The 125,098-nt window shown below is 35.8% G+C and overlaps 1 protein-coding gene across 1 annotated transcript; it reads left to right on the plus strand.

The window, feature by feature from the left end:
* The first annotated feature begins 16,823 nt into the window (after positions 1-16,823).
* Positions 16,824-111,517, plus strand: LOC145693278 (clavesin-2-like). Its single transcript, XM_081769123.1, has 8 exons — positions 16,824-16,956; positions 35,888-36,036; positions 52,609-52,700; positions 57,277-57,427; positions 98,506-98,702; positions 100,773-100,883; positions 105,684-105,831; positions 111,341-111,517. The coding sequence occupies exons 1-8, from the start codon at positions 16,898-16,900 to the stop codon at positions 111,379-111,381; spliced, it is 948 nt and encodes a 315-aa protein (XP_081625249.1). The 5' UTR covers positions 16,824-16,897; the 3' UTR covers positions 111,382-111,517.
* The last annotated feature ends 13,581 nt before the right edge of the window (positions 111,518-125,098 follow it).

Genomic DNA, 125,098 nt, shown 5'->3' on the forward strand with positions numbered 1-125,098 from the left:
ATATTTGTTAGTGTGTCAACACTTTCAATCAAGAGAGTTATTCCTGTGTGAGTAACCAGTGTATCGTGCAGAGATATTGTTTGTAACGTGCGACAAAGTTTGGTTCTGGAGGGCTTGTAAGAGCATACGTGTTGAATATTCTTTGTCAAACTACAAGGCTCTACAAAACTTCTTGTTAACATGTCGGACGAAGCATGTGGATCATTACATGCATTATATTCTTCTTCATCTTTTTTTAATTCGTTCTCAAACTGACACTTCCATATTCTTGTAAGAAATTCGATTCCTCTGTCTGTACAATTTGATTGAGAAATGTCCAAGATCTTCAATAGATGGCAATGGGTGCCGATAACATGCAGTAGATCATCAGTAGAGTGAGGACCTAGATCCAATTTTACTATCCAGTCCTTGTTCGTTTTAATTAAATTAGATATCTTGGCAGCAGTTCCTCTCTGAATAAAAGCATCTGATATTTTGGAATAGGGTAAGACCACATTTTCGTACTTCTCACACTTGAAAAGATATTGAAAGAATTTTGAAAAATAACTTTCAGGAACTTGAATTAGTAACTCAAATTCCATGTTCGGCGACAACAAAACGTTCATGAATTGAAGACAATTTCTACAATCATTTTCGCTTAGAGTAAAGGAAAGTCTGTTACGAAAAGAAAAATATATCAACGAACTCAAGAGATCAGAACGAACTGTATTCGGCAACTGTTGGAAGTATTTTTTAAGTTGTGACAACTTCTTACCATCGGTTACTTTATCACAATATTTCTTCAAGTCATTTTTCAACGTCCTTAATAAAACTGTCTGCAATTTAGGAAGTGGACGAAGTAGAACGTCTTCTGAAGCCATGTCTGAAAACTAATGCTGAAGTTAGCAGTTATTGTTTCTTTCTTTCTTCAAAGTCATATCTGAGAATAATATGAAAAGCTATTGCTATGGCGTTAATAGGAACAACAATTACACATCCATAACAATTGGGTTTGGTTTCACATCGAGGCGTCATGAGAATTCACTATTGAAACCGAAAGTGGTTCATCTATTACTCCCGGTTTTCTGTTCTTCGGAGACTGAATCCATATCATATAACAGTTTCTCTCTATATCTTAGTTTCAACTCCATGGTTTCTTAACAGTTTACTAGCTGAAATGATCGTTCTTCGCACGGGGAGGATAAGTTTATGGGAAATACTGGAATCCCCTTCCCTTTTATAATATTTATTTCAATGAAAGTGTAATGATACAAATACAGAAGATACCCTACTTTTGATATAAATGTTAAAGCATCCTAACCTCTCAAAATACATCTTTAATCAAATTAATATGATTTAAAAAAAAATCAGCTTGAACTGGATACTATCTATCTTCCAAAAGCCATTTCAAACGGGTCAGGTGTATTTCTGACCTCGAAAACTATGAATTCGACACAAATTTCAGTCATTTTTTTACATTTTATTTTTCACCTCCACCCATCTTGTGAATTTGGACTTAAACGGTGTTGGGAGTAGTATTCATTTCAGCGGCTCTGAAAACTATAGATTGCACACAAATATCAGTCGTTTTGCATTATTTTTCCATGTCATTCCTTCCAACTCTCACCCCTTCAGATGTTTTATTCAAACTTTTTTTTTCGATTGAAATTCTTCAAGGCTGGGTTAAAATTGCTCCAGATAGGTGTGCGAGAAACGCCTCCAACGTTGCCCTGTAAGTTCCCAATCTAGGAAAAAATTGTATGTGTGGTGTACGTAAAATCATATGTTACATTTGTAAATCCTGTAGTTTTTGGACTTAACGTACAGCAAACGTATAACTAAAAACGCATGTTTTATAATACTTTCTATATAAGTGTTCCATCTGTACGTACTTTCTGTATGGAACAATATAGGCACGTACTGCGACGGATCTTGGATTTAAAGAGCACCAAAATGGTCACCAATCAATTTAGGGACCCCGGACACTATGGACTAAACACTGGAATCGACCACTTTCAATTATTTTTGCTTCTCACCAACCCTCGCTCAGGAATACTAACGGGGGCTGAATTTTGATTTAAACGAAATCGGAAGTTCACTGCTCATGTAAGTGAATCTAAAAAGTACAAATTTGACACTAATATCGGCCGTTTTCGATAATTTTTATATGTCACCCTTTCTACTTCTCCAGGTGTACTAAGGAGTCAATGGAGAGCTGAATTTGAGCTTTATGGTCATTGGAACAGTCGTCAATCAGCTCATGTACCACGGAAACTATAAATTTGACACTAATATTGGTCATTTTTGATAATTTTTATATATGTCCCCATCCCGCTCCCCCCTTTAGATTTGCTGGAGATCTTACCTCGACAGACCCCTTTTCCAAACTGTACGTAAGATATGTACCAAGATATTTGATTAAAATTGCTCCATTCTCCATCCAGTTGATAAATAAAGTTTGCACTGTCATTTTCCATCTGTGGGATAAGTCATGTACTATGTATATATAGAAATATTTCTCTAGTCGCAATTTTTCGAGAAAGAAAGACGCACCGTACACTTTGGAAGATAAAATGGTGCAAAACACATTTGTTTTTGGTGAACCATGCACAATGATTTTATCAGGTATCTCAGTCTCTCAGACACGAACATTTTGTTTGTTCACTCCTATTGACACAGAAGAATGAGTCTCAGCATTGAAGTACAGTCTGTTCAAAAAACATAGTCACTGCACAACTCTTGAAATGAGTTACAAAATCTTTGCGGAAAGTATTAAATATTGTAATAACTCCAGTCCATAGGAATATATCTGTAAATGCTTATGCACGCGCCACACAGTTGTTCGAGACATTAAAAGTTCTCGACTAACTCTCGTTGTATACTTCTGAGGGCTAGCTAAGGGGTTAGCGTACGCACATTTAACTTTGGAGATCTGGGTTAAATTCCCAGTGCGAGCTCATTTGGTTCGTATTTCACGTTAAGCTGTAAATCCACATCTCATATAGCCTCCCTGTTGCGAGGGACACTAAACGCCAAATCAATTTAATCAAAAACAAACTCTCGGTCTAAACCTACCCCCTTTAGCATAATAATATCGAAATGAATTCTGCTTTCATGTAGGTACGTTCCATTTATGACTCTTTTATGTAAGCATGTTACCTCTTTTTTATATAGATAATTTGTTACGAGAAACAAGCTTTATACAAACGTGTTTAAAGAAAAATTTACTTCCCATAAGTTCTATAATTAATCCTACAAATTAGTTATATACTGGGGGTCCGCGGTGGCTCAGTGGTAGAGCGTTCACCGCTGGTGCATAGGGTCCCTGGTTCAAACCCTGTTCCCGCCAAGTGAACCTTGTGGTGGACAAACACCGTGTGCCTGGATTTTCTCGGGGTTCTCCCGTTTCCTCCCACTTTCTTCATTTCACCATTTAATTCATTTCTCATAATCACCGTCTCCTTTAGCGTAACCGGCATAACCGTGGGACGTAAAACTCAAAGATTTCATTTCATTTTTAGTTATATACTGTATTCTTAATCTTTTACAGCTCCTTTCGTTTACTATATTCAACAAAATTTACGATCTGCGGGTGCGAATAGAGAGCATTAAAAATGAAAATGGATGTTTAAATTTATTATTATTATTATTATTATTATTATTATTATTATTATTATTATTATTATTATTATTATTATTATTATTACATAGCTCCAGTTTCACTGTATTGTCAGCATGCCCGACCTCGGTATGAATGGTCCCTAGTTCTATTCTTGCTGGGTGCACTAACATTTTCTGGTATTGGTTCAGCATCATGAGGCAATTGGGGAGCTACCTGAATTAAGACGGAGCAAACTAGGAATTCAGAAAGCGAGAAATAATGGCTTCTGGAAACCGACACGCTTGCCAGTTATCTCCTAGTTGAACTTGAGTCATCTAGCTGGCCATAGTATTTCATGATTGTAGCGTCAGGAAGTTTAATTTAGCAGTTCTTAGCAATTTCCTCGGTATCTCAATTGTGTACTAAAGAAAACTGAAGAGAATGTAATATATTTCTTATCTATCTCATTCTCATAGTCAGTCTTAAACTTCGTGTCACAAGAGCCAATGAAGTACTCTGGCTGATTATATGTCCCACACTTCAGCCCATGGCGCAACATAATACTTAGTGTGTATGTATATGTATGTAAGCTCAATTCTTCGTTGGGGGCCGCGGTGGTTCAGTGGTAGAGCGTTCACCTCTGGTGCTTGAGGCCCCGGGTTCGATCCCAGCCCCCGCCAAGTGAACTTTGTGGTGGACAAACACCGTGTGCGTGGGTTTTCTCGGGGTTCTCCCGTTTCCTCCCACTTTCTTCATTTCATTCATTTCTCATTATCACCGTCTCCTTTAGCCTAACCGGCATAACCGTGGGACGTAAAACTCAAAGATTTCATTTTTTCAATTCTTCGTTACGGCAATTATGCTCTCTATGATATATTTCTGGCTATGCTACTGATCAGTATTGCACTAATTATTGCATTTAGGAAGTTTGTAATTATTACAATGTATTGACGTAGTTTAGACCTTTTTCTTTCAGATCTATACTATTATATTGTATAAAAGTGACCCATACATCAACATAAAGGCCATACTACTATAGCTTAAAAGATAAGGACAAGAAACTCTCTTTCCATGAAAACAAGTGATAAGAAAGGATATTTTAAGTACACATATTAAGAGAGGTTAAAGTTTTTTTTTTTTTTTTTTTTTTTTTTTTTTTTTTTAAGAATGAAGCATCTCGCATTAGGAACATATAACATGGCATATGAGCTTCCCTTTAAAAATAACAACATTCAGCGTTTTTCGAAAGTACAGGGGAAAAGGGGGTAGTTTCTATCTTACAAATTTCGACTCTTTATTGTGAAGCTGTCAAATGTACAAATTCACTCGAGTTAGAGGAGTGGAATACGGTGTTTAAACTCTTAATTAAAAATAAGAGAATAGATATTTCGAAACTTTCGCATCTAACGGAGCAAAAGGATAGTTTCTACAATATTCAAACAGCCGATTCTTTATATAGAAAACTTTATGTGAGTCTTCGTTAAGTTTTGAGTAAAAAGTGTGCCACATTTGACATAAATAAAATTGCAACAGTAAACGCCATACAACTAGGCCACCCAAATTACACCTTTGTATCCCATAATCATATCTGATAAAGAGTTGAATTGAGTTGATTTTGAGTTTAACGTCCCGTTCAGCAGTGAGGCTATATGAGACGTGGACCTACTAATTAACGTGGAATCCGAACCACATGAGCTCCCGCCGGGAATCGAACCTGGGTCTCCCACGCCAAAGGCGCGTACGCTAACCGCTTAGCCACGTAGGAACCCCCTTATCTGATAAAGAGAAACCTCACTCTCCACCCTTCGTCTCTCCCATAGTAAAATCAACACACAACATCAGTGCAATTCTAATTTTCAAAGAGATATATATTAGTATCGATGAAATAAAAGAATAAAGGTAAGACGAAACAAGATTCATAAGATGATAGAGAGAGGAACTTAAACACACACAGAATGAAAAACTGAAACCGATGGACGTCTGTTGGACAGATGTACAGAAGTGACACAGAGAGAGAAAAGGAGAGAGAAGAAGATGAAAACGAAGAAGAAGAAGAAGAAGAAGAAAAGGGAGCACATATTAAAATAAGAAATTTAAAAGTAGTAAAAAAAGAACCTAACATTATAAAATTCCGTTCCCAGAAATCCAACAGCAAAATACAATGTGTCTCATATAAAACCGGTATGACTCACTGTCTATCTGTCTTTTACGCTAGAGACATTTTACATTACTTCATATGTAAATAACACAAAGTTAAGCATGTGTCCCTAGGCCCTATATTACTACATCTTATACAAACTTCCTTTATAAAACTTTCCGGTTTATAACAAACACTGGAACTGCCATCTAACAACATCCATTTATCGCTGACAAGTGAGCTTATAATAGCATGTTCTCAGAAATATATATATATTTTTTTAGTTGGTCTATCGTCTGAGGATAATTAGCGTATAATTTGCATTTAAGAGCGTTCCATTTAAAAAAATCACAAGATGTTGAGTTTGCCAATTGCGAAAACCACACATTTTTTGCTCACAAGCCTGTTTTCGGGAAACATTTCACTGATACTGGTCATACACTGGTTGTACTTGTGGGCAATGGTACTATCTTGATGAAAGGCGCCATATTCTTTTTCGTTTTCTGTTAATTGTGCATAGAAAGACTCAAATGTCTGAAGAGATGTTATGTGCTGGTATGGAAGCGAAGAGTACCGGTTTTAAGTGGGACGCTCTGTAGAATAACGTTTGATTGATTGATTGATTGATTTTGAGTTTTACGTCCCGTTCAGCAGCGAGGCTATATGAGACGTGGACCTACTGATTAACGTGGAATCCGAACCACATGAGCTCCCGCCGGGAATCGAACCCGGGTCTTCCGCGCCAAAGGCGCGTATGCTAACCGCTTAGCCACGGAGGAGCTCAGAATAACGTTTGAATTTCAGGGCTACTCGAATATATAGAGTATGCTTGAACAATTCACTAAATCATGTTCAAAATAAAGATCAAACTTGGTGGTCAAATTAAATACTCAATTTTCAGTGAATTTGTGGAGTTCTGACAGGATAATGGATCATATCACTAAAAATGAGTAACTACTCCTGAGAAGTCCTGGTCAAGAATCGGATTAACTACACCTGGAGTATTATCCTTCCTCAATTTCGTATCAATAAAACAAACCACGACTCAGGGCGAAACTGCTTCAGATTTATGAACGTTTACTCGCGTTTCCTCTGCGCGTAGCAATGAAACATATCAATAAAAGGAGTAGTTACTCATTTATCTCATCCATCGGGTAGTCATATCGTTGTGATTAACCTATGGCACAATATCCTAAACGCCATGGAAGGGACAAGTAGCGACGAGGTGTTACAAGAATTGAGGTGTTGCTCTCAAGGGGCAGGGCTTCTCCCAGTTCAGCCGAAACGACTAGTGCTCAGTGGCGGATCTAGGCCAAGGCCGGGGGGCCTAAGCCCCCTATCATAGTCTGGGTACTGGTTGGTCCCCCCAGTTTTTACCTTCTAGATCCACCACTGGCTCAGTTCTTCTTTTATTGATACTAATGCGAGTAATTACTCCAAAATTGGGAGTAATGAGTAACTTCTTCGTTTTCTTGATATCACCCAATGTCAAAACTTTAACATACTGCTTTAATTGCGTGTGGTTTGGTTGCAAATTCGGTGCTGTTCGCTGAACGAACTGATCCGTAATATATTATAATAAACCCAGTAGGTAACGTAGGTCATATCAGACTACTAATCAAAACGGAATAAGACAAATGAACGAAAGCTATTTTCTTCTAAATGTATATTAGAAAGAGCCAATATTAGAAGTCCAAACTGTATCATAATGAAAAGTTACAAAAGTGTAAAAGTGAAAGTTCCATATAAACGTAGCAGATTTTGTGTGTTTCACATTACAAACATGGATAAAATATTGAAGTAGAGGATGTTGAGATAAAATATTGGATGGAAACGAATTTTGTGTCAAACGAATATACAAGAAATAAAATCTTCTCTTGAAATAACCAAAATGCAGACATTTGCTAATCATCTCTGAAGATCAATCTGTTCTGAATATTCACTCTCGATTTCACCTATTATTGCAAAACATCCTTGGTTGCACAGATCCAATGAGCATGCCAGACCTGAAACGGGTGGTGTGGATTAGGTTATATGGTCAAGGATTCAATCTGTACTGAACCTGTGATTCGTTTAGACTCGGTAACCCGGAGGACAAAGAAGATATTTTACTTATTTCCTTACGTTTAAATAGTATTTGCTTCAGAGATGACCAGGACTAGACATGTCCACAGAGACGAAAAACACGACGTCAAAAATCCCGGTTAATGAGATTTTCTAGACCGAGCCATTCGAGAACCGGGACGCTTCTGTTCGAGTTAGGGCTAGTCACCAAGTTATAAAAAGTGGCTCGATTTTAACTCTAGAGCACGCATAATACCATGTGTGTGCGTCAGTGTGTGTGTGAGAGAGAGCGAAAGAAAAGCAATAAGTAAGAGACGAAGGTAAAGATGACTAAATAGAGAGAAAAGAAGAGAAAGAGGCAAAGACATAAAGAACCATGAAGAAAGACAGAGAAAGAGAAAGACGAATATAAAGTTTAAAACTACTAATCATTATATTGTGTGATAAAGAACGCGTATACTGTTGACTCGGATTCTTGCCAGTGCTGCCTTATAAGTTCTCCAACAGTAGATGGCGTGGGAAGCCGGTTTTATTCTTAGCGGGAGCTAATCTAGTTCGGATTTCACGTTAATCAGTAGGTCAACGTCTCATATAGTCTCGCTGCTGAAAGGGACGCTAAACTTAAAATGAACTCCAATTGCAGATGAGTCGTACTACCTGGTGGAAGTCGAATATAAGGTCCTCTCCCTAAACTTGTTTAAGGAATGGTATAGTGTTTTAAAACAAGAACATGAAAAGTGTATACTTCAGATCAATGACATATTTCGAACTATCTTGCCAACCCCGATAGACTTTATTTGCTCTTCCCCACCAACATTGGTAAATCCTCTCTGTCGTGATACAGGTATTTTCACATTCTTAAAAATTGCCTTTCAGTATGAGAAGTCACTCTTTGATTCTTCGCGAACGCTTTGTATAAGAAACTTTGGCTTGAACAGGATTTGAACCTACGTTGACTACCTGTACCACTCATCACTTAAACACGTTACTCTTGCACCATCTTGCCATCTATAACCATAAGTCAAGCATAATAATGTTCAAGGCTGATCTTTGGAACGAACCCCCTTCTTCCTGTAAGTTATTTACACCAATGTGCACGCCGAAATTAATTTCTTCGATGAAGTGTAGACATATTAGTGCCTACTAATAAACAAAATAACATACATTCCAGGAATAAAAACAGAGGTTCTACTAACATATTATGCAGTAATTGCGCCGTGCAGGTGCAAAAGTATGCTTATAATAATAATAATAATAATAATAATAATAATAATAATAATAATAATAATAATAATAGTAATAATAATAATAATAATAATAAGAAGAAGAAGAAGAAGAAACTTTCACCTTCACAGTATAGTTTTCATTTCAACTAACAATGATATCAATATGTTCCTATAATTGCGAAGCCAGACACAATTCATTACCCCGCGTCAATCCAGTAAACGATTCTTTGGAGATTAGGTTCTTGTCCCGTTTAATTTTTCACGCATTTTGTGTTTATCTACCATCAAGACCATATGACGTACGCAAGGATCGGTCCTACTTAGACACAAAAAGCGAAAGCAGTACTACACAAGTTTTTGTTTAATAAGCTTGTGTGTTGCTTTACTCACAATATTTACTTACGCCTTGGTGCGCATGGATATAGGTTCTAACACATTTGGAACTATTAAACACAGTGGTTCTTAACATACTTTAGCCAAAATCGTAGAAGTTCAACTACGTTTCAGTTTTTCGTAGCAATTATCATGGATAACGTTTAGTACCACAAATATATAGATAACCAACAACATTTTGTCACTTTTTCACCCACAACCTTTGTTCAACGGTATGTCACCTAAGACGTACCTGGAAGATCAAAAGTAGTCCCCATCAGCATCAATCCTTCTGCAAACGTTCTGGAAGGCCATGGATTCCATCGCGGCAGAACTAGGTGGGCCGTAAAGCGAAAAAGGTATCACGTGCACTTTGCACTTCAACACGGGATTTGGACTGGAGTCCTCTAAGGTGCTTCTCCAAGGAATGGAACAGGTGATAATCGAAATGTGGAATGACCGGGGAGTATGGCGGATACCCAAGGCATAGAATGGTGTTCCGGGTCATCCTAGCCACGTGGGGAGTTATCCTGTAACAGAAGGAGCCCTTTGCGATTCAGAAGTGCTGACTCCAAAGTTTTGAATTTTTCTTGAACACGGCTCAACTGCTGACAATACACCGTTCCATTGATGCTCTGACCAGCTAATAATAGTTTCCGATGCACTATGTCGTGAGCAGTCCACTAAACACACAGGAGGACCTTATTCTGGTTTAGTGCTGGTGTCGGCTGTTTTGGAACCGGTTCATGGGATGCTAACCAATGATGACGACGACGTGGAGCTTCGTACAGGACCCACTTCTCATCACATGTCAACACCCTTTCAAGAAATGGCTCCTTCCTCAGACGAGACAGAAAAGAAACATAGGTATCTACTCGCACTGTCTTCTGGCCCGGAGTCAAATCATATGGGACCCATCGATCCAATATGTAGTGATTCCCAAGTTGATGGAGGTGCCGCCGAATTGTTTCTCCACTAACACTGAATTGTAGTCTCAATTCCTCACATGTCTGACCACTGTTCGACTCAATTGCTGCCTGAAGATCTTCATTGTGTACATGTGTTGCTCTTCCGGCACGTGGTGCGTCTTCGAATGTTTTGTCTTCGTCCTTGAACTTGTTAATCCATCGCTGCACTGCCCACGTAGTCACAACATCCTCACCAAAGGCCTGGCATATCTTCCGCTCCGCTGTAGCAGCGTTTGGCCTCAGTTTGAACTTGTACGGCATATACGCTCTTATGACGCTGTGTGGTGGTCCCATGTTCACTCTGTCCTTACTCAAGTTCACGGTGTATAACTGAACTGCCACAACGAGGTAGTATGTTGGCTATACCCACATCAACAACTGACTTCTGTCTTATCTCCGTTCGCATTCAACTGACTGTGTGAGTGCCAATTGAACACAGGCCTCCACAAAAAGCGACAGAAGTTTCTTGGCTACCTTTATAAGTTTTGATTTGCGTATTGCTTTTATTCTTTTCTCCAATTTGAACATATGTCCAAATAAATGGCCACCACAATTCTTCTTATTTTGAGTGTAACCATCATTTGTAATTGATAAAGAACAAAACGTAAATCTTTCGCTGTAGCTGCAAAAAGTAAAATCAAAATGAATAAGTTGAAGATATGGGGTTCCCACTTCGAAAGTACTATAATCACTTGTCTGAAACCCCTGGAGTATGATTATTAGGCGTAGTAGGACTCGATGTATTCAAGTTCTGTATCACTCCCATTATAGGAAGTTTATTTGGCTTGTTTTTCCTTATTCCAGAGAAGTTACAAGTGTGGAAATAATTTTGATGAAAACGAAGCATACGCATCGTGAGGATTCCTACTGCAAAAATACCTTAGAATTAGATTCGTCTTCATATGACTATTTTCTGCGCAGATGTAGCTTGAAGCATATTTTCTGAACGGGCATACTGACTGACGTTGTCTAGCATCAAATGTATCTCCACATTTACCTGCATTATCTCTACAATTATTATTATTATTATTATTATTATTATTATTATTATTGTTATTATTATTATTATTATTATTATTAAACTTATGAGCTTACTTTCGCACTTGCACGGCGCAGTTACTGATAATATGATAGTATCTCCGTAATTATTCCTGGATTGTATGTTATTTCGTTTATTAGTTAGTACTAATTTGTCTACAGGCAAATGAATTTCGTCATTCGAATTGAAACACGTCATTGAGCTGAAGTATCCACTTTTTATGTTCTACCATTTGTAAAACAAGTTTGAGATAGAGTAAACTATGCAGTATCGCTATCGTGATCGACTTCCACCTGGAGAATATCGGTTCGATTCCCCACCAGGTAGTATATTTTGTGCGTAAAATAATCACTGCAAATAGAGATTCATCTGCAGTTGAAGAACTTACAAGGCATTACTGGCAAGAATCCGAATAAAGAGTGTGTGCGTCTTTTATCATTCAGTATAATGATCAGTAGTTTTCATATCTATATTCGTCTTTCTTTCTCTCTCTGTCTCATGTCTATCTTAAAGTTACCTTATCATCTTTGCCTCTTTCTCCTCTCTTTCTGTATCTCTATCTCTATCTCTCTAGTCATCTTTACCTTCGTCCCTTATTCATTGCTTTTTCTTTCACTTTCTGTCTCTCTCTCTCTCACACACACATACACAGATACACACACATTCTAGTTTTATATGTGCTCCCTGAGTTAAAATCGAACTACTTTTTATGATTTGGTGACTAGCCTTAACTCAAAATGATACGACCCGGTTTAAACCTTGACTCGAATGGCTCGTTCCAACCGGTCTAGTAAATCTCATTAGGTACGGTTAGGTTGAGTGTAAATACGTAATAAAATTTCATATCTGTATATGGTGTATAGGAGTGGACCCTCGCTTTTAAATCTACAAGTGAGTTTCGTTTCAGAGCTGTGAAACTACAGTGGATTTCCTAACAATGCGAATTCAGTATTGAAACAACTGTAATATATGAGATGAATCTTGTTAAGTGGTAAATTTCTACCACTTCCGGTCTTAATAGAGAGAAAGATACAGAAGAAGATTGAATTTCTTTTTTTAAAAAAGGGCTGAATCCATTCCAAATGTCTGGTAGTCATCTATTACCGTTTTTATTCTATGGCAATCAACGTTGAAACCGGAAACGTTTGATTTCTAGCACTTCTGGTTTTGTTAGAGTTAACACAGCAGATGGAACCTATTCTTTGGATATTGAATCGATTGGGGAAAAAAGGGCTTCTCAATATCTGTAAGTGTTTTTGTTCTAAGTAAGTCAATATTAAAACCTGAAGTACTAGTAAATTTCAACAACTTCCGACTTTAATAGAGCGTTACACATAGTTTTCTTAAGATGTTGAATTTATTTCAAGAAACTGCTTATCGCTATCTATTACCGTTTTTGTCCTATGGTGATCAACGCTTAAACCGGAAACGTTTGATTTCTACCACTTCCAGCTTAAATACAGCATTAACGAAGAAGAGTACTCCTATTTTTGGAACACTGAATCGATTACAAACAACGCTTTTTCGCATCTACATTTACAAATCATTACTTCTCAAAGGGCAAACTCAAGTGTCTATGCAGCAGGCATTCCTCTGCCACTAATTAACAAGATAGCAGGTAACTGATATTTTAACTATGATCGGAATAAAGTTTATATAGTGCAGTAAATGAAGCTCAAATTTTATTAAGAAAGGAACAAATTAGTAACAAGCTGAAAATTGGCTCAGATGTTGGGAATTATGTTCTAAACAACATATTAAAAGTCTCCTGAAATCCCACGTGACCTTCGACGCCATATTGGAAAATGGCCGCTGGAAGTGTCAAAGAAACAATACCCAGATAAAAATAGCAATATCTTCCCTTCGGTTGAACATAAAGAGATAAACTTAGTGTCATTTTATAGAACATAGTTAACACAATATATTTTTTAGAGAAACAATTTTTCATAAAATACTTAGCTTAAAAATATTTAGCTCTAAATTCTAAATTTCCGAAAACTACCGTCAAAATGATTTAAAATTTTATTGAATTTAGGAAGTGATTATTAACAAGTTAAAATTTGGTATAGATATTGGTAAAGATTATTTAAATGACATACTAAAATCCTACAAATTCTTTGTTCGCCATATTGGAAAATGACCAAACGTCTGAAGTAATTGAAAAATAACATGTTTTAAAGTGAAATACAAAATCTGGTCCGGGTTAAATATTTGAGAAACTGTAAATGCAGTCGATCCGAAGTCAATTGGGATCAATGGTGGTGCGAAGGGGGAAACATTATGACGTGTTTAAGGTTGTCCTCCGACATCTTGGAATCAACTTGTTTATTTTAAATGACAACATGGTCTTGTGGCATATTAAACAGCATCCTCGTTTAAAGAGAAACCCAACAGTAAGGTTATTTTTCCAAACCCTGCAACGGTTTTGAAGTTGTGAATAGATTTAAGATATGTTATGTGTGAAATACTATGAAATGTGCTGTGCGAAGTTTCGAATTAAGGGTAAAGATAAAGCAAAAAACAAGCTTTGTAACATCTTACATTACTTATTATTTAATAACCAGGCAAAGAGAGAGCTAACACGCGTAAGACAAATACAATCACATGACATGTTCAACGTTCCCACCGTTCTGTTCTATGCATACCCTTAACCCTGCCACCCAGTGCTTATGCACTCTGCGAAGCATAGTTGGTGATATTTGTTCACAGGCCGTAATGATTCTCCTTTTCAGGTACCCAATGTCATTAATTTTACTCTGGTAGACAATAACTTTAAAGTGCTCCCAAAGATAGAAATCTAACGGTGTTAGGTCAGGGGACCTTGCTGGCTAGTCAACTAGTCCATGTCGACCTATCCAGCAACCAGGAAAATGTTCATTGAGCCATCGATTAAATTTGACTATAATGCGGTGGTGCCCCATCTTGTTGCCAATATTGATGAAATCACCCTTCCTCGTTCTTCAAAATGGCATAACAGTGTTTACAAGCATATCTCCATATTGTGCAGCATCCAAGATCCCATGAATGTAAACAGGTCCATTAAGTTTTTCGCTCCATATTCCACACCACTATTACCTTACCTGCGCCTTGCATCTTTGATGCATCTATCCAAAGAAGATTTATATTAGCCTAGTACCGGACATTTTGTTCACCTGTTACATAGAAATTTGCCTGATCACTAAAAACAATGTTATGAGGAATCACTGGGTCACGAGCTATCTGGGCCAACGCCTACTCAGAAAACTTCGTTGGTCTATCTAAATCATCCTCTGACAACTGTAATTTTGTTTCAACTGTAATTTTTAATGGTGCCCCTTTTCCTTTTTTAATATTTTTTGAACACTTTTGACACTAACATTATGTTCACTTGATAGATGTCGCACATTCTTCGTAGGACTTTTCACCAATACACCCAACACAGTTGCGGATGTGTCTGGATTAGTTGCATTTCGTGGTCGTCTTGAACGAGGTAAATCATCAAGATTTCCCGTTGCCCAGAATTTGCGGACTAGTTTTCGTACAGCACTGTCTGTCACCTTCTCGCGATTAGCATGTCTCTCTCTGAAGACGGCTGTTATTATTGTTGAACTATGTCCTCCAGCCAAAAGGATGATTTCGATTCTTTCCTACCTACAAGAAAAAAGAAAAGAGACAGTCGGTTCCCGTCCATACAATATTTCACACAACAAAATTTAAATCTAAATGATAACATAATCTATCCTAAATCCATTCACAACTTCAAAACCGTGGAAGATTAAAAAAAAATAATAAACTTCACCGTAGGATTTCTCGGTACTGGGCAAAATGTTCGGAACTGAGCTAATAAAAATCTTAATTAGATGGATGCATCAAAGATGCAAGGCACAGGTAAGGTAATGGTGTGGTGTGGAATGTGAGGAGGAAAACATATTTTACTTATTTTCCCTGATGGGACTTATTGGACTTGTTTTCATTGATGGGACCTATTGGACCTGTTTTCATTCATGGGACCTTGGATGCTACACAATATACACATATGCTTGAAAATACTGTTAAGCCACTTTTGTTGAACGAGGAAGGTTGATTTAATCAATATTCGCAACAAGACGGGGCACCACCGCATTATGGTCGTAATATGCAGATGGCTCAATGAACACTTTCCCGGTTGCTGGATAGGTCGGCATGGACCAGTTGAGTAAAATTAATGACATTGGTTACCTGAAAAAGGAGAATCATAACGGCCTGTAAACAAATATCACCAACTATGTTTCTCAGAGTGCATAAGCACTGGGTCACACGGTTAAGAATACGCATAGGACAGAACGGTGGGAATATTAAACATATCATGTGATTTTAATTTTTCTTATGTGTGTTAGTTGAGATATTACAAAGCTTGTCTTTTTTACTTTATCTTTATCCTTCAATTCGAATCCTCGCACAGCATATTTCACAGTATTTCACACATAACATATCCTAAATCTATTCACAACTTCAAAACCGTTGCAGGGTTTGGAAAAATAACCTTACTGTTGGGTTTCTCTTTGAACGAGGATGTTGTTTAATATGCCACACGACCATGTTGTCATTTAAAATAAACAAGTTGATTCCAAGATCGCGGAGGACAACCTTAAACACATAATGATGTTTCGACCCTCCCACCAACATTGATTGCAATTGACTTCGGATTAACTGCATTTACAGTTTCTCAAATATTTAGCCCGGTCTAGATTTTGTATTTCACTTTAAAACATGTTATCTTTCAATTACTTCAGACGTTTGGTCATTTCCCAATATGGCGAACGAAGAATTTGTGGGATTATAGTAAGTCATTTAAATAATCTTTACCAACATCTACGTCAAATTTTAACTTGTTAATAATCACTTCCTATTCAATAAAATTTTAAATCATTTTGACGGTAGTTTTCGGAAATTTAGAATTTAGAGCTAAATATTTTTAAGCTAAGTATTTTATGAAAAATTGTTTCTCTAAAAAATATATTGTGTTAACTATGTTCTATAAAATGACACTAAGTTTATCTCTTTATGTTCAACCGAAGGGAAGATATTGCTATTTTTATCTGGGTATTGTTTCTTTGACACTTCCAGCGGCCATTTTTCAATATGGCGCCGAAGGTCACGTGGGGTTTCAGGGGACTTTTAGTATGTTGTTTAGAACATCACTAACAAAATCTGTACCAATTTTCAGCTTGTTACTAATTTGTTCTTAACTTTTTGGTAATTTGACTGCACTATATATGGATCTTATTCACAATCAAGATAGAAGTCTTTTCTTGCTAGTTCGTGTGTATGTAAGTTCACTTCTAGCTACTGACATGTGCAATATTAAATAGTAGAGACTATGACCTTGCTTTGTTTATCTTGTAATCATACTTACGTAATAGTCATGTTACAAGCCAATATGTGTAAATATTTTGTAGTTCCTCTCCCTTCAAATTCTTCAAGGCCAAATGCTGAGTACAAAGCAAATCAACAGTTATAGTCAAAACAAAACTAATTCTAAACAACTGAATAATGATTTCTTTGTTACAACTTGTTGCTTATAGAGTGTACCTAGGTTGTGTTGTGTTTCTGTAAGTATGTATTTATTATAGCAAATAGCTTAACTTGAGATGTAGTTGAATCCATATTTTATTTTACCATTACCGTAGTTGTTAATTAGTTGTTAATTTTTACCGTAGAGCTCAATAAATCACTTCTACTAAGCAAAATAGAATGTTCAATAGAGGCATAATTTTCGGTAGTTCACAGTCGTTAGAAAATTCTAATTCTAGAATTCTTTCAGTACCGTAAGACGGAGTTACTTTGCACACGATTTAAGGAATTTTAAAGAAAATCACATGTAACTTACAAACGTAATGATTTAGAACACTGTATTTTAAACATATAATAGCTAGATATATGTAGAAAATATTCGTGCAAGTTCATTAGTAAACATTCAATATGACCATAGTTATTGAAATATAAACTTTGGTGCAAAGTAACCCCATAGTTGGGGTTACGTTGCACAACATACTAAAAAGTATGTTAACATACGAATATAACGTTTCTGTGCAATGCTTTCCATTTAGTATTTATACATTTTACTTTCTACACAAAACTGTATACAGTTTACAAATATAGATATTAGAATGAGAGTAGAAATACTGATATCGATACTTAGTATGAATTACCAATATTTGTGAAGAAAATTATGCATTTTCTGGTACCGGCACAGAAACCACATTCTAATAGTTTAGCATATGTTCCACACAAATGCCAACTCAGGAAAAAAAAAAATCCTCGTGAACTGATTTGCCCTGGTTATTAGTTATATCCAAGAATATCCCGACCGTAATTAGTGGAAGATTTACGAGGTTCGGGACTTTCAGGCTCAAGTCCACCCAAATTGCATGATTTCTTTTTTCAAAAAATCTAATGCTAGTCATTCCTATGCATATAAGCTGCAAGCCCTCCAAAAGTCTAGTTATTTCTTTAAAAAAAAAAAAAAAAAAAGCGAAGCCTTTGTGAGTGAAGCCCCTCTCAAACTACTATTCTGGATCCGCCACTGTTCATAATTTATTTTCCAACAAGAAATTCATTCCGGCATCTACTTAAATAGGAAATTTACCTAAATTTAGAATGCAGGAGGTTCCAGTAATAATAATTTTCTATCTAAGAGGTGTTTTGGACCGGTGCAAAGTAACCCCGATTAGGGGCTGAAACCGCCTCCTTCCAGTTTTACTTTTTTTTTTTTTTTTTTTTGTGACTTTACGTTTTACATTTCAATTTCAACTATTGCATCTAAGTTCCATTATACACAGTAGTATTCTACGAAACTGACTTAACTTCGATGGAAATTCTTGTAGGTAATACCTTTCAAATTTTGTCGGCCTTTACAGTGACTGCTTTCCATGCCTCTACAACAACGAACCCTCCCGGTAATTAGAACTGATGTTAACCGCCAATATTATAGCCAAAATACTGTTAGATGTTCTATCTTACGATGGCAGTTGAAACTTCCTCTTTACTGTTCATGGTTTTGCCGACAGAGGACAGTGAAACTCTTTTCATATTTTGTGCAAAGTAACCCCTGATGTGCAAAGTAATCCCGTCGTAACCAAGTCTCTTGCTATTCTAAATAAGCAAAACGATAAAATCAGTGAAAATAACCATATATGTACTTACACATAATAAAAGATACACATCCATAAAAAATGGCTCATTTAATTCGGATACATGTTTCTTCCAGACACGTTTTTAGGGGGGCACTGCCTCCCCCCCCCCGAAGCTCTGAGAGTGTCTCCCCGGACGAGACCAAAATAATACATCTATAATATAATAATAAGTAAAATAGTACCAGCAGTGCCCCCCGGAATACTACGTGTGCCCTCCCGGAACATGTTTTTTTCTAAAAGAACGACTGTTCGGATATGAAATCAATTCCCCTAGTAGCAGAGACATCTTACAAATCACTTGCTGTAAGTTTGAATTGCAAGTCGGCCAAGCATGCATCCAGCTTGATTGCCAAACGTGCAAGCATGCCGTAAGCTGGATTCCAGTAACGAAGTTACATGGGGGGCAACCTTGCATTATTTAGTGTTCCATTCAAGCTTGACGCAAGCATTCTACAAGTCAAGTCAATAGTCAATGAATGACCAGTGATGCAATGACGCTCTGCGAAGGGACTAAAGCATCACTTGCAAGTATAACAAAAGGTAGATTGTATGAAAACATGCATTTCAAGCGCAAGCGCAAAAGGCCAAAAGCCAAGCACGCGCCAACTGGCCGAAAGCTCTCTTGCTATTAGGGTCTGCTCTTCCTCGGGATAGCCATTTTTTCTGTTGCTACTATAGCTAATGCACTGATATGATTCTGAGTTATAGCATTTCTTTAAATGCTTTTTTATTCTTTAACATGATAAAACTACGATAAGATATGATAAGTTCCTGAAGTAAACATAACACTATGATGTTCACGAGTTTCTTTATGTGCTGTCTGATTTTATGTCTTTCTACGGATTCACTATCAATTTCTTGACGATACACTTTTGGCATCTACATTAGACTCGATACGTCTGCTGTCTCGTATATTTGAATTACCAGGTATGCTGTTTTTTAAAACTGTTAATAGTATACACAACATGGAATGCACCAAATTATTATGACAGTTGTAAAGGTGCCTTTAATTACGAACGCTTTGTTCATGTATATTTGCATTGTTGTCTCAAGACACTTCATGACTGTTTATTTTGTATTTACGTTCTCTGTCAGATGTTAGGCTATAGAAGATGAGATTAAAAATGAGGTTACTGTAATGTTTTTGGTGCTTTCCCACCGGGAATTGAACCCGGGACTTTTCGCACCCAGAAATTTTTGTTGGGAGGGGTCCAATGATGCGAGACACTATGTTTATGTAATATCGAACGGGTATTATTTCACAGCCGTAAAAACAAAAAGATAAGTAATTTTTAAGTACTGACACCTTAGTCCAGTCAATAAAAGAAAAATGGGCTTTCGTCGGGACTAATTAGTAAAAAGCTGAAAACTTGCCAGTTATTACATCATAAGGGGAGTTTTTCCTCAAAAGTCCCCAACACTTCAACTCTTGCTTCCCCCCCCCCCCCCCCCCGGCAATAAACATGCAAATTTACATACTTACGTTGAAATGTCAATAATTCGATTAAGCCAGCTCGTATCAATATGATTTTTAAAACTAGTTTCCTCACATTATGTTCTTTAAATTACGTCGTTATAAGATTTTAGCTAAAGTAAGTATATATGGCATTATTGAAATAAATTGCTGAAAAAGTAGATTTTTTCAAAATAATGTTCAACCTGAACCTTATTAAAAACCTTCATCAGGTTATGAATTATTAAAAACCTGATAATGCTGTAACAAAATGTTTCAAATAAAACCTTTAGCTCGTTTTATTAGCTTTAGAATGATATACGCATTGATAGATTTATACAGTAAGTACGCCAGAAATTTTTACTTGGGGGTGTTCAAAATAAAAGGTGGTGCTCTCAGAATAGTGATGTACATTTTTAAACAAACTCAAAGAAAACAGTATATTTTGTTACGCAACTATTGCAATACTACTATTCTACTACTACTACTACTACTACTACTACTACTACTACTACTACTACTACTACTACTACTAATAATAATAATAATAATAATAATAATAATAATAATAATAATAATAATAATATCAGCTCTTCGCAGTAGTAGGTGCAATAAAGGAAGTTCACACATTTGAGCATTTATTATTAAACTAAGTAATACAGTGAAACCTCTCAAAACAGACATCGGTGGAACACGATTATTTGTCCGTAAATGAAAGGTGTCCCTAAAAGTAAGGGTTCTCTCTCCTAACACCACACCACATATATTTATGGCATGGAAGAATAAGAACGTTTGTCCTCTTATGAAGATGTCCACTATTGAGAGATGCCCGTTAAGAGAGGTTTCACTGTATTAGGAATTAACCACCACTATTTTACCCAGTAATTACATATGAATTGATTACATACGAATTATTGTAATCATTTTGCAAGCTTCTGCCATTATGTCAATTTATTCACTCCCAGCAAGTTTTATTGGGTGATTTTTTTTTTATATTAATTGGGAAAAAATTCCCTCGTCCCATGCTGAAATCATTCGTTTAGCAATTAATATTGTACATAGTTGCAATTTTATTATGTTAATGTTCTAATCTCTTAATCTCCGCTCCTGCCCCTTCCTGGCTACGTTATTGGCTCTGAGTATTTTTCATAAGAAAATTATTCATTGATTTAATTGTTTTCCAGAAATCCAGTTTTTCAATTTACAAATATTTTGAATCTTTCTGTTTTGTCTTTTTCAATGTAGCGTAATTTTAATAATCTGCTCAATGAATTTACGTGAACAAAAATATAGGTACTTTACAAAAAATTAAGGTAGCGACAAATGCGTTCCTGCATAACACTAGAGTCAGTCTAAAATATATATATAATTCTTACTTCGATTGATCTCTTCATTTCTATAAACGTTTTGACTACACCCTTCCAACTTCCGTCTGTTGATACACCACTTGCAGAGTAACACTTACCAACTGAATCTGGTATAGGCTTATTATTACTGTATATTGTCACATTTTCCCTTGTTGAGGAGGAGGTAGGTGAAGGTGAATGACCGCTCAAGACGTTGACAATTTCAGTCATCTGCATCTGAAAGAAGACAAGGGCTTCGGCCCGTTACTTCCTACAAATAATCAACGGTCAAGAAACAACGACTGTCCATCAATCCCTTTTCTCGGAAACGACTGCGGAGCCCAGGAGGGTAGGTATGAACGGGTCTGTTTTGTCAATTGTTTTGATCGAAACACCACCGGAAACAATGAGGTCATGTGGTTCTCGAAGCCGTACATGAGAACGAGGTCGCTTCGTATTTTCAAGTGAAAGAAATAAATAAGAATATTGCTTTCTTTCCTAAACGCTTAACCTTTTTTAACTTGATGTAATAAATAACCTATATGATACCAATTGATACAATTGGATTTGGGGGAGTATTCCTTTTCCATCCAGGGTGTGTAAAGAAATTTGAGAGGGTGTTAGGGGGTGTTGGGGGGTGTAGATTACTTCCTGGATTTATAGGAATGGGAACGATGTCCAGAGTTCTTACCAAATGACTGCAGGTGTAGGAAATTTATCGTGCCGGAACAGCCAGGCACGCGCCATACCCTGGCTTTGACACTGTCTACCTAGGCCCGTATACCACGGGGGTCTAGAGGGGCCGAGCCCCCCTAAATTTTTGCTGCCCACCCTTAATTTTTACGGTAGGCTTGCAAATGAACTATAGTGTGGTGATGAACTATAATGTGTTGGATCGCCCTCCTAACTTCTTCCGGCTCCCACCTACATTTTTCGGCTGGCTAGCGACCTGTGTCTACCTTCACGCGTCAGTTTCAGTGGGAGATTCATAACCTTTGTATGTGTTAAGTAATTTTGTGCAGTGGAAGTAAGAAGTATTTAATGAGTATCTAGTAGGTTCCTTTCTCTGTAAGTTTCTTTGTGTGTGTGTGTGTGTGTGTGTGTGTGTGTGTGTGTTTATACTTTGAAAGGTAGGCATAGATTAGTAAACCTTCAATATTCTGATTTGTTATCTTTAACTAAAACGTAACATTTGATTTACATGCTCATAATGAATTTAGATTATCTTTTAAAGAAATCTACGGACAAATTTACATTGAAGGTTTAACTGCAAAAGAGCACTTTTCAAGTGCAAGGCAAATATTGAAAGGTTTAATCACTACATGATTATTCACAGTCAATTTAAAAATGTATAAAATATATTATGTAATATGCCCGGATAAAAACCCAAACGTGTTTCGTTTCAAACACAAACTCCAATTTGAAATACGTAATTCTTTATAACGCTTTGTGATTATACAATATTTAATCATTTTCGAGCTGGTAATATTACTATTTCTTTTCGTCGAAATCACCACAACTAATAACAGAAAGTAAAATTAATAATCACTGGCGTCTCTGGCATGTAAAATTTGGGAGGAGATATCAAAGAAAGTGATTTAAATGGTACTACCTAGCTCAACCTGTTTATTATTTTCGATTCGATTTGTTATTTTACCTTACCTTAACTTACGTTATGTTATCTTACCTTCACGTACCCACTGAGGAATATCAAGAACTGTTATAATCGTTTCACAGCCTGAATATTATATTCCAAATAAATATAAATATTATTATTTATATGTTATTCTATCGTTAGTAAATAAATTAACTTAGAATAAAATATTGAATATTTTCCACTTCAAAATATTGGGGGGATGCGTCCCCCTCGTCGTCCCCCTGCCAGAGACGCCCATGGTAATGATCCTAATTTTAAACTTGAATTTCCATATCATTTTGATTAATGAAACTTTACTCAGTATTAGTGTGTTACATTGACAAGAGTGTAGTAATTTCATATTTTTCCAGGCTACCTAAGCAACATTAACACAAAAAACAAAGAATAATTTAGATTTCATTTGTGTAATTTGTGGAAACGAACTTAACACAGACACTGTAGTTGTAATAAAGCTGTAATGTATTCACTGTAGCTGTAGTTGAATAGTTGGTGCACATTCTATTCGTGTAGCTAACATAAAAGGCGATATACATGAAAAGTTACGGAGAAAGAATATTAAAAACGTGCAACTTTTAAAAATACAATTAATTCAAAGAGTCAAAAATCTTATTCCAGTAAGTCTTGACATATTTACATCATCAGTCTCTTTCCGCATGATTTTTTTTCTTTCAGCGAAAAAATAAAAATAATCAGTATTGAAAATCCTCATATGGGAACTTGAAAAATGAATTAAAACTTGATTTTTCACGTAATTCCGACAAGAAATAAGCATGTGCCGTATATGGGCATGCAGTAAGGTAAACTTTCCTTAAAGTGTGAAGGGAATGGATCGTGCCATATATGTGTCACTTCATGCAATAATATACTTATATATACTATACTATAGGGCTAATACTATGCTCTCAGTTCTTTGGGATTCTAATACTATGCGTCACGTATCTTACATATACATTATATACTTCCTCGTTACAAATGTTTAGGAAATAAATTCTCATACTTGTTGTTTTCAGTTTTAAAAAAACTTTCTTTTTACTGCACTTTTTTACAATTTGATTACATTTTTTCACAGGAACGACAGCAGTTTTTCCTTTTTTCTGCTTCTTATTCAACTACTTTTCTACTTCATTGCTTGGTCTTCCACGTTTTCTTGAACCTATTTAACTTTTTGTAAACCATGTGCTACTAATAATGTGAAGTCCACCAAAGGTATTGTTTCTTTCGTATTTCCCCTCCAAAGAAGATAGGCGTTGACGCATACTAAATCAAATAAGTGGAACATTATTTTATGGTACCCCTTCTTTTGATCTAATATTGATCCTATAGTAAAATAGCATTGAATCTAAAATGTCATCACCACCCATATGACTAGTGTAAATGGAAATTGAATGTGGACATGGAATCATCTTATAGGTTTTCTCTTTTCTGAAATCTCTCTTTTTCTCACTTGCTGGCTTGCTTCCTGCATATATCGAAAACATGTTTACAGTTTTGTTATCGTATAACGTCACAAGTGGATTTTCTACATCTTCCGCTACAGCCACTTTTTCTTTCATTGAACTCCGTTTTTTTCTCGATTTCAAATTCAGCAAGAACATCGCAATTTGGGATACGATTCGTGCGCACTGTGCCTAGGGATAGAATGCCTTCCTTCTTGAGATACATTTCTAAGGGTACACTTGTAAACCGATTATCGAAGAATATTTTGTGGTTTATATTTCGAGGTACAGACTGAGTCAACAAAACACCAACGTTACTACTATCGCCTAAGTCTGGAGCCGCAATAGGAACAACATTACTTTGAGCCCCAGTAAATATTTCGAAACGATAACTGAAACATGAAATTCCACTCAGAACAAATGCTTTATAACCCCATTTGTGAGGTTTCTTTGTGTTATATTGTTTTATCGATGATCTACTCTTTATGCGAATGATTTGCTCATCCACTGCCAAGAATTCTTCTTTAGAGACATCTCTCAGACGTTCTCGTATGTATTCAAGAAAAGGCCTAATCTTATGAAGTATGCCATGGGCAAGTTCTCCTGCAGGAATAAAAATTGAATTGGCATTGAAGTGAATAAATCGTTTGATCTCTTCAAACCGATAATAACTCATCACCTCATTTACCGCATCATGACCAAGCCTTCCGTTCCAGTAATGCCTAGTAGCTGCGAGTTGAATAATTGGCATGTAGAAAACCATACAATCAGTTGTTCAAGTTTATTTGTGATCATACAAAATTATTTTGTTGGCCGAACTTGCGTTGAATATAGGTTTGACTGTTCAACTGCGTAGTTAGAAAGTACTTGAAATATTCAATAGGCGTTTATAGCAGTTTTATTTCTTCAGATAAGTCCTGAGGTCCTTGAAATTTTATATCTTCTTGGGACTTTCCCATATTTCTAGGTCTCCGCTTGATGTTTTTCAAATCGCTCGATGACGTAGACCTTCTATCCTGAGAATTATTTATGAGACAGAGAGGGACATCATCAGCATCTGAATTCATTGCATCATCAGAATTGGGTATGATGATCTTCTCAGGGGCAGGAGCAACAGAATCGTCATCCTAGTCCGATAACAAAATATTGGTATTTCTTGGATCTAGTGCTGATTCATCTTCTGATAAATCTGATAATTCACTGTCTTCATCATTTCGAAGTTGTCTAACAGCTACTGACGAACGTTCATCATAAAAGAAAGCCCTGGATCCATTGCTGTAACAGAATTGCAGAACTACTATAGTAATTGTCACTTTCGCACTTCAAGGACATAAAAGTACCCGTAAACGCATGGTGTGACATATATGGCGCATACATTGTTTTCCACATTTCTCCAATACGAACATACAAAATGAATATCATATTGTTGGAATACATCTCAAAGTACTTATCTTGAATGTAATATTTTTTGTTTGGGAAAATTGCGCACAATGTGTCGCCAAAAATATTATTTTCCCTGACAAAAATCCACTGCTTTACAAAGACCACATGTCAATACAACTCACAAAGAATATAGCAGATGACACCAAAATCTGTTATTCATACACGTAAATATCTCACAAGCAGACGAAACAGTCATTTGGCGCCTTTGATAAATCACACAAAAGCTAAAGTGAAAAAAGGGCATATACCATATATGGCACGGCATGCGGTAAGGGGTTAGTTACAAAAAACGAAACTTCAAATGAATCCCAGAAAGTTGAAAGTAAACGCATTGTTATAAAGCACGCTCTCCTATTTGTTCTAAGATTTAGATCATTTCTGTCACCCATATAGACAAACCTTGCTCTAAACCTACATGGATTATAGGGTTCAAATCACTTCATAAACATAGGCCAATTTCGTCAATGTGAGTGTCAGCATCTTACCATGAAGCCACATCGATCATTAACGCCGGCTCCCCAGCTCTTTATTCAAATGGATTTCTTCAATCTGTTTTTGATAATGTTGATGTAAATGTGTGAAGTTTTGATAGCAAAAAGCACTTATCGTACTATGGGAGGGATTCATTGTGTCACGCCAGGTACCTGTGTCGAACCTCTGACAATTGTTAAGAGAATTCCAATTGAATCTTTTATTAACACCACAACTATCCGAGAGAACTCATATTCAATGAAAAAAAGAAATACAGGTCTTTCTTCAATTGTCATTGAAAGCTTAAATGAACTTCAACAAGAAAGATCTCTTATGTCCCAATCTTCACAATATCTGTTTCGCCTCAACCTTTGGCTTGTTGGATTAAAGACGCAGCCAGAATGGAGTGGATTTGTAATTATCATAATGAGAAATTCGTAAAAGTGTCCAACCACATATATTACAGCTGTACTGCAGTTGATCAAAGCAGAAAATGAAACCAATTGTAGTAATTGATGGAGGATTTCTTATTTATTATGTTGCTTTTACTTACAGAAATGTTATTCAAAACTGTAGCATCTACACTGAGTATTCGCTGAATTGCGACCAACTACCTAACACTTTGTTGGTATACCTTTCGCTCAGAGGAGGCCTGAACACGGCGTGGGATGGGTTCTGGTAGTAGTTAGTATGTTTCTACGGAGATCTGACACCATAAATTTATGATGGCATCTCACAATAAGTTCAGAGATGTTGGTGCAGGAGTCATGGTGCGAAGAGATCGTTCCGCAACATCCCATAAATGTTCTATAGGATTAAGATCCGGTGACTTAGGGGGCCGGATACGCTGCAACTCCGTGGAATGTTCCTTAAGCCAAGCAAGCAGAGTCTTGACTTGGTGACACCGTGCATTGTCGTCCTGAAAAATGTTGTCTTCGTATGGGTAGAAGTGTTGAACTGTAGGATGTACGTGATTCTCTAACACCTGCAGGTACACAACGTATGTCTCTCTGTGTCCATACGCACCAGCAGTCAAGTCCATGCCAACAGAAGCATCCCCAAACCATACAGCCACCTACACTTGAGTGCACATACGCACGATGCACGAGGAATTCATAGCTTCGTGCTGTTGGCACCACACATGCATACGCCCGTCCGAGAGCAGTAGCACAAACAGTGATTTCCATTCCTTGTACACCTTCATTACATAGGAACGGGCGCATACAACAGGTATTGCTGTCTGGATTATTGTCTCACCTATTGCTCGGCTACTCACAATCATGCCTTATTAAAATGCGGATAAATCCTGTCCAAATTCCATTATAAAAGTGTGCTGTCTGCCAACATATAGCCTCGAGTGTGTTCTTTCTCTGCAATAGAACCAGTCAGGGTGGTCATGTAAATCAGCTCGGCTGCTGGTCGCAATTCAGTGAGCACTCAGTGTATATACATACGAAAGAAACGCCACTGTCATTTTTGACCATTATTGTGAAGACTCTACCGCTAAACAAGAAGAAAATAGATCAACAAAAAAAAGTCCTCGTGTTACTTTGATGAAAACATCAGATACATTGTTGCAAAAGAAGTCATTTTAGGGAACAAAAGGAACAAGAAGAATTTCATATGTTTAGTTTCTTCAGGACTCCAAAGAATTGGATTTGAAACCCTAATTTCTGAGATAGATGCTGCTGTTCTCATTGTTAAAATGGGTATTGAAAAACTGGAAAAAAAAAAACTAATGTAATAGATGTTGGAGCAAACACTGATTTGTTTGTGTTGTTAATAGTTCTTGCACTTGATAACTATTCTATTTATTTCTGCAAACAGAAAGCTGGAGAAATCTCAGCTGAACTTTATATGTCATTGCCAAATTAATTCATAAGTTAGATAATAAAGAATTATCTAGTTGTTTGCTTATGGCACTGCAAGTTGTGACTCAACGTGGTGTTTGGTCATGGAAAAAATCACGGGCCTGATACATTTTTCAAAAGAAGTTCAATCACAAGTTTTGGTGTTTACCCATGATGGTGTTTCCCAAGAAGAACTGCAAATGAATTAATTATACTTTATCCTAACTCTGTATGGAATGCAATGACACTCCAACTTTAACGAAGCTCGCTACTTTATGTTTGCTAGGCTGACCAAGAAAATCTAAATGAAGATTAAATTTTGACCTCTCAAAGCTTCCTCCGACATCTGAGGTTGCACATAAGCACTTGTGTCGAGTGTATTTACAAGTACAGACATGGCTTGGAAACAAATTGGATGCCACAGTGTGGGGCTGAAAGATGGAACATGTTAAAGTAAAGCTTTGATACCAGTACCAAGCTCTAAGCCTCTTGCACCTGGTAATCTTCGCCTCGTTTCTCACCAAGCTGTGAATAATCTTGCGCCAACTACAGTATATGTAGAAATGTAGGATTAGATTGTTCCATCATGTGTGAACTGCGTAATGGACTTTCTTGCGATAATTCTCCTGTCTACGACGATGTTATCGACTTTAATGATGACGAGTGCGAACAGTGTAGTATTTTGTTTTAACCAGATTGGATTCAGAGCTAAATTGACTTTTATCAGTCAATAAGTAAATATCGATTGTATAAAATATGTAGTAATATTGTAGAAAGTAGAATATTTGATTCTACTTTCCACGTTTCGTGTGTTTTTGGTGAGTGATCCGTGATGATGTTATTACAGTATAGAGTACATTATTTTGCACTGTTGCCAGTCCAGGACATGGCGGGTCCATAGGTATTGGATAATGAAACGGCCCTGATCTAAGTTAGGAATAATCCCCTGTACTAAAATTTTCCATATTAATTAGCAATAACACAAGTAATAAAGAACTTAATAAAATATAGTCACCAAAATTTGTAATAAAAATTATAAATAAAATATAACTTAGCCTACGTGCTTGTTAATAATGTATATATACTGTATGTATATATTTTGAAGCTAAGAGTTATATTTCGTTCTGTATTGCTTTAAATCAACTTTAAAATTTCGATACAGTTTAGTTTTTACCTTCTGATGATAGTTAACTTTGGCCATGTTCGAACTTCTTTCTAAACTTTCACAATCCGTCAGTGCACTAAAAGATATACAGTAGTTTCCAATCACTCAACAGAATCCTTTATAAAACAGGGTAATGATAATATTTTTGCTACAAAAATCTTCCGTGTCAAACAGGCCTTAGACTCACTAGTACTGAGTGAGTATTTTAGGAAAACCTATCACTATAAACCTATCAAAGATGCAATGGAGGATATACAGGAGTATAGATATTATACTCACCTTATATTTATATAGTTCAGTATTAACTTTTAAATCAGGATGTGATGGAAGTATAAGGGTGAGTATAAGCTATATTTTTAAGAACGATCGAGCGATATCTACCAAAATTTTAGCAACAAATAACTGTAACCTATGGAAAAGAAATAATAAATACTAGCAAACACATTTATAAATCAATCAGTATACGGAGACGTGTTCCATCTTTCATTTCCCAACAGCTTTCCAATGATATGTTACTTGACTCTCGTATCATTTGCCATTTTTAGTTGGACCCCGCCTAGGACCCTGCAGTGGCTCTGGCACAACATTTTTTGCTTTGATACGTTGTACTTCTAAAATGATCAAACACGTGTTTCCCTGTTTTGGCATCTGTCTCATCGTTTGCGATTTCTAGTGGTGGAAACGGATTTTCTGGACATCCTGTATACTCATATAACTCGCACAGTATATGCATTCGGAAATTGTTTATTACAGTTTCGTAATAGGCGTCATCAGTGTTTTCGATTGGTATATAAAGCATCTTCCATTTCGATATATAATCTCCCTCTCTTCCCTTGTCAATGCATTAAGCACAATCTCCAAACTGAAGTACGCTGAAAAAAAAAAAAAAAAAAAAAAGTTCAAAAATGCTATAGCTGAACGTACGTTACTGCAAATAACAAAACTCGTGTATTTCTATTTCACAAACGTTAAAGAAGAATTTTGAAATGGGAAAATCAGTTCCAAAATTTTCTTCAAGTTCTCATAATATAGCAGGTAAGATCTTACCATTGTACCAATGTTACAAAGTACAGTGTGATTTCATAAGCTATTCACTTTTCTTACAAATATTCACTTTTATTTAGGCAAGAAAACCGTATTCGAAAGAAAAATCGGAGCTTATACGTATTAAATAAAAAGAGTTCAAAATAAGTTGAAATATAATCTTATTATTCTACGTAAACTTAAGAATCTCTGAAGAACAGTTCTGAACCTCCCATCCCTTTCCGTACGATCTCGGATAACCGTAATTTTGTTTATTCCGTTAGTTTACTTTTATTATAAGAAACTGAGACAAAAGGAAATGCAGATAATTGATTGAGAGAATGAGTTATATACTACTAGTATGTTGGTCTTCTATTTTCAATTGCGAAACTTTATTCTTTGAGTTTGTTTAAAGCGTCACATTAATTTACGGAAATTATCAACAACAGCTAATACTTCACGTTTAAATCTTATTTTGAACGTCAGGAGACGTTTCTTTTGATTTTTTTTTCTAGAAAAATAACTTACAATGTATTATAGAGTTGTTAATGATATATTGATTTATGAAATATAAATAAAATCATTGGAGCCGTTATCGAGAAAAATCACAAATTTTGATTTTCACCCTTTAATAAACCACCCTTAGTTTTGAAGCAGGAAGAACATTTGAAAAATGCCTCCAGAGGATCTTACAGAAATATTGAGTTTAAAATTAAATCTGGATACGTTTAAGAGACCTCATCCCGGCGAAATTAAAATACCACTAATTTTTACAGTAATTATGTGATATCTTCAAATAGATAAAAGATAATCGAAATGTGGAACAAGAGCGCCCTAGACAATATCATTTTGCATGAGATACAGTTATCACGACTTACGTATCTACTTTCGATTTCAAGCCATTTTGAAAATCGGCATTTATTTTCGCGTTTCTAAACGGCTGAAAACGGAAAGCCACTAGGTGACTTCTGATAACGGTACCTTAAGCAAAATAATATTGCCTAAGGCGCTCTTGTTCCACATTTCAATTATCTTTTATCTATTTGAAGATATCACACAATTACTGTAAAAATTAGTGGTATTTTAATTTCGCCGGGATGAGGCCTCTTAAGAATATAGCCACTACACGATTCTGTATTAATCGGCACGAACGAACGAATGAACAGATAGACACATTCCAAATTCCCGTTTTCAGCTTGTAAAAGCCATGAAGTATGTAAATCTGTTGAGATCCTTAATTCGATTATTCCACGATCACCATAATTTCTTCTTTCCTATCGTGCTCGAAAATAAGAATATATAGAAATAAAATAACAGATAAAACAATATTGGAGGTAAAAGGGTAGATAGAAATTCTACTTCTATTTATTTTAAAAAAGTAAAGGGAAGACATATTGTATAACCTTCCCGAAATCATACATTCTTACTCATATCAACCTGCACAACTACAATGCAGTAGCACTATTTCTTGATACAGTAACAAATTTCTTCCAGAATTTAGGAAATTTGTGAGTTCGTGTCTTACAGTGAACCAGAAGCGGATCCAGGACGGACTTCTGGGGGGGGGGGGGGTTAATACTGCTACTTAGAGCTACTTTTAAAAGCTCCAAACTCTGGGATGGGTTTTATTTATATATAAAATAAGAAAGTTTCCTCTTCTGGGGAGAGGGGCAATTGCCCCGATCGCCCCTCTAGATCTGCCCCTGAGTAGCACCGATTAAAACTCAATAATACTCATTTTTCTATTCTCTAGAAGTTGATTTTGATTTTTATTTATAATTTTGATTTGTATGAATGTGGTATTTTCTATTAGTAACGTGTTGATAATATCATTGCCTCTTGCAATCATTATGCATCATGCAAATTGTTTAAAGTATACACTTAATGTTGCAATTACGTATGTTGAGAATATTCATTATTGTAACTCATCCTTAACCTTGGACCCAGTTTGAACCCATTTCTCTTGCGTTTAAGTCAAGGCGTGTTATCAACTAAGCTAGGGCAGCCCCATTATCCTTATAGTACCGGTATATTTTACTTTATCACAGCACAGTCTTTTATGACAGTGTTCATGAAGATTTTAACTAAAAGGAAATCAATCAAAAAATATCGAGACTCTCCTGAAAACATATAACACGTACCGCCATTGACATATACCCACATGAATTTTGGAAAGTCGGAGCCGTTGCCACCAGGACTCTTCACAGATACTTTTCTGTTCTATAATTTTCCTTTTCACTCTCTTCTTTCCCTCCTTACCAGATGAAATACTTAGCGAAAGAGTTTATAATGCACCTCTTAAAGTATGTGACATAATACCATTGGCTCAGAAATATTCGTTTTATTACACCGTCTCCTTTAGCCTAACCGGCATAACCGTTATACGTAAAACTAAAAGATTTCATTTCATTTCGTTTTATTACACTTTCCTGTTTTGGATTGAAATGACGAAGGACATTTTAAAAATTGACAAATTAACATATTACAAAGTGGATAGATTTGTATGAAATTAAAGTACGAACTCGCATTTTCATTTTGTTGTTAAACTGAAACTTTACTCCGTTGGATCCGTGTAATTCCAATCTCTGTTTGTTGTTGGAATAAGAAATTTAGCACTCAATGAAAACTCTACGCAGACATATTTAAAACAAACTACTAGGTTAGACAATATGAAGAATGACAAAGTTAATTTATTTTTAAAATATAACTCTCATTAATTTTCCTCTTCTTTGTTTTTCATTATTATACTTGTTTAAAATACACAAAGAATGTTTATTTTTATAATTTCATGAGCACATAAAAGAGTATAATATGCAATAATAGTAATAATAGTTTCCTTCATTACCACAAATGCGTAAAAACCTTATAAAGTGCTATGGAAATTAAAATTTATTTAACAGTTTGCTAAGCAGAAAACAAATTGTAGATGCGTTTGTATATGTGTATATGCAGATACTTTTCCATTTAATGGAAACATCTGAGAAAAATACAATTTATTATGGCGTTGCATTATCTTTTACCCTCAGAATAATTCTCATGAGACGTGGAATAAATCATATAGGTCGTGAATGGTAGCAAGTGGAATGAATCACTCAGTTCCGTAAGAGAGGATGCAGGCTTAAATTTGCGCCGGATTCTTGTCTTCAAAGCGAACCACATATGTTCAAGTATGTTCAGGTCTGGAGATTGGATGGGCCAAAGTGATGCTGAACTTCATTCTGAAGTTTCTCAAACCGTGCTCCAGTAACTCCAGTTACGTGAATGAGCATATTATCATCCTGGAATATTTGTCATTGATCTTAAACAACAATTGGACCATAAAATGCATAGTTTCCCTAAAATGGCAACATAATCACGGGCAGTAACCCGACCTTTACGCAAAAGTACAGGAATCATTTTAACCAAAGTATTACGACCCACAACGCAATGTCTTACGGTTGGATAAACACAATGCGAATCATACGCTTCTTTAGATATCTGCTATAAATGAACACGCCCCGTGGTTTGAAATAAAATAAACGATGACTCATCCGATGATATCACACGTTTCAGACATCGTTAATCCATGTCGCATGTTCGCGGCACCACACATCGTGCTAAATCATTAGGATCCATATTTCAGTTGTTTTGCCTGTGTAACCCCACCCCGTACGTCATATCATGTAACTCTCGGTGGATTGTGGTCGTCAACACAGGGTGTGGAAGTTGTTGCTCGAGTTCTTCCATCACTTGCACTCCAGTCACACGATAGTTCTGAGTGACAATGCATCTTAATGCTCAGCGGGACCTGTTACTTAAAGTTTTCTTCCGAACATTGTTCCTCTTCATAGATGTGATTTTGTCATTAGTTTTATAAATCCTCGTCGCCTTGGACACTGTTCCTCACGACACTTCCAATACACTTGTCATTTTCATCATGATCGTATTATATAACCACCTTTAACTATTTATTGTCTTTGGAAATCAGAGAAATCACCAATTTTACATCAGTACCTACTCAGTTCACTGCATACTGCAATTCTACTGTTGCTCAGGTACTACGGAGTTCGCTTGAACACTAACAGGCCTGCAGTGCTGTCGCCGTTTGAACCTTGCCAACTCAGACATATGTTGTATTTCTAACTCCAAGTATTTCCATTAAAATTAATAAGTATCTGTGTATATTAATGTCTAAAAAAAAATGGCGAACCTATTCAAATGAAAGTTTATTGAAATTTTTAAACCATTGTTGCCTACAAATCATTACAAGTTTTTACAAGGGAACTGAACAATATATAAAAGTTGAGCATAGGGTATGAAAGTAACTATTATTACTTAAACATTTTATTATTTTGCTTTCCTTTAAAACTGATTTTTAGAAGGAAAGCCACTACATTTGTTGTAGGCTTTTAACTTCAGAGAAGCACGAATAATTCATGTACACGAACTCAACTTTGCAGGCTCAGGAAAACGGCGATTATCTTGAACTACTGAAAGGAGATACATGCATAACATTAAGTACATAGCGGATTCTTCATACATTTTCCTTCACAAATTTCGAACAATCCACCCAGAAAGGGTAACTAAGTTTCACTGTTTGTACATGATGTTTCTGATTCGTTTCATTTCGAATTTCCCGGAATCAAATTTGGTTTTGTGAAGGCTTTCTCGTTTAAAAAGATCAGAATGTGTCTTCACTTACATGAATTCTAGAAATTTAACCTTAATGGTTGAGAAAAAAGGAGTGAATTATGTATTATTTCATGTTTTTTCTGCACTATTTAACATAAAATCACAATATGGGTAGTGGAAATAAACAGAAAGAGGTACTATTCACATAACAAATTTTGGAAATTCCAAAGCAAAGCAATTTGGGACAAAGTCAATTTATTATTAAACGTTCCTCCTGGATATGTGTGAATTAGGGTATTAAGGAAATTGTAGATGATGGTGCATCCAAATATTTCATTGTTCTTAATTAATATTTGGGAATAAATTATAACTGTAAGTGAGAATATCCTATTTTAACATTGTAAAAACAGATGTTTATAAGGTAGTATTCAAGTAAACCAGCGGCTTTTCTACCACGTATAAAATCACTTTCTATCATTATTTTGTAACTAAGTACCAATTTCTGTGTCAAATTTGCAATATGATTAATAACAAACGCGTTTGCATTTAAGGCAGGAGTTAATACAATTTCTTCCTTTTTCTTACCTTCTTCTTTCTTTAATTACAATGTGTTGCATGCAAAATTATGTAGTATAGCCGAAAGTAATTTTCTTTTATATTGTATTTGTATATACTTCTTTTTCTTTTTACATATAGGCAGGGATAAAAGTGGATCTGAAAAGGAAGGAGGACGCTTGACAGCGATCTCCCGCGTTCCCACTTATTTTACCCCTGCATATAGATAGAAGTTAATAAATAGTATATAACAGTATATCATACAATGATTCTTTTTATTTTTAAATTTTTAATTTTTTATTTATTTACTTTTGTAATGCTCTATTAAATATTTTAGAAAGGAAATGCAACCTGATAGAAAGAAGGCTAATTCTTCCGTTTCACTTCCTAATGAGCCTCAGCTTTCAGTACAGGAACTTTATGACAGTGTTCTGAAGGCAAAGGAAACCAGGCAAGCACTGGAAGAATTAAGACAATATATCAGAGGTAAGGGGGCTACAAACAAATTTATTAAATATATACTTATTTTTACAAAATATTTCTTATATAAGGGTAGTTTTCAGCTAGACATATTTCATGTAAGATCGAGGAAAGGAATTTCAAGTTACAGGTAAATGATTAGAGTTGTAATTAGGTAATGTGTTAAACTAGACAATTCCTTTTAAATAGAATGTCTTTACAAATTTGCTCAAATTTATTGCATTCATTTACAGGAAAGCTCTAACATTTAATGGGGGGGAAATTGTTAGCATTAACAAATTTACTATAAAGATCCTATTTGTAATCCTGTTACAAATAAATGGAATGAAAAGCAAAAAGAACATATTCGTACTATAATTTCGAGACTGAGTCTGCTTCTGATTTTCATATATTTCTACTCAATCTCATGCAAAAGATTGAGAGTCAAAGTAAGCAGTTTTAATTTTCATAAAAGCGAAGAAACTGATGTGCAAAATTTCCGAGAGAAATTGTTGAACTAAGTTCTAAATACTTAATATGTACAAATTATTACTAAAAGAGCAAAATGAAATATTTTAGTTTAAGGTCCCACAATTATACCCTTTAGACTAAAGAAGACGAATGATTAATGACAATAAATTATTGTGATCAAATTTCTGGTGCTCTGTCACCGAGAATCGAACTCAGAACCAGGTATACTATTGTTAGAAAATGTGTCTTGACATTGAAATTAATGCAATCGTCATATATACATCGTCTGAAAACTGATGGAGTGGACTATTTTTCATAAATTAAAGATAATCAACAATACATCTGACATTAGCTTTGTACATTCTCTACAAAAGAAGCGAATGAGTATTGTTTCATGTTGTTACTTGCAAGCGCAATTGAAAAAGTACATATAAAATTATTTCAACAAATACAAATTTTCTTTAATATCTATTTATAAAATAAACACATACACAAAAGGAAAACTAATGGAAGCATTCTTATAAGATATATATATATATATATATATATATATATATATCTTACTAATGGTTTTCAGCATATACAAGATTCAGAAGTATTACCTGACCAGGATAGCAGTGCGGTTTTGGGAGGATGGCGCTGCTGTTGTGTTTACATCAGTTCCTTGACAAGCGCGGTGGGACAGGGGAGCGGAGAGTTTCACCCTGCAGTGTATTCAACGGTTTTTAAAAGTTGTAGTTTAGATGTTATACATAGCCTGAACTGTTTACGCTTAATAAAGAAAGCCATAAGTTATGTAGTTGTAGTGAACCATTCCTGTAGTAATGCAGATGTATTGTGAATAGTGATATATGAATGGAAATTACCAATTTAAGAACAGCATAGCATAATTGACGAGTCAGTAGCTTCTACCGTGTATTAAGCAGATTGTGGAAAAGTTGATTCGATTTCATTATAAAACAGGAGCAGCCTGTAGAACGCAGGAATGACAATGTCACTGACTAAAAGATTAATTTAAGATTGATAGCTTGGAGATTTGCAAAATATCTTGTAACTGTAAGTTTAAATCAAATTAAGGTTAAGGCTCACGATACTTGTGTTTGTTTTAAGTGTGTCTTTATCGGTTGACAAAATTGTTTTTTCGAGTTTTAGCCAGGGAGAAATTCCGATACGTTTCCTCTCGAGAACTGTGAAAGTCCTCTCCGTTGGTCTATTGGCTAGTGCATGTGCTTGTACTGTACGTGGTTCTGGGTTTGATTCCGAGTGAGAGACCAAAATTTAATTTACAACCCTTCACTTTCAATAATCACCTGTGTCCTTTAGCATAAACAACATAATCATGGGACGTTAAAATAAAGATTCTTTATTTTTATTTATTTTTTTTATTTATTTTTTTTTATTTTAGAGAAATGTGAATCATTTGGGGGGAAAAAGAGGTGAAGAAATTTTTCCTTCATTTTTTAAAAATTTATGAGATTGGATAGCTTGCCTTTCGGGATTAATTTGTAAAATTTGATTCAGTGCATCCTTCTTTTAAGATCATTATAGAAATCCAGTCCTTTGGTAGAGTTCGAATAAAAGTATTCATAAAACATCAGTGTATGGGTAGTGTAAGCGTAAGTATCATTGCTTCAGTACATAATAAATTCACAACTTTTATTTATGAGGAAAGAAATTTCCCTTGGACTCCCTCTGAATTTCTCTCAGGTTCTAGCTATCATGTGACAAAGAATTAAATCTACTAACTGCTTTCACACGCAATATAATTTTGAAACTTGGGAGCCTAGTGTTATAACTTCAATAACTTTTGAAACTATTTGTCTTCACTTGAGCATATGTGTGAAGTGGTTTGTTACAAACAGGACAAAAAGAACTTGATGGATTAATTACAAGTAATCCAGTTAGGAACACTGCTGCTTGCATTTTAGTTCCAAAACCGGTCGCCCGCACTCGTTTGCTGGTCAGGTTATACTATATCCAGATGAAACAGTAAACAAAGGATATTCCATTAAACATTTTAAGATAGGTCACGGACGGTTGTCAGAGTAAGACAATATACAGTAGAGTAAGACCATACAGAACAGTAAGACCATACAGAACATTAAGACCGTAAGAGTCAGAGTCAGAGTGCAAAATTGGAGTAAGAAAATATACAGTGTTTCGAAAATTTGTTTCGGGTCGTTTAATTGGTTGGTTGGTTGGATTGGAGTGTATTTTCTTTTTGAATCCCGAGGCTATATGAGATGTAAATCTATAGCTTAATTGTGATCCGAGCCACCTGAGCTCTAACTACGAGGAATCAACCCGGGTCTCTTTTCCCAAGACATGTACGATAACCATGCTAATATCTACTCTGACAATAATTTAATTGGTAAACAATAAGGTTAAAGTAAACAATCAAAAACTCAAAAATCATGAGAATATCCCGTGCACACAAACTCTTACATGTCCGAGTAGAACAAAGAGAACTTGAAGAAGTGGATCATTTCAAGTATCTGGGAAGTGTTTTGACAAGAGATGCTTACTGCATCAAAAAGATCAGGTCAAGAATTGCCATAGCCAAAGAGGCATTCAAAGAGAAATGATGATTCTTAACTAGCAGGCTTAACATTGAACTAAGGAAGTTGGTGAAGTGCTATATATGGAGCATTGGACCGTATGGATTAGAGACTTGGACATTATGGAAGTTAGAGAAGAAATAAATATTTACAGAGCTTCCAAATATGATCTTAGAGGAAGACGCTTGTAGCCAGCATTCTTCGTAGGAAGGCCAATTGGATTGGACACATCTTGTGAAGAAATTGTCTTCTTCATACCGCCATAGAAGGGAAAATGGAAGGAAAGCAATGAGTAGAAAGAAGAAGAACACAACTGATAGATAATTTGAGAAACAGAAGAAAATATTGAGAGTTAAAAAAGGAAGCTGAAGATCGTAAAACGTAGAAGATACATTTCCAGGCCTAAATCTTTATTTAAAAAAAAAAAAAAATCTAGTCCTAGGACCTACCTAAAGGCAGAATACTTAATAATAATAATAATAATAATAATAATAATAATAATAATAATAATAATAATAATAATAATAATAATAATAATAATAATAATAATAATAATAATAACAATAATAATAATAATAATAAACAATCAGCAATAATAAAAAATGTTGTGGCCTTATACTGAATCCATCTGCCACCTTGATGTATTTCATTTAAATGTTGAATATTTGCCATTCTACTGTGTTTATTTCGAACAAGCATAAGTTAATTAATATTATACATATTTTAGCACTGTGTTTTATAGAGAAAGTCATTTGTTTAGTAAGTTATGCAAAATATTTTCTAGGTAACAACTTACTTTTCGAATTACATTACATATACTGTAGGTATGTATAATATTGACATCAGACAAATGAATATACAACAGAAGGTTTTCGCTAAGTGCTTCATCAGATAGGAATAGAGTGAAGTGTCACGTTATCGTGTAATCAAGTTGGAAGTGCCGACAATTTAATGCAAAAAAATAAAAACAAATGTGACTGATGAGTTGATAAGAATACAAGATGGAAAAGGATAATTAATTCTCATTCTACTATAATTCTAATTCAACTAACTCAGTTTGCCATAAACATAAACAATTACAAGCTCGAAAATATTTACTTGCTTAAAATCAATATCACTGTCATGCTCATTCACATAGCTCACTTATACGCCAACCTCCTCATGGAATACCTAAACTTCAGAACAGCTAATTTCCCGCCTATCACTATTCGAGCCTTTCTTTAGATTCAGATTCATACACATTTTCCTAATACAGATCCACGACCAACTAGCATTGAAACTGTTTCTATAATCTTTAAACAACAAGTGCCCAGTTAAATTAAACTTATACATTAGACTTGAGAAAAAACGTTTTGACTGGCGTGCACATGAGATCTACAAACAACATGCAATATTTCCACCTCAAGATCTTTCATCTACATTGCATCAAACGCTCTCAACTCTATGTTGGCCATTCGGATTACCCGTAGCTGCTTCAGCACACCTTCCTCAGCAACTACCACAAATCCTCTGATCGTCACTCACTCTACGCCATCCTTTCAGCTATTCAGCAAGTAATAATTCTATACTGGAAACATAAAACTCATTATTGTAGAATCTTCTCATTCGAATTTTCTCACTCATTACCATTCCGAGCTGATTCTGTACAGAACTCATTGATCCTACATACATCACCTCATCTGAATCCGAACAATCTTCCCAGAACTACCCCAAAATCATGTACTGAATCCCCTTCCAATTATTATACCCTCAAGCTTTCAACTTCATCGAAGAAATACTAGAAACTACGGGCGTTTCTGGCGGGGTTCAAGGGGGACACATTCCCCTAAAAATTTTGTGTAAAAGGGAAAGTGATTGAGGATTGAAAGTACTTATATTTGTTTATATGTAGTAGTTTTACATTGTGCATGTACTTATATGAAGCTTGTCTTGTGAGTACCATGGTATGATGGAAGTAAAACAAGAAAAGTAGAGGAGTAGAGATTAATCATAGTATTAAAGCATGTATTTGTTATGTGAAGACAACAATGTTGAACACCAATAGTAAAAAAAAAAAAAAAAAAAAAAAACGTAAAAGTTGTCAGATCACAATCTTGTACTGAACGAAGACGGAATTCTACTGAAAAACATCTAGGAAGAAAAGTAGGAGACAACAGGTTAAATACTCAAAAGTTTAAAGATGAGAAAGTAAAAATAGATTTGTTTAAAACTTCGAAGAAAAGTACATGAGTTGGGAGTACAGTTGTGAGAGCATTTTGAACTTTGCGAGTAAAGATACGGTAAGCGACCACACTTGTTCGAATGCGTAGCCTGTCAGATACTCTAGGCTGTCTACTTTGGAAAATTGTCATTTTCAGAACTGGCTGGTGGTTAGACACTGTACCATCATCACCACCACGTGCTCGATAGGGATAGGGACCTGATAGGTTAGAGTGGAAGGCGTATACCAGATAGGACACTCTAGGTTCACGTGGTGGTATGCAGACGAGGATATGCTGCAGGAAGATAGGGTCCCAGAAAATGTCCAGATAATGTCGAAGGATAGGATTGACGACATCATGAAGTACTAAAGTGGCGAAAACAAGAAATAATTGAGTGGTTAACAGCAAAGAAAGTGTCTTTCTCAGAGTCCGATATTAAAGTGGAACTACTGAATAAAGCGCAAAGCATTGCTCTCAACAACGAAAACCTATATGTAGTAGACAGCATCGCAAAACAGACTGGGAGAATGATTGAGAGACTGCCCCCCCACCACAGCAATTTGAACCCGATAGAAACTGTGTGGACGTTTGTTAAAGGTTTTGTAGCCAGAAACAATACCACGTTTAAGTTACGTGACGTTCGGCTGCCGCTTGAAACTGCCTTGACTTAAGTGACACCAGATATGTGGAAAAACAATATTCGTCATGTTCTGAATGAAGAAGAGAAAATGTGGAATCTGGACGGACTTTCTGACACCTGGGTGGATCGCCTTGTAATTAACATAAACAACGAATCTGATGAATCTTCTGACCGGCAAGTTACTGCGTTGAGTGATTCAGAAGAAACGTCAGATTAACGTGAGTAATTCATAATTATTTTATCGTTTATTTCTTTAAGTTGATAATAACATTTACTTCGCGCTATTACTTAATTCCATTCAGTAACGTAGCCAGGAGGTGGTTCCGCCCCCCCCCCCCCTCCTCCGAAATTTGGAAAACTTCTTAAAATTAAGCCTAAAATCGCGTTTTTCGCCCAAAAAAATTCCGGGGGAGGAACCTCGGACACCCCTTCCCCGAAATTACCTTCTAGCTATGCTTGCTTTTGAGATCGAGGAACGCACGGAAAAAGAACAGCTGACCGAAGCAGAAATCTCGCCGTGAAGCACGCGCTTGACGCGGAGTGATACAAACTGTTTTGTTTATCTCAGGTGTGGTTCTTACGTTGAATACACTTTAATCATATTTTTCTGAATAAAGATCAGAGACGAATATGCAGCCTATTTCTCCCTTTCTTATCAAATACCAAACAATGAAGTGTAGGTCCTTAACACATTGGAGTTTTTTCTTTCACCTTCAGATTTACATTCCCATACAGAAGCATCTCTTTGTGTAATACATACACTATTCTCATTGTTAAATATCGCCACCATCCATTCGTCTTGCCACTGTAGTCTATCCTGATTTCATGGAAAACGTTGTTGGCGATGATCAGGTGTCGGGAGTAATAATGTGAAAGTAACACTAGATAATAGATCAATCTTCAACAGTCCATTTATAGCGTTCGTGCTTTCACTGTGTTTAGCATTCAGGAAACTACAGTGGATCTGACTCCACTGTCGGTCACTTTCCTGTCGTTAGGGCAGCCCAAATGATTCCTCTTTCCTGGAGCATTTACTTATGTCAGGGAGATATTGAAGATGGAATGTCTGCCATAAAAATCCTTTGACTCCCATCGTGCACACCACTGATACACGACACACGAGGAGCAATTCAACGGAACTACCATCCAACCTCTCGCTACTTCAGTAGACTAATCTCGAAGACCTTAATTGTTATCGACTTGCTCTGAAATCGTCCTGTGAATGATCTACGCTCAACTATACTCATTTTGTTGCACGACAGTCCTTATACCACTCCCAGCATGCCCTCCATAGACACTACGATCAACTTGCCATTTATGATAATGAGTGTGCTGGGACTTTCAAACTAAGATCAACATGTCCTTTAGAGACACGCATCTTTAAAATGCTTTAACACCTGTGTCTTAATTTCATATCGCATGCAGCAAAAGTACAACTTCGAATATGAAGGAGATTACATGAAAGAAGAAGTAAGGGAGCTGAAAAATTATGATTTCGAAGGACAAACATATAATTAGTGTATTAAAATGTGTAAAATAACTGTCAAAATAAGACTAAATTTAAAGACAAATTGGAATTTTGGCGAGATGGAGTTCAGACCCCAGGACTCATTCTTTACGTACGTCCCTGATTAATAGTATAATCTGTACTTCAAGAAGAAGTTCTGTATGAATCATAGTGTATAGAAACTGCTAAGTACAATATTAAGTGACCTACCAGATGGAGAAATATTTATATGATTATTTGTACTAGGAGAGCCAGAAACCCGATCCCGCTAGCTCAAGTAGTTTCCCTCCTTTTTTTTATTATTATTATTATTATTATTATTATTTTAGTAAATGTAGGGATTTATAAAACCCTTTCTAGTTTTCCCCCCTCAAATTTTACTTGCAAGAGACGCCTATGCTAGAAACCAATGGAGAGGCATGGATTTTTTTATTGTTTTTTTTATATTTTTTTAAATTTTTTTTATTTATTTATTTATTTATTATTATTTTTTTTTTTATTTTACTCATGGCAAGATTTGCCAAATATCAGCGTTGATCGTTCAGTCGGAGAATAGGATGTCGTGATATTTCTCCACTAAATAGAAAGGTCGCTACCCTTTTAATTTTAAAAGCTAAATGCTGCAGTAATTACACTGCTACTAGTAATGATGTACATTGTATAAGCAAGACATTATTTTTAAATTAATATTTTCATTGCCTTATCATTTACCAATTTCACTATGTTTCATAGAAACCGAAGAATTGTTTCGATTTCTCATAACATCTTTTGTTAAAGAAGAAAGAGTAATTTACTCCTTTGTTATTGATTAAGTTTAACTTCAAGCAGGTATGATTGGAAAGTCTTAGAAAGATACATGCGATGTTCGACCAAAATAATTATTTAACGAATCTTATCATGGAAAGTATTTTTAAATGTAGGAGGGATAAATTCATTCGTTCACTTCTGAAAGACTTTACTCAAGCTGAAGAGACAATTGGATATCCATAAAAGAAAATAAAAAAAAAATAAAAATAAAAATAAAAATAAAAATAAAAATAAAAATAAAAATAAAAATAAAAATAAAAATAAAAATAAAAATAAAAAAACGTACGGCATATTGCATCAAGATTGAATGACCTTGGTGAAATTTAGACAAAAAAAATATTTTTATCACATTATTTAAAAATAAGGAAACTTTGAAGTTGAAAGGAACTTATTTCCTTTTAGTCGCTATGACTGATTTCAATACAACCAATAACAATGACTGTGATGCTTTATATAAAATACACTATATTTTATCGAAATAGAATAATTTTTACGTAGTTTATACAAACAATGTTTTGTATACATATATATATATATATATATATATATATATATATATATATATATATATATATATACAGTGGCGTATTTACGATTTTGTTTCGGGGAGGGCTTTGGTAACTTTCGGGGGGGGGACTTTGCATGAAAATGTGAAAATTCTGCAAGATATTTTATATACTTTACTATAGTAAGTAAGATTTCGGGGAGGGCTTAAGCCCGGAAGCCCCCCCCCCCCAAATACGCCACTGTATATATACAAACTTGCAACATTGGGAGGATTTTACTCCCTTATCCCTTAATTGTTGAAAGATTTTAACTTAAAATAATAGTCATGACAGAAGGATGAAAGAGGGCACATAGAAGTTTCATTAAAATCAGATACATTTTACGAGAATTGTGAAAAACAGATAGATACAGAAATGTCGGATAACAACTGAATTCCGATAAAATTTCTTCTCTGTCTTCTGATGTCATTTTGTGTGTTCCATCGCCATGCCTAAGATAGAGATTTCTCAGAGTGAAAAAAGAAATAATTTTCTGGAAGAATTTGGACTGGACATCTTCACAACGAAAAATCAGTGCTTTTTTGCCAAATTTGTTCGAAATCAGTTCGTGCTGAAAAGCTTTATTTTGTGACACAGCAATTAAACATAACGAAATACAAATAAGCAGCTAGCGTAAAGTACAGTGCCCGTAAGACAACAAACTTTTCTCAGTGTTTGTAGCATCAACTTCACTTCATACTACAGCCAATTTGCATGTGATTTGTGTAAAGCGTTTTCGTTGACTAACATTCCTTTTCCTAAAGTAAAAAATCAGTCTCTGAAGAGTATTTTGGAAACTTACAAAACACGAAAAATCACTCATGGATCTACTTTAAGGAAGACATATCTAGATACTACATACTTTGATGTAGTTGAGAATATCAGATATGAGGTTGGGGCCAGTGCTTAAAGTGAGCCGGTATGAGCCGGTTATGCATACGAAAGTTAGAAAATCGACAGGTATGGCATACCGGTAAAACCAACTATTTTAAATTGTAATTTGTGTGTAGAAAAAAGATTTTACACATAGAAATAAGTACATTAGCATTGAGTCAACAAATATGTTTGTACCATTAAAGATTTCGTTGCTACTGTCTCGAAAAAGTAAATAACAGTTCTCTGTCACCCTATTCAATGGTAGAATTTGTGCTCTTGATTTTTTCAACATTTGTGCGAAGAATTCCATCCCCTTAAAAAAAAAAAAAAAAAAAAAAAGTGCTGCTTTCCTAAAATTTAACTTGGATCCGCCCCTGACATTGACAGGACTCTTTTTTAAACTAAAAATCAATCTTTTCACATTGTCTGTACTTCCTATAAGAAAGTTAGTGTTGACCACAAGACGAAACGAAACTAGAAGTTTTTGAAAATGGAAATGAGATTAGAAAGAATCATTAAGTACTAGATACTAGAGACGAGACGAGATTAATTACAAAGCCTTGAAAACGAGACGAAAAAGCACGTGGGCATATATGTGTTTTCTTGTTTTAATCTACTTAAAGGCCGCGTTGGGTCACTATGTTATTGTAAATGAGATGTTTAAGTATACGTACCATCCATGTTCTTCCATATTTACATTGCCGATATGCTCAAGCAAAATCTCAAGAAAGTATACCGCCTCTGCACACAGGTTGTTTTCGACATCTGTCCGATGCGAACTTCTCATGTCTAATTCAGTTGGCTGTAGATGAGAAGCAAAATTCAAACCGTTACTAAGTGCGTTGCTTTGCTCCTTGAATGCTGTGATTCTCTGTGCTAATTAAGGAAAATGAAGCGTACACCCAGTGGTCAATAGGATCTTATTTCAGTGCTTTCAGTGGTAATGCGAAAAAATGTAACTCCGGTATAGGTCTTTCACAGGAAGACTACGGAAATCTATAGGAGGAATCTGCCACCGCAAGTTCAAGTGATACTAATGACCAATTGTTGAAATCCAATAATACACCTTTGTGTTGGAACCAAGACCAAGTTAACATGTTTAAAGAAAAGTACCCATGATTATTGGTCACGAATTCTCTTGGCTGTGTAAGTTGTCATGAAGTTCAAGACTTGAAATTGTAGTCAAGTGTTGGCGTATCGTTGTCACAACAGTGGATTGCGGGTAGTGTTAAACGTTTTGGGTCTACAATGAAAATGCAACAATATTCATTACGGAAGAAAATTTTCGAACATAGGAAACGTATTGTCCACTGCAGCGCAGAATAAAATACTCTTGGAGGTTAATGACCAGAGCTTAGAAATAGTTTTCGACGATGAAAGCAAATGTAACTTTGAAACAACGTGTCAAGTTTTTCGAACAGCATATTATGTTGCAAAACGAGACAGATCATTTCTGGATCATTCCTATTTAATATATTTTCAAGTTGCCGACGGCCTAAATATAGGGCGAATTTTACACACTAATGTTGTATGCGCGGACATGTAAGCCACATTATGCTGAAATGAAAAGTAGACTTATTTAGAAAATTAAATGTGCTAAGTCCATAATAGGCATTGTTGATGAATCAACCACATTAAGTAACAAAAGCGCGTTAAATATTTATATACGTGCGCATATTCCGGATAGTGAAGGAACTGACAGTAAAGACAAGAACTGTAGTGATGACATTTATACACACTTTTTAGAAACTTCCAGATTAAAAATCAGATACAATATACAACATTCTTATGGAATATCTCCGAAGCAACGGTTTTGATGATAATTATCTTGGGGACTACATGGTTGGTTTCACAAGTGATGGTGGTAGTGTTATGTACGAGAATAAATCTGGAGTTGGATGAAGGTTACAACAACAATTTCCCAAAATCATGTTATGGCATTGTCTGAGTCATAGATTGGAACTTGCTGCAAATGATCCACTGGAGATTATTGGTGGTGGTGGTGTGAATCACTTAGTATTTTGGTTAGCGCTCTGTACAAGTTGTAAGTCTCTCTCCAAAATAACTCGAACTCAAAAAGTGTGCACATGATGTTGCAAGTCAACTTAAAAAGATAGGTCGTATTATAGATGTAAGGTGGGTGGCGTCTTCTTTTCGTTGCGTAGAATCTGTATGGAGTTCATACACTGCAGTATATACACATTGCTCTACAGCACCTAAGAAAAGCTGCCGCAAGAGTAAAGAGCGAATTCAGTTCCAAGAACTAGCAGATTAACTAAGCTCCTACAAGTTTATTAAACTTTTAGGACCTCTCTTTGATATTCTGCATGAATTAAATAGGCTGTTAGAATTATTGCAAATGTATGAGTGCACCATAAAAAGGGCTTATGATATGATAAAGCTATATATAAATAGAATAGAGAGTTTAAAATGTAGGCCAGGTGACAGCTAAGCCAGGATTTTCAAAGGCATGGAACTTACCAAACATATTCATTTCCCATATGCCGACAGACGTCAGTTCATACAGCGCAAAATGCGAATCATTAATGAAAACAGTATGAATCACAAGCTAATAAGACAACCGATAAGCTGACAAGTCGAGCTGTTATCAGTTTCTCCGATGACTTTCGATAAGGCGAAAAAGAAATCAAGGGTTACATTTGTAAGTTTGGATTAAATTCACATCATGTTCTTTGCGACTTTGTGCAATATAAGGCAACAGGGAAGAGAATTGTTACTGAAACTGTAAAAAGATGTTTCACCGCTCTTAACACCAAAGCAATTAGTAATACAGATTGTGAACGTGGTTTCAGTAAAATGAACATAATAATGTCTGATCTTAGAAATTCACAAATTAATACAGTTTCGAGTATAATGTTTGTGTCATTAATCGGGTCTCCTGATCCGTTGTTAAGTCTTGTTTACAGAAAGGATGGTGCAGTGCAGACTACAGAAGATGCCAACAACGAGAAAAGAAGGAAGATAGGCCTTACTGTGGCGGATACTGTGACTTAAGGTTCAGGATACAAGACATGTATATAATAGAAGCCAGATTGGTAAAAACAGTTTAATATTCTAATCGTGTTCTAAAGGAGGCCTAGGTACAGTGTTTTGTGTAGTTTTAGAGGTCCACACTTATGTAGAAAGTATAAGAATTTTACACTTTGAGCTGACTGTTCACTGGATTCGTATTATGTGCTGGTAATTATTTACCGAATATTGTGATGATTAGCAATATTTAAAGTTTCCATATTATTGGATGGAATACAATACAATACAATGGAATACAACAGAAAACAATATTCATTGAATACTATATATATTTATTTCTTTTACTGGGAAATAAAACATTTACATATTACTTCTCATTCACTCATTCACTATCTCTCTTTCTATAGATTTTTCACATCAAAAATGGTGCAAAATTGTCAAGACTAGAGATGCTCTTTAGGGTTCTGTCAAAATTACTGCTCTAAGTAGTCTCATTTATTCCATACCATCACCTCATCTGATGTCACTTTAAGCACTGGTTGGGGCAGCAATATTTTCATTTCGATTGATGAAACAACGGTGCAGTGAAAAGATTCATATAAAACGTCGGAATTGCGAGCATGGAACATGGGAAACCATTGAAAAGTTTTCTCTTGGTAGTAGGCGTTGTGGAAGAAACCAATTGTTCCAGTGTATCTCAAGTTTTTATCAGAGCTCTGAATTTACTTCGGATTAATGGAATTAAACATGACAAAATTCATCTCTTTCTGACCGATGCAGCCACATGAAGAAACCAGGTGAGGTACTTAAAGTCATATTTCCTTAAATGCTAGAGCCTGTCTATCTCATCGATGCTCTCGGAAAGTATGCGAACTATACTTCGACGCCACCCCCGTCATCCTCTGACGGAGGAAATTCTCGCTTTGCTTACGAAAAAAAAATTAATGACCTCAGCTGTGTTGCCAATTTGTCATTCAATCGTTTGGTTTTGACGAGTGAAGATCGTAGGCTACTTAGAATGGCTAACAAGATAGAGGACAGCCAAGTCCGTGAAATAATTCATTTTGGCAATGCTTCCGCGTTTAACAATTGAAACATCTCAGCCGCAATAACTTCTCCCTCCTCTTTTGAGGGAGGTACTGGAAAGCACACATCGACTGAAACGCCAGAAGGGGCACAGATCAAATAGAAAGGCTCTACTTCTCACGTGCTTAGCACGCGCCTTACACAGAATTGCAGAGACACGTCATGTATTTTTCTCGGACATTGACAAGCTTGTTTCAAATGTAAAAAATATATTTCTTAAATCACCTGCTAGAGTGAGGGCTTTCAGAGAGATTGAACTGGATATATCACTGCCAACCAGTTCAGTTCTGACGGGGTGGAGTACGTGGTTGATGCCAAGCATTTTTTACAAAGTTAAGGTCGTCGATGCTTTCGATGAAGAAAATGCCTCTTCCATTCGAATTACTCAGGACCTGCAGGAACAGACATATGTAAAAAAAAAAAAAAATCTCGCATTTATAGTTTGTATTTCTTGTCAGATACCAACTTCAACAGCTTGTCTGAAACAATAGAATTTGAAGCAAATAGATTTTGTAAGTGTATTTGATGTGATAAAAAGAAATGTGTCCTTTATTCTTGATGAGAAAGATGCAGTGCTGAATAGAAAGTATGGACGTCTTGCTAGTAAAAATCATGACCTGCAGAAAATCACAAACATTTCTGTGTTTTACAGGGTAAAAGCACAGTTGATATTGTAATGGATCCCAAGGTTGTGACGTGCTTAAAATATGCTCCTGTCATATCTGTAGATATCGAACGATCTTTTTCACAGCTCAAACGCATCTTAATGCATACACTACATAACTTGTGTGTAAACAACCTAAGATGCTTGTGATTTCGTGCGAACAAAAGTGAACTGTATGTTGTATTTCGTGACTCCTTAATCAAATGCCAAAATAAAGCTTACTTAATATAAATTGAATTTTTCAACGTAATGTCTAGTAACTGTATTGATTAGTATATTTTCTCTGTAGTTTATGATACTAATATTTCAATGGTTTGTAATTTTCTTTCTATTTATTTTGATGTCTTCTGGTTATTCATACTTTCCAAGTTATACTTTTTATGTTAGTAATTAGTCCTATTTAAATCCTTACTGAAGATCAAAGTATTTAATGTAAGATTTTGGTAATTAACTACGTAAGTGCAGTGAATATATTCATTTTTGTAATTTAAATTACCATTTTCGGTGTTATTTCTTAAATTTATTTTGTCATTTTGTCTGCCATTTTTGGAGTTTTATTTTTCTTAACTTCCAATCTATTTATTACTTTTAAAAATTAGCAATAGTGTTATAGATTTGGATCAGTAGCAATTTAGTTGCTATTTTTTTCATTTCTTAGTAATAGCCTTTATTATTATTATTATTATTATTATTATTATTATTATTATTATTATTATTATTATTATTATTATTATTATTATTATTATTATTATTATTATTATTATTACCTTTAAACTCATGTTACCTAGATGCTATTCTAAAAAACATCTTAAGACTTTTACTAACTTTCTCCATTATACTATTATTATTATTGTTGGTTAAGGAATATAGTTCAGCAATTTACTGACAATCAGTGTCTGACTTCAAATGAAAATGATATGCATGTAGCACAAATATACTCAATATGCATTAATTGGAATAGAACAAATAGCCTTCTTCCATGATCATACAATACTCATTGTGACCAAATACAGTTTTATTCGGATATTCAAAACCTATTATAAACACCTTGTAACAGTGACAATTTGAATAAACGTTTTCAATTATACTAGCTGAAGCTGCGCTCTCTACACAGCTAATCATTCACATATGAGCATGAATCTGCTTGTCATTCCTCATATCTGTACATGTCCCTTTACAGACACAAGTGAAGGACGTTGATAAAAATCGGCATGGGGTATCATAAGGGAGAGATTTTTTCAATTATTTTTTTCAATACCTCGCACCGTTTGCGAGATTTGGGCCTACTTCCGGTTGGAGTTTCTAATTCATGTATGATCAGTGTTTTCTTTCTTTTTGCATGCAGTATGTAATAAGCAAGTACCTTACACACACAATTAATTATAATGCCAGTGATATGTGGTGTTCATTGGGCAAAACATTCCAAACAATAAAGATTCATCTTATACTGGAGAAACAGTTATCCTTCGTTTTTTCATTATCATCAGGCCATGAAACAAACGCCGCAGAGATATACTAACCCCATATGCAAATATGTGGTGTTGTAATGTATAACGCCTTACAATATGATGCTTTACTTTATAAGATTTCAATACTTCCAGTGTATCCCTTAAAAAATGTAATAAAGAAATAACAGTCATTTTTTTAGAAATATTCAATTAAAACTGAAAACTCTACACAAAATTTGCAATCGATCAGTGAAAACGGCATCTTTCTAGAGCTTGTGACTTCCGAGATATCATTATCAAAAGAATTGGCCACAAACATATAAACGTCCACAAATATATAAACTTACCATTTAATTATATAGATTAGTCTAAACATCATGTTTATTTGAATAAAATAATCATATTTATTTTTATGTATTCTTACGTCTCATGATTTTGCCTTTGCTAAAGAGAGATGAAAGATTAATGAAAGAGAATAATTATCAAATAATAGTTGAAAAAATAATATGGGAAGAAACATGAGAATTCCGAGAAAACTCCCGGACACGATGTCTACCATGCTCCCCAATCCCTATAGTCACATTTAAGAGAAAAGTTTAGTCTTTACAATGTATTTTCTAATATCTGATATTTTTTATTTGTTAATCTGAGAACAATTAATGTAATATTTTACAAACTGTTCTTAACTCCTTTCAAAGCAGTTGTTTTAATATAAATAACGATAATAAATTAATTGAAGACTGTATTTCATGTGATTTAGATCTGAAGTCATAAGAATTTATTAATTTCAACTCATTTCAATTAGATGAGAAGAAGCTGAAAGTGAAAACAGATGACAATTATCTAATGAAGTTTCTTTGGACAAATGAACTCAATCCGAGGAAAGCATTTGAGAAGGTATGAAAATTTCTATTTCAGAATATGATAGCTAATAATTCGTAGAAAACTTACCTAGAAATATTAGACGTTTACAAGCGATAGCCATACCAGAACATAATAGCAGAAAAACCCTCGTCTGAATTTCGGCTGTAGAAAGAAATCGTCTACCATGGCTATAAGTTATTCTATAAATTCCTATATAACCCTTATTACATATCGAATCATTACTTACTATTACTCTAAAATAATGACAGTAATTGATATTCCTATTTTAATATAATGACTGGATAAGTATAATTGAACATTACTTTATTTTTTAAAATTATAAGAATGTTTGACCATTTTATTTGGTATTTTGAACTACAAGTAATGAACTATTGGTTGACACTTTCATAAAGTTTCCCTGCCCTGTAATTTATGCTTATTGATAGTGCAAAAGGAATGGTGTGTTCCTCTAGATTTCATATTATCCACCTAAAATTTGTTGCTGACTGCAGACTAAAGTAATTGAGAAGCTACTATTTAACAACGACGTAGCTTTAAACACATCTTAAGTTTAAAACCTGCCGGACTGTTTCGACAAGGCCCTTTGTCTTCCTCGCTGGCTTAAAAATTCCTAATACAAACTTGCATCACATATCCCCATGGAACAATAACATATTTTATTATTACAGATACTACGTAGAGGCGGAATATAATTTCACACGGGAATAATTTTAAAGAATTAGGAAAAGTCTCAGTCTTAAGTGAAGATCTACATTCTTCATTTATGCAATGCCAGTTATAGTGAAAATTGTTATTATTCTATCAGAATATGTGATGTAAGTTTGCAGTAGAAATGTACTATCCACTGAGGAAGGCAACAAATATGTCGAAACTGTTTGACAGTTTTTAACATTAACTAATAAGCCGTAAAGGATAAGCCATGCCTAAATAGTGCTATTAATTTGTACTTGATAAGTAGTACGAGTTAAATTACACTATTAATTTTTATCCACTTATAAATGAAAAGTATTGTAAATACAGTTCTGGTATTGTTCAATGTTGTAGAGTAAGCAGAATTTTATCAAGGGAGTGATGGTGTTCAATCTCCCAAGCTAATATATCATTTCAGTATTTTTGTGTACATAACTTGATATGGTAAATGATTATTTTTTCATAATATCTTGTACCAGAAGAGGAGATTAAAACACGGAAACAACTCCCACTTTTGCATATCTAACCAACTCCTATAAGGTTTATGTTACGTGTGCAATTTTCTCTAACAGTAATTCGGTTATTTGACTTAGAAACACTAGCATTTTACCCGTCATTGCTATGAATGAATAGTAAGATACTTTTCACAAAGTTGGTGATCTGTTTGGTGTCAATAGAAGCATTTTAAACCAACTCTTAAAACATACTGTCTTCAAAAACGTTATCAAATTCCATTTATTTTATTTCAAAGAGTTTATACTGTTTTTAAAAGCTTTCCTTTTTCATTTTAAATAATAAATTACTTACGAATACTACTTAATGAAGAGATATGCTCAGAACAAATTGAGTTAATAACTTTATATTTTCGGGGATTTCATAACTGTTATGTAACTTGATATGCATATCTTAAATGCCAAACACTACCTAAATTTGTTTCATCTACTAAAAATAATGATGCTTATATTGATTAGAAACTGCTAAATTCAAATTACAATTAAAAATTCGACTTAAGTGAAAGCGATAAACGATCCCGTGGTAATTTATAATAAGCGGCGGCGTTCTAAATTACAGTAAGGACGCCACAGAAGTAATATTATTTAAAATAGAAGGGGAAGGAAAGATAGTACAATCATATATCCACACATCCATATAATGGCATTATTTTATTAGTATCCTTCTGTAAAATTACTGTAAATTTTTGCACGTTTAGGAAAATTATAATCAATGACCTACATTGGCTCTAATAATTACAATAAATATATTACAAGTCAAATTCTAAACTCTTAATTAAGTAAACAGGAAACACTTACTGATCAAAACATAAGCAATTCGTTTATCTTAGTATGGAAAGAAGATTTAAAAAATCACCCATTAACACTCTCCCCTTTCGGAGTGATTTAGTACAACCTTTGTCAATACCAAATAACATTTTCTCAATACAATACACACAAAGAGACTTTTTTCACCATCAAGCTCAAATAAAAGAACTGGAATTCGAAACTAATTCAAACATGAAATAGAATAGTCAACTATTAATCGATCTTGAAGTAGTCACCTCTGTACTGGGAGGTCAAAACTTCGTTATATCACAGAATATTATTGAGTTTTCTTGCAAGCAAATACTCTTCGCGTTGTCTAAAGGTTCTATTGATTTTTTATGCTTTATGTTCTAGCATTCATGCAATTTGTTTATATAAGTATTATCATAGGCACTCTACTCAAAAATGTATCAGATATTGCGTATGCTGTCCCGCTGAAATGGTACTCATTCATACACAATGACATGCCGTAGAAATTTTGTGAGTTGTGACGCGATCCCATCGTTCCTTCTGGGTGTTGCAATTAATAAAAAAAGAAAAGAAAGAAAACTACAAAAATAAACACATTAAAAAATAAATAAATATGCAATATTTACTGTATAAAGAACCTGAGCTCTGTCGTGAATTTTTATGTTCATTCACAGCGGTAGCTCATGTAGTTCGGATCCTATGTGAAACTTTAGGTCCAGGTCTCATAAAGCCTCACTGATGAGGACACTAAACTGAAAATCAAATAAAAACAAACGTATGATCATTTACCGCATGTCATTATTGTATAATGGAGATTCTATTTGAAATTTGCATTCCACTTATAATCTTGCTTTTAGTAATCGCATACCACTCAAAAGTACAAGTTATTTTATTAATGTAGTATTCTAAAAGGCAGTAACACATTAGCACTATGAAATAGAACATTGCTACCAAACTGAAATATTGTTTGGATCAGTCTTTGGGCGATATCTAACCATGCATACATACCTGCTTTCCCTATGAACATCTTAGCAGGGTTACCTGGTCGTGGCTAAACTATAATAATAAAACATGCTACACTCTTGTTTCACCTTGAGTTTAGTTTAGGCTTTATGATTCATTTGAATAATGAGCATTTCTCAGAACTAACATAGAAGTGACATTATGTGTAACATTTGTAGAACTGCATTTTAGTGCCATTTATACAATAAACGGCAACGAGATTTTGAGGACTGTACCTTTTGTGTGCAGGTTGATTTTGTTCTCTGAATTTTGTGCTTTCGTAAATTTTTTAAGAAATAAATAAAAACACGCTCGTATTCGTCTAAGATGTGTATAACACAAATGTCCATATTTTTCTCGTAAGAAGAAATTAATGATATTCTCGTAAAAATCTATAGTAAATCAATGATCGGTTCACGATCAATCGGATAGCAAACATCATCTTTGAACGGATTATGTTCGATAACCGATTTCCCACTGTACTATTCCAACAATATAGTACAAACGAGTTGTGTTTCGAAAAGGTCCATGTACTCCTGAGACAGTTTTTGACAACATGAGAGAAAAAGTTATGGCTATGATAGGATTACATGTAAACCACAAATTTTTAGGCGGTATTTTTTGGTTGCAACTGTGAATTTTATCCTAAAGATGCAAACGAAAAATAATATCTAATTGAAATCTCAATTTTGAAGTTTTGATGCATGCATCCTTTTAATTAGCAGCTCCTCAAATGTAGTAGTACTATACGAACATATGTAATTATCGTTCTTAGGTTCAAAAAGTTTAGATTCTAGAAAGATGATCAAAGTAAGTACAAAAATATATAGCAGAAAAGACGATGGTATTACCTTATAGTTGTCTGTCTCTACCGTTTTACGCTGTTAAATTTTTTCTAGGACTCAGGTTTTAGATGATTTAGTGAACTTCTTTTTTCACTTACAATTCTGCTCATCGGACGTTTGTGAAAGGATTGCACAAATCATAGTTCGGTTCCAAATTTTCCTCTTGACCAGTAACTTTTGGCCAATAAACAGTTGGCCTCACTTTACAATACTGCTTATTCTTTAAATGATAAAATACCACAATTGTCCACAAATCGTTTAATTTTCAATGAAAATACTAATGTTCTTTCAAGTAACTGGTTCTTTACAATGCTAATTCTGTAATTTGTCGTATCATGCAAGTTTGAACTTAAGCCATTTCCAATGTAAGTTGATCCAAGTATTAATACATCTTGAATAAAAACTACGATTAAAAATGTATTTAAAAAAAGAGAGAGAAATAGAAACCATAATAAAATTATGTCTTTTTACAAAACGAGAATATATTTTTAAGAACTTAGTCTTAATATTTCTTTAAATATCCACAAAAAGGAGTTTTGTATCGAAAATATGCTGAATGTTCACTGTCTCTAAGAAACAAAAACGTAATGATTTTTAAGTTCTATACATTTCTGTATAGAAATTTGGAAATAAGAATTAATATTTAATCTTAAAGAATTCAAGCTAGAAGCCAATGAAAATAACATTTATATTTATTTTCTGAACAACTATATTATCTATAAATGTAAAGTTAAGATAAATAAAACTTTACTTTCTTGACAGATAACAAAATTCTACAAAACTCGTTTTGATTACAAAGATAGATTTATGGTACAGTCTCCTCTTGAAGCCCAACACACATTTAATCTCAATATCTTCAGAATATTAAAGACCAGAGGAAAAGACGGACAATTAATTATTGTATGTTATGAAGGTAGGTAAATATAGAATTATGTATTTAATCAATAGGTAAGGATTTTTTTAGAAATCACCATGGGCAAATTATTTAATTTCTTTCGTCTTATCATTTTCATTTGACATGTATTACATCAAAAATGCCTTTTTATTGTGGTATATGTACAATTCGCGTGGAGGGACTGTCAATATATATAGCTCTCTTATTATTCCAGAGACATTATATGGAAGCTATCTAATTTAAATTATTTTTTCATTCTAGTATGAAATGAGTTAAAAGCTGATTCATTTACATACTGAAGCAAAAATGTAGGATAAACATAATATTCAGTCATGTTCAAATAATGTCAACTATCATATAATCATTACATTAAGGTATTGCTTACACCAGTTCAACGTTTAATATGTACGTGTTTTAACGCAATCTTGTTCGTCCAAACACTATGAAAACTATCTTTTCCTGTCATATATTGAATTGAGCAAATTTGGAGAAATCATAGATTAATGTGGTCTCTCACAGTGATTCTAATGTGACAGCTAGCATGCTTTCCATCTGGTCTGTATCAGTCTATGTTAATGCCTCTTCATTAGTCTACCTCTGCGTGTTGGACACCCAAAAGCCTCGCGGAAGGATACATGTTTTTGTTTAAAAGAATATAAACTATATCATAAGCAGTGGCGTAAAAAGACGGGGGGCAAGGGGGCATTACCCCAACCCAAAGTTCTGGTAGAAGTTATTGGGGGCGCCGATTACTTTGCCTTTTTAAAAGCCGATTGAAGAATGAAAAGTTTATGTACAAAAGCAGTGTTTTGTATGCACTTCCAAATCTTCGACAAAATATAGAGTGCAGTGCTTCGTATTATGGACACTTTTTCTGTTCCTTTTGTGATGATTGTGTAAGGCACCTTTGATACAATAAAATAAAGGAATAAAAATTATCTGTATGACTCAAGCAGCGATATAAACATTTTCTTAATCATTTCTTGCCCCTCATTATGTACGGGCGACATAATGCTTCGACAGAATAAAAAAGGAAATAATGTTACAATGACGTAGCATTGTAAATATATTAATTATTCCTTTCGTCGCCCCTGATCGTATAGGGACGCCTTCGATAGAATAAAAAAGAAATAATATTGCACCAAGGGGCGCTGTAGATGTGTTAATTATTCCTTTTGTCACCCCTGATTGTATAGGGGCGCCTTCCACAGAACAAACAAAGATGTAATACGGTATTCCACCAAGGGCGCTGTAGATATATTAATTATTCCTTTTGTCGCCCGTGATTGTATAGGGGCGCCTTCGATAGAACAAACAACGATGTAATATTGCACCAAGAGCGCTGTAGATATATTAATTATTCCTTTTGTTGCCCCTGATTGTATAGGGGCGCCTTCGATAGAACAAACAACGATATAATATTGCACCAAGGGCACTGTAGATGTATTAATTATTCCTTTTGTCGCCCCTGATTGTATAGGGGGACCTTCGATAGAACAAAAAAGGATGTAATATTGTACCAAGGGCGCTGTAGATATATTAATTATTCCTTTTGTCGCCCGTGATTGTATAGGGGCGCCTTCGATAGAACAAACAACGATGTAATATGCACCATGGGGCTGTAGATATATTAATTATTCCTTTTGTCGCCCCTGATTGTATAGGGGTGCCTTCGATAGAACAAAAAAGGATGTAATATTGTACCAAGGGCGCTGTAGATATATTAATTATTCCTTTTGTCGCCCGTGATTGTATAGGGGCGCCTTCAATAGAACAAAAAAGGATGTAATATTGCACCAAGGGCGATGTAGATATATTAATTATTCCTTTAGTCGCCCTTGATTGTATAGGGGCGCCTTTGATAGAACAAACAACGATATAATATTGCACCAAGGGCACTGTAGATGTATTAATTATTCCTTTTGTCGCCCCTGATTGTATAGGGGTGCCTTCGATAGAACAAAAAAGGATGTAATATTGTACCAAGGGCGCTGTAGATATATTAATTATTCCTTTTGTCGCCCGTGATTGTATAGGGGCGCCTTCGATAGAACAAACAACGATGTAATATGCACCATGGGGCTGTAGATGTATTAATTATTCCTTTTGTCGCCCCTGATTGTATAGGGGGACCTTCGATAGAACAAACAAGGCTCTCCTCAGCTACCGCGCAGGAAACAGACCCCGAAAAGACTAGAACACTCGCAGACATCCGCGAAAAATTACCAATTCAACACCGCAGAAGAGAAATTACGCGCAACATATTATGAATGTTTGGACAATATGATTTGCAAAATGTAGTCGATTCCGTCAGCCTGAACTGAAGAAATATCGTGCAATAGAGGATGTAATTTTAGAAGGTAACTTTTCTCAAGACATTAGTGACATTTTAAAAGAATACCACGTCAATCCGGACCGACTACAACTACAGATGCAACAGTTACTCACCACTATTCCCACTTCAAAAAATCTCAGAGACCTGCTTGACAACTTCAAGAAACTCTGTAAAGAAACAAGAGAGTTGTTCTTGAAATGTTGAAAGTCCTTCGTCTCCTGCTTATCATTCCGGCGACATCTGCAACTGCCGAGAGAAGTTTCTCAATGTTGCGGCGTCTCAAAACTTATATGAGGTCCACAATGACCCAGGCAAGACTGAACCATTTTGCAGTTCTTAATCCATAAACAGACAGGCTTGACTCACTGGACGTGAAGGAACTGTGTAGAGAATTCAAAAATAGCTCCTACCCGGGCGCCCATGAATTCATGGGCGCTCATGTTGTGGTTTCCTTGGGGGGAGGGGTAAGTATAAGCGACGTTTCAAAAATAGTTTCATATTTTTCTGTAACTAATGTAAAAATTCTATTGGATTTTCGATATTTTGAAGTACAATTTCCTCTAGGGGGGCAAGCGCCCCATCTTTCCACCCTGATGGGCGCCCTTGCCTACCGTACAACTGTCTTCGGAAAAGTGTGAATTCTGCTCTTTGAAGTGTGCAGTTTTTGTGTCGAAATGAGCCATAGGATCACAGTGGCTCGTTATTTTTTACATTGAACATTTATTCAAATTGAAACTATATTATTCCGTTCTTGCTAAATATATTAAAAGTTGGATGTTACTTACGCAGGGGCTGAGAAAACGGCTTTTAAAAAGTTTCTTCCACCGCTTTTATGCCTGTCAAATTTTGAATTTTTTTCTTTTTCTTTTTTCTTTTTTTTTTTTTTTAATATTTCAACTTTAATGAAGTAAGTACTTTCCACTTTCGTTTCCCATTATAAGAAGAAAAAGAGACTTAATTACTGCATTCTGAAGAAAAATAAATATGAGAAGTTCAACAATCAAGAATAATCGATTACACATAAGAAAAAGAAGGGCAAATATATTAACCCTTTGGGGACATTTGGTACAGATCTGAACCATGGCGTCGACTTTCGGAATTTGCTTTATAAATCTCTTGTAAAGCTTTTCACACCGTGTTTTTTTTTTTTTTTTTTTTTTTTTTTTTTTTTTTTTTTTTGCATTCATTCAAGCAGGGAAGCATCAAAGAATGTGTTTCATGTGCATTTTGCAGCCACGCTTGCGATGCCTGGGGGCAGTAACGTCACAAACATGGACGAAGGAAGAAAGAAAAGGATAAATTTTAGAGCTCCTTTTTTTAAAAGAAAAAAATCCTAACACATCGCTATTAATCCTAGGATCATGGTCCATACCTAGTTGTATTCGTAATAAAGAAATGTTTCCAACTGTACCACTCAAATTTCCCTATTATGTACTAGAAGCGGGAATATCCCGCCCAAAGTGGAAAAAAGGATTTTTCAGATCTTTTTCTTTTTTCGGGAATTCCTCCTCTCAGGGACATGGGAGTGGTACCGTTTAAAACCTACCACTATTCCAAACAAAACAAGGTACAAACCATGATCGTAGGTAAGTAGTGATTTAAAAAAAAAGATCTGAATTTTTCCCCTATTACACACTTTAAGTCAACGTGTTTATTCTACTCATAATCGCTACCTTACTATTCTCGGTCATCCCTATTTGTGGTAGGATCATAGTCTGTACCTCATTTTGTTCGTAATGATACAACGTTTCTAACGGTACCACTACCATTGCGCTGTCATGTACCTGAGGAGATAAATTTCCGAAAAAGTTAATTTTTGAACATTTGAATTTCCCGCTTCTCTTTATACATTTTGGGCGGGAATTTCTCCCTTCAGGTACATGATAGGGATATGCAAGTGATACGATTTAAAACGCTGGTTCATTACAAACAAAAAAGTACAAACCATAAACCTAGAATAAATAGTCTTGGTGCTAGAGCTGATTTACTAAATTTCCCTCCCCATTTTTGGGTAATAGTTACTAATGTATTGTTATTCAATAAGCTCTACCGTCAAGAGTGTTCATTGTACGACCATGGGTCGTACCTCATTTTGTTTGTAATGAGATAACGTTTCGAACTGTACCACTGCCGTGGCGCTAGAATGTATCTGGGAATCGAAATTCTCAAAAAGATTTTTTTTCCTGACAAAAATATCTTTTTCCCAATTTGAGCGAGATTTTTTCACTTCCGGTACATAATGGGGAAATTTTACTGGTAAAGTTGGAAACATTTCTTCATTACAAATACAAAGAGTTAGAAAACATGATCCTACGATAAAGAGTCTTGACACTAGAGCTTGTTGAATAACAATAGTAGATATTAGGAAAAAATAGTATAAATTAATTTTAGCACCAAGACTTTTTACCCCAGTATCACGGTTCATACCTCGTTTTGTTTGGAGTGAAGCAAAGGTTTTTTTGGTAATTTTCGCGTGTCCATGTTGTGTACCGGAGGGAAGAAATTGGCAGGAAATGGGGACTTTTTTTTAAAAAAAAAATCCTTTTTTCCCAATTTGGGTAGGAATTTTATTGCCTTAGGTACATATTAGGGAAATCTACAAATTAGGAAAACACTGGTTCATTCCGAATAAAACGGGGTATGAACCATGATTCTACGATAAATAATCTCGACGTAATAGCTGCTTGACTGAAAGTTTAAAATTTACCTAAAAAAGTGGAAATCTCAATAGAGTTAATGTGTAGGGTTTTCTAGTTCGAACGAATTGTTTGTACAGTTCTTCGAATAATGTTTAACGACAAAAAAAAAAAAAAAAAAAAAGTTTTACTGAAAAGTTAGTGGTGGGAACAATAACTGTTTTAAATAGTGGTTTAAGGTCTCGAAAAGAACTTTTTTTTTTTTTCAAAGAAAAACATCTTTTCCATGCTTTTTTGGCTTGGGATTTTTTCTTTTAATATTTCATATTTAGTGAAGAAGCAACAGTGTGTTCCAGCTTTCTTTTGTCATAGTCTAGCTTTAAAAAAACTGTATTCTGAAGAAAAATAAAAGATAAGAGCCACTTCACTAAGCTTTGTTGCTCCAGTTCCTTAAACTAAATCATATTATGCTGCTGCTATTACTAAAACATTTTCTTCTGAAATATGAACAAAATTATGAAGCCTTTTCGGCTCCAATATTAGGTATTGAAGAGTATCTGAAACAATAATGTTTCTGGAACGGCGGTGATACTTTTTTCTTGTTTGTCAGTTTGACTTTAAGCAACCCGAACAAAACACATTTCAAGATGTATACATTTCAAGAACTTGATATCATGGTTAAGCAACCAACGTGGGACTTATGAGATCCTAGTTTGTCAAAAGAGCGAAAATTTCCGTTTTCTTTCCAAAAGTTGTTCTTTTTAAATGAAAATAAAGCACGCCTCAAAAATCCGGCTAATTTGCATCTCTAGTCCGGTATATCAATACGAAGTGCAGTTCAATCTATGTACTGAAACATTTGAAGATTAATGTTGTGTGAAAGTAAAATTTAAAAAAAAAGTGTGCGTGTAGGTGCATTGTGAGAATCTGTTGATCATTAAAAAAAAATGTGATTGTGATATCTTCAGCCTATGAGTTCTGGAGAGTGAGAATGTGGCTTTAGTGCCGAACGTATACGGAACAATAATGTACTATTTAGTGATTAATTAATAGTAAACTGTACTTCATATGTATCCCAACGCAAATCAAATGAGGTCTACTAGTTTTACTAATGTACGATTCTTGTGTTGAATGAATGCATTGGGTGGGTGAAGAAACTGTCTTTACTTCAAGTAAGTCTAATATTTTACTTACTTACTTACTAAAGTCGTCCTCTTCTACCTTCCAGTGTAGAGGGGTTTCCAGAGAGCTTTCCAATCATTTCTGTTTCGTGCTGTTGTCTGCACCGTCTTCTATGGAACCTTCTTGTTCTTTGCGATTTCTCGAATATCTTCTAGCCATGTTTTCCTCGGTCTTCCTTTTGGTTTCTTTCCTATAACTTTTGCCTCGTATACTTGTTTTACTATTCTCTTTTCATCCATTCTTGATAAATGACCAAACCATCTCAACTTTATCTCCTGTATTTCATCTTCCAATGGAGCTATTTTAAGCATTTCTCTTATTTTTACATTCCTAATCTTGTCTCTTCTAGTTTTACCCTCTATTTTTCGCAGAAATCTCATTTCCGTTGCTTGTAGTTTCTTTTCTTGGTTTGTACTCAAGGTCCAAGACTCACAAGAATATGTTAATATTGGCTTATATATCGTTTTGAATACTGTTGTTTTTGTTCTTTTTGTTACTTCCTTTCTGTTCAGGAGCTGTGTCTTTAACCCATTAAAACATCTTCCTGCAGCTGCTACTCTGTTAGAGATTTCTGTGTCTAGTTTTCCTTCTTTGTTAATCCAGGTTCCTGGGTATTTGAAGGTATCCACTTGTTCTATTGTTTCATTTCTGATTTTGATGTGGTGCTTTTTGTCTTCTTTAGAAATTATCATCGATTTTGTTTTGCCTATGTTTATTTTTAAATTTCTCTTTTTCAAGTGCTCTTCCCACAACTTTAAGTTCAAATTTTCTTCTGATTTGGCTATTAGGACTACATCATCTGCAAATGCTAATTCTGCCATTTTTATTGGTTTCATTTTCCAGAAACCTACTTCATACCATATGTTGTTCTTGAAGCATTCCTTCATAACGCCATCTAGTACAAAGTTGAACAAAATAGGGCTGAGTACATAGCCTTGTCTTACTCCTGATGTAGTGTAAAATTCTTTTGATGTTTCATTACATGTCCTTACGTAGTTCCTTGTTTGTCGATAATTACATTTGCTAAGTTACTATTTACATTCCTGTTTTTGAGGCTTTTCCATATTTCTTCTCTTCTGACGGTATCAAATGCTTTCGTTAGATCTATGAAGCAAAGATGTATTTCTTTATTTTGATTTATTCCTTTTTCTATGATTTGTAACAGCGAAAATATTTGATATTGTGTGCTTCTGTTTGGTCTAAATCCACTTTGAGAATCTTCCAATTGCGGTTCGATTTCCTTCCTTAGTTTTTCATCAAGAATCCTTGCAAAGATTTTAGCTACTGTACTCAGAAGCGAAATCCCTCTAGAGTTATTGCAGTCTTTGTTGTTTTCTTTCTTATAAATGGGTACTATCACTGCGATTTCCAAATCACTGGGCACTTGTTCCTTCTTTCAAATCAAGTTAAATAACTTTACCAGCATTTTTCTTCCAAACGTACCTAGATGCTTTATCATTTCTGGAGCAATTCCATCATGTCCTGATGCTCTTCCGACTTTTATTTTCTTTATTGCCCTTTCCAATTCTTCCTGTTGTATGTTATTTTCCGTTTCTTCTGCTTTGTGTTTGTCGTTTCCTTGTGACTGTTTTCGGTTCCTCTACGCGCATATTTCCTTAACTTTTACCTTATATTTTCGACTCTCATATTTCTCTCTTGTATTGGTTCCTCCTCCTCTTTCAGTGTTTCTTCGAAGTATTCTCCCCATCCTTTTATTATCTCATCTTCCTTAACCAATACTTTCCCTTCTTTATCATCTATTCTTTTAATTATTGGCTCTTTTTGTTCTTTTCTCATTGATTTTAGTGTGCCATAGAATAACTTTACGTTTCCTTGATAATTCTCCTGTAACCTTTTCCCGAAGTCTTCCCAAGCTTCCTTTTTACTTTTTATTACTAGATCCTTAACCTTTTTTCTCTGTTCTTTGTATCTCTCGTAGTCGTTATCCGTTTTTGTTGATAGATAGCTTTTCCATCTGTTCTTCTTCTCTCTGACTTCCTTTTGAATTTCTACATTCCACCATGCTGTTCTTTTAATTTGCGATCCCCCAATTTTGGATTTCCCGCATACCTGCACTGCCTTCTTTATGATTGTTGTTTTAAATTGCTCCCAAAGTTCTTCTACGTCCTCTATTTTTTCTTCTTGTAGTAACCTTTTGAATACTTCTTCTGTTTCTTGTGTGTATGCTCTTCTAGAGTCTTCTGCCAATTTCTTAATCTTTATTTTCTCTGTAACTTTCCTTTTTCTAATGGCTGGTTTTCTTGTTTCTTCTCTAGTAACTATTAATTCCATTGCTAAAAGATAATGATCGCTCCCTATTTCTGGTCCTCTCATAACTCTTACATCCTTGATTTCTTTCCAGTTTTCTCTAGGCTCTAATATGTAATCTATTATAGACTTCTCTTTCTTTGATGGTTCTTCTCTTGTATACAGATGGATATTTTTGTGTTTAAATTTTGTATTGGTTATTACGAGGTTTTTTTCCGACGCAAAACTCGAGGATTCTTGTTTCGGTGTCGTTTTGTATTGTTTCGCCATATTGCCCTAGTAGCCCATTATAGTTCTTATAGTTTCTCCCAACTCTTCCATTGAAATCTCAAATTACTATTGCTGATAGGTTGCTGTTATCTATTGTTTGTTGTAATGTTTCCCAAAATACATCTTTCAGTTCTACTGGAGCATCTTCACTTGGTCCGTACTCTATAACTATTTTTTCTCGTCTATCTTCTTCCTGATCTAATATTATTGTGAGTGCCATTATGTTTTCGTTTACAAACTCCCAGTCTTGTATTCTGTTTATAATGTCCTGTTGTACTATACAACCTACTCCTCTTCTTGCTCTTTCGAATTTTGATACTCCTGAGTAAAATAAAGTATACCCATTCCCTATGTTTTCTATACCTTGTCCTTTCTTTTTGGTTTCGGTTATTTCTATAATTTTCATTTTTAGCTCCTTTGCTTCTGCTGTTAGTTCTTGTTCTTTTCCTGTTAATCCTCGAACATTCCAGGTTCCAACACTCATATATCCTAATCCTCGCCTTGTTGTTATTAGATCATCCAAATCGGCTCTCTGTTTCCCTGATCTTTTGATGATTGACGATTTCGGACATACGAGTTATCAGCCCGTAGTATCCTATCGTGATGAAGGGGTTGCTTTCTTTAGGTGCTCACGCTCACCTTTGTCTGCCTGTTGGTCTGCAGACTTCTTGTTTTACAGGGAATTAATGCCTAACCCTCCTCCTTTCTCATCCGGGCTTGGGACCGGCAATGGCGGAGTTCTAATATTTTAATTTTTCAAATGTATAGCTGTTTTCGTAAATTACAATTATTTTCCCACACACACGAAAAAAAAAACATAACAGTAATACTGTAAAGATTAGTGCAAATTACACGCTGTTGAGCGAGAGGCGCTGTTGAAAGAGGGGCGCAACAAAAAGACTTGCCCCCTCCTATATTTGAAATGTTGTTACGCGGCTGATCATAAGATTTTAAATGGTAAAAACCTTTACTAAAATCATATCCTGTCATCAATACTTTCCTCATGTTTGTATGTCTTTCGATGGCCAGACTTCACATTCCTCTCCTCCTTATATTCTGTTAAAATCTATTATATTCCTTACATACTCGACTTTTTTACACATCAAAAGTACGCTCCGCTTTTTCGTGAAAATGTTACTAAGTTAATGACATCTTCTGTTGATGTGGATGTATGATATGTACACTTAAGGAAAATGTGCATAGATCCCACGGAAATGTTAACTTTGGACGTGATGTATTCCACACTCATTCGGCGATCCTCAAAAGAAAAAAAAAATCTCCAGTCGTTCAATCATGTCGTCAGACCGACTTGTGCGAGGCCAAGATTGTCTTGGTTTGTTGTCATACGATGTTCTGCCTGCTTTGAAGTGACGCACCCACTAACGTACATTAGACATATCCACAACACCATCATCACATGCCTCACTCAACTGGCGATGAGTTTCAAGCGGTGTCACACCAAGCAAATGGAGAAAACGAAGAGTATCGTAAGTATCAAGAATAGTCATTGCTCTAACCGCTGCCGCTAGAATTCTGTGTGCCGTAGAGTGTTGTCATCTCTGTCACCCATTGAGAAAAAGTGCTCGCGTATTTTAAAATAAACAGCATGTTTCTCTCTGTTACCAGTCCTGAGGGGAAAAAAATGGAGATATTATAACTTGAATGCGCCTCATACTAACAACTCATACAACAACTGTAATTCTTTCTGAAGCTGTACAACGCTTTCTTCTCATAGCTTCAAGCGATAAAACTTTAACTTTTACCGGTGTGACTTCACTCTAAAGCCGCCACTGGTAACAATGGCAACAAAATTAATCTGGACATAATAATAATAATAATAATAATAATAATAATAATAATAATAATAATAATAATAATAATAATAATAATAATAATAATATTATGAAGAAGAAGAATGTGCAATTTTTGTATTACTGTATATGAGCAAGTAGTGATTTATAGATGAAATATCCAAAGTTATAAAAAAGTCTTCTATTGTTTATAAATTTTGCGTGTCTTAGTGAACGCCATTTAACATTTTCTCGATGGGAGCTAGCATCTTTAGTAATGTTACTGAGAGTAAAGTACAAGTACTTCCCGTATAAAGGTCAACATCAGTTGCGCCATTTCAGATTTTGCCATGGGGAGGAGGTTGTTCATCGACTTAAGAATTTTATGTTTATTAGTGTATTAGTATACCATTTATTAAGAGACATGTTTCTCACTAACTCGGGGGAAGCAACTGTCCCTTCCCTTCCCAAATAGGGATGCGCACGAGTCGAAACATGTCTTGAATCTCGACTCGACTCGACTTGAATTCGAATCGAGATACGAGTTGAGATAGACTCTACAATTTGTAAAATTCAAGACGAGCCCGGACAAACTTATTTCTCGACTCGAATTTTCGAGTCGAGTTGAGACTGCTCGTAAAAATCTCAACTCGATTCGAATGTCTCGAAAATATTTCTATAATTTTTAATATTATTTTGAAGAAAGTATTCACTCAGGAACAGCCTTGAAACCAATTCCAGTATTTATTACTTTAGAAAGGTACAGAACACATAAACTTAATAGTTAATCTTTTGAGATCAAGATTTAATTTTCAGATTTAGTTAATTAAAACTAATAATTAATGACGTGATATTTGATTATACTTCAAATGTAATAATAATAATAATAATAATAATAATAATAATAATAATAATAATAATAATAATAATAATAATAATAATAATAATTGAATATCTAGTTTGTATAAAACTATTGCGATAAAGTGAACCTCATAAATTCTCTGAATGAGCATTGGCACTCTATAGTAATTTAGCATAGTTATAATTATTGTTTTCGTTCTCATGAACGGAATAGGGCTACATAACTTCTGGATTATTCGTTTCCCTAACTATTTTGAGGCTTTAATGTATTGCAGCATATCACGAGTTACTGATAATATATAATGTAACATTTGTTATACATCACATATTATGATATGAGACTATTTTACATAGTATATTACAATAAATGGACTGCTTTGATGCCAGGAACTAGCACAATATAGGTACACCTTGTCTCAAAAAGGTTGAGCGCATTCTTTATTGGTGTTTTGAGGCAAAAATTTTCTAAGTCCAGCTTCGGGTATCTTCGGGAAAAAGTAAGCCAGGTTCGAACCTCCAAGCCAGTCTTTGCAAAAGGGTAAAAGTTTGCAGATGTGTTTTTCTTCTTTTAAATATAATAAGACTTGTTACCAAGTGTTTAAAAAAGCAACATTGATTGAAATACTAAATGATACAATATTTCGAAACGTTTTTATTAATGTGAGCACATGCTTGTTTGTCATTTAGCTCTCTATACGTAATGGAACATTTAAATACGTTAAAGAATCTTTCCATATGTAAAAGAATGCTCAAAATTAAGACATAGAACATAATTATCGCCTGAGTACTAAAATAAAAGTCAAAGTAGAACAGAAACTGCGTTTGTAATGGATATGAATGTCATAATTATCATGAGATCCATTATACATCGCTAGAAGCTTAGTTCTAGAAGTCCTTGTGTTAGCTCATTGGTAAGCTGTCGGATTTCAAATCATATGGTTGAGAGTTCGATTCTCGTGTGGGCCAATACTTTTTTTTAAAATTATATTTTCCGCAATGCATGAAAAATTATATAAAATAATTACATTAAAATACATAAGTTGTTTATATATAACATAATAATTGCAGAACATAGTAATTATTATGTTTAAAATATAACATCTGAGATAATTTTCACAGTAGGTCGGTATTATATATGAGAATGTTAAATACAAGTTAGGAAAATCGTTTAATAGCAATAAATAAGTTATGTAGTGTATTTATTTGCAGCTATTTGTCATACAGATTTAACTTCTCAATATTCTCATTACAGTATGTTATTTATATTCGTGAAATACAGTATATTCCTACGGATATAGAAAGTGTATAAACAGAGTATCCAAAGTCGTATCCTGCTTCAAGACACATAACTTTTCCCGATCCCCTTAACGTCACGGGAAGAAACACAAATTCTCTTTAGAACGGAATGTCGTTACTTAGAGTCTCATTCGAATACGTTGAATATACTTTTGTGTATTCATCTCTCTCTCTCTCTCTCTCTCTCTCTCTCTCTCTCTCTCTCTCTCTCTTTCGCTTTGTTTATGTGTGTGTGTGTGTTGCGGAATATCCCAAGTTGAATACAACATTTGCAAAGTATATGAGCATCATTGTCATCGAATACCAGAAATTGAAAGTCGTGTTTCTTCAGGTTGGGTTTGCGTGTTCATGTTAGTTCACTGGTAGAGTACGGACTTGCCACTGAAGAGGTCTTGAGTTCAAAGCCTACAGCTAATTATCATTCTTTTGTTAGTAGGATTGCACAGAAATCGGATACAAGGAGTGGTTTACTTCTAGAAATATTTTCAGAGGCGTTTAGGTAGCCCTGAAAAGGGCTTTTTTCGGGAGTTAAGGCGGGGACATTAATATTGTGTCCAAGACCCTTCTGAATTTATTACACGCCCCATTCTTCTGGGCATGGAATCTATTACATGGGTGACAAATCTATCTCCTTCCCCTACCTCCAGCCATGCTTCGGAAACAAGATGCCACAGGTCATCCTGAGTTCTTGGTGGATCTGCCTCAGGCCAACTTTCCCTTAGAGTACGCTTCACTTCTGCCCACATATTTTCCATGAGATTGAGGTCTGCTCCACGAGGCGGCCAGTCGATTAAATCAATCTCAGGGTGCCCTGCGAACCATTCATGAACCACACGGGAAGTATGTATTGGCGACTGGTATTGCTGGAACTGAATTACACCATCAGGCTGAAATACTCGTACAGATGGCACCATGATATTATTGATAATGTCTAAGTACTGAGCATTGTCCAGATGTCCTTCAATTCTATGAAGCTGTCCTGCTCCGCGACTGGAAATCCAACCCCAACATAAAATAGATACATGGCCACTGCGATTGCAAGCAGCCACATATCCATGGTCATATCGGGTGCCTCTCGGACGATACACAAAACGGCGTCCCTCCTTTGATGTTGTGTATATGGATTCATCTGAGAAAACTACGTTTTCCCAATTGAGACCCACATTCGCCTGTGCAAACGCGAGACGGTAAATTTTGTGGTCGTCTGAGAGTTTTTCCTTCACGGCAGCAACACGGCCACGTAACCCAGCATGACGAAGCCTTCGCAGAGCTGTATGCTTACTACCAGGAAAGAGAGAAGCTTCCCTTAGCTGTCCAGACGTCCTTAGTGGGTCTAACCGGGCTTCGTTTACTAATCTCGCATCTTGGGCTTCGGTTGACACATGCGGACGACCAGGAGATCGTAAATTACCAGTCTGACCTGTAGCACCATATTTCCGAATCCATCGCCTTCCTGTAGAGGCCGGGACACCTACTCGCCTGCTAGCTGCAGTTGCAGAATAACCTTCCAACTCCCATAAAGTAATTACTGCTGTACGTCTATCCATAGTTACCAATGTTCTGAGCTGTGAGAAGGAAGCAATAGGTAAAAGCTAGTACCTGACGTGTGATTGGTTACTTGCACGACACGCCTATTGTGGGGAACAGCGTTGCCAGATCTAGCATAATGATGCTAGATCTAGCATAATTTGCATGTCTCTAGCATCTAGCATCTTGCTTTTAGCATCCTGCCCAAATCTAGCACAATTTCAGCAAGTTATCAAAAAGCCGTAAAACCTGGAGATGAGAAAGAAGTTGGTCGTGGGAAGAAAAAGAACGGCAGAAATGTATCCTGTTCCATTGATTCATACACTCGGTAAACCATACAGGCAGTCTTATTTTCCGAAGTAAGTTCGGAACGGCTTTGGGCTTTTTTTTTTTGTGGCTCCACCCAGGGTTTTCTAATCCTTTAACTCCGAGACATGGGCGGAGCTATGGGGGCCATTCTCCCCCCAACTTTTTGGCAACTTCACCATCTTTATTTCTGACTTCATGATCATATTTATTCCTGAAATGACAGCTCCGAGACCGACCAAAAATCTGCCCCCCCCCCCAGCAGACGATTCCCAACTCCGCTTAAGCTGCGAAGTAATTTTCTTTCAAAATATGTAAACAAAAACTTTGCATTCATTTATACGATATATACGCCATTGAGTCTGACAACGACTGCAGTAATTTAGTTGAGTTAAAATTTTGGTGCGTAAAGTATTGAGTTCTATCCATGCATTCTTCCTCTGTGTGTATTTTAAGTTACGTTATCGTATCTCAACTTCCTTTTTTTAAAACTCCTGAATTAGTAATTATGAGGATCTAGCATAATTTGACCGAATCTAGCATAAGTTCGATCAGGTTTTGGAATAATTCCGAGCTGTGAGTCTGGCAACGCTGGTGGCGAACGACTTGGTCAACGACTCGCGAAAGAAATCTGAAAATGATGAGCCGTAATAATAATATTAAAAACAGTTTTTATAAAGAAATATTAATACATACGAAAAGCTGTTTAAAGAATGAATTGTTATACTGACTTTACACGTATAAAAACATATACCATATACCAAACAGATTGAGCGATATGATGATAGCTGTTCTGAGACGAACACTTTCGAAGTCCAACTTCGGGTATCTTCGGAAAACAGTAAACTAAAGCTGCTGGTTCGAACCTCCAAAGCCAACCTTAGTAATCGGGAAAAGATGTACAGATATGTTTTTCCTTCTGTTAAATATAATAAGACATGTTGAAATGGTATTAAGTGTAGAAAAAAGTAACATTGATTGAAATACTTAATGATACAATATTTCGAGACTATGTATTCACACTCTCGTTTCGTCATTGTGATTTCCATACGGAAAAGAGCATTTACGTATGAGCTCAGTTATATTTCAGAAGCAGATTCCGAAAAGCGGTCATGTTAGCTCAGTGGTACACCACCGAGTGTTTAAATCGTGAGTTCGATACCCGTTCAGGTGAGATTCTTTTATGATATTCTACTTTCCTCAATGCATGAAAATTATGTAAAATAGTTACATTACAATTCATCAGTTGTTTATATATTTTCATACCATCAGTTGTATATATGAGTTGAATATATATATTCATATCATTTCACGACATAAGTAATTCTTATCTTTAAAATATATTAATAACATCTGAGGTATTCACAGAACGTCGGTGTGTTATGTGTGAATATTGAATACAAATTTAAAAAATCGTGTAATAGCAATAAATAAGTTATGTAATGTATTTATTTGCAGCTACTTTCATCGCAGATAACTTCTCAATATTCGCATTACAGCATTTAGGTCGAGCATATCGAAAATCGGATCGTGGTTCAAGACAAAAAAACTAGCTAGCCCCAAACTGTCACGTAAGAAATTTACGAATCGCAAAAGTAAAGTGAAGAGATTGAGAGCGGTAATTCCTTAATCGCTCTCTCTCAACTCTCTCTTATCTGCATTTATACATATAAAAGTGTATGTATGTATGTTCCATCATAACTCATGTGTGCCTAGAGCAGGGTTTCTCAATCTGGGAATCGCGGCCCCTAGGGGATCGCGAAGATAGGCGGAAGAGATAAATATAGTTAGAATCTAATACCAGAAATTATTTTTAAATATTATTTTTAATTTTGTTCTGATAGGCATACTTTTATTTTTTATACACACTGTAAAGAACAATAAAAAATAAGTCTACTGAACATTTTCAAAGGGTGTAGAATTCGTGTTACTATTCGGTTCAAAGTCTCTTGTCGTCGCGAATTCTGTCGAGAAATTTGAAGCTTAAAATATACAAAACGATAATCATGCCTGTTGTTCTGTATGGTTGCGAAACATGGTCACTTACTCTGAGGGAAGAACATAGACTGAAAGTATTTGAGAACAAGATCCTTAGACGAATATTCGGACCCAAGAGGAACGGGAATGGGGAATGGCGAAAACTTCATAACGAGGAACTACATAATTTATACGGTTACCCAACATTGTTAGGGTCGTCAAGTCTAGGAGGTTTAGGTGGGTGGGTCATGTAGCTAGAATGAAAGAAAGTAGAAACGCTTTCAAAGTCTCGACTGGTAGACCCGTAGGAAAACGACCATTAAGAAGACCTAGGCGCAGATGGGAGGATAATATTAAGATGGATCTCGCAGAGATAGGAATACAAAGTAGAAACTGGATGCAATTAGCTAAGAATAGAAGTCAGTGGAGAGCTCTTGTGAACGCGGCATTGAACCTCCGGGGTCCATAGGCCATAGAGTTAGTTAGTTAGTAGAGTTGTTTAAAAATGAATTTAAATCAAAGAGGTATGATATAAAACTAATGAGAACTGTATATAGAAATACTAGAAAAATACACATGAAACAAAACCTGCACATTGAAATACAATTAAAATTAAAACCTAATGAGATACCTAAGCATGGTGTAATTTCACTAGTGCAGCAATGCCCGGTTCAATCTTCATGACGAACATTATCAAGCCATTTTCAACTGATAAGCGATTTCTTATCTTTGTTTTAATGTTTACCATAAAAAAAACACACTTTCGCACAAGTACGATATAGCAAATGGAATTATTACTTTTAAAGCAGCAATCACCAGACCGGGATATTCTTCTCTCCTCATCAGGCAGAACTTGTCCAAGTCTTCGTTACAGAAAACAAGTTGCAAAGACTTGTCGCATGATCATTCTATTATTTGGTCAAGAAGTTGTGGGCTTAGATCGGATACGTTAATGGCCTCTTCAATGAAGGAGTTTAACATCCATCTTGAACCAGCACCTTCGTCGTTGGGAATATAGATATTACAGTTACTGTATCCACTGTCAGTGCCGGACGCCTAAAAAAGGGGCCACACATTTCGGAGGAAGTGTGTTACTCATGTTAGGAAAGTGCATGTGCACATGTGTAAAATAGAAGGAAAACGTAATAAAATGTGCTCAAAATTAAGGAAAGGTAGGGTTTATTTTGAAAATGTTATTGAGCTTCGTGCCAACCATGGTGGCGCTTCGTAGCTAGTCTGTCGACGTCACTCATATATACGGTGACATCGTACTATACTCTCCCCCCGGGCAATGATTTTCCATGGCACTGTTCACTATAAACAAAAAAATGGATTCTACTATTATAGAAATAGGTATGTTAAAAATCCCACACAAGCTTATTATAAAACAAATTATAAAAGGGTCGCTGGCAAGAGCGTGTGATAAAAGGGGATCGTGATAGGAATTAGATTGAGAACCACTGGCCTAGAGTAATTTTAACCACATTTCTTATAGTTTCAAAAAGATTGCTGTCGGGTTACCTATGGTGAATGGGAGGGGGATACATATAAAAGATTGCTAGAAAATGATCGATGTTAGATTCATAGTTTTTGGGGTCGCTTAGATTAATAGTGAGACTTTCAATTTCGCTTAACTCCGATTAAGTTCTCATTAGTAGGGATGGGCACGAACGACTTTTCTTTGAAACTCGACTCGACTCGAAACAGACATCTTTGAGGTCTACTCTTGGACTCGGCGCGAAAAATATCTTCCAACTCGACTCGGATTAGAGTCAAGTCGAACCAAAACGAGCCAAATCCTGTGTGTAGTCCTACCTAGACAATACATAGACAATAATTATTCTATCATCAATTATACTACTGTTACTACAAATAATAATAATAATAATAATAATAATAATAATAATATTAATAATAATAATAATAATAATAATAATAATTATTATTATTATTATTATTATTATTATTATTATTATTATTATTATTATTATTATTATGACAACACCGTGTACAAACATGAACGATAGATGGTTAATAAAGGAATACTAAAAGCTAGTTGACTGCCGACGTCGGTAGTCATGAAGTCTACAAGGCAAGGACATCGTTCATTACCCTAAGCTGTGAACGTCGGTGGAGTACAGATGGTCAACTATTAACCTCTCGCCAGAAATTGGTGGCCCCGCAGCGACGATCCGTGATGGCCCAAGTTCAATTTTGAAAACTTTACTACCAGCGGCAGAGACGCGATGAAACGCCAACGAACCACAAAAATTACTCTCCTAAAATATGTTAAAATGCCTATATGTGTGATTTGTTTATATTTAGGTGAATCAAAAAACACAAAACAAATACGCCGGGGTGGACGCGAACTATCAATATTACGATTACTAGGCACGTGTTCTTCTGACTTCCCCACGGAAACGATCATAAAAAGCTTGGTTGTTGAAGGATAAATCATTGACGTCTTAATTTAGCCAATCAGACAAACCCCTACATCTTGAGTTCTAGGAGGTGATACCGTGAACCGTTTCAGATTTATTGCTTTCTGGTGGAGTACTATCCATGCGCAAAATTTGAGCATAATAGCCGACATGCATCTTCGGTGCCTCTTATCTTTAGTACAATTTTAACCAGAGATGGTGTGGGTCAATGAAAATTTGATCCACGACCCACCATGACCCACTATCACCCACCACCCAAATGACCCATTGGCCCACTCTGACCCATCAACCATCGTGATCCACTCTGACCCACCACCAACTATGAACCACTTTGAACCATTGCGACCAACTCCGACCCACCAAAACCCATCGACATCAACTCTGACCGATGACCCACGTCCTCCTCTCCATTGACTAAAGAGATTACACTTGTAATAAAACAAGACTGTGAAATTATCACTTATCGGAGTTTGAATTTCTACCGTCATTGGCTCAAGCACCTCTTTGTTACAATACTGGTGGATCTGACCTTTACGATATATAATGGCAAAGTGTTTCTCATTTTCCGAATTAAAATGAATTTAAATTTATCATATGTAATTATTTCTTTGTTGCCTTACAGACACATTTTGTAGAAAATAAGGTGAAATTTAAAAGTTTCGAATCAAGGAAAAGTAGACCAACGTAAAAAAAAAAAAAAAAAAAAAAAAAATGAAAATGCCCATGTAATTACGTTTAGAATACAAATTTTATGGCCATTTTCTCTAACTTTATGGCTTGATTGCCTTATGCTCGGAACGCTCCATATATTAAACACCAGCTTCAGCAATTATAAATAGAAAGCAGTGGGTATAAAATTCAAAAAGAACTTTAGTTTGCATTACTCAATTGTTTTCTCAACTAATATCAATCGTTTTCGATTATTTTTACAAATCAACCCACTATTAATTTCCACTATATAGAAAAGGCACCCCCGTCCCCCCGCTCATAAAAGACAGTTTTAAAAAATGCCAGGGCATATTCTCTTTATTTTTAATAAAGAGTTGTATGCTGAATTTCAGCTCTCAGTTGAACGGCTTGTGAGATACTAAATTTTTCGCAAAAATTCGGACTTCTACTCCCCCTAAGGATATGTATTATAATGAAAGTGACACGCGTATGATAACTTCCCAGTTGGGATTGGAGCCTGATTATATACCAAACGTCAATTCATTTGACTTTGCAATTTGACCGTGATGATTACGCAGACATAGTTACTTTCAATTTTTTATGATACATATCCTTATTTCATATGTTACAGATGATTCAAAAATATTTTTTCAAGCAGTTAGCTCCTCTAGAATCTCACAGGCTGCATCCCAAAATCCAACTCCTACTATCCTATGACAATCCAAAAGTGACTGAACTTTTTTTATTAGGAACAAATGACAAAAGAAAAATGGAGATCTTGAAAGTAAAATGTAGAAAAGCTCGGTGCCCCCAATAACTACATATTTCTCCGCCCCTTCATTCCGAACTTAAAAATAAAACTTAATTCGAATATGGTTAATTACTGAATTTATTACAGTTAAATTCCACTCACTACATGCTATAGCTACAACTATGTAACAAAAAATAACAACTGTGAAACATGTTCTGAATTACTATTACATTTCTTACGCAATTATTAAACATATTAGAATAGTAAAAGAGGATTGTTCGTGAAATAGTATATTTGCTCATGATTTTTAACTTTTTCATACGGAAAAAATTAAAATATTATTCAAGTTTTAAAATTTGCACTCTGCAAATATGTTGCCCTCTAGGCAATGGGACTAATGTGGACTAATGGGAAATGCTACACTGTTAGCGGCGCTGAAAACTTACGATTCGATTCTAATATCGGTTGATTTCGATATCTTTATGTCGCTACGTAACCACCCTGGGTGCTAATGGGAGCTTAATTGGACTTGAATTGAAAGTAGAGCTATTCACCTAAGCGACCACGAAACTATGGATTCGATACTAATATCGACCCGTTTCTAGCATTTTTGATATGTATCCCGACAGTACTCTTTTTCCAGACTGTAAGAAATATAGTTAAAATTGCTCTAGATATATTAGAATTATGTTGAAACACACACATAAATCCACTTTTATATTCTGTATAAATAGAGAGTGAGCGAGCGAGCGAGCGAGAGAGGGCGACTCAAGGCATCACCACTTCCACATTGCAAAAGCATATATCAGGAATTGAATTGAAAATCTATGTAAAGACTTTCTGCTGTGGCATGCTTCATAAGCACAATTCCAGTCTGCTCACGTGACCATTGGGGTTCATGAATTTTTTTGCGAGCGTTCCGACTTTGGATTCTCTGTTTATACCCTCTGTTTCGAATAACTTTTCAAGAACATAAATGACATTCTGTATTATGAATGTTGAGAATTACTCTCTATATGACAAATAGCTGCAAATAAATACACTACATGATTTATTTATTGCTATTGAACGAGTTTCTTAACTTGTATTTACATCCTCATATATAATACCGACCTACTATGAAAATTATCTCAGATGTTATATTTTAAACATAATAATTACTATGTTCTGCAATTATTATGTTATATATAAACAACTTATGTATTTTAATGTAATTATTTTATATAATTTTTCATGCATTGCGGAAAATGTAATTTTAAAAAAAGTATTGGCCCAGACGAGAATCGAACTCTCAACCATATGATTTGAAATCCGACAGCTTACCAATCAGCTAACACAAGGACTCCTAGAACTAAGCTTCTAGCAACGTATAACGGATCTCAAGATGATTATGACATTCATATCCATTACAAACGCAGTTTCTGTTCTACTTTGAGTTTTATTTTAGTACTCAGGCGATAATTATGTTCTATTTCTTAATTTTGAGCATTCTTTTACATATGGAAAGATTCTTTAACGTATTTAAATGTTCCATTACGTATAGAGAGCTAAATGACAAACAAGCATGTGCTCACATTAATAAAAACGTTTCGAAATATTGTATCATTTAGTATTTCAATCAATGTTGCTTTTTTAAACACTTGGTAACAAGTCTTATTATATTTAAAAGAAGAAAAACACATCTGCAAACTTTTACCCTTTTGCAAAGGCTGGCTTGGAGGTTCGAACCTGGCTTACTTTTTCCCGAAGATACCCGAAGCTGGACTTTGAAAATTTTTGCCTCAAAACACCAATAAAGAATGCGCTCAACCTTTTTGAGACAAGGTGTACCTTTCACTTCTATAGATAGATATTTTTTAAAAGGATTTTTGTAAACAGTAAATTATAAAACAATAAACTACATACAATAGTTATGGTTTTGGTTCCCAACATAAAAGAAATATGGATTGTTTATGAGATATTGAACTTCAACTTTCACTCCTGGAAAATTTCAATTTTGGAGTTAGGCCACTTGGCATCAAAGCAGTTCACTGTAAGATGAATACACTCCTCACTTTACTCTAGTAAGATAGTTGTTCAGGAGCCTGAGATTTCCATCCTCTCAAATGAAAGCTGAACGATTGCTTGATACATGCTGACTATATAGGATGGGAGACCCGGGTTCGATTCCCGGCGGGAGCTCATGTGGTTCGGATTCCACGTTAATCAGTAGGCCCACGTCTCATATAGCCTCGCTGCTGAAAGGGACGCTAAACTAAAATCAATTCAATTCAACGACTATATAGGAGTAATATTGTATCAGGTTTTCGAGCTTTGGTGCGTTTCCGTATTTAAACACTGATATAACTTTTAATATGAATTTATTTAGCTTTCGTTTCTTATTGACTTAACACCGATTTCTCTCTGTTATCATGGAGGTGTTCGTTCACTAGACATCAATTCTGCGCACTGCTGAAGGAAGGATGGGTTTAGTAATGTTTATTTTCCGAAATCCACGTTTGAAATGTATTTCGCTTCCTTACTAATTAAATCATAACTAACCAATTAAATCATAATTAAATTGAAGGCTTATTCTTTTAGAATGGGGAACATATTGATATCCATGGCTGTAATCAGGCTTGAAGATTTGGTCGGACAGACATCATTTTGGGTCAGGCTCTTAAGTATTCTTTTAATAAACAATACTGAATAAACTACACAATCGTGTTTTAGGATTGTAGAAAACGACCGCGAATTATGTTCAAACATAATTATTATTATATTTATTTCTCTGACTATTGAATCTTTACATTACAGTGTTAACAAAAGAGAATCATTGTTTGTATAGTATTCAAGTTTTCTCGTCATTATTAGTTTTGTAAACAATTCAATTACAGTTATTTGGTGTTTATTGCTAAATAATAAGTCCTAATACAATTTCGTAAATTTGTAAATCTTCCTTAGTTTGTATCACTTTACACAATAACAAATCCAAAAGGTTAAGTGTGTTGTATCGATGCACCGATGTATCGATGTATCGATGTACCAGTTTTTCACGTTTTCCGAAATTTTCCAAAAGCCAAAGAATAATCTCTAATTTCCGATATTTTAGTCGTTACAAATTACTATTTCGTAATGTAGTCGATGTTTATAATTACTAGGCAGAAGACGTCTAAACTAATGTCATCATAATGGAGTCGAAACCATATTTTCAGTGGGCGATAAGAAATATCTCACCAGTGCGTTTGCAATAAATAAAATTTTATAAGTAGCGTGATAAGTGGTAAGAGATTTTATAATAGCTCTTTTATTTATGAGATATGAGTATTTTGAAAAAAACTAAAGAATAGGGTGGCGGAACCACAAAAGACTCGTAAAATAAACTTTCTTATATTTCCTAAAACATAGTACCTTACTCATCTTTTATAATTGCTGTGCTTATGTTCTCCATAAAAACAGAAATTCTAGTTTACTGATACTTTACACAAGATGATGAAGTGGATTCCAATTTAATTCAACGCAAAATACAATACAATAATCCACAAATATTGCCTCAAGAGAGTTGAACGATTTCTAAACATTAGTGCGAAACCGGGCTCTGCCGCTGCGGTCGATTTGCAGAGCTTGAGACGAAAGTAAATTGCGGATCCAATGATGTAAATGATAATTCTATATCCAAGATGAATAAATTAGTTTGTGCCAACTTTGTCTTTTTTATATATTGTATCAATGATAATGATATCATCTTGTGAGTGCAGTCCATGAAATTAATAGTGTACAATCGTAAAATGACTTGCAGAATCATCATGTATAAATATTTTGAATTTCAAGGATGAATTAGAAATAATAAAATTATTACATTTCCAAGAACCTAACTCTTTCCTTCTATGCTGCAAGATCTGGTGCTCACTATTTCTAGATAACTAGCGAGTGCAAGCCTCATTGAGGACCGAGCTCAATCCGTTAGTAAGCTCTAGTCCAGTGAGGTTAATTACCACGAGATCGAGCTAAAGAGAATTCCACAGTGAATATCAAGCTCAAGCTGGAACTAGTGCGAATCTTGACTAGTGTCATCCTCAATGAGATTAGTAAACGCGAGCTCCATTGAGAATAGGGAGCATGAGCTCTAGTGAGTCCCGGTTGCAAAATGACCATATTTGCTTCTTTCTTTTTCTTTCTTTTTTTTTTCGTTCCTACTCGAATGCGTAAGGTTTATGAACAGCAGAAGTGCTTGCTAGAAAAACTTTAATCAGCATGCGCTTGAATTATCCATAGGAACTGCTTAGATATCTAATGCAACTAACGTTCGCATTTTTACAATTCAGGTTGTAATTAAAACCTTGAATACTGAGCAGATGAGCACGCAGAATTTTTTTGTTGGGGTGTATTTCTGATACGCAATTAATTCTTCGTAAACAAATACAACTTATAGTATCTGAAGCGGCTTGATTTGGATTGAATGAAAAGTGAACATGTATTTGAACTACACAATGTATTGTTAATTATCATGAACTGGAGAAATTAGAAAAACTAGAAGCGCGACTGATGACACCAAACATCAAACTTTCACAAGGCACGAAATATTTGTTGTCAAAGGCGCACACCTCAAAAAACAGAAAAAAGATTGCCTCATCAACTATCTATTGTCATGTCCTTGTCATAATTTGTGAAATTTCCTACAAGATAAAAAGAAATGAAAAGAAATGAAATATTTCAGTTTTACCTCCCACGGTTATGCCGGGTAGGCTAAAGGAGGGTGATGATGAGAAATGAATGAAATGGCAGAATGCAGACAGTGAGAAGAAACGGGAGAACTTCGAAAAACCCACACACACGGTGTTTGTCCACCACAAAGTTCACTTGACGCGAGCTGTGATCGAACCAGGGACCCCATGCACCAGAGGTGAACGCTCTACCACTGATTCACCGCGGCCCCTTCCTGCAAGTTAATCAGAATGTTGAAAATTTCCTACATTTTAAATTTATTCATTATACACCGATCAGCCAGAACATTATGACCACCTACCTACTATCGATATAAACCCGTCCAGGCGATAGCAGCCTGACCTGCCGATGAATGCCTGCTAGTCAGACACACGTACGGTGCATGTAGTATCAGTGAAAGTGCTGGCCGTGTGTAGAGTGGGGAAGGCGCGAGATCTATCTGAGTTTGACCGAGGGCAGGTTGTAATGGTCCAGAGACTCGGCAGGAGAATTTCGGAAACTGCTGGACTTGTCGGGTGTACGAGGAGTGCTGTGACGAGTGTCTTCAACAAGTGGCGAAACCAGGTGGAAACGACGTCCAAACGTCAAGGGGTTGGGTGCCCCACCTCATTACAGATGTCGGACGTCGTAGGCTGAGCAGACTGGTATAAAGGACAGGCAACGAACTGTGGTGAAACTAACATCAGACTTTAATGGTGGTCAAAGTACAAGTGTGTCTGAAACACACAGCGCACCGAACACTCCTAACGATGGGCCTCCCCAGCCGACGACCCATCCATGTGTGGATCACCACGACATCGGCAACAACGACTGAAATGAACATGTGACCACCGCCATTGGACTTTGGCGCAGTGTCAGAGCGTTGCGTTGTCTGATGAATCCCGATATCTTCTTCATCATGACGATGGGAGAGTGCGAATCCGTGGTGTTCCAAGGGAACAGCTCTTTGACATCTGTACTGCGGGACGGAGACAAGCTGGCTGCGGCTTAATTATTATCCGGGGAACATTCAGGTGAGCATCCATGTGTCTAGTGGACCTCGAGCAAGGCACCATGACGGCCGCGGCGTATCGCACACTTCTTGCAGACTACGTACACCCCTCCATGACGACCATGTTTCCCAACGTAGTGGCATTTATCGACAAGACAATGCACCATGTCACAAGGCCAGGAGTGTGATGGAGTGGTTCGAGGAACACAGAGGCGAGTTCCAATTGATGTGCTGCCCCCCAAACTCGCCAGATCTAAACCTAATCGAACACATCTGGGATGTGATTAAACATGCGCCCCTTCCCGGAATTTACGGGAATTAGGTGACCTGTATATGTGTATGTAGTGCAAAGTCTGTCCAGCGACGTACCAAGGATCATTACGTCCATGCCAAGACGCGTCGCCGTTGTTTTATCCGCACTAAAGATGGACATATTGACAATTAGATAGGTACCGGTAGTCATAATGTTCTGGCTGATGTGTCCGTATATTGTAACTCGTATAGTTTGTCTCGAATTCGAGTCGAGTCGAGACTAGAGTCCAGACAGAAACATATTTTTGAGTCGAGACACGAGTCGAGGCAACGTTTTCTCGAGACGAGTCGAGACGGGCTTAAATCTCGACTCGGCTGAACTTGTGCGCATCCCTATTCCCAAATGACGCCTCTGGTTAATATCGTTACAGTGGTTGATAACTTGTCAAAGGAGTGATAAAGGCTCCCCGAGGGTAATGTGATTCAAATTAATTATGAACGATGGAGATACTCCAGATCGTACAGTTAATGGAGTTTAGGTTATGGTGTATCGTAGACCTGTTTTTAAGTGCTTGTTTTTGGTTCCTATGCAACGCCAAGGTTATACCACGACCGAGGCTTCAATCCAAAGAGCGGGTGATTGTTAAGCAGAATCGAACAATGCGTTGCAAAGGAAGTGTTCGCTATGTATATGCATTAATGTTAAAACGTCACTGGTTTGAGAAAATTGCATACGCTGTCATCCCTGTTCTCAACAGCAGCAGCTTATAAATGCACGCCTGGACATCCACATTAAGTGCCGATCACACGAGCTGGAAAGTCTACTGCGGGGTCGCGTCGGACTCGCAGCAGACTTATGTGGCCATCACAGATCAACCAGTTCAGACGAGCGGGAAAGTCTGCTGCGGGCTCGCAACGAACTCGGACGAGAGTTTCAGCCCAACCAGTTCACATAGACATAGAAAACAGCTCATTGTATTTTCAGCTGCAGTTTTCCATGTTTATTGATTTACGCAATGACGAAGAGAAGTTCTTTAATTATTTTCGCATGAGTAGCACTTCATTTGGTGAACTCTTAAAGTAAATAAGTTAAGTGACAAAATTAAAGCAGAAAATACTATAATGAGACTTAGAATACCACTAACTGAAGTGTTGACTGTTACTTTACGGTAAGGTAATTATATTAACTAACTATCGCTTGCATGAATTCAGAAAGTAAAGCATTCGGGGAAATATTCATAGACATTTTTAGTTGTTATTAGCGTGAACTATCGTGGTTTAACTATCGCGTGACTAAATTCAATTTTTGTCATATGTTGGCGATTTTAAATTAAAAATGAAACATTTATTTCATCGTTTCCGAATATTCTGCTCCTAAGGGATAAGAGAGGTCATTTCAATAATAGTAAAAATTCCCCTTCTTTATTCACAAAGTGCCAAATGTGAGGATTCGCTTCACTTAGAGATGTAAAATTCGGCATGTAAAGTCGTAAATAAAAATAATGGAGCACAGGTTTAAGCGTTTTTGATTTTTCCTCTTGAAGGGGAGAAGGGGGTTGTCTATAGTAATGGGGTAGCGGTGGATCAGTGGTAGAGAGTTCATCTCTGGTGCGTGGCGCCCCTGGTTCGATCCCAGCTCGCGTCAAGTGGGCTTTGTGAAAAAAAAATGAAATGAAGTTTTTTAAGTTTTACGTCCCACTAGGGATGAGCACGAATCGAGTCGAGTCGAGATTTAATTAAGCCTGTCTGGACTCGTCTCGAGAAAATGTTGTCTCGACTCGTGTCTCGACTCGAAAATGTTTCCGTCTCGACTCGACAGTCTCTGTCTCGACTCGACTCGAATTCGAGACTAAACGTCTCGAAATTCGAGTCGAGACAAAATATACGAGTTAAAATATACGCACACATCAGCCAGACTATTATGACTACCTACCTAATTGTCAGTATGTCGACCTTTGGCACGGATAACAATGGCGACACGTTTTAGCATGCATGCAATGATCCTTGGTAGGTCGCTGGAGAGAGTTGATACCACATATGCACACACAGGTCACCTAATTCCCGTAAATTCCAGGGAGGGGGCCGATAAGCCCTCACGTCACGTTCAATCACATCCCAGATGTGTTCGATTGGGTTCAGATCTGACGAGTTGGGGGCCAGCACATCAATTGAAACTTGCTCCTGCGTTCCTCGAACCACTCCATCACACTCCTGGCTTTGTGATATGGTGATTATCTTGTCTAGCCACTACCATTGGGAAACATGGTCGTCATGAAGGGGTGTGCGTAGTCTGCAAGCAGTGTGCGATACGCCTCGGCCGTAATGGTGCCTTGCTCGAGCTCCACTAGACATGGATGCTCACGTAATGTTCCCAGATAATAATTAAGCCGCAGCCAGCTTGTCTCCGTCTCGCAATGCAGGTGTCAATGAGCTGTTCCCTTGGAATACGACGGATTCGCACCCTCCCATGGTCATGATGAAGAAGGTATCGGTGTTCATCAGGCAATGTAATACTCTGCTACTATGCCAAGGTCCAGTGGCGATGGTCACGTGTTCATTTCATTCGTAGTTGCCGATATCGCGGTGCTAACATTCGCACATGAATGAGTCGTCGGCTGCGGAGGCCCATTGTTAGTATCAAGTTACTATCAAGTATTTTACTATCAAGTTATTCTATTGGGCAGTCTTTAATGTGTGTGAAGTTTTATTTTAGCTCTACAGGATTGTTCAGTGCACTGTGTGATCAGACAGTTTTTTACGGTTTTACCGAACTTAGAAAAAACGGAAAATTTGAGTAAAATTGAAATTTTCGCATATTTTATTATATTATGCTTTCAAAATTAAAACTATTTTGGATTTACTAGTTTGGAGTTAAGATAATTGACTACTTATGTTTCTTGTATTAGAATAGGGAAATTTTGTGCACAACTCATCCAAACACTTCAAAGTTAGCACCGTGATAGAATGGAGTTATGGCTACAAAAGAAACTAAAATATAATCCTAGTTAGCTTAATTAGTATAAACGCATTAAAATTACTGTGAGCAATCTTATGAAGTTCCCCATGATGGCAGGGAAGTGTTAAAATAACGGGGACAGAATCATTTTAGTTAATATGCCAAATCAAACATACAGTATATTTTATAGAGATGTCTTCCTTGTTCCATGTAAAATTTCCGGAAATTTTAAATCCATTAGAAAAAATCATTTGTTCGGAAATATTGGCAAAAAGAGGAAAATATAGTTTAAAAACTATTTCTTGGCCTGATGCTAGTCATCTTACTTGCTGTAACATGTCTGCAGCATATACAGTAGGAAGTCGAAAATCCGAACTAATTGGGACCACAGGTAGTTCGGATTTTCGAAAATGACCAAGAACATGCCATTTAGGCTTACATATACTGTACGGTATGTTCTTCAGTCGATACAGTGGTTATTCAGTACACACAGTAAATACAATAATTACGTAAGCCTACTTACATTTAATGTTTCTGAAGAACCTGCTCGTACACTAAATTACACTGATCTTTTAAGCCACACTTAAAACTTATACGCTTAAGTGAAAACAAAAAATAAAAATATGTATGACAAACAATTACGTATGAATGAACTTTTGTAAAAACACTGATTTCACACAACGTCGACGGACACACTATTGTTTGTTTATCGCTAGCGTTATATTAAGACAAAATGTAAAAAGCTTCTAGAAACTTAAACGTGGTCTTAAAGGTTTGAGTATGTGAAACTTCCGTTCGTTATTATTACAGACTAGCAGAATACCCGTTCTTCGCACGAGAAGAATACTTTCATTTTGGACACAAAGGGCACCAAAACTGTCACCAATGAACTTATGGATTCCCAAAACTATGAATTCGACACAAACATCGGTAATTTTCAATTAACTTTACATGTCACCAACCCCCCCTTAGAGTACTAATGGGACTGAATTTGGATTTAAACGGCATCTTCTGTGCATCTCAGAGACCCCGAAAAGTATGGATTCGACCGTCATTTTCGATCATGTATTCATCTATCTATCTATCTATACCTATATCTATATCTTTATATCAATATCAATATCTATATCTATCTATCTATCTATCTATCTATATAGCTATCTATCTATCTATCTATCTATCTATATATATATATATATATATATATATATATATATATATATATATATATATATATATATATATATATATATATATACAAGGTCACTACGAAAGTTTTGAGATACGCATTGTTGTGGTACAGTATTTGAATTCCAACAATTGCGTTCGGTAGTGGTATCCAGAGCGAAGAAGCGAAGAAAGTTTCAACTCGCCTCGCTTATCGGCGTGGCCGTATCACCTTCACTTGTTTGTTGATGTGAGCAGTATTCGGCTGTCTAGAATGGAGCTCGAAAGGGAACATTTTCGTGCAATGATCCTTTACGATTTCAAAAGTGATTTGAACGAGACACAAAGCCTTGACCGTTGGCAGGGGGCATTTGGGAACCTTGCTTCTTCCCGTGCTACAATTTTTCGGTGGTTGGGTAAATTCAGAAGAGGCCGGAGATCGCTTAAAGATGAAGTGAGCTGGACGTCCGGCAACAGCTGTCAGCTGAAAACATTGCCGCTGTGGAACAAATGATTCGAGAAAATCTTCGAACAACTTTGAAGGACATTGAATCTACAGTGAACATTGGATCGCCAGCAGTAACAAAAATTCTTCATGATCATCTTCGGCTTAGGAAGGTTTCATCTCGTTGGGTGCCTCACACTTTGCCTGAACAGCAGAAGCGCATGCGTGTGGAATGATGTGAAGAAATGCTTGCAAGATTTGATGGATTCAAATCTCGACGCATCTCTGACATTATTACTGGTGATGAGACTTGGATCTATCAATTTGACCCTGAAAATAAACTCCAGTCTACAGTTTGGATCTTTCCAGACGAAAATCCACCCACGAAAGTGAAGCGACCGCGAAGTGTGGGGAAGAAGATGGTCGCAATTTTCTTCTCCAAATCTGGCCATGTTGCAACTGTTCCACTTGAAGAACAAAGGACTGTTACTGTTCAGTGGTACACCACTGTTTGCCTAACAAAAGTGTTCCAGAAGCTTCGGGAACGGCGTCCAAGAACTGGATTTCGTGGGATCCTGCTTCATCATGACAACGCGTACGCACACCCAGCCAACATCACAATTCAGTTTTTAGAATCTACGGAGGTCAAACTTATGACTTATCCGCCGTATAGCCCTGACCTGGCCCCGTGTGATTTTTTTTCTGTTTCCCAGGATCGAAGATCGCATGCGTGGGAAGAGATTTTGCAGCCCTGAAGAAGCTGAGGTGACTTACGAGAATGAACTTTCAAACACTTGAAGAAAAACACTGGCAACACTGCTTCCAAAAGTGGTTTTCGAGGATGCAAAAGTGTGTACAGTGTAATGGTGAATACTTTGAGAAAGTGTAAGTGTTAAATTGATTTTAACTATGTAAGTTATTTCACATCTCAAAACTTTCGTAGTGACCCTCGTATATATATATGTATGTATAGTGTTTTTTTAATAATAAAGGTGCCGATACGTTCACAATGGTTAAAAAGTTTGAAAGTGTGTTACATACCTTTCAGGGTAATAATAATAATAATAATAATAATAATAATAATAATAATAATAATAATAATAATAATAATAATAATAATAATAATCACAATTAGCTCCCAACGTTCAGACTTCAAACCCTACACTTTTGAGTAGAACAGCATTTTCATAAAAGATAATTGAAATACAAGCACGTACGCAGGAATTTATTTCGGAAGGAAAAATGAAATGAAATCATTAAGTTTTACGTCGCACGGTTATGCCATTTAGGCTAAAGTAGACGGTGATAATGAGAAATGAATGAAATGGCGGAATGAGGAAGTGGAAGGAAACGGGAGAACCCCGAGAAAACCCACAAGCGCGGTGTTTGTCCCCCACAAAGTCCACACGGCGCGAGCTGGGATCGGACGAGAGACCCCAAGCACCGGAGGTTAACACTCTACCACTGAGCCACCGAGCCCTCTATTTATTTCGGAAGGGTCAAAGGTATTCGGGCGGGTTCAAATTCAATTTGAGGATAAATTATATTAAAATTTGTAAACTTGCCCCTAAATTTGTACAAAAATCAGGATTTCGGGGGTCCGGACCCCAAAATTCCACCCTCTGCGTACGTCCCTGTTGAAATATCTACGTTTTAAAGCCTATTCCAGACAGCAACGTAAATTACGAAAAGACAGCATAATATTTTAAAAGATGGTTCATAGGATAAGAAATGTACTCACATGGTCCTTAGCAATTTTGAAAAAGCTACTATATTTTTTGCCATATCTGGAAATAACTACTCGATGTTCCTCTACAAACCGCACTTTTGTTTAAGATTCAATTAAAATTTTCATAATTCGAAAATATTTACAGCTTTCTTGTCTGCCACACCACACAACAAATCACACGACCAACTAAATGAAAGATACTTCAGTGCTGAAAATCAATTCTAAGACGTTTTAGTGTCCCTAAAATCGAAGCCGTTGCAAAATGTTAAGACTCACATTATCTCTTGAGCCGTTGTGGTCGGATCTTCAAACTTTTCCACCTGTAATTGAGCACAAACTCGAGAGCGCGACAAGTTAAGTTTCTTCTCAATGCGAAAAAAAAACCTTAAGATTTTAGGCAGAAAGCTTGGTTTAGTGTCCGCAAGTAACAAAAGTGAGCGAGCTTCGATATCTAAAGAAGTTTCTGCCAAAGCATACAAAGAAACAATAGCACAATAGTTTCAATAACATCTGTGTGGTCCTTCGGTAGGCCACACATCCCGTAAGAAGCTAAATCCTAAATTGTAAAATTGGTAGGAGGAAAGGGTAGTTTAGATTGCACGCGTGGCCAAAACAAAAGACTCGTAGCCCCTTGTATAGATAGTTTTCTAGCACTTCTGCATCTTGAATGCACATTTCCATCTACTGAATGCCCATATCGTGTAGGCATTTATATATATGTGTGTGTATGAAAGAGAGAGAGAGTCTGACTTGCTCACCGTCCACTTTTGTCTTATTGCTTTATTTATCTTAGGAATTCAACCCTCAACCCTCCATCTCTAGTGGCTATTGAATTAACGACAGACAAATATGTTAGGAGACGTCAGTCTTTTCAGGGAAAAAAATCTGGTCGGTTCAGAGCCTTTATGGTTTATATTACCGTACGAAAAAGGAATGAACAAAGGGAAGCGCGAGGACATACCAGCAAGGGAAAGATCTCTGAGTATTATTTAGTGGCTTCAAGAAGGAACAAAGATTTGCAGCTCTTTCTCCAGAAAGAAAAAGGAAAACGAAAACAAACAAACAAAAAATCTCTGATTTTCAATAAACCTACACATTTACTATTTGGTATTTTTTAAAGTTTCTTGTCAACCCATTTTTAAAACAGAAAAGAAAATATTCCGCGACCATTAAAAGGTGCAGGTATGCCATACCGTTGCGTTCCGCCAGAAAAATCGATATATATATCCTCCCCCTTCCGCCAAGTTGCGGGGATGAATTTTGATTTAAACGACATCGGAAGTGTCATTGTTCATTTCAGCAACCCCCAAAATTATGGATTCGACACAAATATCTGTCATATTCCCCTCTCTCCTTCCCTCAAGTTGCACCTTCAAAGTGAAATGATAAAAAAACATCCTGAACCTCATCTATGTTGAAAATTTTATCGAGATCGTTCTGATGATTCAAGGGTTATTAAGTTTGAAATAGTCACTTTCTTTTTGATTGCTATATATAATCTCTCGCACTAGAAAACATGTATTTGTTTACATACAGGATTTTGTACATAAAATTTGTATAAGTCCCTATATTAAAATATTAAATAATAGTAATTATATGTTTTAGTGCATGAATATTAGTGAAATTTTCCTGCTGCTCTTTCTCTTAAGAAGTAATTTGGTTAACATTAAGAAAACTTCACCAGACCAAAGAGCATATTGAGAACTCAGTTTTATTCAAAAGACCTATTCTTGCAACAGAACACTTTATGTTGGTAGGCTTGTATGTAACTGTAATTAATGTATGTAACTGTAAGTTCTGTAATTAATGCACATCCACAAATAAACGACATAACAGAAATAAGTGCAAACTTATAATTTTTAACTAGCTGACACAGCGCATCATTCACATATGAACATGAATCTCCTTGTCATTCCTCATATCTGTACATGTCCCTTTACAGATAGAAGTGAAGGACACCTTCATAAAAATCGGCAAGGGGTATCATAAAGGGGATTTTTCTTTATTTTTTTCAATATCTCGCACCGTTTGCAAGATTTGAGCTCACTTGTGGTTGGAATTTCTAATTCATATATGACCAGTGTTTTCTTTCTTTTTGCATGCATTATGTAATAAGTAAAGATATTATACACACAATTAATTACGTCAGTGATATACGGAGTTTATTGGGGAAAAGCTCTCCAAACAATGAAGATCCATCTTAGACTGGAGAAATGGTTATCCTTCATTTTCTTATTTGGCCAAGAAAAAAACACCTGAGAGATATACAACCCCTATATACAACTATGTTATGTTGGAATATATAACTCGTAGGGTATGATGCTTTACTTTTTTCAAAAATTTCAGTACTTTCAGTGTACCTCTAACATTTTAATAAAAAACTAATGACCATGCTTTTTTTTAAATATTAATTAGAACTGAACAGTTTACACAAAATTTGGAATCGACCAATGAAAACGGAACGTTTATAGCACTTGTGGCTTCAAGATCTAATTGTCGAAAGGACTGGAGACAAACATATAAACTTTTCTGTGGGGACAAGCAAACATATACGCGTAAATCTAGTATTTTAATACAGATAATAATTGGATTAATTTTATTTTCGAGTGCTATGTTTTAATATTCACAATATTGAAATTTTTGAACTTATGTTTTTCAGGCGTTAGAAAAAAAGGATATCATTACTAGCAAAAATAACCTAATACAAACATTTTTTAAATATTTTTTCAATGTTTCCAATTTTTCTGGAAAGAAATCGAACAAAAACTTATTTTTACCAACAGGTTCAAAATTTCCAGAAATTTTACAACACTAGTTCAGACACACTTGTACTTTGCCCAACATTAAACTCTGGGTGTTAGTTCTGACGCAGCTCGGAACTAACCCTGTTTTACCAGTATGCTCAGCCTACGACGTCCGACATATGTAATGAGGTGAGGGGCGTCCAACCCCTCGACGTTTGGACGTCGTTTCCCCTTGGTTTCGCCACTTGTTGAAGACACTCACCCCAGCACTCCTCAAACACTTGACAAGTCCTGCAATTTCCGAAATTCTCATGTCGAGTGTTCCTGAGTGAGTACTTTCTTCAAAATAATATTAAAAATTATAGAAAGATTTTCAAGATATTCGAGTCGAGTCGAGATTCGAGACATGTCTCGACTCTTGCGCATCCCTACGTCCCACGGTTATGCCGGTTAGGCTAAAGGAGACCGTGATGATGAGAGATGAGTGAAATGGTTGAATAAAGAAAGTGGGAGGAAACGGGAAAACCCCGAGAAAACCCACGAGCACGGTGTTTGTTCACCACAAAGTCCACACGGCGCGAGCTGGGATCGAACCAGGAACCCCAAGCACAAACATTGCGTGCTTGGGTTTTCTTGGGGTTCTCTCTTTCCTCCCACTTTCTTCATTCTACCATTTCATTCATCCTTATTATCACCGTTTCCTTTAGCCTACCGGGCATAATCGTGGGACGTAAAACTCAAAGATCTCATTTCATTTCTATATTAGTGAAATTTATCTTTATATATTAAGAAAGTGTTCAATTTCAGGATTCGTTTGAATTAGAGATGTGAAATTCCGAATGTAAACCCTTGAATAGGGATGGGCACGAGTCTAGCCAAAGGTAATTTTGTCGAGTCAAGTTCCGAACCGAGTCACTGTTTTTGAGCTCGAGCCGGCTCGGCTCAATTTAGCCAATGGCTTGAGCTGGTTCGGTTGGGATGAGCCACGGACTTGACTCAACTGAGTCGTTAGCTCGAGCCGGTTCGGTTGGAATGAGTCACCGAGTCATTTTCCCTCGGTTCAGGTGAGTCTTAGGCTCGAGAGAGCTCGGTTGAAACGAGTCCATCGGCTCGGCTGACTCGGCTCAACTGAGCCGATGGCTCCAGTAGGCTCGGTTAGGGTAAGCCATCAACTCGGTTCGGTTCAGCTCAGGTGAGCCACCGGCTCAAGCTGACTTGGTTGGAATGAGCTGTTGGCTCCGCTCACTTCTCGGTAGGGATAAGCACGAGTCGAGTCGAAATTTAAGATTTTCTATATAAAAACTTGTAATAAATTTTAGCTCGAGCCCGGAACTCAAACCCAGAACCTCATGAACGATGTCCTTGCCTCCTAGACTTTACGACTACCGAAATCGGAAGTCAAGTAGTTTTTAGTATTCAGATACAAACCACTTATGTTTCATGTTTGTACACAGTGTTCTTATAATAATACTAATAATAATAATAATAATAATAATAATAATAATAATAATAATAATAATAATAATAATAATAATAATAATAATAATAATAATAATAATAATAAGTTGTAGTAGAAGTAATAACATTGATAATAATTGTATTGTCTATCTAGAATAATTGAAGACAGTTCTTGAAACTACACATAGGATTTGGCTCGGTTTGGCTCGACTCGACTCGAAACTCGACCCAAATTCCAGTCGAGTTTCGAGTCGAGTTGGAGGAATTTCTTCGAGTCGAGTTCAAAGATGTTTGTTTCGAGTCGAGTCGAGTTTCAAAGAAAACTCGCTCGAACTCGCTCGTGGCCCTTGAATAAAAATAATGGATTTAATATGTCCGAATAGTCCACTTCTAAGGCGGGAAAAGGGAAACGTTTCTATAATTGTGACATTTCCCTTTATTTATTCACACAGTACCGAGTGTGGGAGTCTCTTACGTTAAAGATGTGAAATTTGAAATATGAATTATTATATAAAAACAATGGAACATATTTCAAGGCTTTTGCATATTCCGCTGCTAAGAGAGGAAGGACGGTCATTTATATATCAAATTTTCCACTTATTTATTTACAGTCTAAGTGGGTAGGGAAGTTCAAAATTTATGCCAAAAATGGAGTATCTAATGGAGTTTTGTAATTACACTTTCATTGAAACACACTCCTCAGAGAGAAGGAGATTCAAATATTTTACGACTAACGATAAAATAATTTGAGGAAATCCCCAATATGTGTAGCACACCACAAGGAGGCAATACAGCAATCGAAAACAGACACAATTGGGCTGATTATTTTACAAGCTATATAGGTAGAATTTCATGGCAAGATAATTTTGTTTAAGTTTTCTTTTTTGTGTCAAAAACATTCAGTTATCTCTAGAATAGCAATGACGTGTACAATATTGTCAATTGTACAAGAACCAATAATATTTTTGTTACACATCCAGTACATTTTTTTTAACCTCATGAGTACCCTGATGTTCAACTAATTTTCGTGTTAAATCTAATATTTTTAAAATTTAATACATTAATAAATAAAGACGACAAATTGTCAGTTGAAAAACGGCGTTTTTTCTTTCTCTATGTTCTGCTATTATGTTGATGGTTATTTTGGACTTCAGCGTCTTTTTTCAGCGCAGAGACAACACGTGACATCGACCTAAAGTATAATGCTGTGTTATAAATGGTCCGTTCATTCCGATCCGTTCGTGTAAATACTACATGAACATTAGATTTTCACATTAAAAAGTAATACTAATACATATCAATAGTGTATTTGCTTCTTTGTTTTTTATTAAATTTCTCACATATGGTGTTGCACATCTTGTTCCATGCCTCTCGCTTTTTATTTCTGTCTCGATATTTTTCACACTTTAAATCCTATATCTCGGGATATTTTTGAAAAGAGTTCTTCGTCGAGTTCTTCGATTTCCATTTCTGTGGGCGCAGGAAAGTCTGCTCGTGTTGCTTGACATTGCCAGCAATGATTTGCCGACCCGCTACACTTGTGCGGACTCGCTGCGAGCCAGCAGTCCTCGCAACTCAAATTTTACCCGCCTCGGGTCCGCAGCTATTGTGGTATAAATGATAAGAAGCAACGTATTTCCGGATCGCGCGGGTTCGCAGCAGAGTTTTGTGCCCGTGTGAACCGACAGTAAATGAGCTGCGATCATGGATCATACAGTGACTGCATCACAGATTAGAGCTAATGATGTCATTTAGAACCATTTGCAACTCTTTGTTGAACACAGGATTTTGAATGCCTAATGTAACATTTTCAAGCCTTCCAGTCGCACCTTGCCATCGTGAAGCTTACTTCCAATGGAACGATTGGAAAAATCAATGGCGGGTGATTGTGTTTAGCATGAGATCTGTTTCTGCCCAAGTCCTACTGATGCTTGTATTATAAAATAAGTGAAGTATCATTTAGTAGTGCATAAAGTTTTTTTTTATTAACATGGAACAGAATGGCCAATTAAAATATTTTTTATTGTGAATATTTCGTACGCGGAAGGTGAGAGAATAGTTAAAGCATCTAAAAATAAGAATAACCTGAGGCCAAGGTTGTGTGAACTGAAAAATAAACGTTTTCACAACAAGCTATAACATAACACCTAGCTAACCTCGATATGTGCATCTGTAATCTGATCTACTGTTTGCAAAAAAAGTTAAAAAACAAAATATCTGGTGACGGACGTATGGACTTCCTCCCCAAAAAAAATAGCAGCACACTTATTAAAAAACATTTTTTTTTTATTTTTCTGCGTGATACGTCACGAAATTGAAGAATATAAAAAGCACAGGCAAGAGACATGGAGCATGACAATTCACATCGACGAATCATACACTTTGGATCGAATCACCAGTAACCTCAATGGAGTTTAGAACGCTTTCCTTGTAAGTACCCTCTCTTTTCCTATGGTATCCCTTCTGCACTTTGGGGAGAAGCTTCAGTAAAACTCTGACATCTGGCATGCATAAAAAAGTAATTCATCATTGTAGGTATAAGTCTCCTGTGACAAGCGACCCACTGTAAATTTCAGTTTTGAAAATTTATTTTCATATTCTTGTAAATTCAGTCATAATAAATTGTAGTTTAAATGGGGCTTCATGTTTTCATTTCCAGCCCTGAGATTTAACAACGCCAAAAATTTAGGTTTGCTTCAATTGCACTTTAAAGAATTCAGTTTTATTTACAATGCCATGTATTTGCATTTTTTAATATTTTATGGCTCCCCGGCGAAGATACAATAAAAAAACTTTTTTTAATATTTTTTTGCGTGATACGTCACGAAATTGAAGAATATAAAAAGCACAGGCAAGAGACATGGAGCATGACAATTCACATCGACGAATCATACACTTTGGATCGAATCACCAGTAACCTCAATGGAGTTTAGAACGCTTTCCTTGTAAGTACCCTCTCTTTTCCTATGGTATCCCTTCTGCACTTTGGGGAGGAGCTTCAGTAAAACTCTGCCATCTGGCATGCATAAAAAAGTCATTCATCATTGTAGGTATAAGTCTCCTGTGACAAGCGACCCACTGTAAATTTCAGTTTTGAAAATTTATTTTCATATTCTTGTAAATTCAGTCATAATAAATTGTAGTTTAAATGGGGCTTCATGTTTTCATTTCCAGCCCTGAGATTTAACAACGCCAAAAAATTTAGGTTTGCTTCAATTGCACTTTAAAGAATTCAGTTTTATTTACAATGTCATACATTTGAATTTTTTAATATTTTACTTGTTTGCAGGTTTGGCATTGATGTGATCACTGCAACCGTATATAATGTATGCGGTAATGACATCAGAACCAATACCAGACGTTATGGTCTGTGAAATCGTAGTCCACAATGGAAGTTCGTCTCTGTTGTTGCAAAAGAAAACAGCGAACAGTGTGGTGTACATTCTGAACGTCAGCCAAATCGATCTGTTATGTTTCCACACCATCAAGGAAATATGTTCTTTCAACAGGACCAAGACTGCTAACACACTGTGCATGTCACCTAACATGCTTCACTTCTCTGACCTGAATGCTCACCGGACCAATTCAAATAAGCATGTCTTAAATTCGATTGGACAATGCCTCGATTCAGTTTACAACTCCGGCAACAAATCTTGGCAAACTGCACCAATAGATGGAACAATCATGGAATGTCATTTTGCATGATTTTCCGGTATATCTACATCAATTTCTGTGCAATAATGGTTCCTGTATTAAAGCTGGAGAAGATTATATACAATGTACTGACATGAGTTTTGATACGCCCTGCAAGTTTGTCCAATGATGTAGGAATCAGAGCAATGATTGAGATGTTAAGTTTGTATTCTATAGTTTGCAATGTAAGCCCATAATATTTATTTAAAAATGTGTGTAGAATATGTCTAATAATAAACATATGCGTTATGGTTATAATATTAACCATAAATGTAATAGTTTATAAATTACATAAAATGCATTAGGAAATATCTTATTTAACATTTGCAGATTCATATGTACGTTATAGGAAACTGTAGCTATTTTTCGGCGCCAGATATAATCACACATCACTCAATTATATAATAATAATAATAATAATAATAATAATAATACCTAGGTAATAATCTGGTACGTCCATACTACTTGCAGGCTACCACAAACTAGTTTAATGTCTATTGATGTTACTTTCAGATGTTCCTGTTATTTTATTTAAATTTATATGTTTACATATATATAGGCCTATATATATGTGTGGGGGGGGGTGTATTAAAATAATTACAAATTTAACTCAATCACTAATACTTTACAACAATTCTCTTTTGATAGGAAATATCGACCCATCTATGACAACATTCGAAGACTTTGTGAAACTCGCTGACGTAATGCTTCATGTGGTTCTCGAACATGAAGAAAGTGTAAGAACTCGCGGAGCTCGACTTATCGTGTCGGGGCAAAATCTCAGTTGGAAGTTAATAAAATGGTTTAGTTTCACGAATGTAGTGTTTTTATCTAAACTATGGCAGGTAAGTGTAAGGTCTGAGTTCATATATAGTACCTAGGTTTAAAATGTCGAAGTGTGGTCTCTTCGTCGTCAATTCTCTTCCATCCGATATAAGTAAATTTCACGTTGTTTTTTATCAGTATATTATTATACTATTGACTAAACTGTTTATAAATCTTAAACTCAGGGGGAAAGGGATAATTGCCTCTTGATGACGCAGCTGAAGCAAATACAAAGCACTTGCTTCCGATCTGCTAACTGAGTAGGCCTAGCACTTTATGAAAACGCAATTACCCTTTGCATTAACATCGCCTTCGAGCGTCAGTGAATATACGCGTAGTTTTTAGCTTTGTAAAATAAGTACCTTTGTTATGTACTTTGGCAAATTATCCAGTTCTCACAACACTTTCAAAGGATTAATTCATATTCCATCAGCCAGTAGCCAGAAAGACTGTATCGAAGGTCACTTTTGAGCTATTGACAAGATTTAAGAAACCAATCAGTGGTGAAATTACCAACTTTCATAAAAGCGGTGAAATTTATAAAAGAAACTGATCTGAATCAGGGGTAAAGTGGTCACCGTTACCCCACTTTCAAAAAATATCTTTGGGGACCCTCCCACTTCCTAAAAAATTACAATGAGCAAAGATAGGCAAGACAGACGGCATAACAACATGCGTCTCCCTACCTTTTCAAATCCACTTTTACTCCTAATCTGAATGCGTTATACAATGAAGTTCAGGACATTTTCTTGAAGCAACAAGAGTAATTTCGGAGTAATATAGGATCGAAGCTTTCTGTGTGAGGACCCAGAGCGCTAGGCAAACATTAAGTGAGTTGTCTGAACTAAATTCTTAATGACTTAATTTTTTTCAAATACCTTCTCGTCACATCTTATATAAATTTCGTCCTACCAGTTAATGATTGCACATTGTATTTTTAAATGAGACGAATATGGCAATCGTTTTAATAGAAGTACTGTCATTTGTATGCCACGCTTCGGTTTCGAAATATTAATGAGGTATATAGGCCTGGGGACAGGGACATGACATGACTGTGCTGCCTTGTGTAGATAACACGATAGATCACATTCACATGTTTTTATGCTGTACTCATATTCAACCATCAACAACATCTAGCCCGTTCGATTCATACTTTCTACACACCGCATAGAAATATCTGTGCGCATACTAAAGCATTAAAAAATGTTGAACTTGAGTGATCCAGTAGCAACCGGTTAATACTACAACCGAGAGTGATGATGTAGTTGAACTACCAAGAAGTATTAAGTATTAATAGAGGAAGTCAATATTTGAGCTACTCCATGTTTCACTCTGTTCCTGGATGACTTCAACAAATGAGCTAGAAACAAAAACTGGTGATGCATTGCAGATTCAAGTTATCAGTAGTGTGCCAAAGCGCGCATGTGATGATGTTATTTCATAGTTGGACGTGCAATAGAATCACATATCAAGGAACTGATTTGAATCAGTTAAACGACAAGCTGAGATACTAGCTTTTAAGTGAAGAAGAGAGAGGTACATTATGTACGGAGGCAGAGTGTAAGTTATTTGTTCAATTAATTGTTCACCGCTGGGAAGCTGAACTTGGTGTCTGTGACATTCTTTACTTAAGAAATGTTTGGCTTGCTGTCACATCGTTCACAGGTGACATTATTGTCGCACGTCTATGGTGCGTCGGGATCTTGGCTTCGATTCCCGAAAATGTTAACACGTTATGGTGGTTCGAATTCCAATTTAAACTGTAGGCCAACGTTTCATATAACATAACTCAAACCAACCAATTATCGTCATGTGGATAGATTTAACAGAACTTGGAAACCGTGCGTTTCGTTTCTTCAAACTTTTAACGTGTGTAAAGGACAATGCTTTAAAAAGATATTAACCAGAATAACCAGAGTAAGTCTATTTAATTTTTGATCCATATTTTGTAAGCTACATTATGCAAATCATTAAAGCGTCTAAACCAAAGTAAAACTGTTCAAACTTTTAATTTATAGCTTACAATTAATAAATAAAAATGGTACCTGCTTTTGTTTTGCCTTGTGAAATAGGATTTTTTTTTCTTACAGATATATCCATTACAAGAGCAGGAGCATCATTTCATATGGATACCCAGCTTCATGCGAGCACCTGTTGCATTAGGTTATTCTTTGATTTCGAATTATACTATTGCTAAAAGTGTAAGTTAATATCGCCATTATGCGGTGTTAAATTTAGAAATTAAGGTTGGATTTAACACATCCCATAGTATGTTTACTTAAGAGAAATGTAAACACTAAAGTATCTATAGATTTAAAGTCAAAATATGCTACTTGTTTATATAACGATGGAAATTTGTTTGTAACTTTGAAGATGTGGGCTATAAAAAGGTAAAGTAAACAGAAACTATCAGAAAAATCAGAAACTACCAGAAAATTTTTAAAAACAGCTAACTTCAACAAATTATTTTTATGGTAGTTTTCACTGTAACTTTCCTCATCAAGTCTGTGTTTAGATACGATACGATCACAGTAGTCTCTACACATTATGCATTTCAAGATATACAACATTTATACTACGTAATTACACAGTGTTAAAGTTAATTCAATTATTTAAGTCTAATTAAATTTGCTTTTATAACCATCCTTGGTCATAGTTATCGCTTTAATATTCCAACAAAAATACTAAGGATATTTTGTTAATACATGTGCGACGAAATTTCATTCTATCAGCACTAAGCTCATCTATTTGTGTAAATCTAATGACTACAGGTGTACTGTATTATTGAAATTGCATATCAAGTCTTCCTATTCAACAATGGGCTGTTATTCTAAGTATTACAGCGGGGAATATCTTGCCTTCCCTCTGACATAAACCTTCCCTAACAGAAATTTAAATATATTGAGGTAAACTCAATGAAAACAGAAAGGTAACAAGAGAAGCCTATTATGTCATCATACAATAGAAACAAATGGATAGTGAGCGAAATCGAGCTTCAGACAGATGGAAATAATACTTTGAGCAGTTGCATGACAATAAGAATAAATTGTATACTTTAGGTATTCAAACGAAAAAATGAAATAATCGTGAATGACAAAGAAATTACGATATTGTGGGAGAAGTTCAAGCACATATAATGAAATAAAGAACGAAAAGATAAATAATAAACCTATTGAGTTTATTCGGAATGTAAGAGAAGAAGGAAAAAGAAATATTCCGAATTTGAAATTAAATTATGAAAATGGTCGAAAGATTGTTACAGAGAGTAAAATTAGCTTAAAAAGAACTAGAACTACAAACAAACGCATTTAGACACACTTAGTAGAAATACACGGGTCTGGTCCAAAGTTATATACAAGAAGAAGCCAATAGTATACAATACTGGTCCCAACATGGCATCCCTGACATGCATGAGACATCCTGAATATGTTAAACAAATTGTTCAAAAACGTGCAGCATTCGCCTTAATAGAACATGTTACTATCCCGAACACACAAGCAGCTGCTTAGATACATAGCGAGTCATAGACATGTATCTCTGTCTGGAAGATGGTCATTGCCGCGATGCGCTGTTGGTCAGATATCGTTCCATTATGCCCTTTATATCTCTTTCATTCTACCAAATATGATGTTGGCGATGACAATATGTCCGGAGTAATCGCACGAACGGAATAGCAGATCAATCTTCAACAATCGAGTGTTTAGTGCTTGTACATTCACATTGAACCATGGCAGCTCCACTGGCTTCAGGAAGCTCTTCGTTAGATCATCTGGTTACTCAAGGATACACGTCAGTGGTTAGAACTCCCTGTGTCCCAAATGTATACCACCGATGAGCCAGTGACACCATGACACACATTAGCAACAGTTCAACGGAACGACCACGCCGTTTCTTTGTCTTAGTACCGGCAATGCTCGAAAACACTCGTACAGTAAGTGTTCGCTTATGTCATTCTGGGATTGCAGACGCAATGTGATCACACCTAACTCGCTCGTCTTGTTGTCTGGCCACCTTATACTATTATCACATTCTCTCTACACACACTACACTCACCTTGCCATTTAAGATGGCCAGTGTGTGAATTTCACTCAAATCAGGCAATATATACGGAGTGACCTAAAATGCGTTTCCATCAGTGTCTTATTTTCCCATTGTATACAGCAAAGACAAAGCTTTGTGCTATAAAAAAGAAGTAAGGACGTTGAACAGTTTGGAATTGGAAAGAGACATAGTACTAAGATGTAATTAGGTTTGTTCCAGAAAATTGGTAAAAGCTTTCTAGATAAGGAGAAGAAAGAAACTATGTATTGTTCGTTGATTTCGAATGGTTTTAGCCGAGTAATTTGAAATAAAGTACTAAAGAATCTTGGGATGAAAGATCCGAAGGAACTTGAACCTGCCATTGAAATGATACAAGATATTAGAAATGATGTAGGACGGTAAAGTCGGAAGGAGTATTCGACAAAAGTTTGCCTCCCGGTAACATCATATTCTATCGAAGAGTTTGATTAGGAAACATATTGATCTGATAAGAGGTAGAATTAATATATTTGTCTCTCAGATGGTTTTATTGTTATTTGCAAATCTGAAATGAAAATAACATAATGCAAAAATAAATAAAGGCACTGAAAATAATAAGATAATGAAAGCAATGGTGGTTGAGGTGTAGTATTGTTCAAGAAGATATAAAATGTAATCAATAAATAGATAAGAAAACAGCAGGAGAAATGATTTTTTTAAGAAGACTGCAACGAGAATGATGAGGAGCATAGCACGTGAATCACTGAATGAAGAGATAAAAAAAAAAAGACTCACAAGGGGGCATCTTATATTGATAGTAGCATTGCCCAATCAAACAATGTGCAATCGATAGAGAAGTGAAAAAAAGTAAGAAATCCGAAGTTTTACGAGCCGACACCCAGAAACACAAGAGATACAGAGGAAAGATGAATCTAGAATCATGTAAAGATAGCAATGCAAAAGATACACTTACACAGGTAGAACTTCAAAATGATTAGAGTAATCAAAATGACATTTACACACCAGTATATCAAACAAACATTGAACCCGCAGACATGCTCAATAACATCATATGTAATGCAGTGTTGCCAACTAAGCACAAAATGAAGATTTGTTAAATAGCACGGAACACAAATTATAGCATATAGAAAATAAAATTATGAGTAGAACCATACCTGTGAAGTCATGATGTTCAGTGTTCCCAACGTTTAAAGATAGGCGTATAGGAATTTCTATATGAATCTCGGATGTAGAAGAGTACATACAGTACCAACTCACTGCGGAGTGCTTTACCAACATCAACGCTGAAAAATTGACTACCAATAATGTGTGAGGTGATACAATATTACGTGCATCAGAAAAGTGAGCCTACTAGTCAATTGTCAATCCAAGAGCATGCATCATTTCAGTTTTGTGTGTTGTGTTTGATACTATTCTGATTTTCCAGTTGGGCAAACCTGCTTCGACACTGTGCTTCGTCCCTTGTTTTCATACTTTGGTGATTATATTCTTGTTTGTGGTCTCATATTTTGGTTTTAACTAGTTTGAATCGTGTATTGTATGTACTCTTCTACATCCGAGATTCGTATAGGAATTCATATAGGCCTATCTTCAAACGTTGGCAACACTGTACATCATGACTTCACAGGTATGGTTCTACACATAATTAGATTTTCTATATGTTATAATTTGTGTTCCGTGCCATTTAACAAATCTTCATTTTGTGCTTAGTTGGCAACACTGCATTACATATGATGTTATTGAGCATGTCTGTGAGTAGAATGTTTGGTTACTATACTGTTGTGTAAATGTCATTTTGATTACTTTAATCATTTTGAAGTTCTTTCTGTGTAAGTGTATCTTTTGCATTGCTATCTTCACATGATTCTAGATTCATCTTTCCTCTGTAACTCGTGTGTTTCTGGGTGTCTGCCCGTAAAACTTTGGATTTCTCACTTTTCTTTACTCCTCTATCGATTGCACATTGTTTGATTGGGCAATGCTACTATCAATATACGATGTTCCCTTGTCAGATTAGAATACATATTACGCTGTAAACGTGGACATTAAGGAAAGATGATAGAAAAAATTCTTGAGTTCTTAGGAATTTGTATGTTGAAGAGGATGTAAAACCTTGGAGCGATAAAACCAATGAAGAGCATTGGGAATAATGGGGTTAAAAGAATATAATTAAAATTAATTAAAAAGATATTTGGACATTGCTGGAGAAGAAATTGTAACCCGAATGACTCGTAGAAGGTATGATGGAAGGAAAATGAGGAAGGTAGAGAGATGTTTAAATTTAAAGAAAATTACCTATCAGCGATAGAAGAATATTATCATGTACCGGATTGAGCAGAATACCACCAGCTCTTGATTCAAGTAACTCCCTATTTACTTATGATTTTGAAGTAAATTTAGTTGGGGTCTACTACCATTCTAGTCGTCCCCCTTATTTTAATATGCCAAAACAATTTAATATGCCCCATGGGCAAAGTCAACGTAATGATTATAAACACTCTCATTAAATAATTTTCCACATAATTTCAATGAATTTTTTATGATATTTTAAAAGTAATATTGAAAGAGAATGGTAGTGCTATCATTCTTGTGTCGAAAGTTAATATTTGTATAACGAGTTAGCTAGATGAAAATGTGTCCGTATTCTGGCATTTCAGAATATGAAAACCTTAACTTATTCAGCACAATTTTATATTTACTAGCAAATCACACAGACAAATTTCGGCTATGTCCTTTGGTTTGTGCAACATTAAGAAAAAGGTTTGGACAAGAGAGAAGACAGTCTTTAAGGGAATTTGAGGTAGTTAAGATTATAAACTGAGTATTCAATGAGAGATAGATATCACAAATACTTCAAATGAAAGGATAACAAAATTAACTTTTAATTATTCTATCCTACCAAACGTTTGAATATTTCTCATTTATGAGTGGAATGAGTGTCTCTTAATCTTCTCTTTCAGATGTACTTTCATTATAGAAGTGTGGAATCGTTGCACGAACATTTTGATCCAGCAATTCTTCCTAAGGATTTAGGAGGACATTTAGATGATGAAGAAGCATTTGAAAACTTAGAGGAGTATGTGCTACGGAAGGAGAAACAATTAGCAGGTTCGTAATACTTGACTTGCATTACCTTCATTTGCTTCAACCTGTGGTTTTAAATTATAGCAAATCATAGTTTACACACATAGTTGCTAAAAGTGTTTTAGGGTGTTCGAAGAAGGAATTCTGATTATTATTATTATTATTATTATTATTATTATTATTATTATTATTATTATTATTATTATTATTATTATTATTATTATTATTATTATTATTATTGTTATTATTATTATTATTAAGTATTCTGCCTATTATATAGATCCTTTAAATATCCTCCCAAATCCTAAGGATTTTTTGATGGTCAGTGATTATGTTATCTTGTTGATCTTCGATTCCAAAAACCTGCATATTTTTGTTAATTTTTTTCCACAATATAACTGCGTTTTTCGATACGTCAGACCATGTTTGCCACAGTGTTGAAGATACATTATTTATTTACATATTGCTTACATATTGTACTTCTTTTCGACTTTGTCAGTTTCATCCTCTCTTTCACATTCCACATTTTTTTGTGTGTGTCATACTCATTGTCACAGTAAAGAGTCAATATGAATGAAGTTAAATGCTCCAACCATTTTTCCCTTTTTAGACTGCCAACAGTGCCTTTAGCTCAAAGAAAATAGTGAATAATGCCGAGAACATAGAAAGTAGGCAACTTATGATTAAAAACATGTAATGTTGTCAAATGAGTACTTTTCCACAGTATGGAATGCGAGCAGTGCTAATAGTTACAACAGTAAACAACAGACAAAGCTTCATACTCACTGTTGTAATTGTGAAAACTAAGCAAGGTTTTCGAGCATCATAGTCCTCATCATCAGCTGCTAGAAGTCTGAAAAAGGTAAGAAACAATTAAACAGATGGAAAGGTGAATTGATAAAAAAAAGGTCATTCAAAGCAACTACACAACTTCAAATCACAAAATACTATACTATAATAGTGTTGTTGTTGTTGTTGTTGTTGTTGTGAACTTAGAAGTGCTCTGTGACGTCAAGATGTGTAGTTGCTTTGAATTACTATTTCATATCTTCAACTTTTCCTTTCCCACATGTTTTATTTTACCATTTCTCGTAACTTTTTCCAGACTTATGTAAGCTGATTATGAAGACCGTGAGCCTCGAAAATGTTCCTTAGTTTTCACAATCATTATGACGATTATAAATCATTGTCTTTAGTTTACTACTGTGGGTCCTCTTTCACCTTATTTTTGTATGGTGGACATCGAAAATAGTTTCCAGATCAAACTGTTTCTTCTCTATTGTAAAACATAGTGCCGCTCTGTGATGTTGTGAGCTGCAGTTTTCTGGTATTTTGTGAGTTCTGTGATACTGCCCACAGGACGTATTACCAAGGATTGTGTGTATATTTTAGGTGACTACGTGCACCTTTAATATACATGTTGCTTCCAGTCAATGACATAATTTTCCAAGATGACAATGTGAGAATTCATCGAGATAAACTATAGCATTCTTTTGCCCGGCTAATACCCAGAATTCAGCATTATTCAATATTTGCGATCAACTCTGAAGATCAGACTCCGTAGAAGACATATTTCTAGCTCCATCCTTTGTTCTGTACTGCATATTCTTCTGGAAATTGTTCATGTCTTATACATATGTCTCCATTCCATGACGAATCATAGCTGATCTGCAGACTAGCAGTTATACATCCCAGGTGTCTGTATTAAGCGCTAAAGAACTTGAATGATCGCCCAATAATTTCTGCCGAAGTCAAGATAAGTCGAGAACGGTAGATGTATTGGTAATTTTTGTTTAAAAGTAAAAATATTTGCTATGTTCACCTAAGTAAAAACCTTGTCTTTATGAAAATTATTTTCATGCCATCATTAGAATATGCAATACAAAGAAGTACTTTGGAGAAATAGGAACATTCAGAAATGTCTGAATTAAAATGTTCATTACTGCAGTTGTAATATTGGTAAAAGAATCCACACTCTATCTTATTAAGAACATTTTACAGCTTGTCCCGTTACTAACTACACTAACTTCAAGTGTGAATTCCTCATTCCTGAATCATTCCTCAATCCTGAATTATAGAACTATTAGTCTCATATCTCATGCAGCTAAAATTCTGCTCCGAATACTGAACAGAAGGTTATATGGAAGAACAAATAAAGATGTTGAGGAAGAGCAGTTCGGGTTCAGAAGAGGCAAGGGCACAAGAGATGCTATTGGATTATTAAGGGTGATCGGTGAAAGATTTATAGAAAAAGGGAAAGAGGTGTATGTTGTATTTATTGATCTAGAAAAGGCTTTTGACCGCGTTAATTGGGAATTGTTGTTGGGAGTTCTAACAAAGATAGGATTGGAATGGAAAGATAGAAGACTCATAAGAAACTTATACATGAACCAGCAAGTAAGTGTTAGGATAGGGGAAGAACTAACGGAAGAGAGTGCAATTGGAAGGGGAGTTCGACAAGGATGCTGCCTCTCGCCAACACTATTTAATGTCTATCTAGAAGAGATAGTGAAAAAGAGCCTACATGATGATGATGGCATTTCGGTAGGAGGTAGAATGATTAGATGCATAAGATTTGCAGACGATATGGCCCTTGTTGCAGAATCTGAAAAGAAAATCAATAAAATGTTAGAAAAAATGAGAAGGGGCTTTGAAGAATATGGGATGAAAATAAATGTTAGAAAGACAAAAGCCATGGTGATTGGAACGAAGGGGTCTGTGTCAAATATAAAAGTAGGAGGGGAGAAAATAGAACAAGTGAATAGTTTTCGATACCTGGGTAGTGTTCTTAGTAATGACATGAAATGCGAACGTGAAATAAAAGCAAGGATAGGAATGGCGAAAGAAGCCTTTAAAAGAAAGAAAAGTCTGTTTTGTGGGACCTTCAACAAAGAGTTGAGAAAAAGACTCATAAAATGCTTCGTGTGGAGTGTTGTGCTGTATGGGGCGGAAACGTGGACATTGCGTAAGGGTGACGAAAATCGACTGGAAGCCTTCGAAATGTGGGTGTGGAGAAGAATGGAAAGAGTTAGTTGGGTCGAGCGGAAAACGAATGAGAGAGTGTTAGAAATGGTGGGTGAGAAAAGAATACTTTTAGATGTTATTAGGAAGAGGAAGAGAAACTGGTTGGGACATTGCCTAAGAAGAGATTGTATCATGAGGGACGTCCTAGAGGGTATGGTGGCGGGAAAGAGAGGGAGGGGGCGAAAGAGACTACAATTAATGGATGATATTAAAACAGAAAGATCATACGCGAAGACGAAAAGGTTAGCGGAGGATCGTGGAGCATGGAAGCTTCTCAGCTGCGGCAAGTGACCTGCCAATAAAGGCAGAATACCTATGATGATGATGAACCCGAAAGGACTGAAAAGCTTCATATGTATATAGATATTTAAAAACTTCTGAAAGAAAGTATTTGTTAAACCTAGTATATGACAGCATCATAATTTACATTGTTCGTACATTGAAATGCTTAACATTCGATTTAATTTGATTTTGAGTTTAGCATTCCTTTCAGCAGCGAGAGTATACGAGATATGGACTTATAGGTTAACACGGGATAAACCACATGAGCTTCCACCGGAATCGACCTCGGGTCTCCCACACTAAAAGTACGTACGCTAACCACTTAACCACGAGGTTTAACAGCTTAACCACGAGTTTAACATTCGAGAATAAAACTCTGTAGAACATGACAAGAACGATATTACTTTTTTTTTTTTTTTTTAAGAAAACGGACGTGTAAATTCCCGATTACTTCTTGAATTTTAGTTAAATTATTTTTGGATTTCAACGAACACTCAGGATTACAAATAAGACCTTTCAGTACTTAAGTATCATGAATGCAGCATTTAAAACTGTTTCCAGCATATGTTGTAAGGTATTTTTAAAGTAATTCCAGCATGTGTGGTGAGGTAAGTAAACGTTTATTTGTTTTGCATTTGAACTGTTAAGGTGTAAAAATTCTGCTGCATTAAACGTGAAGATACCGTACACAAACGAGCAACTAGCAGACATTCACTACATGTACGGCTTAGCCGATTGTAATTGTCACCAAGCACGGAAGTCATAACAGCAACGCTATCCACTCCTTTCAATGCTAAATATTCGGACTTTTCTAGATGTTCACCACTGTTTACGTGAGTTTGGTCAGGTGCATCAACCACATCAACATTAAGGTCGACCACAACACCGCCCTGTGCACCAACAAAATAGGATTCTGCACTTATTTGAGAAAAACCCTGAAGTTAGAATTTGACAGTTAGAGCAGCAACATAAAGTACCACGAATGTCACCATGAAGAACACTAAATTATGCAAGCATATAAATGTAAACGTTTCAAAACTTCTGAAAGAAGATATTTGTTAAACCTGTTAGATGGCTGCATCAGAATTTACATTGTTCGTACAATGAAATGTTTAACATTCGATTTAATTTTGATTTTGAGTTTAGCATTCCTCTCAGCAGTGTGACTGTCCAACGTGTGTAAGGATTGGAACCAGATAATTCTCCGACTCGTGTAGACTCCTCTAATTGGTTTCTCCAGCAACGAGCTCTTCCAAATTTTGAATGCCGAGTTCTCTTTACAGATGAAGTATTATTCACGAGAGAAGGGATATTCAACATTCACAATCAACACCATTGGGCTTTCAACAAACCTCATGTCATGGTCGAAAGTAGTCATCAAGTGCAGTTTTCTCAGAGCGTATGGTGTGGCATCGTTAAAAACCACTTGCTGGAACCATTCTTTTCACCACGACAAATCATAGGACATTTCTATCTTCGTTTCCTGCAAGAACTGCTTATGTTAATGGGGGACGTTAATCTCTCTATAAGAACCAACATGTACTTCATGCACAATGATGCTCCACTCCACCACTCTGGTGGAATGAGACGTTTTCTTCATTTGCGTTATCTCAGATGGTGGATTGGTCGTAGAGGCTCAGTACCATGGGTCTTGCGATCACGCGATTGAATCTGATGGATTTTTATCTTTGGAGACATCTTAAGCAGTTACTGTATGACGAATCCGTTCCTAATGTCGAAGTCCTTAGATAATGTATCACTGATAGTTGGAATATCATTTGTCAAACCCCTGAAACTTTCGCTAATGTACGTGTATCGATAGAAAGGCGTGCTGAAACGTACATTCGAGCTAGTGAACAACAATTTGAATATATTTTGTAAACGTAATTGACATTTTGGCTTCATATATCCCATTAAATGAATTTGATTCTGGAATTGTTTTTGTTTTTTTCAATTTTTTTGAATATATTTTGTTTCAGAGGCCTAATCGCTGATTTTAGAGGCCACATTTATGTTCATATGAAGCTTCTTACTTTTTTTGGGCCTTAGGAATTGACATATGAAGTTTGTGTACTTAGTTACGGGACACTTTGCATATTAGATTTTTATATTGCAATATCAAATTGTTACTGAAGCTCACGAAAGTCGTTTCTCGAAATAAATAATCATTGTGGTATTTCAGTTTTAGCATTACTAAAAAAAATTTTCTTAATTTTCTTTCTTTCAGAAATGATGCAGTGCGGGTACGTTGAAAATAAAGAAGAATAGGAATAATATTCAGAAAGAAATCTCAAGATTTAATACCTATATTATATTTATATTTTGAACTCTGATTTTGTAATATGATAGTATGAATTGGAAGGACAAAGTATATGCTGAAAAATATAATTTTAATGATACCAAATACACGATTACGTTAACTAAATTAAACTTTTTGTATCCACTCATGTTTTATTTATTTGAACTGATGCTTCAAAAAGAATTTATTAACTTTATCATAAGAATTACGATATAAACTGTGATGATAATTAAAGGTGGTAAGTCATATTTGGTGGTAGAGGTTGCTTTACTGCTAATGTACAGTGTACCTTAAAATATATACTTACTGTTAGTTTTTATTTAAAGGATGCTTTATAAACGCCTTTACAGATTATAATTTAGGTATTTATTTGAGTTAGAGAAGATTGTTTTCCTTTGTTTAATTTAAAAATAATGTTGAGCAATTTTCCCTCTTCTTCCAGGTTTTCTCACTTTTTCACCATAGTTTACATAATCCACCCCATGCTGAAAGTGTGGGAAAATGAATGTTGGAAGTGAATATCTCCAAAACTACTACCTATTTTGAGCAGAGACAACATGTTATCGTCCTAGACTTGTAATTTGCTCTATTCGGAAATGCATGATTCGTATCATCCATGAGTGAGGAAATTTTCTTATATAACATGAAATGTACCATTGATGCAATTGTGAATATTCCCACATTATTTATTTGGGTTGGGTTTGATTGTAATGGTGAAAAATATTGGTGTAATTCACCTCTAAAAGTATACTCAAGAAGAAGTTGAAGCTTCAGCATGCTGTAATCAGAGTTCCTATACATCGTAGCATCCAATCAAACAAGAGTATTCTTATGTATTTGACTGTCACACTGCATGAATGTGATTCCATAAGACATCGATACTGCTTGCTTGAGGACTGTGACAAACAATGTATCGATCAACCATATGCTACAAATGTTCGATATATAAGACCACCGTGGAGAAAGCTTGAACATTCTGCAATACATTGTTCTGCTGAAATATAGCATCCGTGGTTGTTCGAAGGAAAGGCATGACCTCGATCTCCAGAGCCTCCCTAGTGTAACAGTGAGTGATGAGGTTGCATTCAACAGGTGGAAGCTGAGATTACGTGTTATACTATCTAATAGCATTACATACCATCACGCCTACCGTTCGTCCACTATGAAGTTTGACAATGCACGCTGAAAAGATTGTCCTTACCACGATAGTGTCTAACGAGTATGCGGTCATCACAAATGGAATGAAACTTGTCCGAAAACTTGACTCGTTTCCATTCAGTGCTCCACGACAGTATTCATACGTTCATTGTAGCCTAGATATTTGAAGCTCTGAGTTGATGGAAGTGAATGGAAAGGTAAACGTGCAGTCAACCCAATGTTGAGCAGATACCGAGGAGCCAGTCGCTGTCAATGCAATCAAATCCATACCCTTTATTGTGCTCCAATCTCGAACTAACATTGTGGAAGTTGTATGACTCATGGTGACCACGCAGACGCATATACGTATCACTCTCGGGGCAGCATGAACGTATCCATACCTATTTTGACTACGAGAAGCTTTCTTCAAATTAAGAATTTACTTTGAAACGTTATTGTATGTTTATATTGCACCTTTTGCCTAAGCTTTCTCATTACATTTTGAGCATAACATACGAAAGTGGCTCAATAAAAATCGCACAACATTATATTGACCTAGGACGTGAAAATTGAAAGAGAAATACATTGCAATTCGCTTTGTAGTTAGTAGTTGTTTCACCGGTTTAACTCTAACAGCAGGAGTGTGGAATACTGAGCAAAATGTTCTGTTCATTACAATTGTCTACTTGTGAAAAGTGGAGAGTTGGAGTTCGGTTTTTTTTTTCTTTGTAAAAGGACAAAATTCAACCGAAATCCACAGGGAAATAGTGTACGTGTATGAGGAAGAGTAGGTGGATCGTAGCAAGAATCCAGGCGATGCAATCGTTTCTGAAGAAGGTGTGAACCATGTGGATTTACTACGTGCTGGAGGTTCAGTAAACTTAAGAGCATCAAGCGAACCGAGTGTCATGGCCATTGAAAAGACAATTCGCAATGATATTGGCAAATCCATCTTCGAACATTGTCGAACATGTTCAACATTTCGTACAGTACACTGCATGATTTGGTTAGTGACAAATTGAAATTTCGTAAAATGAGTGCTCCTAATTCTCACAGACGTTCATAGAAACCAATGATTGATGAAATACTTGGACTAACTGACACGATACGCTGAGATGGACATGCTTTCTTGAATAGAAGGTATCGTTACAAGTGATGAGTCCTGGACATACAACAATACGTCTGAAACAAACTAACACCCCACCAAGAAAAAATTCAAGGTAACTTTATCTGTGAAGAAAGAACTGCTAGTAACAGTATTCTGGGACATTCAAGGGGTTCTACTCGTAGGTTTCATGACACGCCTGGCCACTGCTAATGCTGCATCTACGAAAAATTTTTGTAAATTTGTATTGTGCGCTTCGTGACAAACGCTCTAACACTAATGCTGGAAATATCAAACTCATTCATGACAATGTTGTGGCTTCTGTTCGTGAGAAATTCAAGAACTTTAGGTTGAAATTCTGATCTGCCACCTTCAGTCTATCATCTTTTGGTTCGATACTTTTTTTTACAGTTTAACGTTTTTTTATACTCGTTTTTATAGTGGGGCCTTTCATAGTCTTACGTTATACGCGGAGACTATGAAAGATGTTGATGATGAGATAGATGATAACGGTAGAATGAAGGAAGTAGAAGGAAACGGGAGAACCAAAGCACACGGTGTTTGTCTACTGTAAAGTTCACTTGGCGAGAGCTGGGATCGAACCAGGGACCGCACGCACCAGAGGTGAACGCTCTACCACTGACCCTCCGCTGCTCCTGATCCGATAAAGAAATTCTTCTTGGTCGGCTAACATTTCAGTTTCGATGACGAAGTCAAAATGGTTGCGCGTAAATGGCTATACTCTCAAAAGATAAAGAATATACTTTTTAAGAAATATTATACTTAGATCTTCCGTGAATCTTAGTATCATTCAATCTAAAAAGATTACAGTTCTTCTTAAGCAATTATCCAGAATGTTTTCAATAATTCATTATCGATAAATTGTATGAAAAGTGATGATTGACAATTTAAAATCTAGCCTATTTGAATAATTATGATGAAAGATAGCCTTGAAACAACAAGATCCTTGTTTTTGTTCTCTGAGGGCAAGAATTAGAAAATGCGACTAAATGAGTCTCAAAACCTGTTTGGTGAGCAATTTACTTTAATTAAAACTGGAAACCATGTGAGAAAGAAATAAAGGAAGGAAAAATCTGTCACAAGAATTATTTTGTTGAGTGTGGTCATTTCTTCAGATAGGTGGAACATTCTTCCATATTTTAGTACTGTACTACTAATAATAATTCTACTTTCTTATTTTTCTATACAGTATATATGTATAAAAATGAAAGTTACTATGTTTGTGATTTAATAACTCTTGAACCACCCGACCGATCTCGATCAAATTTTCAACATAGATGAAGTTTGGGTCTGGGTTGTTTTTATCACTTCAAACTTCATCTATGTTGAAAATTTGATCGAGGTCGGTCGGGTGGTTCAAGAGTTATTAAATCATAAACATAGTAACTTTCATTTTTATATATATAACATACATATATATATATATATATATATATATATATATATATATATATATATATATATATATATATATATATATATATATATAAATGATCGATGATGATCCATAATGACAATTAGTGGTTAGTGTTAATTAGTGATCCCTAATGATAATTAGTGTTGAATCCATACTTCACGGGGTCGCTGAGATGAATAATGACATTTCTGATGCTATTTAAATCCAAATTCAGCCCCGCAATTGAAAACACTTTAGCAATAGTAAAAAGTGACTGACTAATAGAACATTTTACTATTTTTTTTTTTCTTATTTTAACTCAGTGAAGCGGGTAGTTGACGCTAGTTATTTATAAATTACCTCACTGCATACAGATGGTAAATTTAAACACTGATTTTTTTAAAATATGTAAACCATCCATCGTTTCATAAATGAATTTTTTTTTTTTTTTTTACATTTAAGAAAATAAAAATGGTTTAAATACTTTGTTTCTGATTCTTTATTTCCAACTTAGTTTCCTACGATTTGTAAATTATGCGATGAGAAATATACGAAAAGCAACAAAAGAAGTGCGTTATGAACAGAGACTAAATTTTAATATCATCGGTTGGAGGCCTTTGATGTGAAAAGGTAGCTTAAATTATTCAACCCTATCCCAGTAATGGACCTTAACAAGTTAGTAAATGATTGTTGTGTATATATATATATATATATATATATATATATATATATATATATATATATATATATAGGGTAAAGGCACCGAATATGGAATACTTTTTGTTTCTTCTTCATTTCTCGGAAATGCGTATTCCAGAATAAAAATATTATACATCATAATACTTGCGATACCTTTGCAAAACAAAATACAAGAATGAAAGTGTGTTCCACATTATTGATTTTTTACAATATTACAAAATTGAAAGAAACTCAATTTCCCATATTAGGCACACCCCGCTCCTAATATGGAACACTACCTGTTCTCAAAGTGGAGTACTAGAACAAATGTGTGCGTCTGCCTACAATACAATCTTTGGACAACTCGAGCATGGGCGATGCATTCGAGCAATTTATTTGTTTATTTTAGGAATAAATTTACTTAGATATTAGTTCAAGGAAAGAAGCATATGAAGTGCTCAAGCCTCGAACTCAGAAATCACATAGACCCTTAATATAAGTCTACGAATTGAAAAGGACTCGGTCCTCGGCTCCAGAAAAGTACCATCCCTTCATACGTCTGATGGGACTGAGGAAAACAAGGGAAAACCTCACTCAGAATGGGCGGTCTGAACAGTGATTGTGCCCATGCTCGAATTATCCAAATGTCACGTTGTAGGCATTGCGGCCTATAGGTGTATAAGACAAGTAAACAAAAATTACATAGCATTCTTAAGATAATTAAAGCATAAAACAGCAAAAATACCAGAATTTTACGTAGTACAAAGATAATTATCGAACTTGACTTGACTTATTCATTATTACGCCTATGTTTGTAAACTGCTTGTAAACGAAATATTCCGGGAAGCAAACTACGTGCGACAAATAAAGTATACAAAAATGCCCTATATAAAGAAAAAGTTAGAACATACTGGATAAGTGTGTTTTAAGACGTCCAAATATTTAATTCCGGTTTTGCTTTGCAAAACACTGACCACAAACATATTTTTCTCCATCTTTCATGGGACACGTTTCGTGGGACCATCTTTTACAAAGTGGCCACTTTAACCAATCTCCCTCCCTTGCACTAAGCGACCACAATTTACCACAATATCCATATTCCTCATCATCGTCATCATCAGTAGGATCACTTAAACTGTCACGATCTTCGTTCAAATCACTCACTGACTCTTCATATTAACTTCCTAACTTGTAGCCACTTGATGTCTTTATCTTTGGCTGTTTCGATTGGATTTTTTTGGGGAGGGACTTGGAAAGTTAAACATTTTTCTAACTACTTGCAGTGATGAGGTAGAGGCCCGTTGTGATGAGGTAGAGGCAGCTTCTAAATCGTTTTTGTGTAGGGTGCTCGTAACTACTTTAGCCTCACCTAGCTTTTGACCAAGTGTGTTACAATGTTATGGCTGTAGTTGTGGACTCAAAATGCTGCAATGCTGTGGTAGCGGACTCACTACTTCAATCGGTACTGTCGTGCTGTTCTCTTCACTTTGCACTGTAGACTACACGGCATTTGGGACATTTGAACCAATAAATAATCTGTGAAACTTTCATTCAAATCAGTTCACGCGTTCAGGAGTTATCGCAAGCCACACAGACAACACAAATGCCAAACGTCTCGACTAGGAGACGTTCGCTGACGCTCGGTCTAAAATAATATGTCAGGCCTGTCAGTCCGCGTCACTCGAATTGGCGTATGGAGTCAACCAATAAGCTCGCAGTGCGCTGATTTCAAATCTTCAGTAAGAAATTTAATCTTTCGTAGTTGATTTTGTTCTTATTTATGGTCATTTACGAATGATTAGAAACCTCACTGAAGGTTTGCCAACAACGCACTGCAAGTTTATTGGTGGACGCCATACGCCAATTCGAGTGACGTGGACTATAACTTACAATTCAGTTTTTCGACTTCCCTTCTAGTTCACATACGTTTGAACCTATATAGGAATATTCCATATTAGGATCATGCTAGTATTCCATATTAGGAAAATCGCTATTTTGGATAGTTCTCTTCCTACACACGCTTACGTGATTCTCAGTGTATTGAATCTTTCTGCCCTTATGGTACACTATATATGTAATCTAAACATCACAAACTCAAATATAATACATGCCTTTTTGCGTACACTTAGCAGCTTGGAAGGGTACATCCGAAAAACTCAAGTTCTTCAGAAAAATATTCTGCAACAAAAGAAAATGTTTTGTTATCGTTCGACAGCAAACCATTCATGCGCAGACTGAGGGTGTCACTCTGTACAAGTTTATGTAAAGTCTTCTCGGCGGCAGCACATAGTAGACGAAATAGTCTGGTATTTCAAATTAGGAAGCTGTAGTGAGCTACGTGTATGGGCATGGTGAGTGTAGACAGATTTTGCTAAGCTGCATTGTGATTTCAATATGGAACAAAGAGCGAATATGAAATTTTGTGCGCGTCTGATTAAGATTGCTACAGAAACTTATCAAATATAGCAATAAGTGTATGAGGCTACTTGTTTATCCCGTGCTACGTGTATTTTCACGGCACAGGCGCTTCAGAGATGGACAGGAATCAATTGCAGACGACGAACATCCAGGTGCAGCAATGACAGTGAGAATACAGAAATTGGTGGAGAAAGTGAGAACATTGATCACAGAAGACCGAAATGCGACACTGCTGACGAGTTGCTGAGGAGTTGCACGTGAATAAAGAAGCTGTGCGGCAAACAATAACCCACAACGTCAAAAAAGAGGAAGGTCTTTGCCCGTTTCGTGTCTTATTCCTCAACAAATTACCAGCAAAAGGATGGGGTTGATCACTCCAAAAAACTGTGCTACCGACAATAGGAACCTAACTTCCTCCTGAATATCGTTAATGGGAGTGAGACATTGTCTTTTCAATATGATCTGTCGACACTCTCCTTAAGCGAAAAAACTGCGCCAGTCCAAATCCAAACTCAAGGTTTTGCTAACTTTTTTCTTTACGATAATAAAAGCAAGGATTTGCGTCTACAGGAAATACAGTTAATGCCTCATTTTAGCTTGAGGTATTGAAGCGGTTACTGCAGGGTATCACATGTGTGAGGCCCGAGTATCGGGATGATGTTTAGTAGCGTCTGCTTTATGACAATGATCCAAATCACAAGGCAGTGGTTGTGCAAGACTTTGTTCCAAAGAGGGAATGTGTTGCCCCACCCTCCCTATTGACCAGATCTGGCCCGGTGCGATTATTTGCTATTTCCTAAACGCAAGTATACACTAAAAAGTTTGTACTTTGATGACATAACGGCCACCAAGAGGATTACGACAAGGGTTTTCAAAAGTATTTCACAAAAGAACTTCCAGCAATCCTTCTATGCCCTGACGCCCAGGGCGCAGCGACTTATGGATGCAGGAGAGTCTACTTTGAGTGATTCAAGGTAAGAAATTTTCTGTTTGCTCTCTTTTTTTTCTACATCTCCAGTCTTCATTTCAAATTTTCGCACTGTGTATACATCTCAGGGGTAAACGTGAGGGGGAACGTGGAGGATGTCGTCCCCCAGTTCCTAAAAATTACAATGGGGAAAGATAGGCAGGGGACGGCGTGATGTCATACTGCTACCTCCCGTCCCCCTACCTTTTCAGATCCACCTTTGCCCCTGATATGGAGCATACAAAAGAGGATGAATAGAATAGAACAACCAATACCAACTAAATGACTTAGATCTCATAAGTAAATGAAATGTTCAACTTACTACAAAATACTTATTTTTGTACATAAATAATTGAGATATGTGGCAATTAATTTGAATTGAGCGATTTGACGGCTTGGCCGCGACTCTCCCTATAAAATTGGTTCGGAAAATCACCCACACTGGCTTCAACTGAATTTAATCCCAGAATACAGTTTAAAAAGAATAAGTACATTATTTTTGAGTCGAGTTTCTCTACCTAGGGGTCGTGAACGGAGGTGAAAATAAATGTAATTAGGCTCTACCGCTCTAGCAGTGGGAAAAATATTTTTAAATATTGTTTTTTATTTCTGATTTTGATAGACATGTTTTTTGTTGAGTTGATTTTGAGTTTAACGTCCCTTTCAGCAGCGAGGCTATATGAGACGTGGACCTACTGATTAACGTGGAATCCGAACGACATGAGCTCCCGCCGGGAATCGAACCCGGGCCTCCCACGCCAAAGGCGCGTACGCTAACCGCCTAGCCACGGAGGAGCTCGACATGTTTTTTGTGTCTGTAGTTATTACCAAATAGATAAAAAAAATATTAAACAGAATTATTGAACTATTGTACAAACGTTTAAAAAATAGTTGGGAGTGAAAGAAGAATAGAACTGGTGATAAACTGCATATTGAAATACAAGACAAATACAAACATAAAAGAAACTGCATATTAAAATACAATTCAAAATTAATACTATACCCACACACATTGAATAAGCGATAGGCAGCAATAATAAAAGAGCTTATTATAAACCGGAAAATTACTTACGAGAGTCACAGGCAAAAGGGTATGGTAGAAAGGGGTTATAAAATAGGTTGAAAAAATCAGTTTTAGACGATCCTCTGAAATGAAACAGAAAGCTGGATGCTGTATGTACTGCATTTATGGCAATAGTGATTTTGCTTTAACGATTGGTTCACAAGAAAAGATAAGTCGGATTTTTGAATTTATAAACAGAAAGGCGATAACGTAAAGTAAAACATATCACATAAAACATAAGTTTTCCCTATCAGCAGCAGTTTTCAAAGCTTAGGCAAACTATAAATCACAAAGTGGAATTACTCTGCAGAATACAAACTGAAAAAGTCGACCGGACATTGCGCGGCTCAGCTAGTCGACGTTTTAAAATTGTCATCTTCATATACTTGTTGTCTAACGAATGAAATTTTTAAAAAAACCTACAATATTATTAGCGTTTCACAAAAAAAAAAAAAAAAAAAAAAGCCCGATGATGTGTGTGGCATATATCAATTCATAGATCGTATTGAGCTGAACAAATGCGAGAGTGTAAAAGCTCATTCAAAGTTTTAGAGAAAATGTAGAAAAAAATAATTAACTCTTTGCATTCCAGGTGTTATTTTCCTATGTGCGTGATGTAACACCGCGTTTTCATTTACTGTTAAAACACTGTCTAGACTATTGTATAGGGCAGCGTTTCCCAACCGGTGTGCCGTGAATGGGCCGCCGGTGTGCCGCGAAGAATCGAAACAAGATTATTAATTTTATAGCAATCAAATTGCAGAACGTAGGGAAAAAATGTATATTTGTATTTCACATTACTATGAACCTCTACTATGAATCTACACTTTTAAGTTTCATACCGGGTTACTGTTCTGTACATTTCTAATGTTGAAAAAAGTATTTGTTATCATTGTTATGACCATTATTGCTTCCTTATTGTTGCAAACTATTTCGTAACTTGAAAATTTAAAATATTATTCAATCCTTTCGACAAATTACCTACATTTGTGTTTTAGAAGTAAAAGAGATTTGTTTGTTCGTTCGTTATTTAGTGATCTTTTTAAAAAGAAAGCGTATTTTTAAAAATCTGAGTCCAATATTTCATTGCAATTTCTTTTTTATTTTTAAATTAGAATGAAAAATAAGCATAATGATTTACCACGGAGACAACCCAGTGATAGAGCTTTCTTCTCTATGAGAAGCAGATCAATAATCACAAAAAAATACCACTGTGTTTTATATTTACAAATAATAATATCTATAAGTGTGCCGCGAGAATCCAAGTAACATCCGTAGTGTGCCGCAAGTTGAAAAAGGTTGAGAAACGCTGGTATAGGGTATAGTTATTGTGCAAGCGCGTGGATAGCATTCACATTACTGATTTAAAAAGAAATATTTGCATTATGGAACATTTGGATTGAAAAAGAGAAATTTTGATTATCTAAAGGAATTTTATGCTGCTTCAGGTTAGCGACACTAACCAGAGATCAAAGGCAAAGTTTTTCCTTTTCCGATTTCGAAATACAATATGGAAGTTGCCAATTATTTATCGTCAAAACAAACACATTACTCCCTTTAGGCCTAGCACCTACTGAGACAAAACATTTTTTGTTCTCTGCCAGCAAGGCGTTGTCACCTAAAGAGAAATAATAGAACTAAGTCGCATCTTGCATTCACTAAGAAATTTCATCATCTCCAAAATTAATACAACCCTTAATAAAGAATATGTTTTCATAACATCCATAAGAATGTCATTGGTATTTTGCAACGGAGTATTTTATGATACCCACATGGATGTCATTGGAACCCAAGGGGTTAATTAGTAAATCTTAAAAAAATGATTATATAAAAGAGCCATGCCGCTTATTGAGATGAAGCTGCTACTAAAATATACCCACATTGAACTCTTCATTATCAAACTAGCCCAAGATTAAATATAGAATTTCTATATTTATTAAACTATAATATTATCAACATGCACGGAAGTGCATGGCAGCCAAGTTCCACGAAGCAAATGAAAACTGGCGTGCACTGCCGTAAGCATATTATACACGAACAAGAGTTTTGGGTAAAATCGCAGATTTCGAGGCTTCGTAAAAACGATTCTATTAAGAGTAGAAACATGAAATTTAGAATGTTAGGAGATATCTCACAGATGTACCCATATGCCAAATCTCACATTCCTACCTTCAACCATATTTGAGTATTGGACCCCCAAAATATGCAGTTCTCAGGCTCACTGACTCACTGACTCACTCATCAAATTGATTAGGTACTTCCCAATGAGATAGAAACGTGAAACTTTGTATAAAGGTACCCTATAACAATTTGAGTATGGAAAAAGTCCAAAATCTGATGAATGTCCTATGGGAAATTTTTTATGGTCAAAAAACTGTCCTTAGCCAGGAAAAAAATCGTTTCACTCACTCACTCATCAAATTGATTAGGTATTTCCCAATGGGATAGAAACTTGAAACATTGCATAAAGGTACCCTATAACGACCTAAGTATGGAAAAAGTCCGAAATCTGAGGAATGTCCTATGGGAAATCTTTTATGATCAAAAAACTGTTCTTAGCCAGGAAAAAAATCGTTTCGCTCACTCACTCATCAAATTGATTAGGTACTTCCCAATGAGATAGAAACTTGAAACTTTGCATAAAGGTACCCTATAACGACCTAAGTATGGAAAAAGTCCGAAATCTGAGGAATGTCCTATGGGAAATCTTTTATGGTCAAAAAACTGTTCTTAGCCAGGAAAAAAATCGTTTCACTCACTCACTCATCAAATTGATTAGGTACTTCCCAATGAGATAGAAACGTGAAACTTTGCATAAAGGTACCCTATAACAATTTGAGTATGGAAAAAGTCAAAAATCTGAGAAATGTCCTATGGGAAATTTTTTATGGTCAAAAAACTGTCCTTAGCCAGGAAAAAAATCATTTCACTCACTCACTCATAAAATTGATTAGGTACTTCCCAATGAGATAGAAACGTGAAACTTTGCATAAAGGTACCCTATAACAATTTGAGTATGGAAAAAGTCCGAAATCTGAGGAATGTCCTATGGGAAATCTTTTATGGTCAAAAAACTGTTCTTAGCCAGGAAAAAAATCGTTTCACTCACTCACTCATCAAATTGATTAGGTACTTCCCGATGAGATAGAAACTTGAAACTTTGCATAAAGGTACCCTATAACAATTTGAGTATGGAAAACGTCCGTAATTTGAGGAATGTCCTATGGGAATTCTTTTATAGGCAAAAAACTGTCCTTAGCCAGGAAAAAAATCGTTTCACTCACTCACTCATCAAATTGATTAGGTACTTTCCAATGAGATAGAAACTTGAAACTTTGCATAAAGGTACCCTACAATAACTTGAGTATGGAAAAAGTCCGAAATCTGAGGAATGTGCTATGGGAATTTTTTATAGGCAAAAAACTGTCCTAATGAAGTTTTCGAAGAAATGAGAAATCCAATTGTTCGAATTTATGTGAGACTAGCAACAAAATGTAACCGATTTAGTAAATATATTGGTATCAGAGTTATATTATAGTTACCACAGTCGTTATGTAAAAATGTTCTTGATACTTTGTGTCTTTATCTGTGAACAGTGAGAATCTCTTACGTATCATCCTTTTCATCAACAGTGAATTTCGTGCCTTTTGCTCTTCATATTTTCTGAATTTGCCCTTCGGGGGTTCGCCCCCACACCCTCGCCTTTGCTCGTCCTACTTCCTCACACCTTTTAAGCTTACAATTCCCGAATTTCAAGTTTCTTTTCCTATTTCAACTATCTAAAAGATAAGATTTTATATTCCAGGAAAACGCCTATTTAAATAACATGGTGATTTCTTCATCTTCCTTTAGACTCCTTAAAAATTAAAAATATTCAATTTTAGCAATTTTCCTGTTGGTTAGTCCCGGGAGGATACAATCGTGCCGAATTTCATCATTTTAAGCCTGCCGGAAGTGCCTAAACATTTTGGGGTGTAGAAGACGTCCAATATAAATAACATGGAAAAGGTTTTTCTGTTCCCCATAAAATCACTCTAAATTTGTATATTTTCATTTTTACTGACTTCCGTAGGTAATACTAACGAAAACGTTGAAGCATACCGAATTTCACGTTTGTATTCCAATTTCAAGTACCTAAAATATGAGATTATTTGTCCAAAAAAGGCCTATTTAAATAGCATGGGGAATTTCTTCATCTCCCCTTTAGACTCCCTAAAAATTAAAAATATTCACTTTTGGCAATTTTTCTGTCGGTTAGTTCCGAAAAACTACAATCACGTCAAATTTAATCATTGTAGCTCTACAGGAAGCGCCGTACAATTTTGGGGTGTAAAAGGTGTCGCATATAAATACGTACCATGGGAAAGATTTTTCAGTTCCCCAGTAAACCACTCTAAAGTTGGAATTGTCTATTTTTACTGATTTATTAGGTAATACTAATGAAAACGCACAAGCATACCGAATTTCAATTTTTTATTCCAATTCCAAGTTCCTAAAACATGAGATTATATTAAAAAAAAGACCCATTTAAATAACATGGGAAAATTCTTCATCCCCCTTCATCATTTCAACTTTCCACGTCAACCGGAAGCACCCCTTTAATTTATGCCAGTTCATGTAGCTTAATATACAGTTAGGATATGTTGGTGGCAAATATTATTAAGTTTACAAGCTTTTTGAAAGGTGTATATCATTGGAAGGAAAACCCGAGGCAGTATGAAACTGCGCAACATGCGCGTCATGTAAAGAACTCCGTAATTTCGCAATGTGAAAAAGTAGAGAACAACTAGGTATATTGAAACACCAGCTATGTCTAGTGATGTAGCAGCGAGGATTCACCATCAAGGGTTTTGGGCCCTGTTGATACTCTTTGTATTTAGGCAATGAAAAATGAGATGTTA

The sequence above is a fragment of the Thermobia domestica genome, chromosome 8, assembly GCF_964235325.1.
Source record: "Thermobia domestica chromosome 8, izTheDome1.hap1.1, whole genome shotgun sequence".
Classification (NCBI taxonomy): domain Eukaryota; kingdom Metazoa; phylum Arthropoda; class Insecta; order Zygentoma; family Lepismatidae; genus Thermobia; species Thermobia domestica.

What these genes read in the sequence shown, in the direction of transcription:
- LOC145693278 (XM_081769123.1), top strand. Translation starts at nt 16,898, where the DNA reads ATGATTTCTTTGTTACAACTTGTTGCTTATAGAGTGTACCTAGGTTGT. An exon ending in AATTATTGTATGTTATGAAG is followed by an intron (nt 57,428 to 98,505) that starts GTAGGTAAATAT and finishes CTCTTTTGATAG; the next exon opens with GAAATATCGACCCATCTATG. An exon ending in ATTATACTATTGCTAAAAGT is followed by an intron (nt 100,884 to 105,683) that starts GTAAGTTAATAT and finishes CTTCTCTTTCAG; the next exon opens with ATGTACTTTCATTATAGAAG.